At 37.0% G+C, this 144,179-nt stretch overlaps 2 protein-coding genes, 1 non-coding gene and 1 pseudogene across 3 annotated transcripts; 3 read left to right on the plus strand and 1 right to left on the minus strand.

Moving 5' to 3' along the window:
• Positions 1-28,597: 28,597 nt before the first annotated feature.
• SPINK14 (serine peptidase inhibitor Kazal type 14 (putative)) lies at positions 28,598-33,726 on the plus strand. The gene is made up of 4 exons (XM_071207279.1): positions 28,598-28,718; positions 29,591-29,628; positions 32,608-32,744; positions 33,681-33,726. The coding sequence occupies exons 1-4, from the start codon at positions 28,649-28,651 to the stop codon at positions 33,724-33,726; spliced, it is 291 nt and encodes a 96-aa protein (XP_071063380.1). The 5' UTR covers positions 28,598-28,648.
• A 2,690-nt stretch (positions 33,727-36,416) lies between these two features.
• LOC101429075 (FMR1-interacting protein NUFIP2 pseudogene) lies at positions 36,417-37,963 on the minus strand (annotated as a pseudogene).
• Positions 37,964-39,021: 1,058 nt separating this feature from the next.
• LOC101425686 (serine peptidase inhibitor Kazal type 6) lies at positions 39,022-111,192 on the plus strand. The gene is made up of 6 exons (XM_071218660.1): positions 39,022-39,163; positions 41,392-41,496; positions 101,490-101,512; positions 107,040-107,114; positions 109,334-109,449; positions 110,958-111,192. The coding sequence occupies exons 1-6, from the start codon at positions 39,022-39,024 to the stop codon at positions 111,001-111,003; spliced, it is 507 nt and encodes a 168-aa protein (XP_071074761.1). The 3' UTR covers positions 111,004-111,192.
• On the plus strand, positions 101,164-101,326 carry LOC111762982 (U1 spliceosomal RNA). Its single transcript, XR_002795965.1, has one exon. It is a non-coding gene; the product is annotated as a U1 spliceosomal RNA (small nuclear RNA).
• Positions 111,193-144,179: the final 32,987 nt, after the last annotated feature.

Consider the following 144,179-nt stretch of genomic DNA (forward strand, 5'->3'; position numbering starts at 1 on the left):
AAGTATGAATAATCATACATTTCAAGAACTATTAGAATAGGGTCTGGGTTGATATTTATGCACAGAGATTCAAGTCATCATCATGTTTCTCATTTTATACTGATGATTAGGGTGACATGGTTTCCATGTGGAAGTCCAGCTCACAATATGTTGACTAGGTCTGTAGATCCACTTGATGGCCATGATCTTTATCCCTGAATGAATAATTAGAATAGATATATTTGGTAGTTTTAACAATATCTACTTTGGGATATTGATCTTTGTGATATCATACTGTGTACAAACTGTGGAAGCTTATAAAATTACACCATTCCCCCACACTGGCAAAAGTACAAGATTAACTTCTCGGGGTAAAAGCTGAAAATAGTACCATCCTTATAGACCTAATGCTTACAGGGACAGTGATCATATTTTTATTTATTTTATCAGCCTGGCTTATGCATGTAAACATATGTACACCCACAAAACAGTTGATTTTGGAGGATAACAGTGGACAACTTTAAACTCACTCAATTACAGTTGGTTTGCGAGATGAGGTATCCTTCTTAGGGCATATTAATATAGCCTCAGATACCTAGTAACTTACCTTGGGTATGGAAAAAGCATTCTTTCCCATTCTTTTCAGGAGATAGGACCAGAAAGTTTGCATTCATTTAGTATGGACAAGAGTGTACAATTCAAATTTTGTCCCAGTACCATGTTAATTTTTCCAACTTCAGCCGTGATAGAGTCTGAAAAGATCTGGACTGTTTGGACATCCTGTAAAACATTACATTGGTCCACTGTATTGATGACACCATGCAGTAAGAATGATGGACAAGAAGTAGTTAGCAGGCTGAAAGTATTAATAAGACACATGGTCTCCAAAGGGCAGGGCATAGACCTTATGAAAAATCAGGGATGCCGTATCAATAAAATGTTTAGAGTCCAATGATCTAGTGGCAAATTATGACATGTCTTCCAAGTTAAAGGTAAAATTATTGCGTCTTGAATTTCTTATCATTAGGTAGGAAGGACAATACTTTGTAAGTACCACTGGCAGCATATTTAACATTCAAGACTATTCCAACACATACAACAGGTAGAATGAGAGACATCCAGCTTTGAATGGGTCCCACAGCAAGTCTAGATTATGGTGCAGAAGGTCCTGTACTTTGGACCAGATGACCTGGCAGATCTTGTGCCATTAGAGATATCAAATGGTGGAAAAATATTCCATGTATAGAAGAACCACAATGTAGACCCCTATGTTTCTGGAACAAGGCCATGCCATCTTCAGTCAAAAATATATACTGCAGTTCAAACCCTGGGCCTCTTCGGCCTGTGTGGAGTTGGCCCATAAGCAGTGCTGATGCGCACAAGGAGTGCCCTGACACGCAGGGGTGTCCCCCGCATAGGGGAGCCCCACGCGCGAGAAGTGCACCCCGTAAGGAGAGCCGCCCAGTGCGAAAGAAAGTGCAGCCTGCCCAGGAATGGTGCCGCACACACGAAGAGTGACCCAGCAAGATGACGCAACAACAACAACAAAAAAACACAGATTCCCGTGCTTCTAACAACAACAGAAGTGGACATAAAGAAGAACACGCAGCAAATGGACACAGAGAACAGACAAATGAGGCGGGGGAGGGGGGAAGAGGAGAGAAATAAATAAAATAAACCTTTGGTAGACCAGAAGTGGTGTTGTGGTAGGTTGTTTGGATGAGCTGAAGCCCCACTCTGCTAGTGACAAGTCAAGAGAATGCATTCCAAGAAAGTTCCATATAAAAAAATCACCTCCAACTGATAGTTGATCTAAATATGGAAAACTTCATTGGATCCTCACTAGATGAGACCATAGTAAGTACTCTTAAAAACTCTTCCCATCAAAAAGTATCAGGAATGAAAATCCAAGAAATATACATACTACTTCAAGAGAGTTCCTGCACCAGCTGACAGTCTAGCACATCAACAAATTTCTTTGATTATCAAACAGACATACTCAAGCTACCAACAAAGCAGAGGGCACAAAATATCTCTGTATCTGTTTTGCACACTACATGTGTGACCCATCTGTGGGTCAAGAAATCCATTCTGTGAGTCACTACGTTTTTTGCTTTTTGTTTTAGGAGGTACCAGGAATTGAAACCCAGGACCTTGTATATGGGAAATAGGTGCTCAACCATGAGCTAACATGCACTCCCTGACTTTTTTAAAAAATGAAAATAAAATATAAAATATAAAAGTGCTTTGGATGGATCCTTTGCCAGAATTTTGCACATTGCAAGGAATACTGAGGTGAATTTCATGTGTGAGAAAAGTATTTGGTGGAGGGGCTATGATGAATATAACGCATATTGGCAAGAAAATGGTTTTCAACCATTTGCTCACTGGTGTCTTGTTTGGTTTTAATAGCAGCAAGGGCAATATTGTGCAGATTAGTCTTTTATATTACCATCACTGATAGCTAGATATGAAGTCCTACAAACTGTAAGTACATTTTTGGGGAAAAGGATATTATTTAGGCTATATCTTTTTTGAATTAGCAACAATTACAACATTTTAATCAAATGAATAAATTACTCTTAAAATGGATCATTTTTTATTAAAAGAAAAAGGCATTATGAAGTGAAATATACAGAAGCATGTTCAAGTTCAACTCTTGGATCTCAAAGTGTGAATAGTAATAATATTGATAAAAATATTGATTTTAATCGGGAAGCTTCATTTGAGCAACATTTCAGAAAAAACGTAGTTGCAAAACATTATAATGAGGATTATTTAAAATGTTTTTTATCATATGTGAAAAATCCTTTGAACATGACAGATGTCAGTGTGTTGTTTGTAGTAATATTCTTGCAAATGAAAGCTTAAAATCTTCAAAATAAAAGACTTAGAAACCCAGCAAGCTTAACTAACAATAAGTCTCTTGAATATGTTCAAAGAAAGAGAAAAGATGTGAAGTTATTAACACAATTTGTTAGTTGTTCTACCACTGTTAGTGAAAAAACCTTATCATCATATGTAGTTGCATATCTTGCAGCAAAAGATAAAATGGCTCATATAGCTGCTGAAAAAATTATTCTTCCAGTATGTTTGTATATGGTGCATATAATTTTTGATGATAAATCAGTGGTAAATTAAAAGAAAAAAACTATACCTAGTGATAACACAATATCTCTTCGAATTTGTGTTATTGCAGAACCTCTGGAAACAATGCTTATTACTCTGGTACAGTCTAATATAGATTTTGCAATTCAACCTGATAAAAGTACTGATATTGGAAGCTGCAGAACGCTTTTAGTTTATGTCAGATATGCATGGCAAGATGATTTAAGGGAGGACTTTTTATGTTGTTTAAGTTTCCTTCAAACCTAAATGGATTAGATATTTTTAAAGAATTAGAAAAGCGCAGTGTTTACCAATATAAATTAAACTGGAAAAACTGTCAAGGGATTACAAATGATGAACTGCAAACATAGCTGGAAAACATAGCAGAGCAATTAAAAATTGCCAGAAGTTTATAATACTGGTCCTGTGTGGAATCATTCTTTTATATGTCATGAAGTTTTAACATCCAGAGAAATTTCACAGAATCTCATGGAAGTATTGAAATATGCAGTGAAAGTTGTTAATTTTATGAAAGGAAACTCACTGAAAAACCAACTTCTTGTAACATTTTGCTCTGATTGGAGCTTATCATACTTAACTGTATCATATCAAAGTTTGTTGGTTATCTCAGAAGAAAATATTAAGCTAATGAACTCAGGAATGAGATTCACATTTTTCTTGTGGAAAAAAATCTCATTATGCAAATATTTTCAAAGATGGCATTTGGATAACAAAATTGGTAATGAATAAGTTTAAAACTACAGGGGAGAAATGGTGATATATTTCAATATGTTGACTATATCCAAGGATTCAAAAAGACATTATTGTTATGGCAAGCATGACTTAAAAGCAATCATCCCAACTACTACATGTTTCCAAAATTTTTGCATCATATTGAAGAAAATACAATTAATGAAAACAATTTGAAAGAATTAAAATTAGAGTTGTATCTCACTTCTTTATTGCAAACTTTTAACCATTTCTTTCCAGAAGAGAAATTCAAAACATCAAGGGAAAATGGTTAGGTAAAAGCTCCATTTGCTTTTCAAAACCCTGAATTAGTAAATTGAGTTAAACTTGGTGCCTGGAGAAGAGAATGAATTATTTCAGCTTAGGTCTTCATATACACTGAAGAATGATTATGAGACATTGAATTTATCAGCATTTTGGATTAAGGTAAAAAAAGACTACCATCACATTGAAGAAAATCTTACCTAGTTTTTGTTTTTGTATTTCCTACTTTATGATACTTTTCTATGTATTTAAATGTTTGTATAAAATTGTATGTGATAACTTTGTTTTTATAACCAAGTTTTTTGTTATATTTACATATTAAAAAAGTCATAACAGGATTAAAAAAAGTATACGCCCTTTGAAAAACTCTTGATTTGCTGCTAGGCCCTGGTAGTGCAAAGCACCTGTCCATTGGGCCTGAACTGACCACCTATTCTGGTCTGCCCAGCAGGAGCAGTTCTATTAAATCCACAAAACCTAATGTTAGACAAATCCATTACAGGCTGGGTGTGATGTATTCAGGACCAAGAAACAGCAGGACTGGATGACGTAAGTAAGCAGCATGAACAGGTGGGTCAGACCTGTTCTGATGCACTCATGCCTCTTTCCATCTCCGTTGACCAACTTTGTGTGGAGAAAAAGCTCAATACTGGTTCATGAATGGGTTGGCTTGTGAGAGTAAAAGTCAAAAAGGTATGACTCACACTACAGCCTCAATCAGAAAGGGGTGAGAGAAAAATCTTCCCAATAGGCAGAATTTTGGGTGGTGCATTTGGGCATTTGAGTGGAAATAAAAGTGCTCTGAGGTGAGAATATATATAAGATTCATGGGCAATAATGAATAACCTGCCCAGGGGCTTAGTAGAGAATGACAAGAGCCTAGATGTGAATGATTAGAAGATCAAAACCAAGAAAGTGTGAAGTAAAGGTACTTAGAGAGACATATGGGAGTAGTTACAAAGTAAAAATGTTTTCAAATTGCATAATAATGCTAACTGGACAGCATTCACCTTGGAAGAGATGCTACAAACTAGTTAGACAAAATAAGTCAGCTACTTAATACTAGCCTGTCTATGCCATCACCTGTGATGGTAGGTAATGGATTCCTCATGCCATACCAAGAGACCAGCAGGCAAGAGAAAGAGCACTATCTGGTAGGACTAACAGACCTTGTTTATTAGGGCTGATATTACAAATAGTGGCTGGAGGAAGAAAATTGGCATGCAGGTAACCAAATCCAGTGCCTTTTGTTAGTCATTTATCTAATTTTGACAGTAAATTGACAAGTGATCCATCTCTGACTTGAGAAGGGCTTGGTGACGAGGGTTTCAGATTTCTCAGGTTTGGGGGGATCTATGTAACTTATATGTAGTGATGGCTTAGGGTAAAAGGGATCTAGAATGTATAATAGAGCAGGGGAATGATGAGAATCAGTTATGGTCCTGGGAATAGATGGAGTGCTGGGGCATGGAAAGAAGAATCTTGGAGAATCAGGAAGAAAAAGAACAATGAAAAGAGCAGAAATATAGGTACACATAAAAGATAATTCTTCTCCTCATTAGTTTTATAAATCATATTTGATGATTGAAACAAAAATTATAATGTCATATGATAATTAGCACTTCCAAAGTACGAAAACACAGGAAAAAAGTAGGAATACTTGTTAATGTCTGGGAAATGCTGAAGTGCAGAATCAGTCAAAAGATTGATTTCTTCAGTTGCTCTTCTAGTTTATCTGCCTCCTTCTCTGCTCCATTCAAAATTTCTAAAAAGTTAGAAATAACTGAGAGTAGGCACTAAAACTTTCTGTGGCACACCACAAAAAGATGTTTAAGAAAGGTTTATTTTAGCTATAGGGAAAGATAAGAGAAGTCAAGACAAGGGATTTGAATCATGGGAGGCAAACAGTTGATTGGTATAATCTGAGAAATTCAAGAAGCAGGTGCTTCTTCACAAGCAGGACTAGCTGGATATATGTGAGCAATTTAAGAACTTTTATCATGGATGTGGAGGTAGTGGTCACTGGAGGTTCTGAGGGGAGGGAGAGGGAAAAAATAGGTGTAATTTGGGGAGTTTAGGGGACTTAGGAATTATCCTGAATGACATTTCAGTGATAGATACAGGCCACTGAATACCATGTAATATTGCAAAAATGTGCAAGAGGGAGTGTAAACTACAATGTAAACTATAATCATCACTTAGTGGCAATGCTCCAAGATGTGTTCATCAATTGTGACAAATGTACCACACTAATGAAGGATGTTGCTGATGTGGGAAAATGTGGGAGGATTAGGGTAGGGCACAGGCCATATGGGAATTCCCTATATTTTTGTGTAAATTTAAGTAATCTAAATTTCTTTTAAAAAATAAAAAAGTAAATTGAAAAAAAATAAAAAGAGCAAATGGAAAAAAAAAATAAGGAGATGTACAGGTTCTATGAATCAAGAGCAGCTAAAAAGTGAGGAGTAGCTAACAAGAGCTAAACCACCAAAGCCAGAAGAGCCACAGTTTTGAACTAAAGATTTTTCAAGACTTTTTGTAATATTATGGGTCAACAATTCATTGATATCATTTAATAAAACCAGGTGTTTATTATTTTTTAATGCAGAAATCAGTTGGATGTGTTTGTGAAAGTTTAAAGAACGGAAATTCCAAATGGGATTTCAAAATATTATTACTGGTGGAAAGACAGAATTGGATTACACAGGCAGGGCTCAACTCTCCATAAGAACAAGGGACAAAGAGCCAAAGCTGTCTAAGGGAACTGTTGGGGGTCTGCAGACCAATACAGTGCTTTATAACTCCCAGGAGGGTGAGGAACAGAGTGATGAAAAACCTAAAACAATAAATGTGAGTTACCAAACCCAGGCAGTGGCTGGGAAAGGCTCTTCCCTCCACCCCCAAGTTATTAAGCTGCAGTAAAACTCCTGGATCACTGAAAGTGATTGTGAGGGGAATAGACATTTTCCTCCCTGTCAGCTGTTTTAAGGGAAAAGGGAGAGGGAGTCAGGGGTTTCTCTTAAGGGATTTGGGCCACCAGAGCCTGTTTTGAATCTTGGCCTTGGCCAGACCAAAACACAGGAAAATGGAGAGTGAAACAGCTCTGTGGAAAGGTGCTGCAACAAGATCCACCTGCAGGTTGGTCTGGGAGAAAATCTGTGTGCCATTAATGGATCCTTGGACTGATTTGATAACATAAGCAGGGCAATTTTAAAGACTTAGAATAAGTTGAATGAAATATAAAAGAACTGTGGGAAAAAAAAACAATAGACAAGAGAGAGAAACTGGCCATCAGATTTAAATAATCAACATATTCAGATGTGTAGACATCAGCAAAAAATTCAAACCATAATAGGAAACAGGAAGAGATGGCCCAGTGAAGGCAACTAATCAAACTTCCTGAAGATATAGATGATTTAAGACAATTAAACAAAGATAAGCACACACCTCTCCTAAATCAATCCAAAGAATTGAAAGAAAATATGACTAAAGTGGTGATGGATATTAAGAAGGCATTGGGTGAGCATAAAGAACAATTTGAAAGACTGCAAAGAAAAATAAGAGTTTATGTGAATGAAAGACACAATGGATGAGATTTGAAATGCATTAGATATACACAGCTCTTTGCTGGCTTCATCATAGCTGCACAGCAATATATATGCTTGGGGCACATGTTTATATATATATGTATGTATGTATGTATATGCACACAAAACTGCATATGCTTGTAACATCTGCAAAGAGGCATATATGTCTTTATGAAATGTTTGAAAATAGATAAGCTGACTGTTTGATAATCATTCTCAGGTGTAAAACTCCAAGTGTAAATAAAAGAGTCATTTAACCAATCTTTCCAAAATAAAGTATGGCTGACTGTATATACCAAGAACTAAGCTAAAGAAACAGTTGAGAGCTGCTGATTCACACAAGGGTGAGATAATGTCAAAGTTCTACTTTGGACTTCATCCTACTTTTGTGTAAGGAAGAGGAATGATGGGGAATCACAGAGTTAAGTTGTATTTAAACATAAAAATGAACTTGGTAACTCTTATGGACTTAGTAGAGCCTCAGTGTTGATTTAATTTAGTTTACGCTTTTTATTTTTAAAAAAGCAGCAATAGATGGTTTTAAAGAAATATTGTGAATGTGTAAAATCTACTAATATAACTGTAATAGCTCAGTGGTAGCTGTGGCACAGTTCATCTGGGCAAAGGAGTGGTTATGGACTCACTACAATCATATTTACTTGAGGGAAGAGAATGAGGCTCAAGCAGTTGAGTGTCTGCCTACCAATGGGAGGTCCCAGGTTCAGTTTTTGGTGCCTCGCAAAGAAAATGAGCAAAACAGCAAACTGATGTGATGGGTCAGCATGGTGAGCTGATACAACAAGGTGATGCAACAAAGAAACACAACAGGGAAAATACAATGAGAGACACAACAAGCAGGGAGAAGATGTGGCTCAAATGATTGGGTGCCTCCCTCCCATATGGGAGGTCCCAGGTTCAGTTCCCAGTGCCTCCTATAAAGAGGATGAGCAGACACAGAGAGCAGACAATGAGGGGGGAGAAATAAATAAATAAATAAACCTTAAAAAAAAATCATATTTACTTGACTAGTCCACTGACCAAAACTCTTTATAGACTATTCTATTGTGTAAATGTGTAATTACAGACTGTTAAACATTACCTGGACTCCAGTATGGTCCTGGAGACTGCTGGGACCTCTCCTATCATGATGAACTTGGATTTTTTTCATTCTAGTTTTAAAAGACCTGAAATTATAGAATCCATATGATTTGTTGGAGTCATTCTTATCTACCATCATTTAGGTCTGCATTTAATACCATTTGGATTTGAAGAAGGGGTGATTACATTATAGCTACATAATAAAATTTTTATTAAAACTGCATCACACTTTTCCACTACCTTCCCACATGCAGTTGTTGAAACCTTCATTCTAAAATGCCAAAGCACAGATAAGGGAGAAAAACCAGCCAAAGAAAACCAAAAGTTAACTTATCATCTGAGTAGCCTACTTGGTGACTGGGATCAAGATTGAGAACTTGTCTCCAGGCTCTGCTGATGCAGGACCTCTGAACCAAGATCTCAACCAGGCATTAAGACATTGGCTTTGTCCCACCAGCTGTATTTCTTGGCTGAGTACAGTATTTCTTGTGCTGGGAATTGCTGCAGCAGCTCCCCGAAACTTTCTCCCCACCATGAGGTTTCAACATTGCAGGGTGTGTCACCTAAGGTCATTTTATACATTGTTCAGTTCCTTCCAAGAAGTGAAAAGGCCAAGTCCATATGCCTAGCCCATGGTGTATAGGTCTGTTTGTTTGTCTGCTTCTGACAGGTGCAGGGTAAGTCTGCTGTCTATAATAGCCATTCAAAAAGAAGGCTTTTGTTTTTTCTTTTCTGTGAAGTCCTGACTTGTCACTCAAACTGTACAGATATTTCTGTACAAACTTTATGTCCTGCTTTAAAAAAATGCATTAGAGGCAGATAAGAGTAGATATGAATTGCTCAAAGACAGAATGATTTCGAAGACAGAACATCTGAACTGGAAAAGACAGGGGAACAGAAAGGGAAATGAATGGAAAAAAATGAACAGGGTATCAGGGAATTGAATGGCAATGCAAAATTCACAGGCATAACACATTATCAGTGTCCAAGAAGAAAAGAATAGAAAAAGGGCAGAAAGAATATTTGAAGAAATAATGACTGAAAACTTCCAAATCCTTATGAAAGATATAAATATCAATATACAAAAAGGAAAACCCTCCCCAAAAAGATTAAATCCAAATAGACCTACCCTGAGACACCTACTATTCAGAATCACAAATATCAAAGATAAAAAGAGGATTCTGAAAGCAGCAAGAGAAAAGCAAAGCATCACATACAAGGGAAACTCTGGTAAGATTAAGTATCCACCTCTCATCAGAAATCTTGGAGGAGGGAAGAAAGTGGTAGGATAATGGGGGAGAGTATGGGCCATGATGTGGACCATTGACCATGAGGTGCAGAGGTGCCCAGGGATGTGCTTACCAGTGCAATGGATGTGTCATGATGATGGGAATGAGTGTTGCTGGCGGGGGAGAGGTGGGGTGGGGGTGGTGGGGTTGAATGGGACCTCATATATATATATATTTTTAATGTAATATTATTACAAAGTCAATAAAAAAAAAAGAAGTAATCAGATGAATCTAAAAAAAAAAAAGATTAAGTGCGGACCTCTCATCAGAAATCATGGAGGAGAGAAGAAAGTGATATGATGTATTTAGGGTACTGAAAGAGGAAAGCTGCCAGCCAAGAATTCTGTATTCAGCAAAGCTGTCCTTCAAAAATGAAGCTGAGTTCAAAGTCTTCACAGACAAACAAAAACTGATAGAACATGTTACATAAAGACCACAGTTAGAAGAGATACTATAGGGAGTATTTCAGCCTGAAAGGAAAAAACAAGGGTGAGAGACATGGAGAAGAATGTAGAAATGAAGATTTATTAGGAAGGGTAATTAAAGGGTAAAACAACAGACAATAGGATGATATGAAAACAGAAAGCCAAAGGACAAAATGGATGAAGTAAGTAATGCCTTTACTGCATTAACAATGAATATTAATGGATTGAACTCCCCAATCAAAAAAACATAAACTTATAGAATGGATAAAATAAATGAACCATCTATATGTTGTCTACAGGAGACTTTCCCCAGATTAAAAGTTAAAGGTTGGAAAAAGATATTCCACACAAATAGTAACCAAAAAAGAGCTGGAGTAGTGATACTAGTATAGGACAAAACAGATTTTAAATACAAAACTGTTCTAAGGAATGAAGAAGGTCATTATAAATTAACAAAAGGGGCAATTCACCAATAAGAAATAACTATACTAAATATGCACTTAACTTGAGTACCTAATTTGAGTGTGTAAACATGAGGCACACACTAGAAAAATGGAAGGGAGAAATAGATGTCTCTACAATAATAGTTGGAAACTTCAACACACCACTCTTATCATTTGATAGATAATCTCAGCAGAGGATCAGTAAAGAAACAGAGGGCTTGAATAATATCGTAAATGAACTAGACCCAAAAGGTATCTAAAGAAACTTGCACCCCAAAACAGCAGTATATATATATTTTTTCCAGTGCTCATGGATCCTTCTCCAAGATAGACTATACATTGGGTTACAATCATGTCTCAATAAATTTTAAAAGATTGAAATGATTCCAAACACTACCTTGTCATAACAGAGTGAAGTTGGATATAAATAATGGACAGAAAAAGGGAAAATTCATAAATATATGGAGATTAAACAACTTTTAAATAATCAGTAGGTCAAAGAAAAAATTGCAAGAAAATTCAGCAAATATCTTGAATTGAATGAAAATGATAACACAACATATTGAAACCTATGGAACACTGAAGAGGCAGTGCTGAGAGGGATATGTATAGGCCACAATGCTTACATTAAAAAAGAAGAGCTAAAATTGAAGATCTAACTGCCCATCTGGAGGAACAAGAAAAAGAATAGCAACCAAACCCAAACCAAGCCAAATGAAAGAAATAGTAAAGATCAGAGCAGAAATAGATGAAATCAAGAACAAAAATAACAATAGGGAGAATCAACACCATCAAAATTTGGTTCTTTGAGAAGATCAACAAAATCGACAAACCCTCAGCTACACTGACAAAGAAAAGAGAGAGAAGACACAAATAAATAAACTCAGAAATGAGAGGGGGAACATTACCACTCACCCATAGAAATATGACAGATCATAAAAGGATACTATGAGTAACTGTATGCCAGAAAACTAGAAATTGAGGATGACATGGACAAATTCCCAGAAACACATGAACCACCTACACTGACTTTGGAGGAAATGGAAGACCTCAATAAACCAATTACAAGTGAAGAGACTGAAACAGTCATCAAAAACCTCCCAAAGAAAGAATGGCCACTTCGACAAATGGTACTTGGAGAACTGGATATCCATATGCAAAAGAATGAACGAGGATTATCATTTCACACTTTATACAAAAATCAACTCAAGATGGATCAAAGACCTAAATTAAGAGCCAAGACCATAAAGACCTTGGAAAACAATATAGGGAAGCATTTACAGGACCTTGTAATAGGAAATGGCTTCATGAGCTGCACACCCAAAGCACGAGCAGCAAAAGAAAAAAATAGATAAATGGGACCTCCTCAGAATTAAAGCCTTTTGCATCTAAAAAGAGTTTATCAAGAAAGTGAAAAGACAGCTTACCCAATGGGAGGAAATATTTGGTAATCATGTCTCTGATAGGAGCCTAATATCCAGCATATATAAAGAAATCATATATTTTGAAAATAAGAAGACAACAGCCCATTTTAAAAATGGGCAAGAGATTTGAATAGATGCTTCTCCATTAGATTGGTGGCTACTAAAAAACAGAAGACTACAAGTGTTGGAGAGGATGTGGAGGAATGGGAACACTCATCCACTGCTGGTGGGAACACAGAAGGATCCAGCCATTCTGGAGGACAGTTTGGCAGTTCCTCAAAAAACTAGCTATAGATTTGCCATATAACCCAGCAATTTCACTGCTGGGTATATACCCAGAAGAACTGAAAACAAGGACATAAAGAGATATATGCACATCAGTGTTCATAGCGGCATTATTTACTTTTGCCAAAAGTTGGAATCAACCCAAAAGTCCATCAACAGATGAATGGATAAATAAAATGTGGTATATATATACATCCAATGGAATACAGTACTAACACATGGGATAACATGGATAAATCTTGAAGACATTATGTATGTAGACTGAAGCAAGACAGGCATTGAAGGACAAAAACTACATGACCTCTTTGATATGAATTAAGCAAATCAAACTGTCTCAGAGAGCTAGAGACTGGATAATAGGCTTACAGGAAATTGGGGCGGGGTGGGGAGAAAGGTTGTGATCTGGCACCTACATGGGCAAAATCTATGATAAATTGTAGGTAAGTAATTGTGCAGGAAAGGGATAAGAAGGGGACAAAGGGATACTGTTGGATGGGGTTTTGCAGGCTTGAGGAGGGTTTGGGTCAGGTGAACATGGAAGATTGTCAGGTACATGGTTGAAACTGTAATGTTGAGAAAACTCTTTAGAAAATATAATCAGGAAAGGTTACTTGTTTAAAGTGTTTGATGGGGGGCATTTGGCACAGGGTGCACCTGGGGCAGGCTTCTAGGGAGTGTATGAGTGCTTATCTAGTCATAGGGTGTCATACCATTTGGTGGGGACCTATACGATGAGCAAGAAAGTGTTGTACCCCCATCCTGGGGAGGCCTGATGTTCTCAAACAGAGGGAAGGGTGTCTCTCTAAAGCATTGGTGGCTCCCAGTCAGGGAGGACAGTCTCGTGCGTCAAGCCCTCAGCATTGTTGCAAATATCTATGAATCTGGCCCTTCAAGCAGTGAAGCTTGGTTGTCACTGTGGGCCCTGAGGGAGGGGCAAGAGAGGAATAGAACAGATGGAAGAGGAGGTAACTAGGGGGCAATGGAAGTGTTCCACAATATTGTGCAATGATGGATATAGACCATGTTAAATTTCACTAAAAATTTATAAAAGTGTATAGTCTAAAATGTAAACCATAATGTAAACCATAATATAACTAAAGTTTTAGAAAATTGTACAGTTTAAAATATAAACCTAAATGTAAACCAAAATGGAACCATGCTTAGTAGGTATGTTTCAGTATCTGTACATCAGTTGTAGCAAATATAACATCCACATGTAAAAAGATGATTGCTGGGGAAGGGAGAAAGGGTTTGATGGTGGGTATATGGGAGTCCCCTAAATTGTATATGTGACTTTACTGTGACTGAAAACTTTTTTGAAGGCAAAATTAAAAATTAAAAAAAAAGGATGTAGACACTGAGGAAGGAATGGAAGAGATTGCCTTGCCACAGTACATACAGGGCAACACCTACTACAGTGATGAAAGGCAAAACGTCCTTGCCACAGTACATACAGGGCAACACCTATTATAGTGATAAAAGGCAAAATGTCAAAAGCAAAGTTTTATGGTATTTTTCATTTTTTAATACCCCAATTTATTCTTTATTTTAGTTTTTCTAAATTAGTATGCATTCTATTTCTAACCTTTACACCTATCATTACTATTTCATTTTCCTGCTAATTGAATTTCACAATATATTAGGCTTCATTTTTTAAGAAGTTTTGGATGACAGAGGGGCTAAACTATGGCAGGGGAGGAGCCCTGGTGTAGGGTGTCATTATTGGGTACACATGGTTGGGAGGGAGTTCTCCAGGGCATATATATAAGGTATATAAAAATGTTTGGATATTTGTTGGGTATTGTCATAGTAGGTAGAGTTACACATGACAACTGAGTTCCTAATTGGGGGAGCTCTGTCACATTCCTCAGTGGAACAGCAACAGTCCCCCAAGTGCAAGGGCAAAGACCAGTGAAGAAGGATGGTCTTGGTAATGGTCCTTCATGGCTCCTTGATACTGATGACTATGCTTATGAGCCTGATTGCCTGAACTTCCAACTAGGCCTAGAGCTTCAGGGTGCCTAAGAGTTACCTCCTGAGAGCCTCCATGTTGCTCAAATATGGCCACTCTGTAAGCCAAACTCAGCATGTAAATGCATTACTTTTCCCCCAGTGTGGGGCATGACTCCCGGAATGAGCTTCCCTGGCACCGAGGGATTACTACCGATCACTAGTTGGTTGATGCAACTAGAAAAAGACCTTGAATAAAAGGGGGAAATGGTAAAGACAAATGAGTTTATATGGCAAAGAAACTTCAAAGTGAGTTGAGAGGTCATCATGGGGATCGTGGTTACTCGTTTCTCAGCAGGATTCCAGAGACAGCCAAAGTACATACAACCCCAGGTACTTTCAGTGCTCCTGAGAGCTATGGAGACACACAGGTTCTATGGTCATGGCAGATGGCTCTGGAGTTCAGTGCCTTGCCAGTGGTCCCTACTTTGGAATTTGTGTTCCTGAGTGTGATGGAGTTGGATTCAGATGTTACCTTTCTACACATGCCTGTCTTGTCACTTTTACTGAATCTGTGGTTGGCACTGGATTTGGTGTATAGTCAGGTGACTTGAATCTCTGGACTGGCCATGTGCCAACTGAACCTTAAGCCTCAGCAGAGTTGCAACACATATTCTCCAGTTCATTGGAGTTACCAAGGTCAGCTAACAGGGAGGTGAAGATGGTCATCCACCACAACAGAGAACCAAGAGTGTCTACAACTGCAAGCAGGAGAGTCACATATAACAGCCAAGTGAGATCAAACCCTTTCTCGATTTAGAGGCGGAGTGGGCATCACCATCCTAGGGTCCACAAAATGGAGGAATAAAACATGGATTAGAGTGGACATACTGGTATTCTACTAAAGAACTATTATGACTCTAGCAGTGGAAGAAACTGTATCATTGATGTGGAGAGAGTGGCCACAGGAGTTGCTGAGGGTAGGGAGAGGGAAGAAGAGGTGTGGTATGGGGGCATTTTTGGGACTTGGAGTTGTCCTGAATGATATTGCAGAGACAGATGCAAGACATTATATATCCTGCCATAACCCACTGAATAGACTGGGGGAGAGAGTAAACTACAATGTAAACTATAATCCATGTGGTGTAGCAGTTCTCCAAAATGTATTCACCAAATGCAATGAATGTCCCACAATGATGAAAGGTTGTTGATGTGGGAGGAGTGGGATGGGGTGGGGTGTGAGGTATATGGGAACCTCTTATATTTTTTACTGTAACATTTTTTGTGATCTATGTCTCTTAAAAAAAAGACAAAAGTTTTTAAAAAATAAAAAAAAACAAGAACAAAAAAAAGAAATAAAGATTTTCTGTGAGGGTAATGACATGGGTAAATATAAATGACATTACTATTATATTTTTATAATTTACTGGAAGTACAAAAGCATCTATATAATGGTTTAGTAGTTAAAATTATTTGTGAATTCTTAACCCTTGGTTACTCTAATGCATAATGGGTGTAGGGTTTCTGTTTAAGGAGATGGGAAAGTTTTAGTAATGGAAGGTGGTGAGGGTACTGTAATATTTGTGAATATGATTTATCCCATTGAATGGTATGTTTGGGAGTGGTTGACATGGGAAATTTTATGTTTTATATATATATATTTCCACAATTAAAAGAAAAAGCAACCAAAGGGACAATGACAATTAAATGTAATACATGATCCTGCATGGGATATAAAAAGGGAGAAGAAAAGTCTCAAAGGGACATTATTGGATCATATGAAAAAAACTGGAATTTAGATTCTAAATTTTATATCAGTGTTAAATTGCTTGAACTTGATAACTGCACTTCAGGTGATTGCATAATTAATATCTTTGTCTTTGGTAAGGTACATGGCAGTATTAAGTGTCCAAGAAGCATGATGTATACAATCTACACTATGTTCAGAAAATTGATTGGTAAATAGATAGGCAGACAGATGAATAGATAGAATGATAAGGAAAATGTGGCAAAATATTAAAATTTGTGAATATGTGTATCAGTGGGTAGGGGTATGTCGGAGTTTTCTGTACAGGGTTTGTATTATTTTTGTAACTGTATTCTAAGTTTGAAAGTATTTCAAAATAAAAAATTTAAAAATAGATCATAGAAGATTTTTAATGGAGAAATATTTGTAAAACAGTGAGAAGTAAAACAAACAAAACAAGACCCAAGCCAGTATGCACATTTGGAGCCTATGATTTATTAAAATTATATCTATCCATGCAAAATCAAAAAACAAAACAAAACAAAAACCTCCCAAAGATGAAAAACTCCGGACCAGCTGGCTTCACAAGTGAATTCTACCAATTATTCAAAAATGATCTAATACTGATCTTGCTCAAATGCTTCCAAAAATTCAACAGGAAAGAACACTATCAAACTCATTCTAGTAAGTCAACATAACCCTAATACCAAAACCAAATAAAGACACTATGAAAAAGAAAATTATAGACCAATATCTCTAATGAATATAGATACAAAAATCTTCAACAAAATACTTGCAAACCGAATCTAAAAACATTTTAAAAGAATTATAAACCATGATCAAGGGGGTTTTATCCCAAGTATGCAAGGGTGTTTCAACAAAAGTAAATCAATTAGTATAAAAAAACATATTTGATAAATTGAAGAAGAAAAAATACTTGATCCTCTCGATAGACACAGAAAAGGCATTTGACAAAATGCAACACCCCTCTAAAATATAAAAAGCTCTCTCAATATAGAAAGTGCATGTATGAAAAACCTACAGCTAGCATAGTAGTCAATGGTGAAACTGAAAGCTTTCCTGCTGAGATCAGGAGCAAGACAAGGGTGTTCACTGTAACCGCTGTTATTCAATATTGTGCTAGAAGTTCTAGCTAGAGCAATTAGGCTAGATTATGAAATAAAAGATACCCAGCTAGGAAAGGAAGAAGAAAATCTCTCACTATTTGCTTATAATGTGATCCAATAGTTAGAAAATTCTTAAAAATCCACAAAAATTAAAGAGCATTTCTATATACTACTGAAGTGCAATCTGAGGAGGAAATCAGAAAAAAAATCCATTTATAATAGCAATCAAAACAATCAAATACTTAGGTATAAATTTAACCAACTACATAAAGGGCCTGTATTCAGAAAACTACAAAACATTGCTAAAAGGAACTGAAGAAGACTTCAATAAATGGAAAGTCATTCTGTATTCATGGATTGGAAGATTAAATACCGTTAAAATGTCAGTTTTAAAGAAGGTGATTTACAGAATTAATACAAGACCAATAAAAATTCTAACAGCCATTTTTTGCAGTGAAAAAAGCATATATCAAATTATTTGGAAGGGTAAAGGGCCCTGAATAGCCAAAAATATCTTTTAAAAGAAGAACTTGGTTGGAGGAATCTTTCTTCCTGACTTTAAAGCATATTCCCTAGCTATAGTTGCAAAAACAGCATGGTACTGGCATACAGCCACATCGACCAATGGAACTGAATCAAGAACTCAGAACTAGACCTTCATATTCACAGTCTGGAGGTGATTTTTGACAATGCAATCATGCCTTCCCAGCTGGGCCAGACCTGTCTGTTCAACAAATGGATTTGGGAGAATTGGACAGCCATATCCAAAAGAAAGAAAAAGTATCCCTTATCTCACACCTTATACAAAAATTAACTCAAAATGGATCAAGAATCTAAATATAAAAGTAACACCCATAAAACTCCTAGAAAGAAAATGTAAGAAAACATCTTCAAGATCTTGTGAGAAAGGATAGATTCTTAAACATTACACCTTTCAAAGCAAAAGAAACAAAAGAAACAATCGATAAATGGGACCTCCCCAAAATTAAACAGTTTTGCACATCAAAGGACTTTGCTAAAAGGGTGAAAAGGGCAGAAAATATTTGGCAATCATATATCTGATAAGGGTTTAATATCTATGAAACATAAATAGATCATACAACTCAACAATAAAAAGACAAACTATCTAATTAAAAATGGGCAAAAGACAATTACTCAAAGAAGAAATACAAATGGCAAGGAAGCAAATGTTAATATCAGCAGCAATTAGGGAAATGCAAATCAAAACTACAATGAGATATCATTTCACACCTATTAGACTGGTTACTATTAAAAAGTCAGAAAACCGTAAATTTGGAGAGTGTGTGGAAAGATAGGAACTCTTATTTACTGTTGGGAATGTACAATGGTACAGCCACTGTGGAGGGCTGTTTGGAAGTACCTAAGGAAGTTGAATATATAATTGCCATGTGACCTGACAATACCATTGCAGGTTTATATGGAGAAGAACTGAGAGCACAAATAGACATCTGCATACTGATGATCAAATAGGTGTTATAGCCAAAAGTTGGAAACAACTCAGGTGTCCATCAACTGATGAATGGATAAACAATTTGTGTTGTATACACACAATGGAATATTATGCAGTGGTAAGAAGAAATGTAGTCTTGAAGCATATGACAACATGGAAGAACCTGGAGGACATTATGTTGAGTGAAACAAGCCAGACACAAAAGGACAAATATGACATGATTGCACTATGATGAACTAAATATATTATGTAAACTTATGGAATTAATAATTAGAATATGAGTTACCAAAATAGAATAAAGATAGAGTGCATCTATTGAACAGTTGTTTTTAAATCTTTGGTAGTGAATGGAAATGATGAGAGCACATCATGGTGTTTGTGTACCTATTATATGGATACAATAGTGGTTAAAGGGAAAGCCTAAGGACATTTATATCAGCAGAAAGAAATCTAAAAAATGTAACTTGGGCCTGTATAATATAGTGAAACCTCATGTAAAATATGAATATGGGCAATATTGCATATATAAGGCTCTTTTTACAAAATATAAATACAAATAAACAAGAGAGAAGGAAACCAAATAGCAGCTGTTTATGGCAGGGGAAGTATAGAGAGATTGAGAGGTGATGAGTTTTGTTTGGCTTTTTTTTAGAGTATTATTATGGCTGTTATTACTGAAATAATGAAAATGCTCTAAAAATGATTGAAGTGATGAATGTACAACTATGTGATAATACCAAACACCATTGATTGTATACCTTGGATGGGTTTATGCTTTATTAATATGTATCAATAAAACTATTTGTTAAAAAAATTATTACATAAAAATGCTTAACTATACATGGTTCTACCAGATCACATCTTAGTGATAATTTTTTTAAGCTAAATGAGCTCAAGAAGAACAAAATATTACCTTCTTTAGATATAGTGCTATCAATAAAATTTAATCTTAAAAATTAAATTCAAAATGCAAGGGGCATTAATTTGACTTCTTTGATTCTTTGAATGCATACTTACTAGTGATAACTAAAGCATCTCTTTTGAACAAAATATTTCAAATCTTTTAAGTTACCAGATGTATTTGAAAAGTGGTATTTTTCCCAAATCATGAGGATATAAAGTTGTTAAGAATGTATTTACTTTCTCCAAATTCATATTTTACCAGTTAATGAAAGTGTTTACCAGTCATAGTGATTTAATTTTCCGAAATATTTTATCATGAAATATTACTTAACACAGAAAATTTGAAATAATTTTACATTAAAACCCATATACTTACCTCCTAGATCCTGCCATTTCTATTTTATTCTACTTGTTTTATCACATAAGTTATTTAATTATGGAATTTAAAAAACTCTATTCCTCTGTGGAACTTATGGATCACTTTAATTGAAAGATATCTGAGGAGAGCAAACAGAACTATTAAAAACACATTCAGGGGAGGAATGTGGCTCAAGCAGTTGAGCATCTGCCTCCCACATGGGCAGTCCCAGATTTGGAAGACAAACAATGAGCAGACAGTGAGCAGACAATGAGCAGACATCAAGCAAAAACAATGCCCAGACAACAAGAAAAAAATGATCAGACAATAGCAAAACAAAAAAAGGCAGGGAGCAGATGTGGCTCAAGCAGTTGAGTGCTTGCTTCCCACATGGGAAGTCCTGGGTCCAGTTCCCAGTGCCTCCTAAAAAAATCCAAACAGACAATGAGCAAAAAAAGAAAAAAAAAAAAAAAAAGAAAAAGAGCAGACAACAAGGAAATACAATGAGCAGACAATGAGCAAAAACAACAAGAAAAAACCAATGAGCAAACAGATAAGGGAGCCATCTTGTGGTGGGGGAAACCAATTCAACTATTTATCTGTGTGTGCAAATTGAGATTTTCTTGATTATGCAACGAAAACAAAATTGAGAAGTAAGTTGAAACCTGAAGCTGAATTTTACTACAAATATTCATCATAGATTGTAATTACAATTTTCTATTTAATCAAATGAGTCATAGTATTAAGGTTGTTTGATTTCATAGGAAGCATATAGTATAAATTCATAATTATACACACAACCCTCCCTTTCAGGATTTTTAAGAAAGGCAAACACATTGAATATAGATGTCTTAAGGTTAATATCTATTAAATACTTTTAAAGTAAAAAATAGTAAGCAAATTAAAGTTGGCAATTATATGTTGATAAAAATGATAATGACATGGTGTCATTAAATGAATAGAAATGTTGAACAGTTTTAGGAAAAATATTTTTAAAATTTATTTAGTCAGAAAGTTTATAGAGCTGATAAAAGTAAATTCACTTATTCAATTTATAGAAAAACAAATTATATAAATTTACTTAGTTATATATATAATAAAAACACAAATTATATAAACTCTAAAATTTACAGATAAAAATAAATTATATTTTAATTATACATCCTGAGCATATTCCATTATAGAAACACATTATTTAAAGTTTTCATGGAACAATTACAAAAAATCATTATCTGAGAAGAAAATCTCCAGAGAATGAAAAGCAAAATTTTCTAGGCCACATTAGTTAAATCTAAATCCAAACAAATATTGATTAGTAATGAAAGCATAAATACAAAATTAGACTATTAACATACTCAATAATTCTCTCTTCCAAACTTTTGAGCCTAAAGTTTGGGTTTTTACTTTTAAAAAATATCTATGTATTAAAATTATATTTTTCTAGCATGCACCCAAATATCTTCCTGCAAATATGTTTTTAAAATTTTATTTATAAAGAAGCTTTAGATTACAGTTTCAGATTACATAAATTATATTTTTCTAACATACTCAAATATCTTCCTCCAAATACGTTCTTTTTATTTTTTTAATTTATTTTTTAAGTTTTATTTTTAATTTATTTCTCTCCACCCCCGCCCCCGAGGTATCTGCTCTCTGTGTCCATTCGCTGTGTGTTCTTCTGTGACTGTTTCTACCCATATCAGCAGCACCAGGAATCTGTGTTTCTTTTGTTGTGTCAGTTCTCTGTGTGTGTGGCACCATTCCTGGGCAGGCTGCACTTTCTTTTGCGCTGGGCAACTCTCCTTACAGGGCTCACTCCTTGCACCTGGGGCTCCCCTACGCGGGGGACACCCCAGAATGGCACGGCACTCCTTGCGTGCATCAGCACTGCGCATGGGCCAGCTCCACATGGGTCAAGGAGGCCCCGGGTTTGAACCGTAGACCTCTTATGTGGTAGGCGGACGCCCTATTCATTGGGCCAAGCTGGCTTCCCCAAATAAGTTCTTTTTAAAATTTCTTGAATAGACACTCTAGAATAAATTTTTGACTCTATAATCAAGTTACAAAGCCTTTGTATATTTACTAAAAATTTCTCACTGATCAAATTGTATTAGCTTCATTTTACTTATATGACCACTGATATTCTGGTTAAGGACTGTTCTGAGCAGAGAAGGCACCAAAATTTTTTGACTGTACACATTTATTACAAAACCAAAACCAATTTTGAGTATACATCTCCAATATATGTTCCTATAAAAAAACCCCGAAAACATCAGAAGCCTTCTGCTGGGACAACTCAGGCTTTTCCTTCAAAACTGAGCAGGAGAACTGCACCAAATTGGAGTCGTGCCAGCAGGGACTGCCATGGCTGATCACACACTGAGGACATGCCTCCCACTGTGGTTGGGAGGCAGCCAAGGCGACCGGAGTGCTTACAGCTGAGTTAAGGCCACCCTGCCGAGTCCCAACCAGCTACAAGTTACCTGTGTCCTACCCCTACCTCATCACTGGGGTGCCCCACCACGACCATTCGAGAGTTTACAACATCCGTATTTGAAATGTCAGCCTGTTCCTAGCCAATTCCATGCCCCTCCTTGAAAGTTACCCAGTCTACAGAGTTAGGGTTTTAGAAGGCTTCTTCACCCACCTGGGCCTCTCTTTGCCAATCATTTGGGCTCCTTTGATATTCTATCCTCTGGAAATGAAGATACTCCATTTGTGGAGCAACTTTTACTTTGTAAAGTTAGACGGGATAGATCTTGTATGTGAGAGCCATGGTTTCATGGACAAAGAGGTCACAGAATATGAAATGCAGTGGTGCCATTTCTAAGATCAATGACAACTCAAAACACTCTTATGTTTCACAGGCTTCAATTTTTGGTAGGTGAGAAATGTCTTCACAAATGAGATTCATACCATTGTTTACCTAGTTCTTCACACTGTCACTTATATACATTAGAAAGGACTTTATTATGGAAAATGTCAAACATATACAAAAGCAGAGAAAGTAGAAAAATAAACCCTCATATACCCTTACCCAATATCCAACAATTAAGAACTCATGGCCCAAGATCTTTGAAGTAAAAGAAATACATGTCATCAGGGTAAAACTTATCCTTTAGGACAGGGGTCCTTACCTTTTTTTTAGTTTCAAGGACCCCTTTTGCAGTCAGGTGAAAACCATGAACCGCATCTCAGAATGGAGTGGCAGATAGTTTTAGGACACTCAACCTTGGAAGTCAGAGGAAATAAAGATAATAAGTTGACTTTTTTCAATTCAAGCTCATGGACCCCTTGAAATCTTTCCACAGACCGGTGGAAGAACCCTTGCTTTTGGGGCACTAGGCACTGATGTAATAACGGCATGTGATCTACTGCAATAGGGAGAAAGCCCTGAAAATAAGATGAGCAAGTGTCTCAAGGTGTTGGCAAAAAATACTTTTATAGAGAACAACAAACAAGCCTAGAAAGAACCGGGTGTAGGGTAGTGGGGTGAAAGCAGTATGATCAGATAATAGATAAGAGAATGTTTTACTCTGAAGCCAGCTATACTCCCAGAGAGGTGCTTAAGGAGGAACTGTGTGCTGCTTCAAGCTGAGGGTCTGGAGGAGGGGGAGAAGCTAAACCTAGATTTGATTAACAAGCATTTTGTTCTTATTGATCAGTGGGAACAAACAGTTCAGCTAAACATTCATGAAACCAAGTGTAGAAATTTGTACAGTCTCAGTCTGCTCTTGTCATAGGTAAGTAAGAGGACATCCATGAATCTTGTCAAATTGATACCACGCAAAAGTGGGTTCTTTTCTCCTAATGTGTCTTTAAATACCAAGACCCTAGACACTGGAATTTCAAAGAGAGAAAAGTTCATTTGGTTGTACAAGCAAAGGAGGTCCAACACCTTAGATGGCCCAAAATCTGTCTTCCTGATTTGCAGAAATTCTAATATTTTGTAACATCAAGGTACTAATGAATAATTGTTGTAGAGCTGGACACAGGTTCCTACATTAATAAACATTAAGGTTTGAACAAGCTGGGGGTGGATCACAAACCAGGGGGAATTACAAAGTTACTAACATTTTCAGAGATCAAGTTTCTGAGATAGGAAAGCACAGAGTAGAGGTCAGTGGCAAGTTTTTCCATATGGATGTTAAACAGAGGAGGGTGGAGGGTTTAACATCCCAATAGTAACCATACACAAGAGTGACCTAAATCTAGAATTACCATTGCAATACAGAAGGGTGAGGTTAAATCTAGAGTGAGCTAGTTAGACAGAGGGGTGGGACCATTCTAGGCTGCTTCAGTAATTTCAGGTATTAATCTTAGCTATTTTATAATATAAAGGCATCTATATAATGATTTAGCAATCATAATTATTAATTCCTAACCCTTGGTTACAAAAGTCATATGAGGAAGGGTGGTTCTTTTCAGTAAGCCATTTTCCTGAACACAAAGGATAGAAGGATTTCTTAACAATTGTTTCCCAGCATCACAGGGCTCAGATAAAGTTCAACATTGTCAGAAGTAAACATGTAATTCCTCTTACCTTAGGATATTTGCATCACTCTTATCTAAATAATATGTTGGATTTGTGAAATTTTGTGTTTGATATTTTTCCCAATGCTCACATGAATGAGAAACACGGAGGCCATGGTAACACTCGGGTGTCATAAAACTCAGAACATTCAAATATTTGAAGTCACTTACTAAAATAGGCCTTCCGTGAGTAGGCATTGGTTCAATTTCCCAGTACCATGGTGTAAGCTCTGAAGGGTATGGAAGATGTTAATCTTTCACTGCTGTATTTCCAGTACCTTATATAGTTCCTGATAGCTCAGAATCCCAGACTGTAAAAGCCCTGTGGGAACTCACCTAATGGGTGGTGCTATACTTTTAACAAAATCTGCAACAAAAGCAAAGTTGAAAAGAATGTAAATTATTCTTTCTCGGATGGGAAGCAATTTTATATTCATTATTATCTTTGTATATTCATGCAAAGAAATGACATCTTGGCTCTGAGCCTACATGGCCCATGTGATGGTTAGGTTCATATGTCAAGTTGATCAGGTTATGGTGCCCAGTTGTTAAGCAAGCACTGGATTGATTGTTACTGTGAGGACATTTCACGGACTGAAATCACCATCAAGTTGATTGCGTCTATGACTGATTATGTCTACAATCAACTGGGGAGACTGCCTTCAACAATGAGAGATGTCTCATTCAATCAGTTGAAGGCTTTAAATGAAGAAATGATGATTTCAGCATCAGAAAAGAGAATTTCCATCTCTACTTCAGCCAGCTAGCTTATCCTGCAGAAATCATCAAAAACAAAAACCGTCATCAGAGTCCCCATCTTGCAGCCTGCCCTATGGAATTTGGACTTGTGCATCCCACAGTTATGTGAGACAATTTTTACAAAATCTCATAACATTTACAGATATCTCCTGTCAGTTCTCTTTCCCTAGCGGGACCTGACTAATACAGCCTATATCAGTAGCACTGGCTAAGAAACGTCCACAATAAAATATGATTTATTGGTGATTAAACTAGGTCAGGCAGTTTTCCAAGCTCTTGAAATGTTAACTCAATTAAAATCTTCTCAAAACTCCTTAATGAAAGTATGTTTTCTCCATAGTGTAAACGGTAAAATTTGATCCAAAGAGAAGAAATTAATTTCTAAGTTGACGATATCTTCTCTTTCTGTGTCCAAAATCCTTCCTAAACCCTTGTGTGTCTTTACCTCTTTGCATTAGGGGACACATGATTTGGGAAGGTGATAGGCCATTTTCAAATTGCTGCATTTTAGAACACAAGTACAGTGCCCACAGAATGGATGAAAATCACCTCTTATGTTCCAGGTGACTGAGATCCTTTCTGGAAGTTTCTGGAAAATCAAAAGCATTTCATGCAGAAGTAGCAAAATTACATCCTTAATAAATATGAAAACATGGAGTTGAAACATCTTTGAGTTTGGTCCTAAGTGGAGAAGTAGACATTTTATTATTTCAAACTGTCTTGAGATAATACACTAGGGGAAAACATAAATATATAGCCTTTATTGAAGTATTCATTTTCGTTAATGTCAAATATAAGGTCAAGCTCCAAATGGAAAAAAAAAATAGAAATTGAAGACTCACTTCCAAAAGGTGACCCCTATATCTGAAAAGAGCACCTCCATCCTCAAATTTCCTCCTCTATTCTCTCTTCACACACCACCAAGAAGGCATTTATCCCTGAGCAGCTTACATGGAATAGGTAATTCAGATCCTAAGGGTTATCTGAAAAGCAGGATTTCTCTGATAATTTCATTTTTATAAATGCCTATAAATAATCAAATTATCACTACTATATCTCATAATATTGCTACTGGGATAAGGCTGAATCCACTGCAAAAGGCATCTAAGGGCCTCCTCTGTCACTGCAACCTCCTATTCCAACCTTCACTTCCTCCACTTTCCCACACATTCTATCCTTGGCTAAAGATACAAATTACTGTTGTGGAACATACTGTAATCTTTCTGCTGTTGCTATTCCTACTCTGCTATGTTTCCTCATGCCATTGATTGTCTTTGGATTGCCTGCCAAGTGCTGCCCTGTCCAAAGATCCAACCCCATCCTTCAAGTCTTCTAGGCAGTTCTGTGCAGTCTTCCTCAACACCCCCTGCTAAGGTTTAACCTGGACTCAACCTGAATCATGGGCCTCCCAGGGCCTGCTCTGTCCAGGACACAATGCTTCAGTGCCTTCCCTCTCCTGTGCAACCACTCTATCTGGTCCAAAGGCCCTAACACACATTCCTCAAAGGAGAGGCAACAGCCGCAAAAGATTACAGCATATTTCTCTTCTCTTCTATTTCTCTTCATATGAGATGGGTCAACTGGAGTAAGTAGGAGGGAGAGTGGGTATAAAACATTGTTCTTGAGACCTCCAGCTGCAGAAGACTCATCCACTCTTATTGTTCCTTTGCTAGAAGAATCTAAGGAAGATAGCAGGATGAGGTGGAGTTTAGGCTAGCAGAAACCTGGTGTTCCAGAATGTCTCTGGAATAGGTAGAGAAGGCAGCTCTAAAGATTGTCCTAAGAATCTCTAGCCCTCAGGAGTGGTGGACACTGGAGACTTTTCAATGTTTCAGATAACAAGCCACACCATAGAATATAAGAAAAGAGTTTATATATTACCTATTAACATATATGATAAGGTGGGGATAAAGACCTGGAGGGCATAGGGAGGTTCAGTTCACTTTTTTAGGATTAAGAAGGCAGGAAGTGGGAAGTGGACTTGGCCCAATGGATAGGGCATCCACCTACCACATGGGAGGTCCACAGTTCAAACCCTGGGCCTCCTTGACCCATGTGGAACTGGCCCATGCGCAATGCTGATGCGTGCAAGAAGTGCCCTGCCACGCAGGGGTGTCCCCACATAGGGGAGCCCCACACTCAAGGAGTGTGCCCTGTAAGGAGAGCCGCCCAGAGTGAAAGAAAGTGCAGCCCGCCCAAGAATGGCGCCACACACACGGAGAGCTGACACAAGATGATGCAACGAAAAGAAACGCAGATTCCCAGTGCCGCTGATAAGGATAGAAGCGGTCACAGAAGAACACACAGCGAATGGATACAGAGAGCAGACAACCAGGGGCCAGGGGAGGAAGGGAGAGAAATTAAGAAAAAAAAAAGGTGGGAAGTGTCAAATGTGGTCCTTGGTCAGACCCTGAAACCTGCAGGTACAGTTTGGACTCTGAAATGTTGCAACAAGGGAATGTAATCCAGAAAGATTTTCTCACTGGTTTCTCCCTTTCTGTGTCTGAGTTAAAGTAGCTTTGTAACTCCCATTAGATGATACAGAATTTTTTTTCAGTATGCACTGTCTCAGAATGTCCTAAGAGACTCTAGCATTCAAAGTCAAAAGATTCTCTTTACAGCTGAGACTGCTTGAAATATTAGAGAAAGTTTTCCTCATCTCAAGAGGTAGTTATCTACTTATCAGTCAATAAAGACTTGCTTCTTCTACTAAAATCCTCTTGTTGTCTGTAGCCGCATATTTTCTTTGTATGCTCTCAAATTAATTGGGGTAAACATTTAGGTAAGGAGTGACCTTTTCAAGACATCTAAAATAACTTTACAGTAAAATAGTAACATTACGCCCAACAGAGTAATCTCTGATATACTTAAGTCTTCTTATTTGTAAGAGAGACCTGTCACCTAGCTCTATACTTTTATTTGTGACTTACCAAGTTTTGACTTTTCTTAAATTTTTTTTTTGATGGAAAGGGTAGACTAGGTCTTCCAAGTACAGCATGCAGAGGATGCAATGGGTAGACTGGGTTGGGTATTAATTTCAGAAGTAGTCTTAGTATCCTGATTTTCTCTGCTTCAATTGATTGTTTTTGAGGGCAACACCCTGAGAGAATACCTCAGAGCATCATTCTAAGGACACACCAGGTGGAAAATGGCCAGCTTCTTCCCAGTGCTCTGCTCTCTTTTGTTCTTCGTCCTGATACATTCTGTGTTACCTTCTGGTAAGTAATTTAGCTGATCCTAGCTGGCATGCAATGTTGGTTCATAGACTCTGACATTGTAATCTGAAAGGTAATGTTTGGAAGTTCTTTTTTCATTTCTTTGAGTGGATCATTTTGCCATATCTCTGTATTCATATCTATATGTGGATAGAGATACAGTAGGGTGTGATCCAAAAAGCCCTGGAGTAGTGGGAAGGGGCCTTAATCTCCCCTATTATATGCAGATTATGAGACCTAACTCATGGTAGCAGGGTAAGGATATCTGGTAATTCATTGAGATAATAGAGGAAAGTGACTGGTGATATACCTATACCAAAACTGAACTTGATAATGCAGAACTTCTGAAAATGCTTTGCATATGTTTGAGAGGATCATTATCCTTTTAGTCCTCTTTTTAAAAAGTCATGTGTGGAGTTATAAAAAGACCTAGTCTCAAGAACTGGAAATGGTTTTTCACATGAATTCTTGGATATTATATAACAAGTACCTTTTCCCTAGCTATAAAACACAGGGACTGGACTGAAAGATCACTTCAAAGTTCTCACATTTCCTGATTTCTTTCATACAGTGGCTACCAGCTCTGAATCCTCGAAAGCCCAGGCTAATCAGTGTTACTCAACTGTTTGAAATTATTTGTTAGACTGGACTGGCAACATTTATGATACATCCAGATAGTCCTTCGCTGTGTCTATCAGGAGTAGCAGAGTTGTTCCACCTTTCTGAAAAAAATGAATAAATGCACATATAACTGAAATACTGTTTTCAACTGTTGCAAACTTTCTTGGCAATAAATTCTGTTTTACTAATAGATTAAACTATAGCTCTGGAGGGATTAGATATTGTAACTATTTTCATTCATGCTCTCATTTCAGAACCTCGACATTGGTGGCCACCACATGGAACTATTAAGGTAATCTCCAACCAGATTTCCTTGGAACAAATTTCCAATCTGATTTCTTTGGTGTTGCTATTTGTAGAACCTCAGTGCAAGAGGGTCACCTGTGGCATTCTTAAGGGCCCACTGACATGAGTGTGGCTGGCAAATTTCAGTTACAAATGCCCAGAGGAGAGTGATCCAAACTGGGAACTAAGTTGAGATCTAGTCATATTTATACCTGAACGTCTTCCTCAGTGCTTGATTCATGTTTATGAGGTCTTAAGAGCCCACACACACTTGAATATCACATGGTTGCTGCTGCCAAAGACCTCACAGGGACTGGCTGGAGGGAGTGTCCCTAAATCCCTTGATATCTGCAAAGAATGCCTATGCAAGCTGTGAATAAGAAAAGCAACCTCTGGTGTATGGATTGAGGAAAATGTGCAAGAATAGGAAATCTCTGAAAGGGGTTTAGAATTATGTTTACAACTTGTATAAGGGAAAAATAAATGAACACTTTGTTTCATTTTTGCCTTCCTCTCTAGACATTGACAATATTGTGAGGTCAATAAATCCTTGACAAATGAGGAAACAGATGAATGAGAGACTATTATTTTTTTATTCTGATGTAGTTTTTCATCACTGTTTTATTTCACTTTAGGAGAATTTGCACTTTAAACTTATGATTCATTAGTAAATTAGGGTTTAATTTTTCTTGAAAGAAAGCTAATCAGAAGTTGAATGGTGAAGAAAATATTTTGATGGTGGATGTACCACCTGTGAACTCATGGATCAGAATATAGACTCACCTGGAGTAAAAGAATCTGCAAAATTTGCCTGGGATTTATTTTCCAGTCTCATAGAGTGTTGTCCTATAATCTTCTTTTCACCAGCAGATTGCCTGTGGGAGGAGTACTGCCCTAGCCCACCAAATCCATAAACCCTTCACCATTCTTACTTAATTTAAGAAATTGCTATTAATTGCTGTTTAAGTGTGCTAAAAGCTTTTAGGAGCAATATACCAAAAAAAATGGGCTGGCTTCCACAATGGGGATTTATTAGGTTAAAAGCTTACAATTCTGAGGCTGTGAAAATGTCCAAATCAAGGCATCACCAGAGATGCTGTCTCACTGAAGGATGGTAGCTGGTGAGCCTGGAATCCTGCCATATGGCAATGCACAATGGTGGCTCTGCCTGTCTTCTCCTCCAGCTCACTTTCTCTCTGAGCTTAGCTCTGTGTGATCAGGCACATGACAGGTCCACTTGTCTCTCCTTTCTTCTCCAGGCCTCATTGCTTTAGCTTCTTTTGGGCTGCTCTGGTTGTGCCTTCTCTCTCAAGTTCCTCTCTGAGCACCTGGGTTCTTTCTCTCCATCTCTGCATCTTTTTCTCTGTGTCCATGGCATTTAGTCCTCTGTTTATAAAGGACTCCAGTAAGAGGACTAAGATCCATCCTGGGACATACCCTACTGAAGTGTTCTATCAAAAGGGCCCTTAACCAAATCTAGTCTAAGGTCCATCTACAATGGGTTTATAGGCACAGGAATGGATTAGCCACAAAGACATGATCTTTTGGGATCCATTCAGCTTTAAAGTTTCTCAATTGCCTGTTCTATGCCCTGGATAGACAATATAAGGAACACTGATACATTTCCTTCTCTTATAAAGCTTACAAATGGCCAGAAAAAAAAGTAAGGAAACTACTGTGATGTGTGGTAAATTCTATGAGTAAAAGAAAGAGGATGCTAAAACAGAGAATGTCTATTGAGGGAAGAATATTAGTCTAAACAATGTGATAGGCGTCGAAGCTGAAAATTGAAGGGTTAAGAGGAACCACCCGGTGGAGAGGACTTCACCTAGTTAAGTCACGGACTGAAGACTTGTATAACTAGAGCACAGAGAGGAAGCAGAAATGGCAGGTGCTATACCTATAGTACTAGGTAGTCTCTGCCCCCCACACATATATATACACATATACACATATATACACATACATATATACATATACTATACATATGTGTATATGTATAGTATAAAGAGATTTACTTAAAGGGATTGTCTCGTGTAATTATGGGGACCGACAGGTCGAAATTCCATAGGACAGGCTAGAAACTGGAAATTCCAATAAATCTTAAATCTGAATTTTTTAGTGGAAGTCAAGAGGTTGGAAATTCCGGTAAGAGTTGAAGTTGAAATCTTGAGTTCAAAATCCATATGGGAGGCCAGAAGCCTGGAAATTCAGCAAGAGGTTGAAGGTGTAGCTTAGAAACAGAATTTCTTCTTTTCTCTGGAACCTTCAGTCTTTGCTTTCAGACTTCCAACTGATTGGAAGAGGTCCACCCATATTATAATGTATTTATTATCTTCTTAAATTAAAGTCAACTGATTGTAGTTGCTAATCCCATATATAAAATACCTCCACAGCAACACCTAGGCCAATGCTTGACCAAACACTAGATATCATAACCTAGTCAAGGTGATATCACACCTATTAAATGAAGGAGTTTCGTTCTAAATGATCTCACATTTTACAACCTCAAGATTGGAAATGGCTTGGGGATTTTGAGAGTGGATAATATGTGAAAAATATTTTAAAACAAGGTTTATGGGTTTCAGTAAAGTATATTGTCCATGTATTGGACTTCAGTGTCCTTAGCAGAGTTGGCAAAAATCTCTCTAAGAATTTTCCCAGGTATAAAAATCTGGGAATAAAGGAAGAGAGGGAAGCTAAATTTGTCAGATAAATTATCTATTTTTCCACTGTTCCTTTCCTCACTTATAAGAGAGCAGGCCTCTTTTCTCTGATACAGAGGAAATCCTGACAAGGTCATCATATTGTTATCAGATGGGTACACATACATTCTGGTCCCAGTGCTATGTGGAGGCAGGAGCTGTGAGAGCTTTCATGAGACAAAGACATGGACCATGTTTAGATTTTCCTAGTAAAGTGCAAAGGTGACCTATCTGACTGTGAGGCTGATTCTAATTGTATCAATCCTTCAACTCAATTTCAGGTGAAATGTCCATATAAGAAAGTAGACTTGAGTTGGTATAGTGGAACAGTGAATCCCTGTCCAGGTTTAATTCAGCCCATCTGTGGAACCAATTCTCTGACCTATGAAAACCCCTGCATCTTGTGTATTGAAAGCTTGTAAGTACTACTTGGGAAAAAGAAGAGAACTATGGACATCCTTGGTCCACAGCAATTGCTATCTACTCCTCCCCACTAATATCAGCCCTGAAGCACAGAATTTGCTCAAGTTTACCTAGAAAATAATCAGTGTCCTCAGAAGAGCATGTGGTTAATAGAAAACTCACTGCAGTAGAAAACAGACTCATGGTACTGAGTGGTATTCATTAAACCCTTTCTTCTTTTTAAGCCTTCAGCATTCCCATATGCTAATAGATTGGTTTCTACTTGAAGTCCTTACATAAACCTTTGAGTCCTGAAATTCTTTGATTTTTATGCACATTGTGGAATTTCATTTTCTCAGATATCTTCAACCCCTCATGAATCTGAAATTCTGAGCTAGGATAAGATGATTGTAATGTTCGTGCCCTTCAGCTAAGAGCTAGTGTTTAGAATTTTGGATTTAAAAGAGAGACCTCAGTGATTAGACAATGAGATCTCACAAAACCATAACTTCATGTCTGATCTCTGTATGAGTCAGTGCAGTTTACGGGGAAAAAATACTCCCCATGGTTTCAGACTGGAGACTTCAGGCAAGCAAACATTGTGATTTTGCTCAAGTCACAACGATAGGAAATGTGTAAATCCCAGGTCATCCCCAATAATGAGTACATTAGCCAAAATATTGCAGTATGGACAGGATAAAATGATCATCAATATGCTTTGCCACATATTTCACAAACTCAGGTCTGATTCAATAGCTCATTATCAATGTGATTGTAGCATATATCATGATGTCTTCATTGGCAGCTTAGAAACATGGAAAGAAAATATATACTCTGATTTTTAGCTTCCTCAAATATAAAATAAGGCCATTAGAAGAGATTCTTTTTAAGCATCTTTGTAGCTCTAATACTCTACTATTTAATGACAAATTTATTCTGACTCTTCCCTTAGGAAATCTCAGGGAAGAATTAGGTTTCAACATGATGGAATATGCTAGCTGAGTGAAATTGGATGCAGAAGAAGGATACCTTTCTTTTCTCCATCACCACAATCCTCCTTTTGTACCTTATCTTTCCTTCATTCCTCTGTGTGATTTTGGTGAGAGAGAACAACACCTGCTGAGCTGGTAGCAGTGGATAGCTGAAGAAAAACACTTACTTCTTCAGATACCTTCCCTCACTGAATCACTGCCTTCCAAAGTCTCCCTAATAAATAAACCTTTCTGAGAGTCTGTTTTGACTTGGGTCTCAGATCAGTATCTCATGTCTCAGATACAGAAAAATTGAACATTTTCTCCTATGGTAAAAGATAAACACTGTGATTAATCAGTTCTCTAACAATGTGAACAATGGAGTATGGAATAAGGGCAATATGTTGTCATCCAAGGAACATGAAAAAAATTTCTTCCATAATCCTTTGCCATGTTTTAAACTATCTAATAAGGGACATGGAGCATTGTGCTGTGCCTGGTTGTTTTTTTCCTGCAAACTCCTCATTCAGCAACCTCACTTTTATACCCAGCCTTGAGGCAAAAGGCATTTACACATGTCTATTTTAGATCAACAGGGCTTAGCATCTCACTAGTGTCATTATTCTCTATAGAAAGAGGCCTCCTTGGATGGTATCCATGAATATCTCATTGGTCGGTTGTCTTTTTCTTAAATTCTTTTGACACATTTTAACTTCTGAAACATATGGGGTCATGTTTTTCTTTGGATTAGAGTTCCTCTGAGTTTTGTTTCTCATCCCTGAGAAGAGACTAGTATACTCTCTCCTGGTCAGGGAATGAGTGTCTCCTCAGACTTTCCATGCCATGTAAGGCTGTGGTCAGAGCATTTATATGTTCTGGTAGATCTTTGTTCTTAAACACCAGAGTCTTCGCTTAGGTGGTGAACACACGCTCCAAGAAAAGGAAACAATGACTTTTGTGTCTATCACCTTTAGGATGTGAAGAGAAATTGTTCTAGGATAAGGAAAAGACAATCATTATCTGTATTTATTTTTAAAAAATTTAATTTTTAAATTAAAATTTTTTTAAAATTTTAAATTAAATTGTCTTTTTTTAAGGTACAATGATCTAAAAAAATGCTACGTTAAAAATATAAAAGGTTTCCACATACCCCACATCCCAACCGCCCACTCCTCCCACATCAACCTCTCTCATCATTGTGGGACATTCATTGCATTTGGTGAATACATTTTGGAGCACTGCTGCACTGTGTGGATTATAGTTTACATTGTAGTTTACACTCCCTCCTAGTTCATTCAGTGAGTTAGGGTAGGATATATAATGTCCTGCATCTGTCCCTGCAATATGATTTAGGGCAACCCCAAGTCCCCAAAATGCCCCCACATCTCATCTCTTCTTCCCTCTTCTTGCCTTCAGCAACTACCATGGCCCCTTTCTCTAGATCAATGCTACAGTTTCTTCCATTACTAGTTATAATAGTTCTATAGTAGAATACTAGTAAGTTCACTCTAATCCATATTTTATTCCTCCAACCTGTGGACCCTGGCTTGGTGATGTCCACTCCAGCTCTTTATCGAGAGAGGGCTTGGATCCCACATGGTTGATGGATATGATTCTTCTGCTTGGACTTGTAGGCACTCTCGGTTCCCAAGTGTGGTGGTTGACCATCTTCCCCTCCCTGTTAGCCAACACAAACTAGAAAATGCAACATACCACATACTGCACTTCAGTTTGTTCAGTGCTTTAAAACTCAAGGATACCTCTGCTTTCAATTGTACATGGGCCTGAAGCATCCTAATTTTTGGCAGGCAGGCAGAAGATTGAACAAAAATCAAGATAGGAACAAGGCAGAATAAATGCAGGGCATATGTGTAATATGTTAAACATTTGAAAATTACAATAGCAGTAAAAGTAATACAGTTTACAGGTGAAATCAAACTATCTAGATGTTGCCTACCACAAGTTTCTGAACCCGAACTGATAAAATAAATTGCTATATATATTGTGTTATAAAAAGTTTTTATAACACATTGGCAATCCATGCTTATACTTTTAAAATCTAAGCAGGGCAGAAGAAATCCAGACTACAAAGATAATTTTATTTATAACCATGTTGAATCCAACAGCTTCATTCACGAACTACTAGTTAAAAGCCTCAACCCACAAAACAAGAAAACCCAACAAATGCTATGGTCTCTCAAAACTGAACACTTCTTAAGCAAGGGGGTGGACCAAAAGTAGTTAGTTTCTCACAGGGTTCAAAGTAAAACCAAAGGATCAAGGGAGGAGTGGGGAAAATACTGAATCATTCTGAGTTCTCCATGCTTAATTTATCACCATAGTCACAGAACAAGATACAGTGATTTTTAAGTGGATTTGTCTTTCTAATGGGTCATCTGTTGCCCAAATGGATGATAGCAGGCACTTGTAAGAACCACAGTTGTTAAGTCTGTATTCACTAATAACTTGCATTCACTCCTAAAACAAAAACTAACAAAAGGGGAAAGAACCACAAACTATTCAGTACCAGAGATTAAATAACCTTGTATAGTCTCTTGAAATAAATTTTGATTCCTTAAGAAGTTAATTAATTTCAGTTGCCATTTATATTATTATATGATTCTACTTATGGTTCCTCTGCAACATTGCAGATTTAGGAGTATAAAAACCTTGTGTCCCCCATGAATGGTGGCTCTATTGCTGCAGAAAGTTACAAATCAGCAGGCTGATCCTACAACTTCATTGATATTTGGATTCTGATTCTGGAAGATATCCCCCAAGTTTTGTTGATCTGTTTGAGGGGGCAGATCCACCCATGGTGCATTCAACAGCACAGTTTGCATATTTGAAGGGTAGATAAAAAGGCTAGAATTAATCTATTCAGCAGCTCCTGAAGTTAAACTCATGTCATGGAGAACTGAGTCAGTCCCAGAAGAGATGGATGTTAGAATATTAGCAGTGGCTCACCCCCTGGAAGAATACCCACTTTCATCAGTCTCCATTAAAACAGATCCATTAGAAGAATTGGCAGAAGTAACAGATTTCAGTGCAGACATAGGGATCTGAAATAACCAACTTGAAGACTGGGTCTGAGTTTCCCTGGTAGATGACTAAGAGGATGAAGATGAAGATAGAGACAGCAAAGAATTCTGTACAGTTTTCTTGAGGTTTTCCTTAACTTTGCTTTGCTTGCATAACTTATTTTAGGAACTATTTGAGCACTGTTATTGTCCACTGGAAAAACTGGGGGTGGTTTAAGTGGGTCCGTGAGTCCTCTTTGGAGGCAACAGCTGCAGCATGCTTTCCTTTGGGCAGATCATCAGACATTTTGCTGCTCTTTAATATCGGAGCTCTTCTGATATTAAATTGGTTTTATATCGGAGCTCTTCTGCAGCACATCACCTACAGTGGATTTTCCTTGACTTGTTCTTCAAAGCCCAGTTTCATATTTCCAAGTGGGCTTAGAACCATTCGTTCAAATTCCCTTTTGTTCACTATAGCTAAGTTTGAAAGTTTCAAGTCCGTTTTAAGGTTGGGACACTGGTCTCTTGTTGCATTTTTTTGTCCTGCACTAAATTAAGGTTTTCACAACCCTTGGCACTATTGCGCCTGTCCGTTTTTTTAGGAGTGGTATATCTGCACTCAGATCCATTACCATCATTTTCCGCCCCTTTGCCCATATAACCATTAGTAATATAGCCAGAATTATCTGTCACAACACCATTTGGAGTTGCTACATCCGTCTTGCCTACAGATTCGTTCTCTCCATGTTCATTTTTATAAGACTTCCCATTCATTTTGTCTATACGGTTTTTCTGAATGAAATTCTTGGTTTTCATCCCTGCTCTCCCAAAGTTGCTGGCACTCACAGTCAGCTTCAGCTTAGTGTCTCCAATTTGCTGATTGCCATTGAGGACCCTGGAAATAGGGTACTAGCTTTATCAGAACCCAGGCTCTTTAAAGATATTTCTCTTTCTCCAGCTTTACCATTTAGTTCATCATAGCCTGTTTTCTTGTTTGGCATTTCCTTGTGCCACTGGAGGGTGTGTTTCTACTCATGTTTCAGTGGCATTGGCTGGGCATTGGGGCTGTGCTCGGCTCCATGCTGCAGGTGCTGGTGAGGCTGCTGGTGACGATGGTGGTGGTGGAGGTTGTTGAAATAATAATGATGTTGATGGTGTGGCTCCTGCAGCTGCTGCTGCTATGACTGATGCTGCAGATGGTGGCGGTGGTGATGGTGTTGAGGCTGTGGTTTGCCGGGCATTGCCTCTGATGAAAGCAGCTGGTTCTTCCTGGCTGAGATTGCAGGCTGCTGCACTGTCAGGACCTGAGACAGCTTCTTGAGGCTAACTCAGTGTCTCTCTCAGATATTTTAATTTTCATCTCTACAAGTTTGTTTTGGGTCTTTCTTATGTTTTCCCTGTCTAACTGAACATCTGGAATACAGTTATAATAACTGGCTTAATTTATTTGTTTGCTAATTCTAACAGCTCTGTCAGAGCTTAGTTAATCTGTGTTTTAGTCAGGAAAATTATGCCAAAGGAGTATATTGGAAATAAATACGCTTTTACATGGGGATTTATTAGGTCAAAAACTTACAATTCCAAGACTGTGAAAGTGGCCAAGTCTATGTATCATCCGAGATGCTTTCTCACTGAACTGCAGCTGTGAGTGTTGAGACACAATGGCAGGGCACAATGGCAGTGTGTCCTCCAGGCTACAGATGTGGGCAATCAGGCACATGGCAGCATCCACTCGTCTCCCCTCTCTTGCAGGCCTTGTTACTAGTTCTGTTTTGGGCTGCTCTGTCTGTAGCTTATCTCTCTCCCAGGTTCATTGGTTTCAACCTTCGGAGGCTTCTCTCTGTCTCTGTCACTTTTTTCCCTGTGTCTATGATTTTTTTGTTCCTCCATTTACAAAGGATGACAGTAAGAGGATTAAGACCCACCCTGAGTCATGACCAACTGAAGTGATCTAATCCAAAGGTCTCTTACTGAATCTAATCAAAAGCTCCCCTCTACAATAGGTTTATACACACAGGAATGGATTAACTTTAAGAACAGGATTTTCTGGGGTCCACCCAGCTTCAAACTGTCACAGTTTGGATTGGTTTGTTTTTCTCATCTTTATGAATTGTATATTCAGATGTCAAATATTATGAAATTTATCTTGTTGGGAAGTGTGAAGGTTAGGCTAATGTGACCCACCAAATCATAAAGTTGGGTGTGCACAGCAGCACTCCATAATAAAGTGGGAGTAGTATATATGAGACAGGGCTTAAATGGGTCCTGAAGGCCCAGGTTACATGTGGAAGTAGCCCAGATGCCCATGGTCACCACTCCAGTCATGAAAACTTCTCTTTCTCAACCCACAGCTTTGATCTCCTGGGGAGTACCCTGCAATCAGTTGACTGAGGAAGAGAAAACTCAGTCCTGGCTTACAGATGGTTCTGCACAATATGCAGGTACCACCTGAAAGTGGACAGCTGTAACACTACAGCCCTTTTCTGGGACATCCCTGAAAGTCAGTGGTGAGAGCAAATCCTCCCAGTGGGCAGACGTTCAAGCAGTGTACATGGTTATTCATTTTGCTTGGAAGAAGAAATGGCCACAGGTGCATTTATACACTGATTTATGGTCTATTGCCAATGGTTTGGCTGGATGGTCAGGGACTTGGAAGGAACATGATAGGAAAATTGGTGACTAAGAGGTCTGGGGAAGAGGTATGTGGATAGACATTTCTGAGTGGAAAAAAAACATGAAAATATTTGTGTCCCATGAGAGAGCTCACCAGAGGGTGACTTCAGCAGAGGAAGATTTTAACAATCAAGTAGATAAGATGATCCGCTTTTTGGCTAATGCTCAGTCTCTTTCCCCAGCCACTCCTGTCATTGCCCAATGGGCTCATGAACAAAGTGGCCATGCAGGTAGACATGAAGATTATGCATGAGTTCAGCAACATAGACTTCCCCTCACCAAGGCTGATTTGGCTATAGCCACTGCTGAGTGCCAAATCTGCTAGCAGCAGTGACTCACACTCAGCCCCTTGATATGGCACTTTCCCCAAGGTGATCAACCTGTTATCTGGTGGCAGGTTGATTACACTGGACCACTTCTACCATGGAAGAGGCAGCAATTTGTTTTAACTGGAATAGACATATACTCCATATATGGGTTTGCATTTCCTGCACACAATACTTCCCCCAAAACTACCATCTGTGGACTTACTGAATGTCTTATCTACCACCATTCCACACAACATTGCTGCTGATAAAGGAACCCATTTCACAGCAAATGTTGCATGAGAATGGGCACATTCCCATGGAATTCACTGGTCTTACCATATTCCTCATCATCCTGAAGTAGCTGGATTGATGGAATGGTGGAATGGCCTTTTGAAGGCTGTGGTAATGTTCTCCAGGAGAACTGTATATGCTCTAAATCAGTGTCCACTCTATAGTGCTCTTTCTCCCATAGCCAGGATTCATGGGTCTAGAAATCAAGGGGTGGAAATGGGAGTGCCACCACTCACTATTACCTCTAGTGACACACAAGGAAAAATTTTGCGTCTTGTCACTACAACCTTAAGTTGTGCTGGTCTACAGGTCTTAGTTCCAAACAGAGGAATGCTGGCACCAGGAAACACAACAATGATTCCACTGAATTGGAAGTTAAGATTGCCACCTGGCCAGTTTGAGCCCCTCTTACCTCTGAATCAATAAGCAAAGAAAGGAATTACTGTATTGGATGGGGCAACTGTTGCTGACTATCAAGGCAGAAATAGGACTGTATCCACATAATAAGGATAAAGAAGAGTTTGAAATACAGGAGATCCTCTAGGGCATCTCCTAGTACTGCCATGCTCTGTGATCAAAGTCAATGGAAAATTGCAACAACCCAATCCGAGCAGGACTAACAATGGTCCAGAATCTTCAGGAATGAAAGTTTGGGCCACCCCACCAGGCAAAGAATGATGGCCAGCTGAAGTGCTGGCTGAGGCTAATGGAAACATGGAATGGGTAATGGAAGAAGGTAGTGATAAGTAGTGATAAATATGAACTTCAACCACATGAGCAATTACACAAATGAGGACTATAATAGTCATGAATTTTTCTTCCTTGTTTTATTATGAATATGATTGTACATGTACACAAAACGAATTTGTTTGCCTCCCCAACATTTCCCTTATCATATGACAAGTAGTATTAATTTCATGTCATAATATTTCAAGACGTCAAATTTAAAAGTGAATGTTACCCAAGGACTTGCACCCTATTCTGTAGGGAATTAATGCATTTCCCTTTTTATGTAGGATAGTCAAACATTGTTAGATGGAATTATTTATATGCATGTCTGTTATTGTCTTTACTTAGAGAGTAAGGGAGGTTTAAGGTAATGTGTATGGTTTTCAAGTTGACAAGAGGTGGACTGTATGGTTAGACTAATGTGTCAACTCAGCCAGATAATTGTGCCCAGTTGCTTGGTCAAGCAAGCACTGCGCTAATTGTAATACAAGGACATTTACGGGCTTTAGTCATTAGTGAGTTTACTGCATAGATGGCTGATTACACTTACAATCAACCAGGGAGATTGCCGTCAGCAATGAGTGACGTTTTATCCAATCAGTTAAATGCTTTAAAAGGGGAAGTGATTTCAGCATTCAGAGAGAATTTCCCAGCTCATCTTTGGACAGCCAACATCTCCCGGAAACTTATCAAGGACCTTCATTGGATTTTCATCAGAGCCCCTAGTTTGCAGTCTGCCTGCAGAAACTGGACCTATGCATCCCCACAGTCACGTGAGAGACTCTCATAAAATCTCATACTATTTACAGATATCTCATGCTGATTCTGTTTCCCTAGAGAACCCTGACTAATACAGACAGTATAGTTTTGTATTGTTTAGAAACATTCTTTAGCTTTTTTTCTGGAACATGATTAAATTGCTTGGAACTAGTGCAAACTTTTTGAATACTGTTAAGATTTGTTAGATGGGACAAGAGTAGAATTAACTAAATGGGATCATTGTTCCCCATTACTGAGGCAAGCCCCTTTCCATCCAATGCCTCATGAGTTATGTGATTTTCTGGTCTGCCTGAGAGGAACTGGCACTATTACCAGGACTATATGAGGTAAGTTAAAAGATGTCATCCCTAATCCTCCCTGTGGTTCTTTCCTGACTTTGGATAGTTTCCTCATATGTACAATCAGTACTCCGCTGGTGATCTTTCTGTGTGCAGCTCTCTGGCAGTCTCTCCTGCAAACTCTAGCCACTTTGATCTCCCATTTTCAGTTCTTTCTCCTTGAGAACTCAGTCCACTGATCTCCACAGGGTTCCCTTTGTTATTGCTAAAGTCTCTTACAATGTAGAAATGAAGGTAACCATAGGCTCACCTCATTTATTTCCCATCTCTCAGGGACTATGGTCCATTGCCTGATGTCTAGTTTCATTGTTTCATATATTTTGTTTGACATTTTGTTGTTTTTCTTTCAGTCAGGAAGGTATGTCTGCTTTCTCTTACTCCATATCATCTGAAACTAGACATCTGCTTTAAGTTTACTGTGCTATTGTACTTATTTTTTCCCTCTGATACTTTCTAAAGTCTAGAACAGAGTACAATGTCATTATTATAATTTTTCTAAGGAGAACTGTGCTCAATTATAATCCAGATATTTTCAGTGGATAATAAAGCACTTACTTAAATTTGCTATATATAACAGTAAAAGAAGACTTTGATGAGAATATTTTTTCTGTCATCTGATATTAGACATTTCCTAAGAAGGAAAGGAGGTCAGCATATATCTAAATACAAGACTGACCTCCTTTCAGTATAACAATAAAAGCCGATCATTTCCACTTATCTACCACTGCCAGCATAAAAGGAGCTTTTCACTTAACTGTCCTAGCTCTGACAGCTTCTGTCTGTGCACTCAGGCTCTTCTTTCCCTCTCTTCCTCTCTCTTTCTCATACGCACTGTGTAGGAATTTGTGATGCTTAGGCTAATGTGTCAATTGGCCAGGTAAAGGTGCCCAGTTGTTTGGTAAAGCAAGCATTTGGGTATTGTAATACAAAGGCATTTCATTGACTTTAATCATCAGTGAGTTGATTGCATGGATGGCTGGTTACATTACAATCAACCTAGGAGACTGCCATCAGCAGTGAGTGATGTCTCATCCAATCAACTGAAGGCTTTAAAAGGAGAAGTGATTTCATATTCAGAGAGAATTCCCCTCTCTCCTTCAGACAGGGAGCGTCTCCTGGGGAACTCAACCATGACCTTCAATGGAGTTCCTGGCTTTTAGCCTGTCTTAACAAAAGTTGGTCTTGTGAATCCCCACAGTTGCATGACACAATTTTATAAAATCTCATACTATTTACAGATATCTACTGTTGGTTCTGTTTCTCTAGAGAACCATGACTAATACGGTGGTGATTTAGATCCCACTGTACAATTCCCCTTATTTTTTATCCCCTAATTTTTTATCATTCGTAGGCTTTTGCCATTGTCCATCTTCTCTTTCCTATACTTTATGCTTGTATATATAATTACTCTATCACCTATATACTTAGAACTCACATATCTATACCATAATCGTTTTAGCATGAGATACTATACATTTATATTTCTTTGCCTCAGAATATTTCAAATTAATCTACCCAATAAAGAACCTATTTTCCCTTTGTAAATGTACTTCTCCATGTTTTTCTCAAACTAAATTTTAATATATAATTTCTACATTTTCCTAATTTCAAGTATTAATTAAATCTCTAAACATTAATTTAATCCAAGTCTCCATTATGTTGTAATGGATTATTCTGATGTTCATTTTAACAGATACATCAGCCTCCATTCTACACTGCAAAGCATAATCCTCATTTCTAGTCTATAATCATTTGAATATGACCCCATTAAAATCCATATAAATTAGTTATCCTTGGTGAGTTATAATGAAAAAGGAAAACATTGCATGATTTATTAGAAGAGAAGACTCTCTTTAAAGCCCAATTTTAGCCATAATGAATTCTTGTAGGATTCATTATAAACGCTATTTGTCCACAAGGTGGCAGTAAAGCATCTCCCTTTAGACTAAAAACTGTGACTAAATAAAATTTGGGCCAAACACATCTCCTGTCACACGCTAATGGTGTGATTTGGGGCATGTTCTAAAGCCCTATGAGATTTCTCATTACTTAAAATGTTGACGATAAAAATTTGGAGAAGCGCAGGTCCAGAAAAGTTTAAGTAGGGATCTGAAGTAAGTCAACAAAAGGGACAAAATCTCAGGTTAAGAAGCAAGAAAGCTCTCCCTCCAGTGCCCAGTTTATGACCTTACTACCTAAAGGGGGAGGCTTGAGGTGACAGTAATTTCCAGTGTCACTGGCCTATTTTCCTTCTTGTCAGGAATGTGAAATCTCCTAACATGCTCCATACTAATAAGCTCTTTATCCAGGTTCTTATGTTAGGTGGGGAACTTGGGAAATATTTCTTCTTGGACTAAACAGTATTCTTCTAATTCCATGAAGTTTATTCTTTCTCATTAGGTCCCTTTTACCCCAAGAAAGTCAATCAATTCAAAGAAACTAACTTGAGTAAAATATTTTCCAAACAAAATTAGTGATGATGTTGAGTATAGTTCTGCCTTGAAGCATGAGCAACCAAAAAGATTTACTGTTGCTTGAAATAATATGCAAATAAGACAACATACCCAAAAGTTTACTTTTCTTTAATTCAAATTTTAAATTTTATTTGAATTTAATATTATGTTGTTTGGAAATAGTAACATATATTCTTTAAAATAATCCAAGAAATATGAAAAGCAAAGTTTAATTTATAAAATACATAAAATTAAGCAAAACTTTACCACTAGCATGTACTGTTAGTAATTTTAGATAAAAATATTTCCTGAACTCCTCTTCCTACTCTCTATCCTTCTGAATAGCTGAGCATATAGATTAAGACAGTGACAGAAATGCTATAAAAGAAACAGGATCATACTATAATTTTGACAGAAGATTTTGCCGAATACAAGGTAAATATGCAAACATGTACATGATATTCTCAATGTGTGTAACAAATAAATAGAAAATAAAACATTTTTAAAAGATAATATTTCCTCAAACATCAAAAAATAGTACATGCTTAAGCAAAACAAACAACAAACTAACAAAAAGCATCTGACTTCTACCTGGAATATTCTAAAACTTTAAAGATTTTAAAGAAGCCTTAAATAAATGGAGGTATGTAATTGCTTATAAATTGGAAAATAATATTGAAAAGATATATATTCTCTCTTACTTGTTCTATAGATTTAATATAATCCTAATCAAATTGGTAGTCGTTTTTTTTAAAGAGAAAGACAATTTGATTTTCAAATTTTATGAAAATGTCATAGGAATACCAAATAGACAAGGAAGTCTTAAAGCAGAACAAAGGTGAAGGACTTGTACTACCAGATATCAAGACTTATTATGAAGCAATAATAATAAAAAAAAGTTTTATTGGTACTTAGATAGGCAACAAATAAACCAGTAATAAAAATATAGAATCCAGACACAGACGCATAGAATTATGATAAATAGATACCTTAGTAAAATGGCACTACAGAATGAACTAAAGGGTATTATTGTTGTTAAATGATGCTGGGCCAATTAGATAGGCATGTGGAAAATGAATCTTGATTCAACTTCAATTTGAATAGTTATACAAAAAGTGAATTAAATAAAGTTTTTGGAGGAAAACATCCTTATGAACTTAGGGCATGCAAATATTGCTTAAACTGGACAAACAAGCATAAAGAAAAAACACAATAAATTGTGAAATATTAAAATTAAGAACTTCAGTTCACCAAAACTCACCATTTATAGGGTTAAAGATAAATCACCAAATGTGAGAAGATATTTTCAACATATATTTTCAACAAATGGTTCAGTTCAGAAATATATGAAGAGCTCCTATAGATCAATAAAGAAAATACAAACAATTCAGTAGAAAAATACACAAACTATAGAAGGAATACATCAACGTGGTTGATTCTTATTTGTGGAGGGGCTTAAAATCATTAGTTACTGGAGAAATTAAAAATGGAATCTACAGTATCATATCTACCAGAATGGCTGCAATGAAGTGTCATATAGAATGTGTACACTGTAACTCTCACACATTGCACTCATAATATTATTTTCCATCTTTTGGAAATGTCTATTAAAACTGACCATATGCACACTCTATACCCAGCAGTTCTGATCCTAGATAAATAGGTAAATAGGTAAAAGAACTGGTTCATGCAGGTGTTAAAGTTATTGGCATCCTGCATTTGATTCTTGAAAGTCAACCTATTAATAGCTCAATCAAAGAGTTAGGTGGAAATTTCCATGAGTGGTAATGTTCATTCTGGTAGCAAAAATGTTAAGGATGTATAATGGTTTTTAATTTTTAACTCGTCTTTTACATGAAATATTAAGAGATGCATGCTCTTTGTGTTTTAATACTTCAAACTCGGTATTTGTCAGTGATCTGGTTTTTAGAAAGTGAAGGTTTATAAAATTTACATTCTCTTCTGTTACCATAATAGCAATAGTTTCTACATTTTCTCTTCCTGAGTTCTTTATTTTGAGTCATTTATTATTTTTTAGGATTTCATCATGAAGTAATTTTTGTTTTAGTTTCGTGTTTTTAAGGTTGTCACTCCCCCCCTCCTTTTTTCTTCCTCTCTTCCCTCCTTCCTTTCTCTTATCCTTTTTTCTTAAAAAAAAAATACTCCAATATAAGGCATTCTGAGTTTTTGCTATTGTTGTTGTTGCTATTGTTCTTGAAAATGCCTATACCATTAATGTGAATAAATGATTAATTAGGGGGTAAAATTATAATCATTATATCCTTTCTTGGGAATTTCTACACTTTCTGGCATTGATACCCCTTTGCTAAAAAAGTTCCTTTTAGAATGACTTTTCAATCTGTCTCTTATTGGTTATGTCCTCTTCCTCAGTAGCATTTAAGATTTCATATATTTCTGTTTGCTTGGAAGTTTTTGTGAAGACAAATTGGTAAGTAAAATTTTGAGTCACATTTTAAACAACTCTGGATGTGAGTACAGTCATGGAGATTTTGGTTACCATTGTAGATGATGCTTTTTCTGGATGCAAAAAGAATTATTTTTTAAAAATGTTAATGATCAATAAGAATCATTTCATATTTACTTGTCAGTTCTTGTATATTATTTTTTCCTAGGACATGATCTGCAGCAAATATTGTTATTATGTCTAGAATAATCTTGTTATTTCATTTGTTGTGTTTTTCTTTATAATAACATTACATTTGGCTATCCTCCTTATTTATAATAATTTCCTTAATTGCTCCAGTCTCTGTCTTTCCATCCTGATTAATAATAGGTGAAGTTTTTCTTCATAGCAGCAATTTTAAATTTGTTTTTATATTATTTATGAGTTCTCTTATGATAGTTTTATTAATTTATATTTGCCTTCAATCAGTTTATTTATCTCCACATTTTTCCTTTACATCTCAGTTAAAAAAAAATCTGCCTTTTGATTTTATGTTCTAGTAAATCTTGTTCTTAAAGAGTAAAACACTAAAAAGTATATTACTTTGTTTTTTAAATTATATTTACTTTCAGACCAGGTTCTTTATATTTCTTTTGTAGGGCATGTTGATTTCTTTAATTTTTGCTATATTATACTTATCGAGTTGCTTACTTTTCAGTTTTCCCAGTTTAAATCCGTGTTTAAAATGTGCAGTTCTGTCCATAACTTCAATTTGATCTTATTTAAAATGAATTAATTTTCTTCAATTTTCTGCACACTATCATAGAGAACTTATTATATTCCCATTTGAATTATGAGATAAGGGCTTATTATGCTTTCCTATCCACTTTTCTGCGGTATGAAGTTATTCTGTTTGAAACAGGCATTTAGCTAGAGAGAATACAGCCTTTGTTGCAAGCGTTTGGTTCTGTTCATTCTACCCTTATTAAAATCTACATGGGTGGCAATATATCTTATGCACATGGAAAGAATAACATGATTTTTTCAGAACATCTCTCATACATTTTTGTGGGGAATTTTGGAGTCTATATTTCCATCAGAGACTACTAAACCTAATTTTTCACTTTGCCTATTTCAATCTTTTCTCAACAGCATCTATTCATTCTTGTCTTCATCCACCCAACTTATAGAATAGGAAAACAATAATGCCCTCTTTCTAGTCTTCAAATAAAGATAGTCTGATCAGTAAAAATATATATATATACAATTTTTCAACCTCACCATTTCTTCTCCTGATGATATCTGTCAGGTTAAGAGCTAAGTCTTAATAGATCTAACTGTTCATTTTCTTTCCTTGTTTTCCTATTCTGAAATTTCTTTCAAAAACTGTACTCCATAACTTTTCTTGATACTGATAGGAAATTACTATTAATTTTTGTTGTCATTTGCCTAGATTTAGTTGAAGACAACTCTCTGATCTGACTCCACTGTGCTAACCTGCCTTGGTATTCTATTGCTAAATAACAAATCACCCTCTGCTCTTGCCTTCTCATGAATGCTGCTTCAACAATTGTCCTGCATTGTCAAATTTACTCTTTCTCCTGGATCTTTCTTTAAAATTTATATACTTGCTTTGATTTCTTGACCAAAAAAATTTAAAAAGGAAGAAAAGAAATATTTCCTTGATTCTACTTCTTCCTTGAGTTCTCTTCACGAACTACTTTCCTTTTAGATAAAATCTTTTCTAAAGCACAGTCTTTGCACATTGACTCCTCTTCATTTCCTCCTGCTTTCTCTGAAATCAACTCTGATCAGGTTTCCATCCATGACTACATCAAAACTGTTATTATCAAGATCAGAGCTCCCTCCATGTTGCTAAAGCCAATCGTCAATTCTTAATTCTCACTTTAAATTATATATGAACAAATTTTAATACATTTAATCAATCCTTCTCCCTAAAAATGTGTTCTTTCACTTGGCTTCCAAGACAACTTCCCCTCTAGACATTCCATTTCAGTCTCTTTACAAGTTATTTTTCATCATCATGATCTTTAAAAATTGGAAAGCCCCAGTGTCCAGTCTTTGGTCATGTTCTTTGAGACCTCACCCTCTATCTTCATTTTCATCTTCATTCTGAAATCTAGATTCTCATATCCAACATCCTACTCAACATTTTAATTGAATATATAATGAAAATCTCTAACTTACTCTGTCCCAAACTGATCTCTTGTCATTCCTTCCCCCCAAAAATATTTCTCTCTCATTGCTTCCTAACTCCTATTTTTCTAGTACCTAAGCCTGAAACCTTTTAATAATCTTGACTCTTTCTCTCACATCCTTCAGTAAATTCTTTTGACTCTATCTTTAAAATATATCCCTGATTTAATCACTTTTCACCAACTCCACTATTACTTCTTGATGCAAGTCATTGTCTTATTTAGCTGAATTATAATAGTCTGCTATCAACCATCCTTGCTTTTACCCTTTTAATATACATTCAACATAATAACAAGAATAATCTTGTTGAAATATAATTTTGACCATTTCACTCCCTTGACCATAAATCTTCAGTAACTTCACTCTTCACTCAAAGCAAAAGTTGAGTTTTTTTTGATGGTCTTCTGAACTCTACAGCTTTCTTTCTTTGACAGTTCCAATGCTGGGCATAACTGGAACTGTCAAGAGGAGCAACTACACAGGATTGTTTGATGTGGTTTGGGTTTCTCTTAGTATAGCATTTGGGTTCTCAGAGGGTGCATCAAAAGGCATAATATATTAAGAACAAGCATTCTAAGGGAGTAAGAGTATGCCATGAGCAAGCATTCTAAGAGAACCAAATGAAGATGTATGGCATTTTATGACTTCACTTCATAAGTTATCTAGCACCACTTTTGCTGTACTACCCTGGCCAAAGCAATCATAAGGACAACCATAGTCAGTGGGAGGTGACATAAGTTTCATCTCTCAATGAGAAGAGGGTCAAAGAATTTTGAGCTATGTTATAATATCCCATAACTCTTCCTCTGGCCATAAATTGTTTAAATGAATGTATTCACTTCCACATACAAAATATGGAATTTTTTTCATACTGATCCCCTTATGAGACCCCATTAAAGTCTCATACCATTACAAAGAACATCAGGTTCAGCTTCAAGGTTCAGGCTTTTGCCATCTTAATCATTTTCAAGTATGGCTGCAACTCTTTAGATTTTATTTTTGAATAATATTTCTCTTGATATGAAGGCCTATGAACTAAAGAGACAAGGTATTTTCATTCCAAACAACCAAATAGAATACTTGTATAAAAATAAAATAACCACAGTAGATCCTCTTGTTCCAAAAGGTATAGGAAAATGGGAGGCATATAGTAGTCTCTGGTCCACTGTAATTTTGAAAGTCAGTCAGGCCCAAGTTGCTAGTTTCTTGGATTAAGGCCTGGTATGGCTCGGTGAAATGATTCTTACTATTTTATTTCTGCTTTCTGCAGAAAACAGAAATAAAATAGCTAGAATCTTCTCTCCCTCACCCCCATAAAACAATGGCTTGTTTTACAACAAGTAATTTACAGCTGAGTAATTTTTTTAGCCTGTTTCCTGCCAATAGACATTCAGGAGTGCAGTGGCCTCTTTCTTTTGTCCTGTGTGTCCCTTTCAGCCTAGCCTTGTTTAATCCCTTCAAAAATGTTTTGGGTTACTTCTATATCATTTTGTATTACACATCATTGGACAAAAACTACACCTCAAATCTCTTCAAGATAGATTTTTCTCAGTCTTTGGCCCCTATATGGTTGCTTTCAGATAATGCCATTTAGATTAGTACTGACTCTGTTGTTTCAAAGAGAGAATCTTAAAATCCTTAGAAGGTCTTTCATGTAGTACACATGGCCTGTGAAAGACCATCTTATACTATTTGGGATTTAGAAGGGCTTGAGAATTACATACTTGAACTTATCTTTACCTTGTAATCTTGTTTATTGGCTGCACCAGGATTTTGTTTTTATACCGAGTTTCCTTGTTGGTAGGGACTACAGACAAAAAAGTTATATATATATAATAATATATATATTATTGTTACTTTTAGGAGGTACTGGGGTTTGAACCCAGGTCCTCATACATGGGAAGCAGGTGCTCATCCACTGAGCTACATCTGCTCCCTAATGAGAGTTGGGTTTTTTATGTTTGTTTGCTTTGTTTGTTTTTCAGGAGGTACAGGTGATCAAACCTGGGACCTGGTACATGGGAAGCAGGTGTGTTCAACCTCTTGAGCTACATATGCTCCCCAGAAAGGTGTATTGTTAAACCCAGAAAGTCCTAGATCATTTATATTCCCTTTAGTTCCTGTTTGAAAATTGAACAATTCCTTCTTTAGCTCATCTCTTTTTATCTCTACCATGAAATCATTTGATACTTTCAACATTTAACCTATGAATAACTTTAACAAATTTTATTTGTTTATTAGGTATAATTCTTATTTTCCTTATTATTTCAGGCCTGTTTTTCTAAAATTTTCATTACCGAATAAAACGTCCCCTTTCTTCTAGCTTCCAATAACATTTTACTCATTTTAATTTTTGTTCTCACCAATAGCCTTCTCTCAGATTTCTAATTGTTTCCTCAAAGCCCTTCTAATTTCTGCCTTCCACTAGTCCCAAAGTCAATTCATGTGTGTTAGGTTCCTGTTATTGAAGAACACAACTGCCAAATATCAATTCAGTTCTACTTCTTAATGCTGCCTAACAAGCCAATCCTAAATTAATGGCTTAAAACCACAATAATTTCATTGTAACTGTAGATTCCATGGTAACAGTTTAAGAAATAAGCCTTAAAAAAAGCTTTCAGCAACAAAAGTCACATGCATTTTCTCAGTTAAAAAAAGTGACTCAGGTTTTTGCCAGGATCATGCTTAATTGTCACCTTTCTACCTAAACTTGTTTCATATGGTCACAAGCTATCCAACATTAATTTTAAAGATATTGTGAGAGGATCAAATGAGAAAAAAATAAGGCAGGCTGCAGAATTGTGATTACGAAAGGACTCTGAGTGGTGTTTCTGATAGATGTAAATGATTGAAAGAAAATAATTCAGGAACCTTGAGAGGTTTAAAACCAGTGCTATGTGTCTGTGACTTCCATGTGCTTCTCATTATTTCATTTTCTAGATGGAAGCATGAATTGTGGTTATGCTGGTCATGCTCTTCCATTATATATAGAGTGAGAAGAAGTAAGTAGGGGGTTATGAAGTGTTGTATAATGTATAGGTCTCTACAAAGAATTGCTTTCAGAAATCCTGAACTTTTTGCTTATTGCAGTGACTGGATAAAATTTTAGACCATCTCCTTTGAGAAGTGTGGTATGTCTTAACCATGGGCAAAAAGGGTGTGCATGGTGGACACAGGACCCTAAATAGTTACAAAATTCATATTCCTCTTATAGAATATAGAATTATTGCTGGAAAGTGGAAGCCCAACAGGGGATTCATTTCTCTGCTTCCGTTGTGTATAAATGTGACTCTAAGACTAGTTCATAGAGATGATGAGACGTGTGGTGTTCCATTTTTAAGCCAAGTGGGTAAAGAGCCGGTTGTTCACTATTCAAAATAGTTTATCTTCCCACCACATTACTGCAAATAAGTATGGTGATTATGAGTCATATGTTAAAGATAGCAGAACCAGAAATGAAAGGAGACTGGGTCCCTATAGCACTACTTGGTGGAAGCTGCCTGTGAATCAAGAACAATCATCTGAACTTTATGCAATTGAGAAATGGACTTCTGTCCTGTAGAATTTATTATATATAATGGTTATTCATTATATTTGCTCAGATTATCCTATATAAAATAATTGATAATAAAGGCATAATGCAAAATTTACTTAGATTAAGGAATTAGAAATAAGGGAGTTCCTGGGTTTTGCTATCTGATAAAGGATTCAATTTCTCATATACTCAGGCAACAAGCCCAAGCCATATGAATTGTCCCCTATATGCAACACAGCTAAATAAAATGAAACGAGTGTTTGGAAATTGAATCCTATAAGCATTAATCCTTCTATCTTACATGATTGTTTAGCATCTACTTTGCAATGGCCTTATTGCTATCATCCTCAGTCTAGTGACTATAAAGAATATGGATATATGTCAAATAAATCTTTACCCTCAAAGACTACATAGTATTTTAAGTAATACAAAACTTATATGAGTATGAACATACATATTCGTAATATACAACATGACGTTTGTCGTAAAAGAGAAAATGTTAGGTATCACTGTAAGTTAAGAGATTGATTGATTCCATCTTGGGTAACTGTGAAAAACATTTCAGAACAGGCTTTATTTTAAATTGTCCAGGAAAGGTGATTCAAATTCTAATTAGAAGAGATGGTGACAATGTAGGTTTTTTCCACTTTGGCCTGATTTTTATTGTTGTTGTTGCTTTTAATTCAAGAAGTCTGAGTTTACAAAACAATCATGCATAACATACCAAATTCCTATACACCACCCCACCAGCAACACCTTTCATTGGCACAGAACAGAACATTTGTTACAATTGATGAAAGAACATCACATTATTATTGCTAATATAGTCTACAGCTTATCTTTGGGGCATTTTTCTCCCATAAACCACCTATTATTAATACCATGTAATAGAATCATACATTTGTTATAGTTCATGAAAGAGTGTTCTCATATTTGTACCGTTAACCACAGTCCATCATCCACCACAAAGTTCACGGTGTTATACAGTCCCATGCTTTGTACAATCCATCCAAAGTGTACACTAACTAGCTCAGTATAATTGAAAAGTTGTGTTGTCATCACCACCGTCAATTTTAGAATGCATCATTACTCCAAAAAGAAAAATCCCACACCCCTTCATAACCCCCTGTAGCAGTTTGATATGGTTATGAATTCCAAAAATAGATATTGGATTATGTTTGTAATCTAATCTGTATCTGGGCATGATTAAGCTATGATTAGAGCTCTGATTGGGCCACATCATTAGGACATTGAGTCCCTGCCCCTTAGTTGGTGGGGACTCACAGATAAAAGGCATGGCAAAGGACAGAGTGGAGGGTATTTGATGTTGAAGTTTTGATGCTGGAGTTTGAGGCTGAAGCCTTAAGCTGGAGACCCGGAAAGTAATCTCACAGAGGAAAGAGAAGCCAGCTCCAGGAAGAGAGGACAACTGAACCCAGGAAGAAACAAGCCATGGGAAGAAAGGAACCTTGAACCCAGAGAGAAGCAAGACCCTGGAAGGGAGGAACTCAGGAAGCTTGAACCCTCGCAGACATTGGCAACCATCTTGCTCCAACTGTGAAAATAGACTTTGGTGAGGGAAGTAACTTATGCTTTATGGCCTGGTATCTGTAAGCTCCTACCCCAAATAAATAACCTTTATAAAAACCAACCAATTTCTGGTACTTCGCATCCACACCCCTCTGGCTGACTAATATACCCCCTATTACTAACCCTTAGCATTGATATTATGCATTTGTATTGCAAATATTGTAATATATATTGCAATATTATTGTTAAATATAGTCCACAAGTTACATTAGTTGTATTTTCCCATGTATCACTATATTCTTAGCAGCTTGCAATAGAAGAGCATTCTAATTGTATTTGTAAATTAACCAAAATCTTAACCTACCGCTGAGTTTGCTATTTATATCGTCCAAAATTTATGCTCTAGCTTTTTTTCTATTGATGTTTATGACTCTAGACAACCCCTTACTGTAACAATCACACTTATAAATCATTGGGGCTTTAGTTATATTCAGTATAATGTGGTAAAATCGTCTCTATCCATTTTCAAACATTTACAATCAACCTATGAAAATTCTACAGGCATTAAGCATCAGCTCTGCCTTCTCAAACCTCATCCTACCTCCTAGTAATTTATGCTCTAGATTTTAACTCCATGATTTACTTATTTCATTTAGTTCATATTAGAAGACTATATATTATTGCTTTTTGTTTCTGGTTTTTTCACTAAACATAATGTCCTTAAGTTTCATCCATGTTGCTATATGTATCCCGACTTAAATTCTTACAGTTGAATAATATTCCACTGTGTGTGTATATATACACACTGATGTTTAGTGGTGTTAGTTATTCACAATTGCCAAAAGATGGAAACAACTCCAGTGTCTTTCAACCCATGAATGGATAAACAAAATATGGTGTGTGTGTGTGTATATATAACTAACACCACTAAACATCAGTGTGCAAATCTCAATTTGTGTCCATGCTTTCAGTTCTTCTGACTATATTCCTAGTAGTGGGATTAACAGACCATATAATAGTTCTATATTTAGCTTCCTAAGGAATGGCCAAACACGTGTTGTGACACATTTGTAACAAATGATGAAAGAAAATTGTCATGATATTACTGTTATCTATAGCCCATAGCTTTTATTTGGTTTATTTTTTCTCCCTTAAACCACCCTATTATTAACACCATGTAATAGTATTGTACATTTCTTATCGTTGATGAGAGAACATTTGCATATTGGTACTGTTAATCACAGTCCATTACTCACCAGGGGGTTCAGTGTGTTATACCATCCCCTGCTTTGTACAATCCACCCAAACTGTATGCTTGTGGCTCTCAGTTTCATCACAGAGCTGTACTGTCATCAGTTCAGTCTTTTTTGTAACATTTTCAATTATCCAAAAGGAAAAATCCCATACCACTTATACCCCACCATTATTAAACCTTAGCATTGATTTAGTACCTTCTTTGCCATTGCTCTAAAATATTACAAGTTGTGGGTCTTTCATATATACCCTTCATCTATGTTGAGAAAGTCTCCCTCGGTCCCTATCTTTCAGAGTAATTTTTAAAAATATATTTTTTATTTATTTTAAAAAGATATATAGATCACACAAAATGTTACATTAAAAAAACGTAGGGAATTCCCATATGCCCCACTCCCCACACACCCCCTTTTCCCACATCAACAACTTCTTTCATTAGTGTGGTACATTCATTGCATTTGATGAACACATTTTGGAGCACTGCTACGCAATATGGATTATAGTTCACATTGTAGTTTATACTCTCTCCCACTCCATTTCATAGATTATGGCAGGATAGTTTTATTGATACATAATTTTTATTGATACAAAAAACAAACAAACCAAACTCATCACCTCTCAATCTTTCTATTCTTTCCCTTCCGTACATAGCTGCTATTCTGTTTCCTTCTCTCTAGTATACTTTTATTTACACTTTGTAAAAGAGTCTTATATACGCAATATCACCCATATTTGTATTTTACGTGAGGCTTCACTAGATTGTACAGTCCCACATTATATTTTTAGCTTTCTTTCTAGTAATATACATGTCCTTAGACTTCCTTATGACCACTGTCATACCAATATAATATTGTTATGTTTGTCACAAGCACCATGATGTGCTCTCACCATTTCCACTCATTTCCAAAGATTTACAAAAAACATTTAACTTCTGCACAGATTAACCCTCAGTCTTCCATTCTTTACCCTCATTCTATTTTCTGATGACCTATATTTTAATTATTAAGCTTATGAGTTTGCATAATATATTTATATAATAGTGCAATCAAAAAGTATTTGTCCTTTTGAGTCTGGCTACCTGCACTCAACATAATGTACTCCAGATTTATCCATGTCATCATATGCTTCATGGCTTCACTTTTTCTTGCTACTGCATAATATTTCATTGTGCATATACACCACAATTTGTTTATCCATTCATCAGTTGATGGACCCCTGGGTTGTTTCCAACTTTTGGCAATCATGAATAATGCCACTATGAACATAGGTGTGCAGATGTCTGTTCATGTCACAGCTTTCAGTTCTTCTGGGTATATACTTAGTAGCAGTATTGCTGGGTCACATGGCAAGTCTATGTTCAACGTCTTTAGGAACTGCCAAACAATTCTCCAAAGTGACTGTAACATTTTAAATTCCCACCAACAGTGAATGAGCATTCCTATCTTTCCACATCCTCTCCAGCATTTACAGTTTCTGACTTTTTAAAAGTTGCCAGTCAAGAAGGTGTGAAATGATATCTCACTGTAGTTTTGACTTGCATTTCCCTAATAGTTAATGAGGTTGAACATTTTTAAATGTGTTTCTTTGCCATTTGTATTTGTTCTTTGGATAATTGTCTTTTCAAGTTTTTTGCCCCCTTTTTAATTGGGTTGTTTGTCTTTTTATTTTTGATTTGTACTATCTTTTTATATATCATGGACACTAAACCCTTAAGGATATGTGACTGCCGAATATTTTCTCCCATTGAGTCAGTTGCCTTTTAATCTTTTAGAAAAAGTCCGTTGAGGTGCAAAAGTGTTGAATTTTGAGGAGGTCCCATTTATCTAATTTTTCTTTTGTTTTTTGTACTTTGGGTATAAGGTTTAGGAAACTACTGCCTACCACAAAATTTGATGATGTTTTTCTACATTTTCTTCTATGAATTTTATGGTTGTTGCTTTTATATTTATGTCCTTGATTCATTTTTTTTTTCTTTATTTTTATTTTTTTTATTTTTAAAGAAGCTTTCAATTACATAAATGTTATATTAAAAATATAAGGGATTCCCATATGCCCCACTCCATCCCCCTCCCTTAATTTCCCACATCAACAATATCCCTCATTAGTGTGGTATATTTGTTACAACTGGTGAACACATATTGAAGCATTGCTACTAACCATATATTGCAGTTTACATTGTAGTTTACACTCTGTCCCACACAATTTTGTAGGTTATGACAAAATATACAATGGTTTGTGTCCTTCACTTCAATATCACACAGGACAACGCCAGTGTCCTGAAAATGTCCCCATATTGCTACTATTCTTCCCTCTCCCATCCCTCAGAACCTCTGGTGGCCACTGCCTTTATATAAATGAAAACAGTTCTTCTATTGCTAGAATAATAAGTCTATAGTAGAATAATAATGTCTACTTTAGTCCATTGTTTATTCCCCAATCTTAAGGATTTTGGAATGGTGATGCCCACTTTGCTTCTATTTATTTATTTTTTACTTTTTTTGTCTTTATTTATTTTTTAATGTTACATTAAAATATATGAGGTCCCCATATACCTCCCACCTTCCTCACCCCACTCCTCCCATAACAACCTCCTCTGTCATCATGGGACATTCATTGCACTTGGTGAATATGTCTCTGAGCACTGCTGCACCACAGGGTCAATGGTACACATTATAGTTTACACTCTCCCCCAGTCCAACCAGTGGGCCATGGGAGGACATACAATGTCCGGTAACTGTCCATGCAGTACCACCCAGGACAACTCCAAGTCCTGAAAATGCCCCCATATCACATCTCTTCTTCCCACTCCCTACCCTCAGCAGCTACCGTGGCCACTTTCTCCACATCAATGCTACATTTTCTTTGATTACTAATCACAATAGTTCATGAATAGAATATCAGTAAGTCCACTCTAATCCATACTCTATCCCTTCATCTTGTGGACCCTGGAATGCTTGTGTCCACTCTACAACTTTATCAAGAGGGGGCTTAGATTCCACATGGATGATGGATGCAATTCTCCTGCTTTCTGTTGTAGGCACTCTTGGCTCCCTGGTGTGGTGGTTGACCTTCTTCACCTCCATGTTAGCTGGCTGGAGTAAGTCCAATAGACCGGAGGGTAGGAGTTGCAAGTCTGTTGAGGCTCAGGGCCTGGCTATCACATGGACAGTCCAGAGGTTCAGGTCCCCTGGGTACACACTAAACCCCAGCACCAACCACAGGCCTGGTAAAAGTAACAGGAGAAGCTTGTGAACAAAGATCACATCTGAGTTCAGCTCCATCACACAGAAACACAAACTCCAAAGAAGGGCCAACTGACATGGCACTGAAGTCCATTTCCCATGACCATAGAACCTGTGAGTCTCTGCAGAAGAACCAGTACCTGGGGTTGTATCTACTTTAGCTATCTCTGGGACTCTGCTGAGGTGTGCATAAGGGGGACCCCTCTGATAACCTCCCAGCTCTTTTTTGGACACTCATAGCCATTTAAATCATTTGTCCTTTCTATTTCCCCCTTTTATTCAAGGTCAAAAAGCATTTTTAACTCCTGATATTATATGTAGGCTGAGATATTCTGCTGGTCTGAGTTGACCCTTTTATTCAAAGTCATTTTCTAGTTACATCATCAGCTGGTACTTGGTAGTAATCCCTCAGTGCCAGGGAGGCTCATCCCCAGGAGTCATGTCCCATACTGGGAGGAAGGCAATGCATTTACATGCTGAGTTTGGCTTCGAGACTGTCTACATTTGAGCAACATGGAGGCTCTCAGGAGGTAACTCTTAGGCACCATGTAGCTCTAGGCCTTGTTCTTATTTCAGGTGCACAGGCTCACAAGCATAGTCATTAGTATCAAGGGCTCATTGTTGGACCATCCTTCTTTTTTGGTCTTTGCCATTGCACTTGGGGGATTGTTGCTGCTCCATTAGGGAATGTCATAGAGCTCCCCAGGCTAGGAACTCAGCACTATCTCAGTTGTCATTTTTAACTGTAACCACTATGAAGATATCCAAACATTTTTATGTACTCTGGATATATGCTCTGGAGAACTCCCTGCCTACTATGTGACCCCTGTCAATAACATCCCATGCCAGTATTCCTGCCCTGCCATTGTTGAAACTCTCTGTGATCCAAAACTTCTTCGAAAATGAAGCTCAATATATTGCCAGGTTCCATTAATAGTAAAATGAAATATAGTGATGAGTTTAAAGGTTAGATATAGAATACATATTAATTTAGAAAAAATAAGGTAAAATTAAATTGGGATATCAAAAAATTAAAAAATGCAAAAGCTTTGTTTTTGATGTTTTGCCTCCCATCACTGCAATAAGTGTTGCCCTGTATGCAAATTGGCAAGGCAACTTCTTCCATCTTTTCCTAGGTGTCTACATCCTTTCTTTTTCTTTTTTCCTCTAATTATTAAGCTTGTCTTCACAAAAGTTTTAGATCACAGTAATTCATATATACAATATACAGTACTCCCACATATCGAACATAAAACCCTTTTCTCTTCCACAGCAATAATCTTTTTACATGTTCATACTATATTTACTGAAACTGATGTACAGATATTGAGACAATAGCTTTCAAACAAGGTAACACTTGGGTTTACATTGTAGTTTATATTTTAGAGTATACAATTTTCCAAATTTTTAATTTTATCTTATGTTTTATATTATAATTTACATTTTAGCCTATAGGTCTCTATACATTTTTTATGTAATTTAACATGTCCTATATACATCCATGCATAATCTTGTGGAACACTTCCATTGCCCCACGGTTACATTGATTCCATCTATTCAGTACGTCTTTCCTCCTCCCCTCAGGGCCCACAGTGACAATCAATCTTCATTGCTTGAAGGGCCATGTTCAGAGATACTTGCAACAATGTTGAGGGCTTGACATGCTCAACTGCCCTAATACATTGGAAACCATGATTTACCTCGAGAGACACAATTCCCTCTATTTGAGAACATCAGTTCTCCCCAGGATGTGGGTATACCTTCACTCCATTATATGGGTCTCTATCCAATGATATAACCCACTACAACAAAATGAGCACTCACACACTCCCTAGAAGCCTGTTCTGCATCAGATTCTCCCCTTTAAGCAGCTTAAACAGGTAACCTTCCTTATTATATATTTGAAAAAGTTTTCTCAACATTATATTCTCAACCAAATACCTGACAATCTCCTATGTTCATATGTTCCTCCACCTTCCCCCCCAATTTCTCGGGCAATATTACCCATCTTCCCATCCCTAGCCCCCCTTAAGCCCACAAAGCCCCACCCAAAGGTATCCCTATGCCCCCATTTTATCCCTTCCTTGTACAAATACTTACCTCCAGCTTATCATAGATTTCACCTGTGTAGGTGTCAACTTGCATTCTTCCTCTACCCCCCAAATTTCTTTAAGCCTATCATCCGGTCTCTAGATCTCTGAGGCAGCTTGGTTTACTTATTTCATATCATTGAGGTCATGTAGTATTTGTCCTTCAACAACTGGATTGCTTCACTCAACATAAGGTTCTCATGATTCATCCATGTTATCACATGTGTTTGTAGTGTATTTATTCTTAAAGCTGTGTAGTATTCCATTGTATGTATATACCACATTTTATTTATCCATTCATCTGTTGATGGGCATTTGGGTTGATTCCAACTTTTGGCAATAGTGAACAATGCTGCTATCAACATTGGTGTGCATATATTGGTTTGTGTCCTTGTTTTCAGTTCTATTGAGTATATACCCAGCAGTGGAATTGCTGGGTCATATGGCAAATCTATAGCTAGTTTTTTGAGAAACTGCCAAATTGTCCTCCAGAATGGATGGATCCTTCTGCATTCCCACCAGCAGTGGATGAGCATTCCCATTTCTCCATATTCTCTCCAGCATTTGTAGTGTTCTGTTTTTTTCATAGCTGTAAAACTTATGGGAGTAAGATGGTATCTCATTTTAGTTTTGATTTGCATTTTCCTAATAGCTAGAGATTTGGAGCATTTTTTCATGTGCTTTTTAGCCATTTGTATTTCTTCTTTGGAGAAGTGTCTGTTTAAATCTTTTCCCCATTTTTAAAATGGGTTGTTTGTCTTTTTATTTTCAAGATATAGGAGTTCTTTATATATGCAGAATATAAGTCTCCTATCAGATATATGGTTACCAATTATTTTCTCCCATTGTGTAGGTTCTCTTTTCACTTTCTTGACAAACTCCTTTGAGGTGCAGATGGCTTTAATTTTGAGGAAGTTGCATTTATCTATTTGTTCTTTGTTGTTCATGCTTTTGGTGTGAAGTTCATGAAGCCATTTCCTATAACAAGTTCCTGTAGATGCTTCCCTACACTGCTTTCCAAAGTCTTTATGGTTTTGGCTCTTATATTTAGGTCTTTGATCCATCTTGAGTTGATTTTTTATAAGGTGTGAGTTGGTAATCCTCTTTCATTCTTTTACATATGGATATCCAGTTCTTCAGGCACCATTTGTTGAAGAGGCCATTCTCTCCCAGTTGAGAGGGTTTGGTGGCTTTATTGAATATTATATGACTGTTTATATCAGGATCTATATCAGAACTCTCAATTCAGTTCCATTGGTCTGTGTATCTCCTTGTGCCAATACCATGGTGTTTTCACTACAGTAGCTTTTTAGTATGTTTTGAAGTCAGGTAGTGTGATTCCTCCAATTTCATTTTTGTTTTTCATTATGCCTTTGGCTGTTCGGGGCCTCTTTCCTTTCCAAACAAATTTCATACCTAGCTTTTCTAGTTCATTAAAGAATGCTGTGTCGATTTTTATTGGGATTGCATTGACCGTGTAGATCAGTTTTGATAGGATAGACATCTTAATAATATTTAGTCTTCCTATCCATGAATAGGGAATATTCTTCCATTTATTTAGGTCTTCTTTGATTTCATTGAACAGTGTTGTTTAGTTCTCTTTGCTTAAGTTTTTCCATCTTCAGTTAAATTTATTCCTAGGTATTTGATTTTTTTATTTACTATTGTAAATGGCACTTGTTTCTTGATGTCCTCCTGATCTTGCTCATTATTTGTGTACAGAAATGTTACTGATTTTTTTGCATTGATCTTATAACCTGCAACTTTACTAAACTCATTTATGAGTTCTAGAAGCTTTGTTATAGACTTCTCAGGGTTTTCTATGTATAGGATCATGTCATCTGCAAATAATGAAATTTTGACTTCTTCCTTTCCAATTTGAAGCCTTTTATATCTGGTTCTTGCCTCAGTGCTCAAGCAAGTACTTCTAAGACAATGTTAAATAGAAGAGGTGATAGTGGGCATCCTTGTCTTGTTCCTAATCTTGGAAAGATTTTAGGATTTCACCATTGTAAGTGATGTTGGCTGTGGATTTTTCATATATACTCTTTATCATGTTCAGAAAATATCCTTGTATTCCAATCTTTTGCAGTGTTTTTATCAAGAAAGTGTGCTGTATTTTGTCAAATGCATTTCTGCATCTATAGATATAATCATGTGATTTTTTTCCTTCAATCTGTTTATATGATGCATTACATTGATTGATTTTCTTACGTTGAACCATCCTTGCATACCCAGAATGAATCCCACTTGGTCATGGTGTATAATTTGTTTAATGTGTTGTTGAATACAGTTAGCAAGCATTTTGTTTTTTGTTGAGATTTTTGCATCTAGGTTCATTAGAGGAATTGGTCTGTAATTTTCCTTCCTTGTCGTGTCTTTGTTTGGCTTTGGTACTAGGGTAATGTTGGCATCATAGAATGAGTTAGGCAATGTTCCTTCTGTTTTGATTTTTTGGAAGAGTTTCAGCAAGATTGGCATTATTTCTTTCTGGAATGTTTTGTAGAATTCGCCTGTGAAGCCCTCTGGCCCAGGGTTCTTCTTAGTTGGGAAGTTTTTAATGACTGAATCTATCTCTTAATTGTGATTGGTTTGTTGAATCGTCAATTTCTTCTTTCATCAATCTAGGCTCCTTACGTGTTTCTAGGAGTTTTTCCATTTCCTCTGAATTGTCATTTTTCTTGGAATATAGTTTTTCAAAGTATCCTCTTACAATAGATTTTATTTCTGTGGGGCCAGTGGTGATATCTCCTTTCTCATTTCTTATTCTGTGTATTTGCATCTTCTCTCATTTTTCTTTGTTAGTCTAGCTAAGGGTTTGTCAATTTTATTGATCTTCTCAAAGAACCAGCTCTTGGTTTTGTTTATCTTTTCAAGTGCTTTCTTATTTTCTATTTCATTTAGTTCTGCTCTTATCTTTGTTCTTTCTTTCTTTCTTCTCCTTGTGGGGTTACTTTGTTGTTGTTTTTTTTACTAATTCCTCCAAATGTGCAGTTAGTTCTTCAATTTTTGCTCTTTCTTCTTTTTAGATATATGAATTTATGGCTAGAAATTTCTCTCTCAGTACTGCTTTTGCTGTGTTCCATAAGTTTTTGTATGTTGTGTTATCATTTTCATTAGTTTCAAGGTAGTTATTAATTTCTTTTGAGATTTCCTTCTTGACCCACTGTTTTTCTAAGAATGTGCTGTTTAATTTCCATATCATGGTGTGAAGTCTGGACCTCTGGCCCTTGCAGATTTCCAGCTTCACTCCACTGTGGTCAGAGAAATGATTTTGTATGATTTTGATCTTTCTGAATTCATTGAGCCTTTCTTTGTGGCCTACCATATAGTCTATCTTGGATAATGATCCATGTGCACTTGAGAAAAATGTATATCCTGCTGTATTTGGGTGTAATGATCCGTATATGTCTATTAGGTCCAGCTCCTCTAATATACTGTTCAATGTTTTTGTTTCTTCATTGATTCTCTTTTGAGATGTTCTGTCCAAAGTTGATAGTGGTGCATTAAAGTCCCCCACTATAATTGTAGAGGCATTTATTCTTTCACTTAGTTTTTCCGGTGTTTGCCTCACATATTTGGAGGCGCCCTTGTTAGGAGCATAAATATTTATGATTGTTCTTCTTGAAAGATTATCCCTTTCATTAATATGTAGTATCCATCTTTGTCTCTCACAATTGTTTTGCATTTAAAGTCTATTTTGTCTGATATTAATATAGCTACTCCTGCCTCTTTTTGGTTATTGTTTGCTTGTAAGATTGTTTTCCAGCCTATCACTTTCAATCTCCTTGAATCCCTGGGTCTAAGATGTGTTTCTTGTAGACAGCATATAGATGGGTCATATTTCCTTATCCAATCTTCCAGTCTGAATCTTTTGACAGGTGAGTTTAATCCATTGACATTCAGTGTTATTACTTTCAAGGAATTATTTATGTTAGCCATATTTTCTTTGGACTTGTGTTTGTCGTATTTTGTTCATTTTTTTCTTCTCTTTTTGTCTTTTTTGTTGCTCTTACACTCTCCTCCAACTCTGCTTCTCTGTTTTTTTCTTTCTTCCTGCAGAACTCCCTTTAGTATTTCTTGAAGGGTAAGGTTCTTGTTGGCGTACTCTTTTACTCTTTTAGTTTCTGTTTATCTGTGAATATTTTGAACTCTCCATCATTTTTGAATGCTTAGCTGGATAGAGTATTCTTGGTTGGAAATTTTTTTCCTTTAGTATCTTTACTATAACATACCATTCCTTCTTGGCTCAGATGAGAAATCAGCACTTAATCTTATGGAGCTTCCTTTGTATGTGATGGTTCTCTTTTCTCTTGCTGCTTTTAGAATTTTCTCTTTGTCTTGAGCATTGGATAATTTGACAAGTATATGCCTTGGTGTAGGCCTGTTGGGATTTATGTTGTTTGAGGTGTGTTGTGCTTCCTGGACATGTACATCCATCTCCCTCAGTAGATTTGGGAAGTTTTTAGCCATTATTTCCTCTAACACCCTTTCTGTCTCCTTTCCCTTCTCTTCTCCTTCTGGGATGCCTATAATGCATACGTTTGTGCATTTTGCATGGTCATTCAGGTCCCTAAATCCCAGCTGGATTTTTCTTATTTTATCATTCAGTTCTACTATCTGTTTGATTTCAGATGTACTGTATTCCACATCACTAATTCTCTCCTCTGCCTCTTCTAATCTGCTGTTATTTCCTGAGGGTGTGTTTTTGATTTCTTGAATTGTTGTGTTCATCACCATCATATCCATTATCTTTTTATTCATGACTGCAATTTCTTCTGTATTCTCTCCGAGTGTTTTCTTCATATTGTTAATCTCTTCCTTTACTTCATTAAATTGGTCATTAATATATGTTTTGAGAGCTTTAATTACTTGCCTGATGTTCTGTTCCTCTTCCTGGTTTTTAGTTTGTTCATTGGATTTGGCCACGTTTTCCTGATTTTTGGTTTGGTTTGTAGTTTTTTGTTTCTGTCTGGTCATCATTTTATGTTGATGGGTTTAATCAGTTCCTTAGCTTCTTTGTCTAGTCTTTGGGTTTAATTCCTTGTTGTTTGTGCATAAGTATTATGTCTTCTCTTTGTCACTTTGTTCTTCTTATTCTGTTTTCTTGTTGCTGGCTAAGTTCACTTTGACGGAAAATACTAGGGCCATGGATAGCAAAATGAGTAAGAAAAGAAAATGTATAAAGTAATATTGATAATAAATGTTAACAGAGCAACAATGTGAGATCTAGAAGAATGGATATTAGACCCATGTAAGTTGTGTAGAGTTATAGCAGTAAGTAGAGTATCTATAGTGAAACAGTCAACTGAATATGGGGAGGAATATAGTATGAATTAAAAGGCCAGTGTTTTCATGAGAGAGGGAAAGAAAAAAGAAAGATGATAATACAAAGAGTGAATAAAAGACAGAAAACAGAACAAAGGTATTAGAAATAAAATGTCAGACAATTTGGGGGCCAAACAAAGGGAGGTGGATGTAAGAGAAACAGTAGATGATGGAGAATAGAAAGATGTAGAGGAAAGGGGTTAGTGTAGGTGGCCAAAATCAATACACACAGAAAAGAGGAAATGGAGGATGAGGAAACACAGCAAATGTGAAGTGCTCCCTGCAGCACCTATTATATAAAGAAAAGAAAAGAAAAAGAAGAAAAAGAAAAAAAGAAGAAAGAGAATAAAGGGGAGGACAAAATAAGGGGGAAGCAAGCAAAAAAGAGAAAAAGGGCCTTGGGGGATAAAATGGGAGAAAAAAACAGGAGACAATGCAACAGTAGTGACCATGACCAAAAAAAAGAACCAAAGTTTCAAGCTAGGAATAGCCTTTAGCCTTTGCAGTTAAATAAAATGCTTAGGGATCTGACATTCCCCTTTTCTCCCTTCCTCACTTCTCTCTCTCCCAGGGCAGCAGGAAAGCTGCATGAGGGGTCCAGTAGGAGATTCAACTGGGTCCTTGTTGAACCACCTCAACACAGAAGACAATGATTCTTTATTTCCAGCATGAGAGCACCTACACCTCACCAGAAACCCCAAACATGCTATTGGAAGCTTGGACAGCACGTCCTACAGTCCCTCCCCCTTAGGTGTGCTAGGGGAGGTCTAATTGATTTTCTGACTCCACCTTCTCCCAGGCCAAGTTTCCAATCCCAGGATGTTTAGGTAAATTGGGCTTTCTCAGCAGATTCAGCTCTCCTTTCTTCCCAGACTCTCCCCAAGTCAGCTGGTATGCTCCTCCAAACTCAAAGGAAAAACTAAAACAAAAACATGGAGGTTTAGGGTAATCACGGACCTCAGACAGACCTCAGGGCACACTGAATTCAGGAATGGGAAGTCTGTGATATTGCAGACTGAAGGTATGTGAGTCTTTGGAGCACTGGCTACCAAAGTTTAGGGGATACGGACCTGGGAACCACGCATCCGGTAAACATGGGGTTTGGGAACACCGCAACACAACGAAGTTTTAAGGGATCACTGCAGTCAGGCTGCCAGCCCTAGGGGGAAAGTTCCTGCCCACAACTTCTGACCTCCATGTTAGAAACCCAAAATACTACCTCTTGCAAGAATCTCTTCTGTCACTGTCTCACCAAATCAACATCCAGACACCTCTTGCCCTGCAAGCCCCCGAAACAGCCCACTCAGGGTTTGGGAACACTGCAGCACAACAAAGTTTTCAGGGATCATTTCAGTCAGGCTGCCAGCCCTAGGGGGAAGGGTCCCACCCACAACTTCTGACCTCTGTGTCAGAAACCCAAAATTCTACCTCTTGCAAGAACCTCTCCTGTCACTGTCTCACCAAATCAATGTCCAGACACCTCCTGCCCTGCAAGCCCCTGAAACAGCCCCCTCTAGCAGGACTCCGACCCTACTCAGCCACTTCTTTGCAGGAGAGATTATGCAGTGCACTCACTCAGATGCCATCTTACCCTGCCTCCCTCTCCTTGATTCATTTTGAGTTAATTTTTGTACAAGATGTGAGATAGGGACCCTCTTTCTTTCTTCTGGATATGGCTATACAGTTCTCCTAACACCATTTGTTGAATAGACGTTCTGTCCTGGCAGGCAGCTCTTGGCTGCCTTGTCAAAATCACTTGACCATCCCCCTGGTTCCATGGATATTGGAATTGTCCTGAATGACGTTGCAATCATGGATACAGATCACTAACTATTTTGTCATACCTTACAATATTGTGTGGAACAGAGTATAAACTATAATGTAAACTATAATCCATTCTATTAGCAATGCTCCAATATGTGTTTATCAGTTGTAACAAATATACCACATTAATGAAGGATGTTGTTAATATGGGAAAGTATGGGAGGAATAGGGAGTGGATCATATGGGAATTCCCAACATTTTTTATGTGACACTTATGTAATCTAAACTATTAAAAAAATTAAAAAGTAAAAATTCACTTGACTCTAAATGTGAGGGTCTATTTCTGAGTTCTCATTTAGGTTCCATTGGCAATCTGTCTTTTCAGAGTATTTTAACCAAGAAAGTATGCTTCATTTTGTCAAATGCAAACTAAAACAATGTCATTCAAAGGAGTTGGAAAACTGTTGACCATTATTACTTCAGATATTCTTTCTGTCCCTTTTCCTTTTTCAGGGGCACCCATGACATGTATATTTGTGGGACTTACTCTATGATCAGTTCCCTGAATCCCTGCTTATATTTTAAAAATCAATTTCTTTTATTTATGAAGTTGTGAGTTAACACAACAATCATGCATACCATACAAGATTCCCAGACATTGCCCCACCATCACACCTTACATTGTTGTGACATACTTGTTACAAATGATGAAAGAACATCATCATAATATTACTGCTACCTATAGTTGTGACAGTTTGAAATTATTACATATATACATTTTTTAGGCAAGGGAGTAAAGAGCTTATTAAGAAACAAGAAAAGAGATAAGTACACAATCCAACAATCCAAGACATGATTGTGGACATGAGCCATGCCAAAATAAATTGTTCTTTAAAAAGTAAATATACTTCATAATGCTTAAAATAGTAATAAATATTTAAAATCATAAGTATAATTACATTGTAGTCATACTCTGGGTTAAACCCTAATCAAATATTGCATCATTTCTATGGGAAACTGAATGCGAAATTCCAAACAGGGAACTTACAAATATGAGAATAAATTCCTTTTATAAGATTGAAGATTTCCCGTGTGGACAACTATAATATCTTAGCTTCTAGTATAGGTAAGCTAGAACCTGAAATTTTCTTTTCAAGCTCTTTTCCTGAAGAGAGCTTATATATTCTTACCCCTAAGCATCTTTTCAAATGACTTTCAACATAATTTCTTTTTTATGTGTGCATTAGCAATCCATACGTATTCTCTTTTTTATAGTTTTCTTTTTTCTTTTTCTTTTTTTATTAAATTGTCTTTTTTAAAAGATACATAGATCACAAAAAATGTTATACTAAAAAATATAAGAGGTTCCCACATACCCACACTACCCCCCTCCCCCCACTCCTCCCATATCAACAGCATTTTTCATCATTGTGGCAAATTCATTGTATTTGGTGAATACATTTTGGAGCACTGCTGAATCGCATGGATTATGGTTTACATTGTAGTTTACACTCTCCCCCAGTACATTCAGTGGGTTATGGCAGGACATAGTGTCCCTCATCTGTCCCTGCAATATCATTTAGGACAACTCCAAGTCCCAAAAATGTCCCCATACCTAATCTATTCCTGTTGATGTGGTACCCTTTGCTTGCATTAGATTCACTTTAGAGCATTTAATTAGATTGCTGTGATTGGTCTAGGTCAGTGAGTCATGACTCAGGTTAAATCTCTGCCCTCTTGTTGGGTGACAAAAATGGAGACATTGAAAAACAAACACAGGCAATGGGAGCTCCACCATTTTTGATACTGCCATGGGAGATAGGAATCAAGGATCACTAAGTGTGAAGCCCTCAAAAGGCTGGACCCATGCAGCTGCTGAAGTTTGGGGACATGCTTGATAGCCATGTGGCAGGACACCAAGATTATCATTAGCTGACTTTAGTGAGAAATCATCTGTAATGGTGCCTTGATGGTGCCATTATAAAAGCCAACCCATTTCTGATACTGTGCATCGCCAACCTTTGGCATACTAAGATAATACTCCACAATTTATATTTGGTGTATTTTTCCCACAAACCATCTTATTATTAACATGTATTATTGTATAAGTGTTTTTAGTTGGGTTGCTTGTCTTTTTATTGTTGTGTTGTAGGATCTCTTTTTATAACATAGAGATCAAACCCTTATCTTATATGTGGTTTACAAATTTTTCTTCTGTTGAGTAGGCTGACTTTTCACCTTCTTGACAAAGTCTTTTGGAGAACAAACATGTTTAATTTGAGGAGGTCCCATTTATCTATTTTTTTTCTTTTGTTGCTCATGCTTTGGGTGTACAGTTTAAGAAACCACTACCTACCAGAAGATCTTGGAGATATTTTCCTACATTATCTTCTAAGAATTTTATGGCACTTGTGTTTACATTTATGTCCTCAGTCCATTTTGAGTTAATGTTTGTATAAGGTGTGAGATAGGGGTCTTCTTTCTTTCTTTTAGCTGTAGATATCCAGTTCTTCCAACACTATTTGTTGAAGACACCATTCTTCCCCAGCTGGGTAGGTTTAACAGCCTTGCCGAAAATCACTTGACCTTAGATGTGAGAGTCTATCTTCACTTTCTATTTGATTTCACTGGTCAATATGTCTATCTTTATGCATGTACTTTGCTATTTTTACTACTGTAGCTAAGTAATATGCTTTAAAGTAAGGAAGTGAGAGTCCTCCAAATTCATTGTTCTTTTTAAAGACAGTTTTGGGTATTTGGGGTCCCTTATCATTCCAAATAAATTTGGTAATTGTTTTTTCCATTTTTGCAAAGTTCGCTTTTGGAATTTTTTTGGAATTCCATTGAATCTTTTTTTTTTTCATTTCTTTTTAGGAAGTACCTGTGGTTGAACCCAGAACCTAGTACTTGAGAAACAGGCACTCAACCACTGATCTACATCTGCACTGTACATTGAATCTTTAAATCAGTTTGGGTAGAATTGACATCTTAATGATATTTCATCTTTCAATATATCTTCTTTGATTTCTTTTAGTAATGTTTTGTTGTTTTCTGAACACAGGTCTTTTATGTACTTGGTTAAATTTATTCCCAAGTGTTTGATTCTTTTAGTCCATATTATAACTAGATTTTTTTCTGACTTCTATCTCAGGTTGCTTTTTTAGTAGTGTTTAGGAACACTACTACATTACTATAAATACAGATTTTTTAATATTAATTTTGTATCCTGCCACTTTGCTGAACTTGCCTAGTACTAGCAGCTTTGTGGTGGATTTTTAAAAAAAATTTTCTAATTATAGGACCATGTTGTCAAAAAATACCAAAAGTTTTACTTCTTTCTTTCCTATTTGGTGTCTTTTATTTCTTTATCTTCTCAAATTGCTCCAGATAGAACTTCTAGCATATTGAAAACAGTAGTGACAGTGAGCATCACTGTCTTGTTCCCAATCTTTCAGTCTTTCACTATTGAATACAAAGTTAGTCAGGAAAACTTTCAGTCTTTCACCTTTGAATACAATGTTAGCTGTGGGTTTTTCATATGTACACTTTACCAAGTTGTGAAAATTTTCTTCAATTCCTATCTTTTAGAGTGTTTTTTGTTTGTTTGTTTCCTTTTGTTTTTTTTATTTTTTTATTATTGATTCTATAAAAATATTACATTAAAAAAAATATATGAGGACCCATTCAACCCCACCACCCCCACCCCACCATTCCCCCCCCAGCAACACTCATTCCCATCATCATGACACATCCATTGCATTTGGTAAGTACATCTCTGGGCACCTCTGCACCTCATGGTCAATGGTCCACATCATGGCCCATACTTTTAGAGTGTTTTTATCAAGAAAGGCTATTGTATTTTGTCAATGCTATTTCTACATTAGTCATGATGATCATGAATTTTTTCTTCTTCAATCTATTAGTGTGGTGTATTACATTAATTAATTTCCTTGTGTTGAACCACTCTTGCATATCTGGGATTAAAGCCCACTTGATTGTGTTGTATAATTTTTTCAATATGCTTTTGGATTTGGTGTGAAAGAGTGATTTTGGCTTTATAGAAAGACTTTGATAGTATTTCCTCTAGTTCAATTTTTTAGAATTCACCTGTGAGTTTATCTGCTCCTGGACCTTCCAACTTGGGAAGTTTTGGATAAATGACTGTTTCAATCTTTTTTCATTTGAATGGTTTTTTTTTGAGGTGTTCTATTTCTTCTAGGGTCAGTGAAGGTTGTTTTTGTGTTGATTCTCTCCATTATTTCTTTGTTATCAATTCCATTTATTTCTGGCTGATCTTTCTTTTTAAAGATAAATTTTAAAAAATTAAAGATTCATAGATCATACAAAATATTACATTAAAAAATATAAAAGAATGCCATATTCCCCAACTCCCCAACCCCCCATTTCTCCCACATCATGAAATTCTTTTATCAGAGTGGCACATTCATTGCATTTGAAGGATATATTTTGGAGCACTGCTACACTGCATGGATTATAATTTAGATTGTAGTTTATACTTTCTCCCAGTCCATTCAGTGGGCTATGGCAGGATATATGATATCCAGCATCTGTTCCTGCAATATCATTCAGGACAACTACAAGTCCCCAAATGCCCTAATATCATACCTCTTCTTTCCTCTCCCTACCCTCATCAACTACCTGGCCACTGTCACATCAATGATATAATTTCTTCCATTGCTAAAGTCACAATAATTCAATAGTAGAATACCAGTAAGTTCACTCTAATCCATATTTTATTCCTCCATCCTGAGGACCCTGGAATGATGATGCCTGCTCTATCTCTAACTCAAGAGGGGGCTTAGATCCCATTGGCTGAAATATGGAATTCTCCTGCTTGCAGTTGTAGACTCTCTCAGTTCCCTGGTTTGATGGTTGACCATTCCCACCTCTCTATTAGCCAACATGGGCAAGTTCAATGAACCAGAGAATAGGTGCTGCAACTTTGCAGAGGTTTGGGGCCCAGCTGGCAAACAGTCAGCCCAGAGATTCAAGTCTCCTGAGCATAAACCAACCCCAACACTAACTACAGGTTCAATAAAAGTGACAGAAGAAACATGTGTAGAGAGGTCACATCCGAGTCCAACTCCATCACACTCAGGAGCACAAATTTCAAAGTAGGCCCACTGGCAAGGCACTGAACTCCAGAGCCATTTGTCATGACCATAGAATCTGGGTGTCTCCGTAGCCCTTAGGAGCACCAGTACCTGGGGTTGCATCTACTTTGGCTGTCTCTGGTATCCTGCTGAGACGTGCATAAGTGTGACCCCTCTGATGACCTCCTGACTCTTTTGAAGACTCTTAGCCATATAAACTCATTTGCCTTTACCATTTCCCCCTTTTATTCAAGGTATTTTTCTGGTTGTATCACTAGCTGGTGATTGGTAGTAATCTCTCAGTGCTAGGTAGGCTCATCCCCAGAAGTCATATCCCATGCTGGGGGAAGGTAATGCATTTACATTCTGAGTTTGACTTAGAGAGTGGCCACATTAGAACAACATGGAGGTTCTCAGGAGGTAACTCTTAAGCACCATGCAGCTCTAGGCCTAGTTGAAATTTCCAGCACACAGATTCCTAAGCATAGTCTTCAGAATCCAGGGCCCATTATTGGACCATCCTTCTTCATGGTCTTTGCCCTTGCACTTGGGGGATTGTCACTGCTCCTTTGGGAGTGTGACAGAGTTCCCTGGAATGGGAACTGAGCACTCCCTCAGTTGTCATGTGAAACTCTACCCACTATGTCAATACCCCATGAACATCCAAACATATCTATATACCCTATATGCATGCCCTGAAGAACTCCCTCCCACCCATGCATCCCCCATCAATGACACCCCACATCAGTGCTCCTCCCCTGCCATAGTTGAACCCCTCTGTGATCCAAAACTTCTTCAAAAATGAAGTCTAATATATTTCTGGCTGATCTTTATTTCTTTCATTCTACTTGCTTTGGAGTAAACTTGCAGTTTTTATTTTCTAATTATTCCAGGCTTGCCCTTAGGTCTTCAACTTTAACTCTTTTTTTCCCTCTCTGTTCTGCCTTTACTGAATCTTGTAGGTTCTGTTACGTTGTGCTATTCTTTTCACTCATCTCAAGACATTTATTGATTTCTCTCACAATTTCTTCTTTGACCCACTGAATATTTAAGAGTGTGCTGTGTAATCTCCATATATTTGTGAATTTTTCCTTTTCCCATCCATTATTGATTTCCAGCTTCATTCCATTATGATTAGAGAAGCGATTTGCATGATTACAATCCTTTTAAATTTATTGAGACCTGTCTAGTTACCGAACATATGGTCTATCCTGGAACAGGACCCATCAGCTCTTGAGAAGAATATATATCCTGCTGTTTTGGGATGTTAGGCTCTAAACATGACTGTTAGGTCTAGTTCATTTATCATATTATTCAAGCTCTTTCTGTCCTTATTTATGCTCTGACCAGATGTTCTATTCAATGCTGAGAGTGGTGTATTGAAGTCTCCAACTATTATTATGGAGACATCTATCTCTCCCTTTAGTTTTGCCACTGTGTGCCTTGTGGTTTTGGGACACCCTGGTCAGTTGCATAAATATTTCATTTTGTTATTTCTTTTTAGTGATTTTCCCCTTTTAGTAATATATAAAGACCTTTAGCTCTTATAAAAGTTATGCATTTAAATCTATTATTTTCCATATTAGTATCACTATCCCTTTTTTGGTTACTGTGTGTATGGAATGTCTTTCTACATATTTTCAGCTTGACTGTGTCCTTGCATCTAAGGTGAGTCTCTTTTAGACTGAATATAGGTCACTGATATCTTTTATCCATTCTGTCAGTCTACCTCTTTTGTACAATAATAACATTCAATGTTGTTATTGTAAAGGGATTACTTACTTTGTCCATATTCTTTTTTTAAAATTAATTAATTAATTAATTTCTCTCCCCTCCCCTCCCACCCCAGTTGTCTATTCTCTGTGTCTATTTGCTGCATGTTCTTCTTTGTCCACTTCTGTTGTTGTCAGTGGCACAGGAATCTGTGTTTCTTTTTGTTGCATCATCTTGTTGTGTCAGCTCTCTGTGTGTGTGGTGCAATTCCGGGGCAGTCTGAACTTTCTTTTGCACTGGGTGGCTCTCCTTATGGGGTGCACTCCTTGAGCTTGGGGCTCCCCTATGCGGGGGACACCCCAGTGTGGCACGGCACTCTTTGCGTGCATCAGCACTGCACATGGGCCAGCTCCACATGGGTCAAGGAGGCCTGGGGTTTGAACCATGGACCTCCCATGTGGGAGATGGATGCCCTAACCATTGGGCCAAGTCCGCTTCCCCATATTCTTTTTTGGTTTTCCCTTGTCATATCTTAATACTGTCTTTTTACTCTTTAAGTTACCCTTACTAATAATCTTCATTTCCTTGTCTCCCACCCTTGTCTTTCCCTTTCAGGCTGCAGCACTCCTTATAGTATCTCCTATAAATCCAACATTTTGGTAACAGTCTCTCTCAATTTTTGTTTGTCTGTGAAGGCTTTAAACTCATCCTCATTTTTAAGGACAGTTTTGCCAAGTAAAGAAGTATATCATACCCCTGCCTTCTTGCCTCCATGCTTTCTAATGAAAGATCAGCCCTTACTCTTATTGAGCTCTTGTATGTCATGCATTGCTTTTCTCTTGCTGCTTTTAGAATCCTCTCTTTATCTCTGGCATTTGACATTCTGAATAGCACATATCTTGGAGTAGGTCTATTTGGATTTACTTGTTTGGGGTGCATTGTCCTTCTTGGTTATTGATATTTATGTCTTTCATAAGGTTGGGAAATCATTGGTCATTATTTCCTCAAATATACTTTCTGTCCCTGTTCTATTCTTTTCTCCTGTGCAACACTCTCCTGTTCTGCAGATCCTCAAAGCAGCTCTCTCAGTGTTTTGCCCTTCCTCCATTGTTTCTGTAAAAGAGTTGAGCCCTGCCAACCTTCTAATGCCATCTTCCCAGAAGTCCCCCTAATTATTTTTTTCCATTCTTTCCTCTATTCATTCTTGTCTGTTCAATTTTGAAAGCCCTGTGTTCTAGCTCACTGACCTTTTTTTCTGCCTCTTCAAATCTGCTGTTGTATGCCTCCTGTGTCTTTTAAATTTCATTTCTCCTTCCATTCATTCACATAATATCCATTATTTTCTTTGCATGCTTTCCAATTCTTTGTGCTCACCCAGTGCACAATCTCTTTAGTCATCTTATTGAATTTATTAAGGAGATTTATTTGAACATCTGCAATTAGTTATCTGAAATCATGTATCACATCTGCAGATTTAGTTTGTTTTACCTGGGCCATATCTTCCTGTTTCTTAGTATGGCTTGTAATTTTTTTTTTCTTGGTGAGTTTATTCTGGGCTTGTTTTTTCTCTTTAGCCTAAGACTTTCTTTATAATTGGCTTCATGCTAAAGGTCTTCTTTAATTCTTGATTCAACTCACTTTACGTCTTTATTATAGCCCATGATTAACTAATCAGATTTTTTCAGCTCTTGTTCATCTGATTCTTGCCTAGAAAATATGGTACAATTTTTGATATTGTACTATGTGTGCACTTATTTCATCCCCAGGACAAAGCTTCCCTTCCCTTGTTCTTCCTCTGGGAATGTTAATTTGTTCTACTTGTTTTTTACTTGCCTGTCTATATTTTTAACAATCCTTTCATTACTTGAAGGGTTAATTTTGGTAGTAGGGTCCCTCTGGTGACAGCCTTCCCAGATCAGTTTTCCCCATCATAACAGGTCCAGGGTTTTACAAAGGGTTTGTAAATCATTTTCAGTGTGCCTTGGGGAGGAGACCCACAGGGTTGCCAAATTTCTGTTTGATGTTTCCTTGAATTTGTACCCTCCTGATGTACCCAGCAGCTGGCACTCTTCAGCCAGGTTTCCCCCACATCCATAAGGTGGTGCTGTGCCTTTAATTCTCAGTTGCTTTATCCCTTTTTAGGGGCATGGTTGAGACTCATGCTGCTAGCCATGCAAGATGAAACAGTTGCAGAGTCCCAGCCTCTGTTATCTGAGTTCTGTAACAGACTGCCTTAACCTGCACTAGGCCTTTCCCATTCCTCTTCTTGGGGAAGAGCCACTCTTTAACAAGTTGTTCCCCACAGTATCAAAAAGGTGCTGTGTCTCTAAATCAAGTCCAGGTCCTCTCCTGCTAAAAGTGTGTTTGAAACAGAGGCTGCCAATTGTTTTCTGAGCAAAGCAGATTTAAACTGTCTTCATTGCCCCAAGGAACTGCTCAAACTTCAGCCCACTCCCTCCCTTGTTGGGATCAGAGTTGAAGCAGAGGCTGCAGTGGTTTTCTGAGCTATATAGGTGGAAACATCATGTTGCCCTGTGAAACTGATCAAACTCTTTCCACTGTATTTTTCTGCTAGGAATGGAGTCCGAGCATGGCTGCAATTGGCTTTCTTAGCTGGGCCGATTTAAACTGTCCATGTTTCCCAAAAAACTGTTCAGACTTCAGCCACTCCCTCCCTTGCTGGGTGCAGAGTTGCAGCATAGGCTGCTGGTGTTTTCTGGGCTGGGTGGATTGAAATTGATCACATGCCCCAAGAAACTGATCAAAGTTTAGCAGTCTTCCTCCCCTTCCATGGGTGGGGTTGGAGCAGAAGTCATTATATTTTTCAGAGGACTCCACATCCACTCAGTCTGGGAGCATAATTAAAACAAAGGCTTATTTCTGACTTGGTTGGGTTTAAAGTTTAGCTAAGTTCAGAATTGAAATCTAGCTAGCCAAATTTGCTAATCAGTAGCCAGTCAGTACCCAGCTGTGTCCCACTCTCCTGCTTTTGGGAGATAGAGCTTCCAATTCTAGCCAGGAAGTGGCTCCTGAGGGAGCCTACCATGCCATTTGGGGATGGGCACCAGTCTTCACAGCATGGAAGGATTTACTCAGAAATCTTCACCTCAGATTGTCTGTCTTGTCCTTCTGCTCCTCCCTGGATGGTGTTTATTGGTCTCTAGAGCTCTCCAAACAGATGAGTTAGACAGATCCTACTGCTTACTAGCTGCCCTGGAGGACAAGCTGAATCTTAGAGCTCCCTACTAAGCTGCCATCTTGAACACACCTTCCGCTGACAATGTATTTTTGGCAGAGAATATATAATAGGAAAAAATGCAAAAAAAGAATCCTGATTGCTCAGGATTCCAGTGGTTTGAGCCTCTGATGTTTGTAATGGGAAATAGGAGAAGAAATTGGGACAGAAGACGTGCCAAACAATAGAACCTTTAATCCCAAACTAAAGCTCTTTAACTTTATTGGTTAAGCTTTGTTAAGCAGTGGGGAGCCACTCCCAGTTATTTTCCCCTGGGGTAGCTTGGCTGAACCAGAGATGACAGGCTTGGGTGAGAATTCACATAGCAGAAATAATGGGATTGTTGAATTTAAAAATAAAAATTCTTGCACAGGCTTTTTCCCAGAGTGTGAAGCAAACTTAATAATTACTTGTTTGGATTAAATCACCTGACATAGGCAGTATTGCTTCTTGGAATTTTAATAGACTTTGGCAAAATTTCCCCTCATCTTGAAGTGTCTTTGCAAACATTTAAGAGGCTTCCTCTGATGGTTATAATTAAGCTTCAAAGGGCATAAGCAAAGCCAGCCATTTAATTGGGATGAAACCATATCCCTTTTTTTTCATTGCTACTTATGTGAATTTCACCCTAGCTTGTTTTACATCACATTTTCCAGAGGGTGAATAAATGATTTAATTTAGGATGGTAGGGAAAGTCAGTATTCTGGCAAGAATTTTTACTGGTCTCTGATTAAAAGCCAGCTCTTATTTTACCTTGGGAAAGTACATGTTGAAAATATTAGCATGGAACAGATTTTTTTTTTCTTTCAAACCAGTCTATATTCTGTCTCCTTTTCAACCAACCATGTCAAGTATCCTATTTTCCAGTCAACACTTTACTGTTTAATATTCATATAGTCAGTAGTCTTCACATATTCTTCTCTAGACTCATGAATTTTAGCTTGGTTTTATTTATGTCTATGAGCCCTCCTCTTCTTCAGCAGACTCTTTTACCACCCTACTTCAAAACAGTCTCATTTTGCCACAACAATGCTATCTATCCTTCAGGACTCCCACTTGTTCCACTATACTATCTGTTTATGAAGACTTTTCTAATGACACTGTCTTAAATTTATTTGGGTCTTCATTTATGCCTTCAGAGCACTTTGAAAAACTGTTTTCTAGAATGTTATTACATGATATTTTAATTATATTTTCTTTTTTCTGAGTTGTTAAACCACAAGCTCTTTGATCACAAGAACAGCACACCATCATAGGGACTATATTCAAGGTATGTGCAAGTTGCTATAAGAACATGAAGAAGGCAAAACAAAACCAATCCATATAAACCACTGAAAACCTCAACATTGATTGAGCAATATAGAACATTATCTTTGTAGAAAATAATAAAAATATTAATAAATAAAAGGTATAAAGAAATGTAAAAACAATTTGTATTTTTCATTAAAAAATATTTTATTGACCATGAGCTTGGCACAGGGAAATTAGCAGAGGAATTTAAAAGAAAAATAATATATACCTTTTCTTGTCTCCAAGATGTTTATAATCTCACTTGGCAGACAAGACTATCACAAATTAATTGATTAATAAATAATATAATACAGCAATTCAGTACAAAACTCTATGAACAAATTTATAAATGTTCTGAGAAGAGGGTGGTAAGTGATCACAGGAACAGATTTCAATCCTATTCTCTTGAATACTTTTATTGATAATTTGATGCAATTATTGAAAGGGGCTCTAGGTCAGTTGTCAAAAAGATCTTTGCATGTTTTTAGTGATTACTGGCTAAATTGGACAAAATGAAACCTGATGCAAGGCTCTTTAAGTAAGATAAGAAAATGAACCATAAATTATAGGACTGACTGGAAGAGAATTCCATTCCTCCTGGTTCATTCATTAGTAACTTTATGTTCAGTTGTTCAATCAGTTATAGTATTTGACCCATATATCTTCATCTATCCACAATTATAACATGAGACTTTATCTAATGCCTTGCTGATGTCCAAATCCATTATGTCTACTGAATACTCCAGATCTGCAAGTCTACTTCCCTTGTCAAAGTAGAAAAATAAGTTATTCTGACCTAAATTTTCTCTTTTTCTCTTTTTAAAAAACATTTTTATTGAATAATGTAGATACAATTCAAAATTTCCTAGTTTAACCACTTTCAGGTGTACAGTTCATTGATATTAATTACAGAAAGAATAGATGAGGTAGTAATGGTCAAAAATTTCCCAACTCTTTTGAAAGACATTGTTTTAGTTTGCTAAATGCTGCCAAAGCAATATACCAGAAATGAGTTGGCTTTTACAATGAGTATTTATTAACTTACAGAGCTTATAGTTCTGAGACCATGAAAGTATCCAAATCAAGGCATCAAAATTGTGTTTTCTCCAAACTGCAGCTGTGTGCAATCAGGCAAATGATTTAATCACTCAAAGATGTAAATCTGCATCTATTAAGCAATAATTTCCCCTTCCCTTAACCCACCTATCCGTTGGAAACCTGTAATCTGCTATCTGCTTCTACGAAATTTGTCCATTCTAGATATTTAATATAAAGGAGATCATACAATATTTTTTTGTGTCTGAATTATTTCACTCAACATGATGTCTTCAAGACTTATCATGTTGTAGCATGTATCAGAACATCATTCTTTTTTACAACCAAGTAATATTTTTTTTTAAATTTTTTTATTTTTTATTGACTTTGTAATAATATTACATTAAAAATATATATGTGAGGTCCCATTCAACCCCATCCCCCCACCCCCTCTCTCCCCCCCCCAACAACACTCGTTCCCATCATCATGACACATCCATTGGATTTTGTAAGTACATCTTTGGGCACCTCTGCACCTCATATACATTGGTTCACATCATAGCCCATACTCTCCTCCATTCCATCCAGTGGGCCCTGTGAGGATTTACAATGTCCGGTGATTGCCTCTGAAGTACCATCCAGGGCAGCTCCATGTCCCAAAGATGCCTCCACCTCTCATCTCTTCCTGCCTTTCCCCATACCCTTCGTCCACTATGTCCACTTTTCCCATTCCAATGCCACCTCTTCTATGTGGACATTGGATTGACAACCAAGTAATATTAATTACATCATGTATATATACCCCATTTTGTTTATCCATTTATCTGTTGATGGACACTTACATTTCCTCCACATTTTACCTATTGTGAATTATGCTGTTATAAATAATGATGTAAAAATATCTGATTGAATCCTTGCTTTCAATTCTTTGGGGTATGTACAAAGAAGTGGTATTTCTGGGTCACATGGTAATTGGACGTTCAACTTCCAAAGACCTGGAAACTGATTTACACATGACTGCACCATTTTACAATGCTACCAACATTTTATGAGGGTTCCAAACTCTCCACATTCTCACAACCACTTGCTATTTTGCATGTGTAAGTGCTGTAACATGGTGATTTTGATTTGCATTTCCCTGATTAAGAATGATATTGAACATCTTTTCATATGCTTCTTGACCATGTGTATGTCTTCTTCAGAGAAATGTTTATATATAAAAAAAAAAAATGAGGCCAAGGCATTTTAGGCATATTGGAAACAATGTTTCATTATAGCAATAAATTATGACCTTAGTTACCTCAAAAAAAAAAAAACCCTTTGCCTATTTTTAATTGCGTTATTTATTGTACAGTTGTAGCAGGTTTCTTTTTTTAATGTTTGGGATATTAAACCTTTTATCAGATATATGATTAGCAAATATTTTCTCCTTTTCTGTAGATTGTCCTTTCATATTCTTGATAGTGTTTTTGATGAATAAAAGCTTTTAATTTTGATGAAGTCCATTTTATCTATGATTTCTTTCATTGCTCCTGTTTGGTGTCATATTAAGAAATCACTACTGAATCCAAAGTTACGAAGGTGTCCCCCAATGTTTTCTTCTAGGAGTTTTATTGGCTTAGTGCTTTTATTTAGGTTCTTGATCCAAGTAGAGTAAATTTTTGGATATGGTATGAAGTAGTGTTATGGCATCAGTTTTTGTAAGTGAATATCCAGTTTTACCAGCACCATTTGTTGAATGGACTGCCAATTTTTCTTTCAGTACATTAAATATGTCATCCCACTGCTTTCTTACATCCATGGCTTCTAATAAGAAGTCAACACTTAATCTTATTGTCAATCCCTTGTACATGATGAATTGCTTCTTTCTTTGTTTTCTATTTATATTTGGCATTTAACATTTTGATTATGAGCTGTCTCACAGGAACTCTACTTGGATTTATCCTGTTTGGAATTTGTTGGGTTTCTTGGATGCATATATGCATTTCTTTTATCACTTTTGAATAGTTTTCTGCCATTATTTCTGCAAATATTCTTTCTGCAACTTTCTCTTTCTTTCCTCCTTCTGGGATTCCCATAATGGGTGTGTTGGTGTGCTGCATGTTTTTTTCCACAGGCTTCTTTGACTCTGCTTATTTTTTTTCATTCTTTTTGCTTTCTGCTTTTCAGATTGAATGATTCCACTTATTCTGTCTTCTATTCCACTGATTCTTCTGTCTGTTGAAATCTGCAGTTGAACTTCTCTAGTGTATTTTTTATCTCTTTTATTGTTTTTAAGTCCCCCAAATTATGTTTGGTTCCTTTAGAATTTTCTTCATTCCTCCTTTGCTTTACACTTCATCTTCTTGATTTCCTTTCGTTCATATCCATGTTTTCCTTTAGCTCATTGAACTTATTTAAGAGAGTTGATTGAAATCTTTGATTAGTTGTTCCAATGTCTGTACTACTTCTGTTGTTTTATTTTGTTCCTTTGAATTGATCATCTCTTCTTGTTTCTTTGAATTTTTTCCTTTGGTTGATGTCTGGACACTTGATTAGTTTGATGTGCTAACCCTGGAAATTATATCCTTCCTCTTACCTAAGGTTTTAATATTGAGTGACTCTGTGTTGAAGCTCTTTGTCACCATTTAGCTTGGTTTATATTGCTTCTGCTGGGCATTCATGCTCTTTTTTCAGGAAATCCCCATACTTTGTGACTGTTTCCTTTCCGAGAAAGGAGCTCCTCTCTCCAGAATCTCCTCCTGGTGCCCTGGGCTGTGCTTTTTGTTTCAAATTATAATCTTTCTTCCCCAGCAGATGCAGTCAGTTCAGCTCTAACCCCTCCATGTTTTGGTCTGCCTTTTTATTCCCAGCTTTAAATTCTGGGTTTGCTCTACAGCACCATGTCTTAGCTCTCCATTTCCATAGTGCTTTTCTGTCCCCAGTACCTTCTGGGTTAGATGACCCAGACCCATGTGCTGAGTCAAACTTCCATAGAGCTAGTTGGGGTTCCTAAAGACATACACAAATTTTTTTCAGTTATACCAATAATCAGGCCCCAGGTATTCACACTGGAATATGCATAGATGACCGACTGCTCCCACTGTTCAATCAGGTCCCAGGTACTTGCACTTAAAATGGACAGGCTTCAGTCCATAGCCATAGGTCACACACAAACTGCAGTATGAATCTGAGCATGGGGAGTGTCCTTGACTGGTGAATTTGTTCCATTGCTTTCACTTTAGATTTTTTCCAGTTCACGATTCATTTGATTGTTTTCCAGTCTTGATCATCTTTCAGAATTTTGAGAAAATGCATTCTCCACTTTTTTTTCCCTTTTCTAATCGGGGAACATTTACTAGCAGCACCTTATACTTTTATCTTGCTGATAGCACCCTGACCTAATTTTTGTCACCTAAGGATGATGGCTTCCTTTCATAATGTTCCTATGCTTACAGCATAATAATCTCTATTACTACAGTTAATACTTAACTATGATATAAAATTAAAAATAAAATATTTGAGAAACTTAATACAAAAGCATCTATACAAACTTCAATTTTAAAAAGCAAATTCAGGAAGATATACACAGAAACATAAAAAAAGGAAAACAAATTAGGAAGAGAGGTATCTTCAAATGAAATACACATTTTCTTAATACTATCTTAAGAGTAATAATATTAGTTAGTTTCCCAAAGTTTTATATATCAGAATATACTTGAAAACTTAGTTTGATTTCATTGCCATTAAAGAAGTATAAAAATGTAGATCTTGGTGAAATAGGACATAAAGAGGGTGTGGATGTTGGAACAGAGTAGAGGCTATGTGAATTGGCAGAGAGATAATTGATACTCCACAATATGCAAATTATAAGAAACTTTTCCAATTATACATTTGTTTGTCTATGTACTTCTTTTTAAACAAGACTCAGAGTACTAGGATATATTCCCATTGACTCATCACATTTTAAAAGATGGGGACTAATTAAAAATTTTAAAACCATTAAACAGGACAAATAAAATATATTAACAAGCTAGTGTTTATCTTCAAGCTACCAGTTTAGTATCTGCCTTAGAGGACTAAAATGTTCTGGTTCTTGTTGATAAAAATGGTGACATAAGGCACTAGGGTGCCACTTCCCTATAGAATCTTTGAACATCTAGCAAACATTGACAGAGATATATTCCTCAAAGCTCCAGGAAACAGTTAAAAAGTTGTAGTAACTGAGAAAGTGCCTAATCAAGAAAACACAGCTTTAAAAACTGAAGGAGAAGCTCATAGCACAATTGCTGATTCCTTTCCCCACATCCTCTCTGACGTGGTGTGGAGCCAACCTGTGCTTCCATTTTAAGTGTCTGGCCTTATTTCGGGGGACATAGAGAAATCACTATGCACATCTAACAGTGCTTGTATATTGGTGCCAGTGTACCAGGTGGCAGTGTGAAAGGCTGAACCAGGAAACTCTACTCAGACTCTACTACCCCGAACTTGTCCTGCAGGCAGAAACAGTTTCTGGACAATTAAAAGCAGTGTAAGAAGCATTAAAGTCAAACCCACCTGGGGCAGAGAATTACCTGTTTTAAGTAATACAATCAAGTACCTGGGAAGGGGAGAATGTCTGCTTCATAGGGAGTAGAGGGGGCATTCAGATTCCTAAAGATGGGGTATTCATAAGGTCATGAGCAAGCATAAGCCCAGGGAAAGATGCAGGCTCAGAAAAGATAGAAAGTATCCATTACTTCACTGTTACATATGGATAAACTACTTGATAAGAGAACTAAACCCTGAAGGAAAGCATCAGCCAACACAGAACCAATTTCAAACACTGTGGAAAGTGTTTTTTGCCCTGGTTTGTTTGTTTTGGTTAGCTATTGGCACTCAAGGAAATTGCTGTCAAATTGCTAGCTGGATACAAACTTAAAGAACAATCAATCCAGGTACTAAATCTCAGTGCTAACACTTTAAAATATTAAAATGTACTGTGTACAACAAAAGATTATGAAGCAAACAAAGAAATAGGAAATGGCAGAGCATTCACAAAACAAGATAAAAAATCCAGAAATCCAGGTTTTGAACATATAGGACAAAAACTTTAAAATAATGATACTTAATTGGCTCAAGGAGGTAAATTAGAACACAGAGAAAGAACTAACAAATATCAGAAAAACAATGACAGAACAATATGAGAATCTCAATAAAGTGATTGAAGTGTTAAAAAGGCACCAAATAGAAATACTGCAATCTAAGACAAAATAACTGAAATGAAAGTTCCTAGATCGTTTCAAAAGCAGATTGCAACTGGTAGAAGAAAGAAAAAGTGATCTTGAAAACAATATAATTAAAATGATTCAGGTTAAAGAGCAGAAAGAAAAAAGAATTTGGAAAAGTGAACAGAACTCAAGAAACCTATGTAACATCAAGTATACAAATATACTCATAATGGGAATCACAGAAAAAAAAAAGAGAGTAATAGCATAAATATGGAAAGAAATAATGGCAACAAACTTTCCCAATAAGATTCTCAACCTAACAGAAATACTTGAATTGAAGAATACAATAACTGAAATGAAAAATTCCCTAGAGGATTTCAGCAGTAGGTTGGAGCTGACAGAAGAAAGAAAAAGTTAACTCAAAGAAAAGACATTTGAGAAGATTCAGGATGAGGAGCAAAAAGAAAAAGAATGAAGAAAAGTGAACAGAGACTGAAGAAACAGGCGGCCACCATCAAACATACAATATCTGCAATATGGAAGTCCCAGGCGTCCCAGAAGAAAAAAAAAAAAGGAAGAGAATAAGAGGCAGAAGGAATATTCAAGGAAATAATGAATAATTTGAAAAAAGATATGAGTTTGCACATGTCCAAATAATTCTAAGCAAAGAGAGAGTTTAGTAAGCTGCAAGAAAAAAGCAACATATAATGTATGAGGGAGTCCAATAAGATAGTGTCAATTCTCATCTGAAACCAAGGAGACAAGAAGGCAGTGGGACAAAATATTTAAAGAGCTGAAAGAAAATTATTGCCAACCAAGATATTATATTCAGTGATATTGTCTTTCAAAATACAGGGGAGATTAATACATTCCCCAATAAGCAAAAAGCTGAAGAATTTAATCACCACTAGTTCTACCCTACCATTAGTGCTAAAGGGAGCTCTTAAGACTGAAAGGAAAGGACATTAGATAGTGGATTGAAGTGGCAAAGAGAAATAAAGACCTCTCATAAAGATAACCATATGGATAACTATAAATACCAGTACTATTGTGTTGCATTTTTGGTATGTAACTCTACTTTTAACTTATTACAGATGATAAAATAGAAATGTATAAAAAGCAATGATAAATCGATGGTTTTAGATATACAATGTACAAAGATATAATTTGTAACAAGTACAGAAATGTTGTGGGGCAGAGGGGTAAAGGAACAATTTATGTGTATGTTATTGAAGTTGTTGGTATCAAATGAAATATGATTATTATAGATTTAAGATATTAAGTTTTACTCCCATGGTAACCATAAAGATCATATATGAAACACATGTTCAGAAAGAAATGAGAAGGGACTCAAAATATTATAATTCAAAAAACAAATAAACATGAAACTAGACACTAACATAGATTCTAACATTTTTAAGACTTGGAGTTGTCCTGAATGATATTGCAAGGACAAATGCAGGACATTAAATATAACACACTGAATGGATTGGAAGAGAGTGTAAACTACAGTATAAACTATAATCCATGCTATGTAGCAATGCTCCCAAATGTGCTCATCAAATGCAATGAATGTACCACACTAATGAAAGAAGTGGTTGATGTGGGAGGAGTGGGGGTATGGGAAGTGGGGTATATGGGAACCTCTTATATTTTTTTTATAATATCTTTATTTATTTTTAGATTTTTAAAAAATTGTTTATTTCTCTCCCCTTCCCCTCACCCCCAGTTGTCTGTTCTCTGTGTCCATTTGCTGCATGTTCTTATTTGTCCACTTCTGTTGTTGTTGTCAGTGGCACGGGAATCTGTGTTTCTTTTTGTTGCATCATCTTGTTGTTGTGTCAGCTCTCTGTGTGTGCATCACCATTCCTTGGCAGGCTGAACTTTCTTTCATGCTGGGCAGCTCTCCTTAAGGGGCACACTCCTTGCTCATGGGGCTCCCCTATGTGGGGGACACCCCTGTGTGGCAGGGCACTCCTTGAGCACATCAGCACTGCACATGGGTCAGCTCACCACAGGTCAAGGAGGCCCGGGGTTTGAACCGCGGGCCTCCCATGTGGTAGATGGATATCCTAACCACTGGGCCAAGTCTGCTTCCCTCTTATATTTCTTAATGTAACATTCTGTGTGATCTATGTATCTTTAAGGAAAGATAATAATGAATAAAATTTTTTAAAAATCAGCAGAACCCCCCCAAAAAAAACAAATAAATATGAAAGTAGACACTAAGATAAGAATTGAGGATCAAGAAAGGTATATGACTCACAAAGACAAACTAGAAATGGCAGAAGAAAATCTTGCATTACCAGTAGTTATTTTAAATGTAACTGAATTAAACTCCATAGTCAAAAGACAGATCAGAAGAATGGATAAAAAAGAATTATTGAAGTATATGGCATCTACTGTAGGGTCACCTTAAATTGAAAGACAGAAGTAGGTTGAAAGTGAAAAGATAGAAATATATATATATTTACCATGCAAGTAGTAGCCAAAAGAGAACTAAGGTAGCTATGCTAATATCAGATAAAATAGACTTTAAATAAAAAACTATTATGAGGCACAAATAAAGTAATTATAAACTGATAAAGGGGTCAATTCAACAAGAAGATATAACAATTATACATGCACCTAACAGAAGAGCTGCAAAATATATGAAGCAAATATTTGCTGATTTGGAGGAAGAAATAGATGGTTCAACATTAATGGTAGGAGAATTAAATATACTAGTTTCAATAATGGATGGGAAATCTAGATAGAAGTCAATAAGGAAATAGAAGACTTGCATAATAGTATAAACCAAGTAGACCTAGTAGGCATATTTAGAACACATCACTCAACAGCATAAGAGTGTGCATTCTTCTCTAAAGCACCTAGATCATTCTCCAGGATAGACCATGTGTTAGGCCACAAAATAAATCCCAAATTCAAAACCATTGTATTTTCTGCGACCACAATGAAATGAAGCTAAAAATCAATAACAGAGGAAGAAACGGAAATTTTAGCTATATGACAGGACACAAATAACTAAATTCAGAAATGAAACAAGGTAATTACTACTGATCCCACAGAATTAAAATCAGTGTTTTCTTAGGATACTATGAACAACTATATGTCAACAAATTAGACAACCTAGATGAAATGGACAAATTTGTAAAAATACAACTTACCAAACTCTCTCAAGAAGAATTAGATCTCAGTAGACCAGTAACAACTAAAGAGATTAAATCAGTAATCAAAAACTTCTGAAAACCTATAACAATAACAAAAAACACAGGACTAGATGGCTTCACTTGTTAATTTTAGTAAGCTTTCCAAGAAGAGTTAATACCAATCCTGTTAATAGTCTTCCAAAAAATTGAATACTCTGTAACTCATTCTATGAGGCCAACAGGACCCAATACCAAAGTTAGATAAAGATATCAAAAGTAAAGAAAACTGCAGAGCAATATCTAACACATCATATTAATAGGACAAAGAAAAAAAATATGTGATCATCTCAATTGATACAGAAAAGGCATCTGACAGAATCCAGCATCACTTCTTCATGAAAACAACTAGGGAACTAGAAAAAGAAGGAAAATTTTGAATTATAATAAAAGTTGAATATGAAAAGCCCACAGCTAATATCATACTCAATGGTGAAAGACTGAAAACTGTCCCCCTATGATCAGGAACAAAACAAGAGTGCCCACTGCACCACTGTTATTCAACATTTTACTGGAATTTCTAGCCAGAGCAAATAAGCAAGAAAAAGTGATAAAAGGTATCCACCTTGGAAAGGAAGAATAAAACTTTCCCTATTTGCAGATGATATGTTCCTATATAGAGAAAATCCTGAATAATCCATATCAAAGCTGCTAGAGCTAATAAACAATTTCAGCAAAGAGGCAGGGTACAAGGAAAACATGCAAAAATCAATAGCATTTCTATACACTAGTTATGAATAATCTGAAGAGGAAAATCAAGAAAAAATTCCATTCACAATAGCAACTGAAAGAATCAAATATTTTGGAGTAAATTTACTCAAGAATGTAAAGGACTTATACACCTAAACTGCAAAACATTGCTTAAAGAAATCAGAGAAAACCTAAATAAATGGAAAGACATCCCATGTTCATGGATTGGAAGACTACATATTGTTAAGATGTAAAGTCAATTCAAGGTGATTTACATATTCAAAACAACCCTCATCAAAATTCCAACAGCCTTCTTTGCCAAAGCTGGGCCTTGAGCATCAGCAGAGTTGCAACACCTACTTTACTTTCCAATATGTTGGACTTACCCAGGTCAGCTAACAAGGAAGTGAGTATGGTCAATCTCCACACCAAGGAACTGAGAGAGTCTACAACTGCAAGCAGCAGAATCCCATCCATCAGCCACTGAGATCTAAGCCCACCCTCAATTTAGAGGTGAAGTGGGCATTGTCATCCCAGGGTCCTCAGGATGGAGGAATAAAATATGTAATAGAGTGGATTTACTGGTATTCTACTATAGAATTATTGTGACTCTAACAATGGAAGAAAGTGTATCATTGATGTGGAGACAGGGGCCATGGGAGTTGCTGAAGGCAGGGAGAGGTAAAAAGAGTTGTGATATGGGGGAATTTTCGGGACTTGGAGTTGTCCTCAATGATATTGCAGGGACTGATGCAGGACATTATACATCCTGCCATAAAACACTGAATGGACTGGGAGAGAGTGTAAACTACAACATAAACTATAATCCATGCTGTATATCAGTGCTCCAAAATGTATTCATCAAATGCAATGAGGGTACCATACTAATAAAAGAAGTAGTCGATGTGGGAGGAGTGGGGGGTATGGGGAGAGGGGTATATGGAAACCTTATATTTTTTAATGTAATATTTTGTGTGATTTAAGTGTCTTTTAAAAAAAGGATAATAATAATATAAACGTATAAAAAATAAAACAAAATAAAAAGGCCAATAGTCATATTTATATAGAAAGGTAAAACCATCAGGAAAAGAACAAATTTGGAGGATTCACACTTTCAGATTTTAAAACTTGTCACAAATCTGCATTAATTAAAAGATCATGGTATGGGCTCAAGTAGATACACATGACAATGGAATTGGATTGGGAATCCATAAATAAACTTCACTTTTATGGCCAATTGATTGTTTTTTTTTAAGGATTTATTTATTTACTTAAAAACATTTATTCCCCTCACCCCCTTACTTGTCTGTTTTGCTCACCTTCACCAGGAGAGGCTGGGAGCTGAACCCAGGACTTCCCACATGGGGGGGTGAGTGCCCAACAGCCTGAGACACATCCTCTCCCCACGGGCTGCAGCATCTGCTGGCTTATAGCATCTGCTCATTTAGGCATCTAGCTCCTTGTGGCAGTGTGGCATCTAGCTCATTGCAGTGGGTGTGCTGTCTGCTCATCTTCTTTAGAAGGCAACAGGACCTGAACCTGGGACCTCCCATGTGGTAGGTGAGCACCCAACATGTTGAGCCATATCCATTTCCTATCGAATGATTTTTGACAAGGGCACCAAGTCCACTCAGTAGGGAAAGAATAGTCTCTTCAAAAAATGGTGCTGGGTAAACTGAATATCCATTTGCAAAAGAATGAAGGTGGACTCTACTTCATACCATATACAAAAATTAACTCAAAATGCATTGAAGATCTAACTAAAAGAACCAACATTTTAAAGCTCCTAGAAGAAAATATATGAATATATCTTCAGGTGTTGCGCTAAGCAATTGTTTCTTAGACTACAACAAAAACACAAGGAACAAAAGAAAAAAAAATAGATAAATTGATTTCATCAAAATTAAAAACCTTTATTCATCAAAAGACTGTATCATAAAAGAAAAAAGACAACCCATTCAGTGAGAGAAATATTTGGAAACCACATATGTGATAAGCTGTTGCTATCTTAGAATCTACAGAGAAATCCTAAACTCAACAACCAAATGAAAAACAGCCTAGTTTAAAAGTTGACAAAATGACTTGAATAGGCATTTCTTCAAAGATATGCAAATGGCCTAAAAGCACATGATAAGCTACTCAACATTATTAACCATGAAGGAAATGTAAATCAAAACCACCATGAGATACTGCTTTATACCCATTAGAATTGCTACTATTAAAAAACAGAAAATAACAATTACTGGAGAGAATGAGTAGAAAAAGGAGCACTCTCTAATTGTTGGTGAGAATGTATAATGCTGCAGCCTCTGTGTAAAACAGTTTGGCACTTTCTCAGAAAGTTAAATATAAAATTATCATATGACACAGCAATCCCATTTCTAGTTATATACCTCAAAAATAGAAAGCAGGGACCTAAACAGATATTTTAAACCAATGTTCATAGAGGCATTATTCTCAATTTCTGAAAGATGGAAAAAAATCTAAATGTCCATCAACTGGTGAGTGGGTAAATAAAGTGTGATATATACATACAATTGAATATTATTCCACCATAAAAGGAAATGAAGTTCTCATACATGCAACAAAATGGATGAAGCTTGAAGACATCATGTTGAGCAAAATAAGCCAGGTGCAAAAGTACAAATATTGTATAATCTTACTGGTATGAAAGAATCAGAATAAATAAATTCATACAGAAACTGGAATACAGGTTACCAGGGGCTGTGATGGGTATAGTGAATTGGGAATTAATGCTTAATTGGTACAGAATTTCTATTTAGATGATGGGAAATTTTGGTAATGGATAGTGGTGACTGTAGTACAATATGGTGAATGTAATTAACACCACTGAATTATGTATTTGATTGTGGTCAAAGAGAAATTTTAGTTTCTGTGTATATTACTTGAATAAAAAATTTATAAAAACACCACAGGACTATACAACACAAACAGTGTAACACAATGTAACTATGGGCTTTTATAAATATAATTATAATAATATTCTTTCATTTATTGTAACAAAGATACTACAATAATGCAAAAAGTGTTATAAATAGGGAAAATTGTGTGTGAAGGTGGTTAGATGGGAACTTTGTATTATTATTTTCTATTTCATTTTTCCATAAACCTACAACTCCTCTAAAAATATGTATAATAAAAAAAATTTTCTGTAAAGAGTATTGTCTTTTTGACTTCTTGTATGAGGTGTAGGATGTACACATTAGAAATGAAGGAAAATAACATTTCAAAGTTAACACCATGAGCTAAGGTAGAAAAATAGGAAAATAAGAGGAATAGAGTAACCATGGAAATAAATTATTGAAACATTGTTGACCTTGCTTTGTTCAACAGTTTTTTAATGGTGATGACCAAGAAGAAAGGTTTACTAAATTTATACTTGTGACAGACTTGGGAGAATCACTAATATCATGGTAAATTTGAGACTAAGAATGATCTTGAGTGGCTGAATGCAAAGTTTGGCCAAAAAAACTAAGATACATGAAAACCTCTCAGACAGCCATCTTATGAAGAATAAAAGCCTTGGGGAGGTTAACATCCTTCAAATCATATGCTATGTGGCAGAAGTGGCATGCACATCCTGCATCTATCAGACTTCAAATTCTATGCTCTCTCTTACCCGACATAGAGCTTCTTTGTTTTTGTTTTTTAAATATACTTTTTCCCCCCAAAGATACTTAGATTACATAAATATTACATAAAAAATAAAGGGGATTCCCATAAGCCCCACTCCCTACCCTTCCCATGTTTTCCCACATCAACAACATCCTTCACTAGCATGATACATTTGTTATAATTGATGAACATATTTTGGAGCATTGCCACTAAGCATAGACCATAGTTTACACTGTAGTTTACACTCTCTCCCACACAAATTTGTAGTTATGACCAGATATAATGGCCTGTATCTGTCATTGCAATGTCATTCAGGACAATTTCCAAGTCCCAAGAATGTCCCCACCTGCTTTTCCCTCTCCCTCCCCTCAGAACCTCTGGTGACCAGTGACTGATATAAGTTCTTCCATTGCTAGAATCACAACAAGTCTATAGCAGAATACCAGTAAGTCTACTCTAGTCCATTGTTCATCCCCTATCCTGAGGATTCTGGGATGGTGATGTCCACTCCATCTCTAATTGAGAGGAGGCTTAGATCCCATGGGGCAGATGGACAAGACTCTCCTGCTTGCAGTTGTAGACTGTTCCTTGGGATGGTGGTTGTCCATCATCAACATCACAGAGCTTCTAAGTATATAAATAAATTGTCTTTTTCTTCAAGAACTTTAGATGATAATTTGTATTGAGTGGAAGATGGAGGTAATTACACTCTAAGTTCACAATCATTAAATTATTATTATTTTTTAGGTAAGACATTAATGAAGATTGACTCTAATATATGGTATATGGAGTAGAGTGGTATCAAACTAGGCTATGACTTATATAAGTATTAATACTGAAATGTTCTTATTTTAACTGTTCACATCTAGATTTCACAGTAATAGCAGAACATATTTCATCTTGTCAATTAAAGGTATTTCAATCTCAGTTATTAGCAAACATTCATTGAGCATCTATTAGTTGCTAAATGTTTGTGGTTCAATGTGGATAAACACTGAAAAAAAATAAACAAAATTTCTTCCCTTAATGATCTCACATTTTACAATTTAGCGTGTCTTCTTTTTGATTCTCTTATCTCACTGTTTCCTTCTTTTTCCTGAAGATGGAATCTGGACAAAGGAGGAAGTTTACGTAACTTCTTCACATTTGCAGAGCAGTGTCTCCTCTATATTGGCCCCTGGACTGGTGTTTCTTCCCACTGGTTCCTGGATAATGACTTCTATGTCTCCTGGAATTGCTGCAGTGTAACATGGCTCATCTGGTCACTGTGCTTCCTGCCTTTGTCTCCTGACTAGATATTATCTCTCTGATGTGCTAGCAGCTTCCACTGAATTATGATACCCCCAATCCCCAAGAAACTTTCCATTGTAATGTTTCTTAACTCTGTGCTTCCTTGTTCTGAAATCAAAACTCAGTCTCTCAGTCTATTTTGGGAGCTATGAATTTTGAATGCTTTTGCTAATCTTCATTGCAACGCAAGAGACACTGAGGTTCCTCTCAGGCTCAAATGTCCATGAACCTCCTTTGTTATTGCCATTCTATTGTACCTATGCCAGACTGAATGATGCATCCTTCATCCATCCCCACAAGGCAGGGATTTTGAACAAAACCAGAATACTGACATGTAAATTCTGGAACTCTTTTTTCCTACTCTTCCCAAACCTTTCCTCTCAGGCCTAGGAAAGGTTTCTCCTAATTCTTACGTAGTCTTATGGAAGTTCCAAGAAAAACAGTTTTCTCTCTGAACAAAGATTGGATGACTGCAAATATATAGATAGATATATATAGATATATATATGCTTAATTTTTATTATATTGTTAGTGATCTTTGAAAGGGTCCTTTCATAATTCAATGCTGAGCAATGACTTCTTCAATCTAAGCAGTGATTATACCTCCTTGAAAATATGTCTGTACTCTTGACCTATGCTAAAAGGTTGAAGAACTTGAAGGCTCAGGGAAATAGGGCACAACTGACTGAGAAGTGGTATTTCAAAATAGTACATTTTACCATATGTATCAACAATATTGAGGGAAGGAAATGTATACGAGCAATTAAAATGCTAAAACACACAAATGCAGGTATACGTATATTCCAGGAATTAGACCTAAGCACTCTAAAAACAGTGAAGTTGTACCGCAGCAGGTGAAGTGGAATTGTAGAATCCACAGCAAAAATTGTAGAATAAAAATGCCCTTAAAATCCCATAAGGTATTATTAAATAAAATACAGATGATTTTATGGTTACCATTCTGAATGGCAATAATTCGTGAGTAAATCTACAACATTTATGTAGATAAATTGTAAGTAGAAAATAACGGAGTGTTTTTGTCTTTAGTTACCAAAAAGAAAGCCAGCATAGCTAAATTTTGGAAGTCAACAGCATGTATGTTTGGACTGTATTATACCATGTCTGTAAGAGCCTGGACTTCTAGTGCCTTCTCCCACAACTTCCTGTCTTTTAGCTTTTTCCATTTCTTTATTTTTTTTTCTTTTGCATTGGCATTTATTTTTCTGTCAATTTTAAGACTCTTAACCTTTCCCTAATCGTATCTATTCAGACTGTGACAGAAAAATTTCAAACTGCTCTCTCATCTACTTATCCTATAGTGAAAAAACTAGAATTACACACAGCTCCTTTAGCATTTGTGAATCATTTCCTATAAATTCTTTATAATCTTCTCTTATCTCAACTTATTATTTAAGGAGATAATTAAGTGATTCTTTAGGAAATTATTCTTAACTCGCCCTAAAGCTATATAAAAAGACAAAAAATGTCTTTCACATGGCCTCAGAAACCTAAAAAAATATTATGCAAGGTATCAGATTTATGTTATGCATATATCATAATATCCTTGCTGCCAACTGTCCAGAACTAGTTCTTAATTTCTCTTTTCTTGCCCCCTAGTGTTGTTATGGTAATCAGGTAAAATTTGAAGATGGGTAACCAAACCTGTTCAGAAATCATTCTACCTATACACAAGAAAGGGCAAAAACCACCTGTTGAATAAAAGTTCTTGAAGTTTGAGGGAGTCTAGGAACTACAGAATGGAGAGTGAGGAGAGAATAACATTTAGGTGAACAGTAATTTTGAGTGGCAGAGAAAGACATGAGAAGCAATTCATCATTAGTGAAACTTTTGAGAAATTGGAAGAAGTTAAAACAAATCTTAGAAAGGCTGCCATATATTTTATGATGAAAGACCACTGACTACTGTTGTTAATTTTTTTTCATTATATGTTAATATTTTTGGACTTGAGATTTACTTAGATTCACCCTGTATATTCTCAAAGAAGAAGGAAAAGGAGATGCAAAAAGGAGGAGAAAGCAAAAGGGAGGAGGAAGCAATGGGAGTGGGGTGGAACTCCAAATCAAGTATTTATAACGTGTTTTAAAGTTTCAAAGCACTGCTCTTTACATATCTCATCTAACTAGGCAAAAACTCATAAAGACCATGGCAAGTAGGTAAAATTGTACTATTGTTATTTGAAAATTCCCTGGCTTTCCTTAAGCAATTTTTCCATCTATTTTGCTTTTCTAAATATCCAAATCCTTCTTCCCCTTTAGTATTCAAGAAAAATTTAAATATGGTATTTGGCATTGTTCATAAAGGTCTTTGAAACTGTTAGTATCTAACATCTTACTTTCAACTTCTGTAGAGGACTTTTAAGATTATGTATGTGTGACTGCGTGTGTTCAATTTTATATTACACCATCTTAGAATGAAACTATTTTAATATGTGCCAAACATATTCTTTTCCTCCCCTTTTATCAGTCTCTCTTCTTCCCTCTCCTTGCTACAATGTCCCTCTTTTCTCTATTCTTGAAGTTTAGGATTTTAAAAATTGTATAAAAAACAAATAAGCAACAATTCTTTATATTATAGAATATTTCATTTTTTATCAAAAACCATAATATACTGTTTGTTAAGTTAAATAACCTTTATTCACCATTTTCAAAGACAGAAATTTTGAGATAAATATTGAGATAAATCAAATTAAAATTTCTAAATATATGCAATTTCCAAAAAGAAGAGAAATATTCTGAGACAAAAGGAATAATATATGAATTATGCATATATTTTCTTGAAGTGCTACTTTAAATTAAGCCAATTATTTTGATGCATAATTTCTGACTTATTTAAGCAAATATTGCTTTAATCTCTTGTGTTTAATTTAGCCATATTTTACATAATCTTTTCATATTTTTAATTGTTATGTATTTCTTCATAATATTTTATATAACTGTTTAGGGATTAAGGGCAATTTTCTCATGAACACTATTGCCATTCTTTATTCTTTATTGTTCCCCCAAAGAAAGTTATGGCATCTTACTCTTTGATCTGTTTGGCAGTTAAGTTGGCCATGACAGTTAATAGCATTAATCTAACCTATATGAAAAGCATCTTTCCATAGAATTTAAATATAGAAAGTTTTACTCTTATTACTCTTTTTACTTTGCAGAAAAATGGAAATGTTAAGTAGTCATAATTTTTAAGTCTATTAATTTTTCAAAATTAATAACATATTTTTTTTACAAATTAAATTAAAACAATGCATTGACTTTTTTGGTCACTTTGACTCACTGGCATTTGACAACACTCATTTTCTAAAAATAAACAAACTAATTATGCCCCGAATATGGTTGTTCTGTTGCAGCTCCAGTGACAAAGTAGAATACATGTCTCCTTTAGGCATACCTTGGCTGATCTGGATTCTGACTATCCAAGTTACACCCAGGATTCCATTCTCCACCGGTTACTCATCTGGCCCACAGACATGTAGGGCTTGTTTGAAAGAGAAACAGGGATCACATGGAACTCCACCAGTGAATCATCCCTTTAATGTAGTGAAACCTTAGAGGGAAGAGCAGGGAGTTTGTATTGGTTGTTAGGAAAAAATGTATACTACCACTGGAAAATGACATCCTCTATTAATAAGATCTGAGGTGCGACTCATATAATTGTACTAATTTCTAAGATTGATGTGGAGCTCGAAGCATTTCTTTAAGTTGGTGACAGGTCCTAATAAATGCCTAAAGTGTATAGGACCATATAAGATTTTAGAATGTGATTTTATAAAGAAGGTGGAGATCCCAACTCCCTCTATCATGTCTATATATATGTGTGTGTGTTTGTGTATGTGTTTGTTTTAGTGCTTTCTGGGAAGTATCTTGACAGAGAACCTGAGCAGGACAAAGCAGTCTTGATCTGAGTAAGCTAACTGGCACCATGAAAATATCAGGTGTCTTTCTGCTCCTCTCTCTGGCTCTTTTCTGCTTCTTTTCAGGTGAGTTTTTCCTTTAAAATTAATACCCAATATTTATATTGAACTGGAAATGACAAGAATGCCCACCATATTTCAAAACCCTAAACAATTTTGATATAAAGACCAGTTCTGACAGATCATCATTATAATGTTGATAATGATTGTGAGAATGAAAATGATGATAATAATAAAATAACTGTCATTTATTGAGATATGTTATATTCTAGGCAATGTATTAAGGACTTGATGCATTATCTCCAATACAAGGTATTCATATCCCTATTTTAAATGTAAAAGAAAAAAGAAACAAAAAAAACTGTGGCACATATAGTTAAGAAAATTGCCAAAGACTTGCAACTAGTAAGTAGAAAATTTGGAATTTGATTCTAGGTCTTCCAGATGTCAAAGTTGATGCTCATTGTATGGAAGTAGACTGGAGGATAGATAATCACATTGAATATTAACTTGACCTTCCAAGACAAAGGGAAGTTTTCCTGTTCTTAGTTATTCTCATACCAGTTGACTCAAGTAATTGAAACTGAATCAAGGCAGAAAAAAGAAAACTCAATAGGGGAATCCCTCAGAAGGGGTTATTGAGCCACAACATGTAGAACCATAGATGCTGCTGGTGCACTAAAAAATTCATCAACTAGGGAAATTGTTTGGCTACCTTCATGAGCAATTATCACATATTCTATCAATTAAGATGTTTCAAAAGATAATCCTACTTAAATCTGATGATTTCATCATTTAGAATAAGACTGTCTGAATTAATAGGGTCCCTGTATCTCTCTCTCTTTCTCTCTCTTTTTCTCTCCCTCTTTCTCTCTCTCTCTCTCTCTTTCCCCTCTTTCTCCCTTTCTTTCTTTCTTTCTTTCTCATTCTCTCTCCAACCTATGGTGTTACAGTAGAAAACACACATTCTAGAATATCTAGACTCAAGATTTAGCCCTTTCTCTTCTATTAATGGTATGTGTGAACTTTTGGAAAAATATCTCAACTCTCTAAGTTATTCCTTCATTTATGAAATGTAGATTGAAACTAAGCCCTGTGAACTTCCATGTACAGTGTATCATTTTCTGTGACAATAGTGGGTGAATTTTGCTATTATCAGAGATTTTAAATGGCTGAACATGTAAGAAAAATTTTTCTGGTGCAATTGAGCAGATAGAGAGCCATTGCTATCTGGAACTGATCAACAAGTACATATACATTTAGAACTGTGAAAAAATTGTTTAAAGGTAGGGAGTAAGTTTGACTACTAAAGTCAAATAAATTGATGTTCAGTCAGTTTGACATTCAGTCATTGAGATAGGAGAAAAAAATAGAGCTGATGATATTAAAATTAAAAGTTGGTTGCAAAGACAGTCTCAGAAATTAATTACTATCATCTTAAAAACAAATTGATATTTTAATTGGATTTTTTTAGGAGGTGCCAGGGAGTGAATCCGGGACCCTATACATGGCAAGTAGTTTCTCAGTCACAGCCACTGAGCTACATGTTCTCCCCTTAATTAGATCTTTTTTGGAGGTGGGGGAGCTGGGGATTGAACCAAGGACCTCATACATGGGAAGCTAGTGCCAACCACTGAGCCACATGGGCTCCCCTGAGTTGTTTTTTACATTTGTCTGCTTGTTGTTTATTTTTTTGTTTTTAGGAGGCACTGGGAACCAAACCCAGGACCTTCCCATGCCATGTGGGAAGCAGGTGCTCAACCACTTGAGCCACATCTGCTTCCCTAATTGAATCTTGTTAAATACACTTAACTTACCAAAACATGGGGTCTTTCATATACGTGCAAGATAGTCATATTGCCTAAGAATCTTAATGTTGAGGTAGAGAGAAATGAATTTCTATCTTGATATTTCCATTGTACAGTAGTGTGATATTTCTGAGCCTCATCTTTCCCATCTGTAAAATGAGGATATAAAAGGACTACCCCCATATGGAGAATTAAATGATAAAATGCATGTATATTGCTTAATATAGTGGAGGGCCATAAGTGGTCAGGAAACGTTTATTAATATTCTCTTGCCATTGCTATGTTAAAGTTTAATAAAAAGAGTAATAATTGGACAGGAATTCTGGGTACTAATCCTGCTTCTGCCTTACCTTTTCCTACATATAAGGCATTGGACAAATCCCTTCTGATCACAGATTTGCACAATGGAGAATTTTCTGAAAGTTGTAATAATAAATTTTCCCTGATCATAAAAAAATTATTTGGAGTGGTTACAAATATGTAGGTCCTGGGAAATATCTAGTCTTACATGATGGAATTTTCTGGAACTTGTCCTAATGATCTGTGTTTTTAATAACCACCCACACTGCTAATTATGCCTCAATAAGGTTGGGAATCACTGCAGTAGATAATAAGTAACCCCCGTTCAAATTTTAAAGCTTCATTATTTTCTTATCCCCATTAACAGAAAATGTAATTTGCGGTATTTTCAGTTTTTCTCCCATGACAACAGGTCAGCATCAGAAAAGGACTGCATTAATCATACACCTTCGCTAACTGAGGGGATCTTGGTATTATGTGTGAGAGGTGTTGCAGGCATTAGGAGTGCCACAGATCAAAATTCAGCAGTCCACACACCAGGACTTTTATGATTTCACTCTTTTAAAAAACCATGGAGCTAATTCAGCCACAATCTTAAGTCACATACAAACATAAAGAGAGAGAAAAGTGACTTTTCTTTTTTCCCTTTCCAAAATTTAGTGTGATGCAGCAGGAGAAAGGAATTATAGAAAGGAGAATGAGTTGACCCAAACTAGTTTATCTTTGGGTCAAGTCTTTAAAACTGAATATAGAGGGCAGAACAATTTGGGACTCAAAGAATAGTAAAGTTAATCCTTTCTCCAATTGCCTGTAACAAAGGAAGGGGCTGAATGGCCTGGACTTTAGATCATTAGCACTAAAGGCAGCTTTCTCCAAAATCCGGCGAGAAGATAAGGTCATTCTCACAGTAAATTTAGCGTCAGGGTCAGGATGTAACCTGAATCTCCAAATCCATACACTGTTACCCCCAACCTACCCCAATTCCAACAAACATTGCCCTTTCATTGTCTATGTCCTTCCAAGCCTCACTACCCCCTAAGGAGTGAGTAGGTGTGAAAAATGAAACCACATCATATCTGGCAGGGGAGATACCATGATCACAAAGGTGGTTCACCCAGGGCAAGCCTTATCCATTGCACTCCAAATGTGCTGACCCTCTGATTTTCCCAAATGTGGGAAACTCAACTGCATAATTTGTAGTAGTGGGGGACTGTCTTCCCACTCTCCCCTGGAAAAAACAAAAAATAAAATAAAATCACCACACCATGACTTGCTGAGACGGCCAAGAACTAGGATGAGGTATCCCTCAAGGCTTGGGGATTTTTTAATTGTGCAAGTCCACTTTTTGCACACTCAGAAATTACAGTGTTTGGATTTTATGTTTTTTTTTCTAGGTGTCTTCAGTCAAGGAGGACAGGTCAGTACATACTTTTATCTATTCTTCAGACTTGGGTGTTTGGTTGGTGTTCCCTGGTTAAAGAAAAGTTTGTTTCTGAGTAAAAGAGCAAAAACAATGCACAGGCAAACCAAATGTAGAAATGAGCTGAAGTTAATTAGTTTTTTTTTAAAACTACAATTTCTCTATGAGTAGCCATTTCAGTTTAAAAAGAGACTAAACAGTCATTCTCACATTTTAGTAGAGTAGAATGAATAAAAATAGTATAGGGTGGATTTGTCATAAAATTCATACTCTATTACTGATTTTGGGCAATTTACTCAAATTCGCTGAATTGCAATTTCCACAACTAAAGAAAAGGAAAAATATTACTCACCTCATAAAATAGTGATGAGATCTATATTACATAAATTATGTGAAAGTATTTCATAACCTATAAATGGACATATATGGGTTAGTTATTGATTAATAATTAACAGCCTCTGAAGATGTTAGAATAGAGGTTATTATTTCTGTTTTAGACAGAAAGCTACTGCGAAGAGATAGAAAACTTGCTTACTCTTCCTTATTGAGGAAACATAGTCTTATTCACTCAAATTTAAATATCATTTGGGATTAAAAATTGGGATGGATGAAGATTACCTTCATTGTTTGCCTGACGTTTGTGCCAAATTAATCCAGCTACTTCTTTCCAGCTTTGGTTTTGTCAAAGGATGACACAATTAAATGGTATTTGCTCAGCCAACACTGCTCTTCTGTCCAAATGAAACATTTATAGTCATCTTGGTATGAATTTTTCTTTAGCCTTGGTGTGCCCAAGATCTGTTGGCACCAAAATTTTCTAGACACAACTGTCAATCGACTGAAGTTGGTAAAGGAGCTGAAAAATATTTTCCAACAATAACATACTTAATAAAGTGCATATTACAGGTATTTCTTTTCCATTTTAGCATCTCAGAAATTGGGCTGCACCTTATAATCTTTGAAGCCTTAAAGGGAACTCCGTCTGTGTGTGTGCGTCTGTACACATGCATGTCTGGTATCCGATTAGTATATAAAATCTTAAAATAAATTTCTTCTTATATTTAAATAAGTACAATAGCACCATCCATGTTAAACATAAAACAAATAAGGAAAGGACTTAAGAGCCAGCCAATGTATTTCATATCGCATTAGGTAGTAAAGTATAGAGTTAAAACCATTACAATATACTTAAAAGATATGGAATTTAATTGCATTTTCCTCATTGACACTTTTCACCTCTAAACCTTGATTTCCTGTATTTTTAATGCTGATTCTAAAGTTCATTTATGATCTGTTATTTGTTGATTTTATTCCTTTAGGTAGGCCTATGTCTTATATTCTCTAGCTTGCTTGCTTCAGGCTCACCTGGAATGCTTTCTAAAGATGCAGATGCCAGACTTATTAAATAATAATTACAGGTGTGGGGATTTTGAATCTGAATTCAATTATCCAGATGACCTGCATACATTTAAATATGAGCAACTTTTATCTAGGTAAGAGGAAGCAAACTGCCCATGGAAGCACTTGCTTTGAAGTCAGACAAAATACATGAGTCCTAATTCCAATATTGGCTATGTGATGGGAAATATCTCTTCCCCTTAATTGCTTTTGTTTGCCCATCTGTAAGATGTAGGTTTAGTTTCATGATCTTTAAGGCCCATTCCTGGTTGAGTGTTTGAATCATTATGAAACAAGCATGCACTGCCAAGGCTGCTCCCTCTTCTCTCATGTATTAAAGGCAGAGGTGCCACCCTCCTAGATGACATTAAGGCTACCATTTCTCTGCTTTATGGCTTGGAGGATTGGGTCAGTCCCAATGTCAGGCAAGACTGCCCCAGTTAAGACAAGAGGAAGAAAGATTTCCTCCAAGACTCAAGTTATTTTTCTCAAACCAAGAAGACTTTGCAGGATGAAACATCTTATGGGAGATTATATTGAGCAGTATAAATTCCAGATTTTTAAAAAGTACATTTTCTTTCAAAAAGATGTTTTCAAGCTAAACGAAGAAGCATATTTCCAAATTTCATGGTGCAGTAAAACTTTCCCTGTAAATGTGAATGACTAATATCCTTTGACTCTTTAATTTTCCAGGTAAAACATTGACATAATAATAATAACAACCATAACTATAGAAATAATAATAAAATAAAACTACTGTTTACCACCATTGACATTTTATTAAAGTAATTATATTATAACACCAAAAATGCTTAAAAGATATAATCTCAGAATAAGGAGTAGATTTTGAACTGAGTTCATTTTGTTTTTTTAAAATAACTCACTATATTATTTTTATTGATCTTATTTTGCCATCAGTTTCTATATTTGGGAATCATAACCTTAAACACCTAGTTAAATTAATAGTCTGTATTGTGATTAATATAACAAGTCTTTCAAAAATAATGATTGGCAACCATTTTGTGTTGCAATAATATTTTTGAGATAGCTGTTTGTTTTGTTTTATTTTAAAGGTAAAGATATGGTGAACTTAAGTATAGATATTAAAATAAGTCTCCAAGACTGGAATGAGTTTTGAACACTTCACTTTTCCTATTGTCTTGATTTCCCTTATAATTAACATACAGACAGAATATTTGAAGTGAGTTTGGAGAGGTTGTCTAACACAATCACCTGCAGCTAGGAAAACTGAAGCCACAGAAAGAAGACTTCATTGTCTCAAGGTTTCCATAGCAGTAAATCTGTAGAGTCAACATTTCTGGACTCTCTGCTCTATTGAATGCTCTTTCTGTGACTCCCCGCTAACTCTAATCTGCAATAGAAAGTCTATATGCAGTTCATGTGACAGTGCTTTGAGCAGTGTAATTTTCTAAACAAATATAAGATAGTGTTTACTTTTTTCAATTCTTAAGCCAAGAAGTGATTGTTGATAATAGTAGCTTTAAATAAGATTTCTTGTCTCCATATGTAGGATGGATTTGAAATGGAAGCAGAAAAAGAAGAACTTAATGCATTAGTTCAGGCAAGAGATGTTGAGGGCTTGGAATAGGTTTAAAAAATTGGAATTGGAGAAGTGGACCTGAGGTAAAGAAACATTCAATAACACTCGCAGAGAGAAAGGGTAGGTTGGTGAATTTGAAGAGTGATGTCATTATAAAAATTCCTAATTGAAACTCAAATTATTATATGAAAATCTAGTTAGGAGGGAAAAACAAAGAGTTATATTTCGGACATACATGAGTATGAAGTATGAATCAAATTCTTGACTAAAGGTTTCCTAATCTGACAATTAAGAATTAGAATTCGAGATAATGATGAAAGTACAAGGGCAAAAAGAAATGTCTGGAGGTCATCAGCATCATCTGGAAAAATATGTGTTCTTAGAGAGAGAAAATCAAGTATATTAAACCATATTGGAAAATGACCACAATCAACACTGAGGAGGAAAATAGAAAAGGCAACAAAAATTATAAAGCGGAAATAGTTGTAGAAACAGCATATTGAAATATTACAGAAGTAAGGAAAGAATTTTTACAAGGTGGGAATGATCAAGAGTGACACATATGATGAAATTGTGAAAGTTTTATAAATAGCCAATGGTGTAGCCTGAAAGAGGTCGTTTTTGATAGCGGTTTCAGTACAGTGAAAGGGACATGAAAGCAGGGGAAGTGGAAGCCATGCCAGGGAGGAGTTCGGAAAACCAGCATGTTAAAGAATGGATTTGCTTTAAGCGCATAGGTGGTATGTGTCAGCAAACGGAAGAAGAGATGTAGTCCTATACCGAAATCAGTGTGTGCTGCTGTGTGCGCGATTTTCATTGACTTTATTTTTAGACGTAAAGTGCTGGACTGAAGTATCAATGATCTTGAGCCTTTTCTTTGGCTTAATGATCATACAAGCTCAGTTTTCCAGCCGAGTTAAACAATTTTGTAGCCATCATTAGCCAAGATGAATAATCTGGATACTGACGTGGACTCCATCCCAGAATGTTTTAGAAAGTACAGTTCTTTAAAGAACCACAAGAGGACAGGCTAATACTGAACATCGCCTCCCTTGTGCCTAGAATTAGTCTCTAGATGCTGATCTAAGGAGATAAATAGGTCTTGTTAATTACAAAATACCAGTCTAAATGGCAGCATTAAGGAAAAAAAATCACTAAAGTAGATTAAGAATAATGGGCTCCAAAAATTCTAAAATGTGGTATAATTTACATTGCTAGTGTTTATAATAGCAATCTTGCATAGAGTATTTGATAATTCAAATAATTAATTATTACAACTGTGGAAGATAGACATTTCTAACCTCCTGTTAAGGATGAATAAAGTAAAACTCAGAGTAGTGAAGTATCTGCACAAAGCCATGCAGCTAATAAGTGGGAGAGGCAAAATTCAAGGCCAGGTCATTGTAATTCTACCTACAGAAAAACCTCCCAACATTGCAGCTGTCATGAGGCACGTGAAATAGATTTGAAGAGAAAACAGCTTTTCTGGGCCTTTTAAGTGGCTCATGGAAGGAACTTTAAAGGAGAAAATATATTCCCACTAATTCTCCCAGTCTAGTCCTGCTTAGACTGAAACTAAGAAGTCAATTTTTGGTTTCTATCTAAAAGAGTTCAAAATAAAAATATAAAAGAAGAGAAGAAATTCAGGTAGAGGAAAGGCATGTCATTCAGAAAACTTAGCCTACTTCTTTTCCAGTTGTGGGGGCTGTGGTCTCCTTCTAGTCACAGCCCTCTTCTTCCCCTGCCTCTCTTTCCCTCACAGAAGGTATTTATGGCTGGCTCTGCAGAGGCATTCTTTTTCTTCCCTAACTTCTGGGGCCCACAGAGAATGGATATCTTATGTACCCACCACTATGAATTTTTCACAGAAAGAAATGTAACATCTAGATGCAACAAGAGGGAGCGTTCGAGAAAGATTTGCTCTTTCTCTTACTCAACTGAAGAATTAAAAGTTTAGAGCTTTATTTAAGCAACTTCATGGAAAGAAGTCACTGCTGAATCCCAGACCATCAAAGTTGGACTGGTCCTGAGACATCTAGTCTATAAAGCACTTAACCATTTGCAGAGAGCATGGTTAGGGCAGGAAACTATTTTGTGAACTCTTATCTTAGTCCAGGGCTAAATTCTTAGTCTGGGGCTATTTCAAATAATCCACACTGACTTTCTTACATGACCATATTTGATCTTTATAAGCCCCCTGGGAACAGGTCAGGAAGCTGTTTTTTTTATTTTTATTTAAGAAATCAAGGCTCAGATTTTGAGTGCTTTGTCAAAGATAACACAGAAAATCAATGGCAGAACAAGTTCTATAGCATGATTCTTCAGTTTACTTCAGGAGTCATCCAGGGTCACCACAATTTAAAAGTATGAAATGATTCTATGTTCTCAGTCGTTTGTTCATATATCATTTGATTGATTGGTTTTAATTAAATCCTTTGCTCTTCCTAGACTGCTTTCCAGGGAACAGTGGATGGGGATAAGTGGATTTGGGGAGGTAGGTGGGACATAGAAACTCTTGGCGTGAATGCCCTCGCCAAGTGCCACTCCCGTATCTGCTTTCTAAAGGACAAAAGAGGCTGGATTGCAAGATCAGAGGGCCGATTGCCAGGGAAAGGTGTCTTAAGGATGCGTCTCTTTCAAGTAAGAGACTTTCTTTCCTCTATTCCTTACTATCCTGACTGTAAAGCGTATGTCTCTGATTGAGATGCCTTTTCCTCAGCTTCCACATTGCCTGTACTTATGCTGCTGTGGTATTTATCACACTTTCCACTCTAATTATCAATGTTTTCCTCTGCTTCCTTAATAGAGATGAAATGGTGAGCTTATTGAGATAGTGTTTATTACTGATACTTATTTATATCACCAGCACAAATGAGCAATATGTCTTTTAGAAATTAGTTACCCATTGGATGTTTGTGGGGTGCATTAGAGAAGCAGTGATCATCTGGCACTTTACAGTCCTTTCTACACTCAAGCATGCTATTGTGCATTAATGACTTAACTACAAAATATATTAATTTTTGAGAAAAAGTATCTATGGCTTATAGTACCCTATGGCTTATAGTTTTTCCAGCCTCTTTTCCAGGTTGGAGGCCTAAAGGAAAAATACTGTCCTGGAAGTGGCAGGAGAGGATGGAGTCATCTCTTAGGGCAGTGGGGACAGGGTGATATCTGTAGGGCCTGTAGGAAGCCTAGGTATCATCTATCCAACCAAGTCCTAAGAAAGTCTCTGGTAAGCACCATACTACTCAACTTCAGTAGTACAAGATGCCAAATTTTGACAAAAATATCTATTTAATAGTCTTGAATGACATAAACCTGGAATGTATAGTAATGTTTTTAACCTAATTGTCTGATCCTTATTTCTGAAAATTTTCCCATTCAAACTTCAGAGAGTTTTATAAGTATATGATATCTTAAATAAGCCATCTTAACTACCAGCACTCATACATTTTTCTAATAAGCTATTTTAGTACCTTTCTGGAATATGTGTGGACAAGGGTACATAGTAACAACTGGTCTTAAATTCATAGTAGATTGTAGTAGATAGTTGGAAATTTTTGATTAGCCATCACAAAGAATATATACTGGTCTCAATGCTTCCAGTTTATGTGGCATTTAGTAAGACACAATGTTTTTCTATGTTTTGAGGATGGATATTCTCATTTTTTAAACCAGTTAATTTGACATTGCTCAATATAGCTCCCAGGACTATTGCATGGTTCAATTGAGCAATCCTTTTGAAAGTAGTTTGGATGTTTGGAAGCAGTTGGTAAATATAGGCAATATTATTCTAATGGAACCAGGATTGGGGTAAAATCAGATCCATCTATTCATGTTTCAATGTCATTTCATTCTGAACAGTTGACATATGCAGAACTTTAGTTCTGCCTATTGCATATTGCCTGTACCCTGGAAAAAAAATGGCTCAGTGCCATTTGCACACTTAATATTGACTCAATGTTGAGTTGAAAAGAATCTTAAAACTCTGAACTACTTCTGAGATACCACTATAATGAGAGGAAATATTAATGGCATAGGTGTTACCATTCCTTCTATGAAGATCATAATGATAAATATTTATTTATTTACATTAGAGAAGTTGTAGGTTTACAGAAAAATCATGCACTAAATGTAGAGTTTCCATCTACACCCTATTAACACCATGTGTTAAGGTAGTTCATTTGTTATAAATCATTGAAGAGTATTTTTATAATTGTATGATTAATTATAGTCTACCATTTACACAATGAACCCTATATTGTGTGTATAGTCCTATGTTGTTGTTTTTAAAATTTTTATTCTAGTAACATATATAATTATAATAATGTCCTTTCATGACTTATAACAAATATTCATATTATAAAAACAACCTAAGAGACAGGCTAAGTTAATAAAAGGTATTAGGATTTTGTTTTAAAAGGATATTAAATGGTTGTGACAAACACAAGGGAAGCTAGCAAGCCCTTAAGGATCCCTGCAAGGATCATTATGTCTTTATAGCAATGCAGAAAATATGCCATTAAAATTGCATTAATAAACCAAAAAATACAAATGCCATTTAAAAACCAAAAGCCACTCTCAATTGGAGCAATTTAGTGTCAGAGCAAAAAGTCCTTCCTATGGCATTTGAAAACATCATTAATTTATTCCTCAATACAATAACTGCAGTAATGAATTTTCTGTTGTCGAAGTAGTCTCATTATGTTTATCATATTCTAGTTAAGCAGATAAGGAGGGCTTTTTTTTTTAATATCAGAAAGCTTTATATCACAAACATATACATTTTAAAAGTTCGCTTCTATCAGGGACAGTCCTTAGAATGCCCTGTTATCATTGTGCTATGCTTACTTTGGTAGGTCGACTGTAGTGAGTTCCGGGACCCCAAAGTCTACTGCACTCGGGAATCTAACCCCCACTGTGGCTCGGATGGCCAGACATATGGCAATCAGTGTGCCTTCTGCAAGGCAGTGGCGTAAGTATCATACTCACCAAAACTGCCCCTTGTAAACAGAAATGCCAAGAATAAGACTAGGAGGATTTTCTTGAAGTGTTTGTTACTCATGTCTACCCAGAGGCTGAAGAATTAGCTTCAGGCAAATGGGTTGAAAACGAAGGAGTCAAAAATTAAGTAAATAATAAAAATACAAATTTAATAAATTATTTGAAAATATAATTTTAGTCACTTTACTTTTTAATGTTACTTTTTATTCATTTTTAGAAAGTTAAAAATTATACATCTATGAGTATTTTTGTAATTTTCTTATTTTTATTTTTAAATGAAAATTACAATCTATTTTTATCCAATTATATTTGTTTTTGTCATAAATTGGGGGAAGTAAAAGAGAAATCCTTGGAGATGCAGTGAAGTGTGAAAAATCCATCAAAATTAAAAATACGTGAAAAACTAATGAGAAAATTTGCAGCAATTTATCTCACTAAAATATTTGTTCAATTTATTTTCAGGCATTTTATTTTTCACCAAATTCTGTATTGCTAAAGCACCAAATTCTCATGTAATCTTTTTTACCTGACAAAGGACCTATCAACAAAATCTAGAGGGGAGGTTTGCTCTTTATTATCCAGACTATGCAAACTTTACAGATAGTGTACTAGGAAGATTCTGTCAAAGACTGATATTTATTAAATTCTCTTGTTTGTCAGGTATAAAAAAGGCACTGCATATTTTAGTTAATAGACTGTGAGCTGCTTGATAGTACATAGTTCATAATCAATAGCAAAATATTCAATCAATCATTCTTTCAATCAGATTTTTCTAAAACCAGGACAATAATAACCTTTTAACTCAGTTAAAAGTTACCATACTTCCATACTACTGCCATATTTTCATATTTTTATGGTAGTAGACTTTCTTCTATGAATGCCTTCATTTCTCTGTACAATTTTTAAGAAGAGGTTTAAATACCCTCTAGCAACAATTAGAGGGCCCAGCACATAGAATAAAAGTTATAAATCTTGAATCAATACAAAATGTATGTTTCCCTATGTTTATATAGAATGAATAATTTTCTTTTCTTACATAAAAGCAGTGGGGCAAGATGAAATGTGAATTAATGGACATATATTACTGAGAAGGACTGAATATGCTGCTTGCTATTGTATGACAAATGCCTGAATATTTGGTTCAATTTCCTGCATTTTCTGTCAGGAAAGAACTCTGACACTATAGTCTTTTTGCCATTATTTTGTATGTTTGTATATATATATGTAGATAGATAGATAGATTCTTGAAAAATAAGAAATGAGTAATAAAAATTCTAAGGCTTATCAAAACTCTGAGATTTATTTGCTCAATACCCATGCCTTTGGTAATCCATCCAGAGCCAACTCTGAGTGCTTTTAATTAACTTCTGCCAAAATATGCATATCTGTAGAATCAAATGATTAAAGGACCATGCCATACTTAAACCTCTGTGAATGCTTATATTTTACTGAGCATATTTTTGTCTTTCTCTTTTACAGGAAAAGTGGCGGGAAGATTAACCTAAAGCATCATGGAAAATGCTGAATTTTCCGTGTTTTGTGCTGGTGTACGAGCTCTTCCATATATATATTTTTTCTCACTGCTGCTTTTACTTTTCTCTAGCGAGTCCTTTCAATTTACAAAGACACAACTTCCACTCTGCCTGGGTCCTGGGGAGTTCAATATATGTCGATTTCCCTTGATTCGCTTGTCAATAAAGTTTCTGCAGAAGTATTGATTGTGTTTTACTTTTGAACAAGAAATCATATAGATACAACATGGGATAATTTACCTGGCCTGGGATGAGACATCTCCTTTCCTGATCTAACCCAGTCATCTACACACTAAAGATTCTTGGGAAAACTCCATCCCTTCTCTTTATTTTGAAATCTCCAACTGGATAATGAAGGATTTTGACAGAATGGTAATACATGATGCTTACAATTATTTTTAAATATCTAGTATTAAGGTCTTAGCTTGTGTCACATCAGTTCTTCACAATTTCATTTATTTTATATAAAAACAAAATATTAATCTTCACTGAAACATAGTCTTCTCATCTCTATGGCATAGAGGATTTTGAGAACATAATATCTAATGACATGCATTATTTGATTCCTAAGCAACATTATAGGTTGCTAATTCATAGTTCATAGATGTCAGATCTCTGAAAATATATAATGTAGTCATTTTTAGCTTAATCATGAAATGGATGAAATCTGAGGATTCTTAAGGCCCAGAGAAAGTTGAATCAATTACTTGCCAAAGAAAACAACTCCAGTTACAGGAGAGAAAGATTAAAGCATATCTCTCTTGACAAGCAGTTCATTCCCTATGTAGCTGGCTCAATCTTACAATGAAGCACAATTGACTACATAAAATCTCAAATATGAGCAATTCATATGAAGGTCTTGGGAACTTTCTCTTTGAGTACTGTCACAAAGCAGAGCATGTTTTCATAAATAACACCCTCCTGAGAAAAATAACACAGACAATATTTCTAGATTCATTCTCTAGGCAATAACCATCATTCTGTCAACAAACATGTAGTGGGTACCTACACTATGGCAGGATACATTCTAGATGCTTGGGATACAGCTATGGGTTAATGGAGTGAGAAAGTTCAAATACTGACTTTACTGGACTTTACATTTCAGTAGGGAGAAATAGACAAAAACAAGAAATATAATAAACAAGTAAATGACATAGTAAGGTGATAAAGTAAAAAAGAAGAGAAAGTAGAAAATTTTAAGGCAGATTAGAAATGCTTAGGGAAAAGTAGGTGGCCAATGGGAGTATTAAATCCAGGTGGTTAGAGTAGATATTGGGAATATTTGGAGATGAGGAAGTTGACCAAGCAAATATCTTGGGGAACAACATTTCAAGCAAGAGCAGAAGTTACAAAACAGTCCTTAAGGTTAGAACATCCCCAATACTTTCAAGGTTTATAAAGGATGCGATAGTGACTGAAGAGAAAAGACTAAGTGATCCAATAATAGGTGAGGAGGTGAGAGAGGAATGAGGAGGAAGTTCATGAAAGGCTTTGTAAGCATTGTCAACGTTTTGACTTTTACTCTGATAAATTGTGTTGCTAACTATACATATTAAGTTAATATTACCGATTTTAAAATTTCAGAGTATTTTATGCACAAAGATGTTACATTTTATATGTTCTATTGAAGAGATCTAGCAAAACTGGGGGATGTTTTCAATATCTGGATTAAAAAAACAAGGAATGAATTAGATTATGTGAGGGAAAATATATAACATCTACACTTTCAACTGAGGGATTTGGTGATCTTCAATGCTTAAACATAATTCCCCTTGCTGGAGAAAAGTAACCACAAAATCTATTGTAGGGTGAATCTTTGAGTCACAAAAAGAATTTGAGTCATGGTTCTGACATGAGCTATGTGACTTTGGACAAGTCATTTGACTTCTTTATGTCTTGATTGGTCATCTAAAAAATGGGGATAACATTTTATTGTGAAGGTTTAATAAAATGATGCATATAAAACATTTAAACAGTGTCTGACACAAACAAGAGCTTAAATCAGTAGCTTTAATTATTATGCTATGTTGTCAGTTTCAACCCAACACCTTCTTCATGGATCAGGATATTTTTGGTTATTTTTCTCAGTATTCACGTGGTTTTGACAAAGTCTACCCTCTTTTTGTTTAGCATTTTTGTAAATCCACATCTCAACTGCCCACCTACCGTTTTTTATCTGTAAGCTAAATTCGTTGCTCATTAGCATGATTAAACCCTCTATTACTCTCTTTAGTTTCTACCCCTTGGAATGAAACAGTTTAGCTATTTGTAATTTAAACATAGAGTTTTATGTGCAGTTTCCTAACAAGGTCCATCCCATCTCCTGCCCTCTGTTGAATCTTTTGCAGTTAGACAGGTTCCTGTCTGAAGTCCTCCACACAAAAGGGGCATTTCCACTACTCCACCCTATCCTGCCTGAAATACCTCTTGTGCAAACCTCTGTAACCCTGCCTTTCCCCTCTTTCTCCTTATCTTGTCTGTACATTTTAATGCTTCCATTTCTTCCAAGGACTATTTCAGATACCTTATCTCAGTAAATTATCAGAATACTTTTCCTGTCTAGTTCTGAGCTTTTCTTTGGGGATGAAAGAAAACCACATAAAAAAATAAACTACAGAGTCTGCCAAGAGGAGTAGGTATTCAGAATTGTGTTTTTGTCCTTCATTATTCTTACATCCAGGACAGAGCACACTGTTTCAAGTATGATTTGTAATCTCTGCTTCAAAGCATAAAAAGATACTTTGGCCTGAACACCTGTATCTATCATTATACCTTCACATGAAAGTGGGCACCTTGCCACAACTGACTCCTGCCAAAATCATAATCAGGACTTTCTATCCATGCCAAATACTGCCAAGTCACATCTTTTTCAGCTGCTCTCCTTTAACTGTTGTTGTTGTTGTTGTTGTTGTTATTTTTAAGTTTTATTTTGGCAGCATATCCACAATGCAAAAATTCCCATTTTAACCACTTTTGGTGTGTACAGTGTAGTGGTATTAATTATATTATAGTATTGTGCTACCAATGCCATCATCCATTATAAAAATGTATCTTCCTTTCCAATTTGGATGCCTTTTATTTTAACTTTTTCTTGCCTGATTGTTCAGGCTATAGCAGTGGTAAAAGTGGCCCCCTTTTGTGTTGAGAAAGTCCCCTTCAATTTCTAATTTTCAGAGTTTTTTTGTCAAAAAATGGTGCTGGTTTTTGTCAAATGCCTTTTCTGCATCAATTGAGATGATCATGTAGTCTTTTTCCTTCATTCTATTAATATCATGGATGACTGATTGATTTTCTTATGTTGAATGTCCCTTGCATTGCTGGAATAAATTCCACTTGGTTTGATGATACAAGTTCTTTTAATGTGCTGTTGGATTTGGTTTGGTAGTATTTGGTGAGGATTTTTTGCAACTATATTCATAAGGGATATTGGTCTGTTCTTTCCTTTTTCTAATGATGTCTTTTTTGGGGGTGGGTGGGAAAGTGTTCCTTCCACTTCAGTTAATTGGAAGAGTTTGAGCAGAATCAGTGTTAATTCTTTTTTAATGTTTAGTGAAGCCAACTGGTCCTGGGCTTTTCTTTGTTGGGAGGGTTTTTATTACTGATTAATTATTTTTATGTGTTAGTCTGTTGATATCATCTATTTCTTCTTGAGTAAGTTTAGCTAATTTTTGTGTTTCCAGGAATTTTTCCTTTCATCTAAGTTATCTAATTTGTTGGTATACAATTGTACATTGTATGTTCTTAATATTACTTTTATTTCTGTAAATGTTCCCATTTTATCTTCTGATTTAGTGATTTGCAATCTTTTCCTTTTTTTTCCCTCAGTCTAACTAAAAATTTTTAGATTTTATTGTTCTTTTCAAAAAACCAAAATAATTGTTTGTTTTTTTTAATTCTCTATTTCATTTATCCCCTATCTATTTTTTGTTATTTCTTCCCTTAGGCTCATTTTAGATTTAATTTCTCTTTTTCTACTTCCTTCAGGTGTGAGATTTGAGATCTTTTTATTATAAGCCTTTAAAACTATGCATTTCCCTCTGAACACTGCATTTACCGCATTCAATAAGCTTTGGTATGATGTGCTTTCATTTTGATTCATCTCAATTTATTTTCCATTTTCCCTTGTGATTTCTTCTTTAATCCTTTGGTTGTTTAAAAGTAAATTTTTAATTCCCACCTATTTGTGTGTTTTTTTCAGTTTTCCTTCTGTTATTAATTTTGAGCATATTCCAGTGTTATTGGAGAATGTTCTTTGTATGATTTAAATGTTTTGAATTTATTGCAACCTGTCTCATATGGCCTAACAGATGGTCTATCCTGGAGAATGATCTGTGGGCACTTTAGAAGAATATGTATTCTGTTGTTGACTGAAAAGTCCTATATAGGTCTTTTGAGTCTGGTTGGTTTACAGTATTCTTCAAATCCACTATTCATTAATATATTATGCAGAGATGTACCATTTATTATTTTTAAATAAAATTTTATTGAGGTATTTCATTTATACATGAGCATACATAAACAATTATTGTAAGTAAAAATTATGAACTTGCAAAACAAACATGCATATTGTCAAATCAGGCTGATTGTCAAATCAGGCTCCCATACATCACCCCACCACCAACATCTTGCAGTGTTATGAAACTTCTGTTACAACTTTTGTTATGAAATAGCATCTTCAAAATATTACTACTAACTACAATCCATTTCTTATATTTGGTGTATTTCTCCCTCAACTCGTCTGATTATTAACACCTAGTATCAGTATTTATTATGCTTTTGTTATAGTACATGAAAGAATGTTCTCATATTAGTTCTGTTAACCACAGTTCATATTTCACCACTGGGTTGCTGGTGGTGTTATACAGCCCCATGTTCTGCACAATCCATTCAAAGTATACACTCAATGGCTCTCATTTTTATTGCAGAGTTGTGCTGTCATCATTTCAGACAATTTTAGAATGTTTTTCTACTCCAAAAGGAAAAATCCATACCCTCTTATGTCCCCCTAGAATTGTTTCTTAGAATTGATATATCTTCCTTGCCATTACTGCAAAAATATTGCAACATTACTGTTAACTATCATCCATAGGTTACATTAGTTGTAATTTTCCCATGTATCAACATACGCTTGATTCTTTGTGAAAGAAGAACATTCTTATGTCAATACTAATAACCACAATTGTCATCCAGCAGAGAAATCTTGTTATATATACCTTAGATTATTCTCTTGTTTCCTTTCAACTGACATTTCCACACTTTTGCAATAACCATTATTAAAGATTCAACAGACATTGAGCATCAGCTCGCATTCTCAACCCTCATTCTATTTCCTAGTAACATATACTCTAGACTTTACCTCTATGAGTTTACTCATCGTATTTAGCTCATATTGGTGAGACCATAAAATATGTGCCCTTTTGTGTATGGCTTATTCCACTCAACAAAATATCCTCAAAGTTCATCCAAGTTGTCATATGCATCTGATTTTATTTCTTCTTATACCAGAATACTATTCCATTGCATGTATATACCACATTTTGTTTGGGTATTCATCAGTTGATGATCACTTGGTCTGTTTCCATATTTAGCAATTGTGAATAGTACTACTATGAGCATCTGTGTGTAAATGTCAGTTCATATCCTTGTTTTCAGTTCTTTCGAATATATTCCTAGCAAAAGGAATTGCTGGATGATATGGCAGTTCTGTTTTTTAGCTTCCCAAGGAATCACCAAACTGTCTTCCACACAAGCTGTACCATTTTACAATACCATCAACACTATTCTTGTAGGAAGGAGTGTCCCTATTTCTCCACATCTTCATCAGCACTTATTGTTTTCTGTTTCTTTTTTTTAAATAATGGTCATTCAATGCAGTGTGAGATGATACCTCATTGTTATTTTGATTTGCCTTCCTTAAAAGCTAGTGATACTGAACATCTATTCAAGTTATTTTTGGCCATTTGTATTTCATCTTTGAAGAAATGTTTATTGAAGTTTTTTACCCATTTTAAAATTGGAATGCTTGCTCTTTTATTGTTGAGTTCTATGATCTCTTTATATAGAAAGGAAATAAAACTCTTATTGGATATGTGGTTTCCAAATATTTTCTCCCAATGAGTGAGCTACCTTTTCACCTACTTAATGAAGTCCTTTGCTTTTAGTGTAAGGTTTAAAAATACACCAGGTTCTTGAAGATGCTTCCCTACATTTTCTTCTAATAGTTTTATGGTCTTTATTTTATATTTAGGTCTTCGATTCATTTTGAGTTAATTTTTGGATGAGATGTGAGATAGAGGTCCTCTTTTCTTCTTTTGGTTATGGATATTCAGTTCTCTAACCTCATTTGTTGAAAGGACTATTCTGTCCAAGCTGGTTGGGTTTGACAATAATCACTTGACTGGGAGCATATGTGGCTCAAGTGGTTGAGCACCTGCTTCCTACATGGGAGGTCCTGGGTTCAGTCCCCAGTGCCTCCCAAAAAACAAAAAACAAAAAACAAAAAACAAAAACCAACAAGCAAACAAATGAAAACAATCAACTCAACAGAGTCTATGTGGCTCAGTTGTTGAGTAGCAGCTTCGTACTTACAAGGCCCATGTAGTTCAATCCCTAGCCCCAGTATCTCAAAAATAAAAATAAAAACCACTTGACGATACACGTGAGGGTCTGTTTCTGAACTATCAATTTGATTCCATTGGACTATGTGTCTGTCTTTATGCCAGTACCATGCTGTTTTTACCACTGTACTTAGGTAATATGATTTAAAGTCTGGCAATGAGAGTCCTCCAACTTCATTTTTCCTTTTTAAGAATTTTCTGGCTATTCAGGACACCTTACCCTTCCAAATAAATTTGATAATCATGTTTTCCATTTATTTAAAAAATGCTGGTGGAATTTTTGGGGGGGATTGCACTGAATCTGTATATCAATTTGGGTAGAATTGACATCTTAATGATATTTAGGCTTCTGATCTATAAGTATGGAATGTTCTTTCAATAATTTAGGTCTTTTTAAAACTTCTTTTAGGAAAGCATTGCAATTTCTTGAATACAAGTGCTTTACATCCTTGGTTAAGTTTTTTCTTAAATATAAATTCCCCTAGCCGCTATTGTAAATGTAATTTTCCCCCCTGATTTCCTCCTCAGATTGCACCTTACTAGTGTATAGAAACACCACTGATTTTTGCATATTGATCTTGTATTCTGACACTCTACTAAAATTGTTTATTAGCTGTAGCTATTATATTGTAGATTTTGTTGGATTTTCTAGGTGTTGAATCATATCATCTGATAATAGTGAAAGTTTTACTTCTTCCTTTATGATTTGGATGCCTTTTATTTCTTATTCTTACCTGATTGCTCTAGCTAGAACCTCCAGCACTATACTGAACAACAGTGGTGACAATGGGCATCCTTGTCTTGTTCCTGATCTCAAGTAAGATGTTAGCTGTGGGTTTTTCACATTAAGTAAGATGTTAGCTGTGGGTTTTTCACATTAAGTAAGATGTTAGCTGTGGGTTTTTCATATATGGCCTTTTCATGTTGAGAATTTTTCCTTCAATTCTTATCTTTTGTAATATATTTATCAAGGAAGGAGGCTGTATTTTGTGAAATGCCATTTCTGCATCAATAAATAGGATCATGTGATTTTTTAAACTTTTATTTATCAATGTTGTGTATTATGCTGATTGATTTTCTTGGGTTGAAGCCCCCTTGCAACCTGGTATAAAACTCACTTGGACATGATGATTAATTCTTTTATTGTGTAGTTGGATTCAGTTACCAAGTATTTTGTTGAGGACTTTTGCATCTGTATTCACTAGGGAAATAGGTTTGTAATTTTTTTGTCATATCTTTTCCTGACTTTGGTATCAATTGGCTTCATAGTATGAGCTTGGTAGCATTCCTTCCTGTTCAATTTTTTGGAAGTGCTTGAGTCAGACTGGCATTAAATCTTTGAATGCTTCATAGAACTCACTTGTGAAAATCATCTAGTCATGGCTTTTCATTTTGGGGAGTTGTCTTTCAATATATTTGCTTGTGATTGGTCTTCTGTTTCTTCTAGGGCCAATGCAGATTGTTCATATGTTCCTAGGAATTTTTCTACTTCGTCTATGTTGTCTAGTTTCTTGGCTTACAGCTTTTTCTAGTATCCTCTTAATGATCTCTTTTATTTCTGTGGGGTCAGTAGTGATGTCATCATTTTCATTTTTTATTTCATTTATGTCCATCTTCTCTCTTTTTTTCTTTATCAGTCTAGCTAAGGATTTGTCAATTTTGTTCATCTTCTCAAAGAATCAACTTTTGGTTTTATTAATTCTATTGTGTGTTTTTTTTTTTCCTCAATTTCCCGCATTTCCACTCTGATTTTTTTATTTCATTCCTAATATTTGCTTTAGGGATTAGTTTGCTCTTCTTTTTCTAGTTCCTCCGACTGTGTAGATAGGTCCTTGATTTTAGCTGTTTCTTCTTTTTTCTGCAAGCTTTGAGGTCTATAAATTTCACTCTCAGCAGTGCCTTTGCTGCATCCCATGGATTCTGATATGTTGTGATCTTGTTTTCATGTGTCTTGAGATAATAAGTGATCTCTCACATTTTATTCTTTGACCCATGTATTATTTAAGAGTGTGCTGTTTAAGCTCCATCTGTTTGTGAATTTTCTCTTTTTCCATGTCTTGTTGATTTCCAACTTTATTCCATTATGATCAAAGAAAATGTTTTGTGTAATTTCAATCTTGTGAATTTATTGACATCTGCTTTGTGGCCCAAAGTATGGTCTATCCTAGAGAAAGATACATGAGCCCTTGAGAAAAATGTATATCCTACTGTTTTGGAATCCAATATTCTGCATATATCTATTAGGTTTAGTCCATTTATCTTATTATTCAAGTTCCCTGTTTCTTTATTGATCTTCTTCCCAGATGTTCCAGCTAATGTTAAGAACAATGTATTGAAGTCTCCAACTATTATTGTAGAGATGTTTATTTCTCCCTTCAGTTTTGCGAGCATTTGCCTCATGTCTTTTGGGGTATCTTGGTTAGTGCATGTACATGTCTGATTGTTATTTCTTCCTGGTGAATTGTCCCATTTATTATAATACAATGTTCTTTCTTGTCTGTAATAACAGTTTTATTTTTAAAATATATTTTATCTGATATAAGTAGAGCTACTCCAACTTTTACTTGGTTACTTCATGTGTGGAATAATTTTTCCAGCCTTTCACTATCAATATATTGGAATCCTTGGGTCTAAGGTGGGTCTCTTGTAGAAAACATATATATGGCTCATATTTTTCTTATCCATTCTGCCAGTCTGTATCTTTTGATTGGGGGTTTAATCCATTAACGCTCAATATTATTATTGTAAAGGTAATTCTTTCACCCATTTTGATCTTTGGGTTTAATCTGTCATATTTTATTTTCACCACTCTTTTGACACTTTTAGTTACTTTTACTGATAAAATCTTCATTTCTAGACTGTCTTCCACATTTTTCTCTCCTGTATTTTCTTTTTAGGCTGTGACACTCTCTTTAGTATTTTCTGCAAAGCCAGTCTCTTGGTTACAAACTCTGTTTCTGTTTATCTGTGAATATGCCCTCATTTTTCTTTCCTGTATTTTTTTTCAGGATATGACACTCCCTTTAGTACTTCCTGCAAAGCCAGTCTGTTGGTTATAAATTCTCTGTTTCTGTTTATCTGTGAATGTGCCCTCATTTTTCAAAGACAATCTTGCTGGATATAAGTTCCCTGTCTGGCAGTCTTTCTCTTGCAATATCTTAAATATATATTACCACTGCCTTTTTGCCTCCATGGTTTCTGATGAGAAATTGGCACTTAATTTTATTGGGTATCCCTTGTATGTAATGCATCACTTTTCACTTGCTGACCTCAGAATTTTCTCTTTGTCTTTGACATTTAATATTCTGCTTAGTATGTGTCTTGAAGTTGGTCTATTTATATTCAGATGGGAGTATGTTGTGCTTCTTAAATATGGATATCTGTATCCTTCAATAAGGTTGGGAAATTTTCTACCATTATTTCTTCAAATATTCCTTTTTCCCCTTTCCCTTCTCTTTTCTTTCTGGGGACAACATGCCACATATGTTTGCTCATCTCTTGCCATATTTAGTTCCCTGAGACCCTGTTCAATTTTTTCCATTCTTTTTTATCTTTTTTATTTTTTGTATGTCTCCTTTCAGAGGCCATGTCTTCAAGCTTACTCATCCTTTATTCTGCCTTCTCAAATATGCTGGTATATGTCTCCATGGTATTTTTAAATTTCATTTATTGTGCCTTTCATTCTCATAAGATCTTCTATTTTTCTATGAATGCTTTCAAATTCTTTGTGCTCACCCAATGTCTTCTTAATATCCTTAATCTCTTTAGTCATCTCATTGAATTTATTATAGAGATTTCTTTGAACATGTATGATTAGTTTTCTCCACTCTTTTATGTCATCTGGAGGCTTTTCTTGTTCCTTTGACTGGGTCATATCTTCCTTTTCTTTGGTATGAATTGTCATTTTTTGTTGGTGTTTTGGCATCAGGCTTACTAAATGTATTTCTCTCTTTGGTTTAGGGCTTTCTTGCTCCTTCTCCCTTGTTATTTGGGTAGTAGGAGTCAATGATGTATTTGTTAATGATGAAAGCTGTTGGGGGGGGATAGGTGAGAGTGGTGAGGTGTGTGGGAGTCCCCTGCTGTAGGGTGGCACCGTGTGGGAGCGTGGCGACAGAAAGGGTCAGCTCGTCTCCAGGCGCCGGTGCGAGTCGGACCCAGGTGGCGGGAATGGGCGTTAAGGCCCTCCGCTTGGGGTTCGGGCGTACTGCCCACCCCTCTGCCCAGCTGCACCTGCTTCCCCCTTGGTGGCCTAACCCCACCTCTCCCCCGAGGGCCACGGCCGCGCCATGACAGCCCTGCCTCGCTGCCGCCGAGAACCCTGGCTACCCCGTCTTCTGCCCGCAACCAGTGATGCACCCCTGCATGAACCTATCAGTCGTCTGCCGCCCCCCGGCCACGCCCCCACCCCTCCCCCATCTTCGCCCTATATTAACCGCTGTACTTCCTGAATAAATCAGACTTGCTCACAGATCCTGGTCTCCTCGGTAGTCTTCTTCCTACCGCGCGTCCTCCGCACCTTGCCAGCCCCAGAGTGCCTTCTCAGAAGGCCCCTCCGTGTGTTGCAGCCCTCCGCCCGAGCCCACACTGCCCCTGCAGTGGCCCTCCGGGCGAGCCGACACTGAGACATTTGGCGCCCAACGTGGGGCAACAACTTCCCGGCCGGACCCCCACCCGCCTCGCCTGCAAGGTAAGGACCCCCGTCTTCGCTAGGCCCCGCCGTCGGCACCATGGGCGGCCGTCTTTCCTCCCGCCAGGCGCCTCTGGTCAGGGCCCTTGCTGGCCTTTTACACACCAATCATATGAATGTCTCAGTAAAGCAGCTCCAAACGTACTGGGACCTTTTGCTGCCTTTCAACCCCTGGCTCACCACTTGCCAGCTGTGGGACCCGGACACGTACACTAACCTCATTGACCGCGTCACGGTGGCTATGGAGTATGAGAACAAGCGTTTTCCCCCCAGCCTTCTCCCCACGCTCATCACCATTCGCTCGTGCCTCCAAGGCACCCCCGTCAATCGGGACGCTTTCCACTGCACCTGTGGTAAGAGCAAGGGAGAGGGGTCTCAGTCAGACAGTGATTCCGACACCGAGTCCTTGTCCAACTGCCTCAACAATGCCCTGGACTCTTGCCCGCCCAAACCGGATGCGCCTACCTCGCCCCAAGATGGTGAACTTCCGCCTTCTTCTAGGGAGGATAAAGGGAAGTCCCTCCCCCTATACCCGCCCCCTCCGGCCACGGCGCCATCTTGGCCCCCACCGGAAGAGGAGCGGCCACCATCCTACAAGCCACCTACCCCCTGGGGCAGTCCGCCATCTTGTGAGGCGCCGCCATCTTGGGATGAGCCACGTTCTCGCCCCACCCCCTGGGCACCCCCCTGCTGCGGATCCCTCATCCGCCAGAGGGCCCATGGGTACTTGGCCCCCACGGGCAGAGGCCCCCGCGCATCAGACGCTGCTCTTATACCCGCTGAATGCTGCCCCCTCGCAGCACCGTCCGCAGGATTGGTACCCCTTTACAGCCGACGAAATAAAAAACCTCTGCAAGGCTGTTAAAGAGGACGGCCTTGGTAGCCCGTACACCCAACATTTGCTTGAGGAGCTTAGCACTCAGCTCGCAGTTCCGTATGACTGGGTTTCCCTCGCTCGGGTCATTCTAACCCCCGGCCAATTCATCGACTGGCATGCTCACTTTACATCAGAGGCAGAAAAGCAAGTGGCACACAACGCCGCGTCGGGGCTTGCCATCCCCTGGACGCTTACACAGGCACGGGCCAATTCGCCAATCTGGCCCAATATCACAACGCCCCCCCCCCCCCCGAGTTCTGGCTCCAACTTCGCGAGCTGGCTTTCCGCGCTTTCCGCAGCTGCTCCGCCACCAGACCTGAGCCACTTGCCAAGCTAGTCCAACGAAAAGACGAAGACTTTGCCGACTTCATATCCCGGGTTCAGGAGGCCTGCAAGCGCAAGGTCCCTGGCAAGCGTGCGCAACAAGCCCTTGCCCGGGAACTCATTCTGGAAGGGGCCACCAATGCCTGCTGACAAGACATCCTACCAATGAAGGAAAGGGGAGTACACGACTGGATCCTGGCCTGCTCCCACATAGACCCGCAGGCCACCGCGCTGGCTCAGGCCATAGCCACAGCCATGTCCCTCTCCTCCGACTGCTTCAAATGCGGAGAAACTGGACATTTTGCCCGCAAATGCCCTCATGCCGCCCGACCACGACCATCCACGAACACGCCTCGAGACACCGGAGGAGCCAGACCACGTGCGCCTCCCACCCCATGTCCCCGCTGCGGCAAAGGATACCATTGGGCCCGTGACTGCCGCACCGCCAACAGCCAACGGCAGCCTTTAAATGCAAGAGGAGACAGGCCTCAGCCCCGCCAGCAAGAGGCCACTCATCCATGCCACCACCCCCTGCCGTAATGTGGACCGTTCCACTGGGACCCAAGAAACCAATAATGGAGTTAGAGGTTGAAGGCCAATGGTTTGAGGGAATCCTTGACACCGGGGCAGAAATATCCTGCTTCCCAGAAACAGCCGCACACAACTGGGGTGTGCTCCCCGGCCCCCGCGTCATTGGAGCCACCGGAACAGCTCCCTCATTCCAAACCAGCCGAGATCTTATTTGGAAAGACAAGGAAGGCCGCCAAGGCACCTTCCGCCCCCTTGTCCTGCCTGGCATCGACAATATCCTCTGGGGCCGGGATGTCCTCTCGAACTGCGGAGCCATTCTATCCATGGCTCCCCCCCAATGATATACGCCACTGCTCGCATTACACCTCCAGCACCCACTCCTCTTGAATGGGATAACGAGGAGCCCATTTGGGTGGAGCAGTGGCCCATCTCATCCCAGAAACTGTTAGTTCTCCAAGCTCTTGTCTATGACCAGCTCGACGCAGGACACATTGAGCCATCCACCAGTCCATACAACTCACCCGTCTTCGTCATTCAGAAGAAGTCAGGCAAGTACCGGCTCCTCCACGACCTGCGTGAGATCAACAAGCACATCCGCCCAATGGGCTCCCCCCAAACGGGGTACCCCCACCCCACGGCTATACCTAGACACTGGTGCGCCGCCACCATCGACATCAAGGACCGTTTCTTCTCCATTCCACTGCACCCAAAAGACCGTCCAAAATTCGCCTTCACGCTCCCGTGCACCAATCACCAAGAAGTAGCTGAGCATTACCAATGGTGAGTCCTCCCACAAGGAATGCGAAACAGCCTGGCCATCTGCCAGCTTTATGTCAATAAGACAATTCAGCCATTAAAAAACTTTGCATACATTGTTCATTACATGGATGACCTTCTCTTGGAGCATGAAACCCCCGGAGGCCTCCAAGCCATCGTCACGGCATTACTGTGCCATCTCAACGACCTTGGCCTACAAGTCCAACAAGATAAGGTACGCATGGAGCTCCCCTTCACCTTTCTAGGCTTCAACATCCACAACACCATCACGCCTGCGGCCCCCCAACTGGCCATTCCGCAGAAGCTATCTCTGACAGAGCTACAGCAAATCTGTGGGCACATCAATTGGCTCCGTTCAGCTCTCCCAATCACCACCGCTCAACTACTACCCCTCTTCGCCCTCCTGCAAACCGACCAAGACCCTCCGCAGGCCGTAACAAAGAAAATCGCTATTACCTCGGCTGCACAGGAGGCCATCTGAGCTGTCAATGATGCCCTGCGAGAATGCCAACTGCAGCGTCACGACCCCAACCGAGCCATCTTGGCGCTGATCCTGCCTACCACGGGTATGCCCACCGGGCTCCTCTGGCAGAAGGGGCCCCTTCTCTGGCTCCATACCGCCAAAAGCAAGCTCAGAAAAATTGGCCCGCAAGTCACCCTCTGGATCTCCTTGGCCATTGACCTCGTCCGGCAATGCACCCACACATATGGTACTCCCCCTGACACCATTGTGTGGCCACTTGATACCAAGAAAACCACCACGCTGCTTCTGTCCAGTCCAGACATGCAAGTCCTTGCGGAACTCTTCCATGGCGAATTTGACAACCACTACCCCAGCCATCGGCTGCTTCAGGGCATCTCCCAGTTATCCTTCATCCCTCCGCCGCACCACCCCTTCCTGTCTCGCCGCCCCTACCCACATGCCACCACCGCCTTCACTGACGCCTCCAAGCACAAGTTCGCAGCTGTCATCTACTCGCCTGGTATGTCAGAGCCTCAAATACTCATCCACATCAACGTGAACTCTGTCCAGGTAGGAGAGCTCCAAGCCGTCGTCCTAGCTCTCCACGCCTGTCCCGACAGACCCCTCAACATCTTCACCGACAGCCTGTACACCTTGCAAGTCTGCCAAGTCTTGGCTTTCACCACGTTTTTTCCTGCCAAAAGGCCTATCGACCAAGCACTCCTAACTCTCCAGAGTCTCTTGGAAAATCACACGGCGCCCTGGTACATCACCCATGTGAGGAGCCATTCTGGCCTTCCTGGACCTATCGCCGCCGGCAATAACCTCGCCGATCAAGCCGTCCAAGCCCTCCCAGCCTCAGTAGAGCACTCAGGAGGCCGACCGTCCACCCCTCCACCTGGCGATCTCCTCAACCAAGCCAAGCTACTCCACTCTCGATTTCACTTCTCTGCCAGGAGCCTTCACAAGTTGTTCCCGGAACTTTCCATCCAGGCCTGCAAGCAAATGGTCAGATGCTGCCAAACCTGTGCACCCCTTCTGCCCCTTGGGCCGCTACAGCTGCAAGGAGTTAATCCGCGTGGGCTACGCCCCAATGCCCGATGGCAAATGGACGCCACCCACGTGCCCCAGTTCGGCAGGCTCAAGTATCTCCATGTGGCCATCGACACCTTCACCCACCTGTGCTATGCCATTCCCCTCCCAGGAGAAACAGCCAAGCACTGCATTCAGGCCCTCAGACAAGCCATCCTCTTCATGGGAGTCCCATGGGACCTGAAAACCGACAATGGACCAGCATATTGCAGCGCTTCCTTCGCTGCGTTCCTGAGGCTATACAACATCACTCATCACTTTGGAATTCCGTTCAACCCCCAAGGTCAAGGCATGGTTGAACACACTCATCTCTTCCTCAAGCATCTTATTCAAAAGGAAAGGAGCAACCATCCCCGCCACACACCTGGAGAAATTGTCACCTCTGCCTTAATCCACCACAATCTCCTCTGCTTTGATGAGGATGGCCTTTCCCCAGTACATGCTCATTGGGGCCCATCCTACCGCCCCACACAGGCCCCCCTTGTTCAGTGGAAAGATCCCAAGACTAACATCTGGTCAGGGCCTGCCCCCCTCCTTGCCCAGGGAAGGGGTTTTGCTCGTGTCTTTCCAGATGACGCCGCCCAGCCCATCTGGATCCCAGGACGCCTTATCCGGCCCGCCACCGCCGAACCGCCTGACCCGGAGAGAGAAACGTCGCCAGCGACACCTCGCCCCTCGGATGGCCATGATGACCCTGAATGCCGAGCCCGACCCTCTTCGCCAACAAGTTCTGCAGCTACTCCACCTAGCCCAAGCTGAAAGGGCCCAGTGGCTGCCGCCACCCACCTTCAACCCCCCCAAGACAGGCTTCTCGAACGCGCTGCCTGGCGAGGCCCCCCCCAACAAAATGAGCGCTGGCCCTTCCTCTTCCACCTTCTTCGGTGCTTAATAAAAGAAAAGGGGGAGATGTAGGGTGACACCGTGTGGGAGCGCGGCGGCAGCAAGGGTCGGCTCGTCTCCAGGCGCCGGTGCGAGTCAGACCCGGGTGGCGGGAACGGGCGTTAAGGCCCTCCGCTTGGGGTTCGGGCGTACTGCCCGCCCCTCTGCCCAGCTGCACCCGCTTCCCCCTCGGTGACCTAACCCCGCCTCTCCCCCGAGGGCCACCGCCGCGCCATGACAGCCCCGCCTCGCTGCCGCCGAGAACCCTGGCTACCCCGTCTTCTGCCCGCAACCAGTGATGCACCCCTGCACGAACCTATCAGCCGTCTACCGCCCCCTGGCCACGCCCCCGCCCTCCCCCATCTTTGCCCTATATTAACCGCTGTATTTCCTGAATAAATCAGACTTGCGCACAGATCCTGGTCTCCTCGGTAGTCTTCTTCCTACCGCGCGTCCTCCGCACCTTGCCAGCCCCGGAGTGCCTTCTCGGAAGGCCCCTCCGTGTGTTGCAGCCCTCTGCCCGAGCCCACACTGCCCCTGCAGCGGCCCTCCGGGCGAGCCCACACTGCGACACCCTGCATTTTTGATGTAACATTTATATGATCTAAAGCTACTTTAAAAATTAAATAAATAAATAAATAAAACACTTGATAGCAGTGTAGAAGACTTTAATGTGCTTTGGGATACAGTTTGCACATATTTTTTTTTTTGAGGAGTTTTGCATCTACACTCATTAGAGAAATTGGTCTGTGATTTTCTTTCTTCATCGTATCTTTATCTGGGTCTGATATTAGAGTGGTGTTGGCTTCATAGAATAAGTTTGTTCAATTTTTTGGAAGAGCTTGAGCAAGATTGGTAGTTGACCATCTTTGAATGATTGGTAGAATTCACCTATGAAGTTATACGGTCCTGAACTTTTTATCTTTGTAATTTTTTTTTCCCCTTTGGGACATTTTTGATCACTGTTTCAATTTTCTTACTTGTGAATAATTTGTTGAGGTCTTCCATTTCTTCTAGGTTCAGTTTAGGTGGTTCTTTTGTTTTTAGGAATTTGCTCACTTCATCTATGTTGTCTAATTTTTATTGTACAGTTGCTCATAGTATCCTCTTATGATCTCTCTTATTTCTGTGGAGTCAGTGATAAAATGACCCCCCTCTCATTTATGATTTTATTTATCTGAATCTTCTCTCTTGTTTTCTTTGTCTAGTCAAGGGTTTGCCAATATTGTTGACCTTCTCGAGGAAACAATTTTTGATTTTGCTGATTCCCTTTATTGTGTTTTTCAGTTTTGTCCTCAACTCATTTGTTTTTCCTGCTCTGATTTCTGTTATTTCTTTCCTTCAGCTTGGTTTAGGATTAGTTTAGTATTCTTTTTCTAGTTCCTCCAAGTGTGCAGTTAGGTCTTTGATTTTAGTTCTTTCTTCTTTTTAATGTAAGAATTGAGGATTATAAATATCCCTCCCAGCACAGTCTTTGCTCTATCCTATAGGTTTTGATATGTTGTTTTGTCATTGTCATTCATCTCAAGATATTTACTGCTTCATCTTGCAATTTCTTCTTTGAACTACTAAGAGTGTGTTATTTAATCTCCATATATTTGTGAATTTTCCATTTTCCCATCCGTTGTTGATTTCCACCTTCACTCCATTTTGATCAGAAAAAGTGCTTTGTATAATTTCTATCTTCTTAAATTTAATGAGACCTGTCTTGTGACCCAACATATCATTTCTCCTGGAGAAGAATCCATGAGCACTTGAAAAGAATGTATATCCTGCTCTTTTGGGCCATAATGGTTTATAAATGTCTGTTAGGTCTAGTTCATATATTATATTATTCAATCTCTTTTTTTCTTTCCTTATTTTTACTCTGTTCAGATGTTCTATCCAATACCGAGTGTGGTCAAAGTCCCCAAATATTATTGTAGAAACATATGTTTCTCCCTTCAGTTTTACCAATGTGTGCCTCACATTTTCTTGGGGCACCCAGGTTTGGTGCATAAATATTTAATATAATTATTTCTTCTCAGTGTATTGCCCCTTTTATTAATATATAATGGTCTTCTTCATCTCTTATAACAGTAATGCATTTAATAGCTATTTTTTCCCATATTAGTTTCACTACTCAGATCTTTTTTGATAACAATTTGCATGGAATATCTTTTTCCAATCTTTCACTCTTAACCTGGTTGTGTCCTTACATATGAGGTGATTCTCTTGTAGGCAGCATATAGATGGCTCATATATTTTTTTATCCACTCTGTCAGTCTATGTCTTTTGATTGGGAATTCAATCCACTAACATTCATTGTAATTATTGGAAAGACATCATTTACTTCAGCCAAGTTATTCATGGGCTTTCTTATTCTTGTTTGTATTTTTACTCTTTGTGTTACCCAGTAACTTTCATTTCTACACTCTTCTCCAATTTCTTACCACTGTTTTTTTTTTTCTTTCAAGCAGTTGCACTATCTCTTGTCATCCAGTTTTCATAACATGCTCTCTCTTTTTTTGTTTGTCTATGAAAACTTTAAACTCATTCTCATTTTTGAAGGGTAGTTTACCAGATAAAGAATTATTGCCTTGCAGGTTTCTTCTTTCAGTACCTTAAATACATCATACCACTTTCTTCTCACCTCCACACTTTCTGATGAGAGAGCAGTACTTACTCTTATTGAGGTTCCCTTGTATGTAATGTTTTGATTTTCTCTTGCTGCTTTCAGAATCCTCTCTTTATATCTGGTATTTGTCATTCTGAATAGTGGGTTCTTGGAGTATAGGTCTCCAAGATTTATTCTGTTTAGGTGTGTTTGTCCTTTTTGGATATTGATATTTATGTCTTTCATAAGGGTTGGAGAGTTGTTGGTGAATATTTATTTAAATAGTCTTTTTACATTCTCTTTCTCATTTGAAACACCAATAATATGTATGTTTGTATGTTTTACATTGTCATTCAATTTCCTGAGACACTGTTCCATTTTTCACCCTTTTTTTACTTTCTTTTCAAGTTCAGATATTCTGCTTTGATTTCACTAATTCTGTCCTCCATCAATTCAAATCTACTGTGATATGCATAAAATGTATTTTTAATCACATTCATTGTGTCTTTCTTTCCCGCAAGCTCTGCTACTTTTCTTTGCAGGCTTTCAAATTGTTCTTTATGTTCACTCAGTGTCTTCTTACTGTCCTATATCTCATTAGTTATGTTTTCCTTCAACACTTTAAATTGATTTAGGAAATTTGTGTGATTATCATTGAATAGTTGTCTTAAATCCTGTGTCATCAGGATTTTGATTTGTCCCTTTGGTTGGGTTATACCTTCCTGTTTCTTAATATAGCTTGTTCTTTTTTTGACTGATATATAGGTATCAGAACATGTTGGTGAATTTACTCTGATGGTCAATTTCTCACTCTTGCCTAGTGGTTTTGTTTCACTGTTGTTCTTTGATTTTTGGTTCAACTTATTCTAAGTCTTTAAAATTGCCCAGAGTAATTTATCAAAATAAGGCCACTGACTCACTAATGAGGTCCTCTACAAAGGGACTGACTAGTAGGGACTCCTAAAAGCAGTTTTCTCCTTGCAGTTTTCAGGATGGCTAGTAGATGGTGCTCATGGTCAATTCTTTCCACAGAGGTATGTCTTTCAATCCCCACTTGGTAATGATTGTGGTCTGGCTAGAACTAAGGTTCAATGCAGGCTATGCTGGCCACGTTCTCTGAAGAGAAGCCACTCTCCACCCAGGAGAGGAAGACATCTGTTCCTCTCTCAGTTGGTTGCAGTGAATCATGGTTTTTACCCAGGTTGTTTGCCTTGACTTGGGGGGATGCCTGCCATTCCTGGTCATAGGGGTTAGTGACTCAATGATTTTCAGTTTGGCTTCTTCATCTGTCTGTTTGGGGGTGCACAGCACTCTCCTGGTACGCAGATCCCCAAAGCAGATCCCTCAGACAAGTTTTTGCCCTTCCTCTGCTGTTTTTGTGAGAGAATTGAACCTGCCTACCTTTCCAGTGTCTTCTTCCTGGAAGTCTCTCTTTTTTCATTACTGAAAGGTGCGTATTGAAGTATCCTACTATTAATGAAGTGCCATCTATTTCTCCCTTCAATTCTGAATGTTTGCATCATATAATTGGTGTCTCTCTTTTCAGGTGCATATATGTTTATAATTGTGATACCTTCTTGTTGAATTCACCCTTTTATCAATATATAGTGTCCTCTTTTTCCTTGTAACAGTTTTTTATTTAAACTCTATTCTCTCTGTTATTACTATGGCTACCTCTGCTGTTTCGGTTACCTTTTGAACGGAATATTTTCTCTGTCCTTTCAGTTTCAACCTATTTGTATCTTTAGAATTAAGATGAAAGTCTTGTAAGCACCATATGGATATGTAATGCTTTTGTATCTATTCTGCCAATCTATGCCTTTTGATTGAAGAGTGAAATTAACTTACGTTTACAGTAACTACTGATAATGTAGCACTTATTTCTACCATTCTGTTGTTTTTGTAAGTCTTAAATATTTTTAGTCCTTCATTTCTTTCAACACTGCCCAATTTTGTGTTTTCTTTATCTCTTCCTCATTTTTATTGACAGTTTTACAGGATATAGAATACTTGGTTGGCATTTTTTTCTTTCAGCACTCAAATATGTCATCCTACTATCTTCTCACCTCCATGATCTCTGATGAGAAGTTGCCACTTAATCTAATTGAGGCTCCTTGTATAAAACATGCTGTTTCTTTCTTGCTGCTTTCAGGATTCTCTGTTTTCTTTGGCATTTGATAGTTTGATTATATGTCTCTGTGGGGATCTTTTTTAGTTCATCCTTTATTGAGTTCTTTGAGCTTCTGCGAGGTTTGTATTCATGTGTTTCATTTAACATGGGAATTTTCCAGCCACAATTTCTTCAAATATTTTTATGCCTCTTTCTTCTTCTGTGGTTCCTGTCATTTTTATATTGGCCCACTTGAGGGTGTCTCATAGGTCTCTTATGGTCTGTTCACTTTTCTACATTCTTTTTTCCTGTTCCTTTGTCTGGATAATTTCAATGTATTATATCCAAATTCATTGATTCATCTGCTTGCTACAATCTGTTCCTGAGCCCCTCTATGGAATTTTTTATTCCAATTATTTTATGTTTCACCCAATATTTCTGTGTGGTTTCTTTTCATAATTTCTACTTATTTAATAAAATTTTCATTCATTTATATATTATTTTCCTGGTTTTCTTTAATTATTTGTGTTTTTCTTTATCTCTTTAAGCATATCTAAGACAGTATTAAAAAATATTTGGGGAGCAGATGTGGCTTAAGCAGTTGGGTGTCAACTTCCCACATGGGAGGTCCCATATTCAGTTCCTTGGGTCTCCTAAAGAAGACAAACAAACAACAAGCAGACCATGAGCAGATAACAAGTAAAAACAACAAATAAAAATAATAAACACATAGAAGAGGGTGCCATATTGAAGGAGGGGGGAGTAAAACAATTAAAAAAAAAAGATAAAAAAATATTTCAGTTTGTCCAATGTTTGGTTTTCCTCACTGGTGGTTTCTGTTGCTCTATTTTGTTTCTTTGAATGGGCAATTTTTCCCTGATTCTTTGAATATTTTTGAATTTTTGTTGAAATCTGGACATCTGAATATTTTTATATGTTTACTCTGATAAACAGATTCTTCTACTTCCTCAGGATTTGCTGAGATTCTTTTCTCTCTCATTGTTGATGAATATAGTAGTCTATTAGTTTATCGATTTTTCCAAATAATTTTTGCACGGACTATACCCTTTAAGTATGTAGTTACTGAAGTCTCTGTTCCTTGAGCTGTATTCAGCTAATGTTATGATATAGGTCACTTTGAATGCCAGGATCTAACTGTACTGGTTAGGTTTCTTCAGAAAAACAGACCAACTGTGTGTGTGTGTGTGTGCATTTAATGCTCTATGGAACTCACTTTCTCTTTCTGTAGTCACATACATGAGCATTCTGGATATTCCTGGCAGAGTAGGGCAAAGTGATAGAAATGCCCTTTTGTGTAGAGGAGGTCTAGCAGGAAAGGAGAATTCTAATAGAAGAATGGAGAAGGGGTATACTATGTCCAGAGGCAAAACCTTCAAAAACACTGGACTATTTTATCTATTGTTCTTTCCAGATCTTACAGCCTATAAATTAATGTATTTATCTAAATTAGGATTCCTCAACCTTGGCACTATTGACATTTTGGGGTGAATAATTCTTTTTTGTGTGTCTGTGTGGGAGACTGCATTGTGCATTGTAGGATGTTTAGCAGCCTCCCTGATGTCTACCCACTAGTTACCAGTACAACCCCTTTGCAGACATTACTAAATGTGCCCTGAGTGTTGCAAAATCCCCCTGGATGAGAACAACTCATCTATATAACAATAAATGTAGGCACCAGAATAAGCAAAACAGAGACTTATAATAATACACTGCAGACAAATTTTCAGAACAGTTTACACACAGTCAATTCCCTACTCTCTTAGAGAAGAGTTATTTTCTTTAATTCACCAGGTCACGTTTAGTTCATGTCTCAGTATTATATCAATAAGATATTTTGGAGAATCTGGCAGATGTTCAACTGCCATCAAGATGACTATGTATCTCAAATCCTGTATCCCCTGGCACTCAGAAGACTACTAACCAGTCCCTTGGTGATTAATAAATGGAGACTTTAAAACTATTATATAAGCTCTGTGACATCATGGGTATTAAGTGCTCCACTCTCCTGACACCCCAACCCATCCCTGAAACTCACAATACAATTTTTTTTTTAAATTGTGGCAAAATATATATAATATAAAATTTGCTATTTTGATCATCTTTAAGTATAAAATTCAGTGACATTAATTACTTTCACAATGTTGTACAGTTACCATTATCTACTTTCAAAATGTTCTCATCCCAAATAGAAACTCTGTACCCATTTATTAATAACTCCTCATTTTCTCCTCACCTCCTCTATGATAACTTGCAATCTACTTTCTATTTCTATAAACTTGCCTATTGTGGAATCATAAAATGTATGTCCTTTTGTGTCTGTCTTACTTCACTTAGCATAATATGTCTGAGTTCACCTCTTTTGTAGCATGTATCAGAACTTCATTCTTTGTTGTGACTGAATAACATTCCATTGTATGTTGCAGTGTTTTGAAGCTGTATATACCCCCAGAAAAATGTACTCATAAATCCAATCCATTACTGTGGGTATAAATCCACTGAGAGTAGGATCTTTTTATGGGACTACTTTAGCTAAGGTCTGACCTACCTTATTCAGGATGGGACCTAATCCTATTACTGGAGTCCTTTATAAATGGAATAAATACAGAGAGAGAAGCAAGAAGCTGACATCAACAAATTCTGAAAGAAACAGGAGAGACCAGCTGACACTGACATGTACCTTGCCATATGACAAAGAAGTCCAGCATCTCTGGCTGCCAGTCTTGGGAAAAAAGCATGGCCTTGATGATGGACTTTGATTTGTATATTTTCTCAGCCTCAAAACTGTAAGCTAGTAAAATTCCCATTGTTAAAACCAGCCCAATACATGGTATGTACTTTCAGTAGCCTAGGAATCTAAAACATACGTAAACACCACATTTTGATGATCCATTCATCTGTTGACAGACACTTGGATTATTTCCACCTTTTAGCTATTGTGAAAAATATTGCTATGAACATTGCATACCCTTCTTTGTTTCAGTCTTTTCAATTATTTTGTGTATTCAACTAGCAAATGGAATTGCCAGGCCATATGATAATTTTACGTTTAACTTTTGAAAAACAGTCAAACCATTTTTCATAGCAACTGCACTATTTTGCATTCCCACCAGCAATGTATGAGGTTTTCAATTTCTCTACATCCTTGTCAACACTTGTTATTTTCCTTTTGGTAAAATTATATCAATATTAGGTAAAACTTATTTTACCACTTAGCAATCTTGGTAAAATAAGTTAAATGTTATCTTATTGTGGTTTTCTATTTTAATTTCCTTAACAGCTAATGATGTTGAGCTTTTTTTTTTTTAATGTGCTTATTGGCTATTTGTATATTTTCTGTGGAGAAATATCTATTCAAACACTTTGCTCATTTTTAGTAGAGTTGCTTGTCTTTTTTTTGTTGAACTATAGTTCATATATCCTGGATATTAACCCTAATAAGATATATGATTTGCAAATATGCTCCCTTATTTCATGGGCTATTTTCATTCTCATGATAATGTTCTTTGATGCATGAAAGTTTTTAATTTTGAAGAAGCCCAAATTATCTATGTTTTCTTTTGTTCTGTGCTTTTGGTGTCATGTTTAAGAAACCATTGCCAAATCCAAGATCACAAAAAACTACTCGTATATTTTTTTCTATGAATTTTATAGTTTTAACCCTTAAATTAATATCTTTGATCCATTTTGAGTTAATATTTATGTTGTATAAGATAAGGGTCTACCTTAATTCTTTGCATGTGGATATACACTTTTCTGTCCACCATTTTGTTAAAGAGACTATTCTTTCCATGATGATTGAAAGGACTTTAGCATCCTTGTCAAAAATCAGTTGTCATAAAGTGAGCATTTATATATTGATTTCCACTGACCTATAAGTCTACCTTATGCCAGTGCCACACCATTTTGATTACTGTAGCTTTTAAGTAAGTTTTAAAATAGGGAAGTGTTAGAACTTTGGCTTTGTTGTTCTTTTTCAAGATTGCTTTGGCTAACCCAAGGTTACTTGCAATTCCACATGCATTTTAGGATGGATTTTTAAATTTATGCCAAAAATGTCTCTTGGAATTTTGATAGGTATTACACTGAATCTATATATATCACTTTGGGTAGTATTGTCATCTTAACAATACTAAATCTTCAAATCCAAAAACACAGATATCTTTCCATTTATTTAGCTTTCCTTTAATTTCTTGCAGCAATATTTTGTAAAATTCAGAACAAAAATCTTGCATCTTCTTGATTAAATTTATTTTTAAATATTTTATTCATTTTGAAGCTATTTAATGAAATAGTTTTCTTAATTTCCTTTTCAGATTTGTCATTGCTAGTTTTTGTACTCTGACATTTTGCTAAAGTTATCTCCCATTGACATTTTATTGTGTCAATTTTGATGGATAAATGGTTACTAATAACAATTTTAAAGATAATATTTTTATTTTTGCTGTGGCACTAATATTTTATACCTTTTCTGGCTTTATTTCTTTTGGGTAGAGTTACCATGAGAGTAGGAGCCTTATAAGACTCTTTGTTCACTGCTATATCCACAATGTATAAGGTAATACCTGGCACATTTGATGCTAAATAATGCATATAGAATGAATAAGTCAACTGTGATTTATAATTAAATTTACCTCAGGACTTGTTGGGAACTTGATACATATTTTGCAATGTATAGTGGAGTTTGAAAAAAATCACATGTTTACAGAGTCCAGATTGGTGTCAAAGAACTGGTTTTAAGAAATTAGAAATGATGAGACCTGGGTGATGTGCTAACTGGATACCCTGTTAAAACTAAAGTCTATGATAGCACATAAGAGAACAGAATATCTGTGGACTGAATCCAGTTCCCAGATCTCCAGCTTGTAACCTGCTTTAGAAAGTCAGCCTTCACCGTTAGGGTAAAGCCTGTTGTAATATAAGGAATGATTGTTTGAATACATTTTAGAAAGTACTGAAGATATATGGTAGAACTCCATCTATCCTTTTATTTAAAACAATTTGGGGAACATTATTTTCCAACTAAATTATCAAAAATAAAACAATATGACTAAAGTGCAATTTTCATTGATATCTAAAAAGATTAGATGAAAATAAGAAATAGATGAAAATCAGGGATGAGTTGAGGTTCAGGAATGGAATGAGGATACAAGAGTGGATGCGCAAAAACAGCAGTGAAAAGTAGAGAATATTAATCTTCAAATTTGTCTCTGAAAGTAATGTAAGATCATTTTCTGAGAAAAGAAGGCAATAGTAGAAGAAGGCACCACACAATTCTCAGGTCAGAGCAACAATGGCTGTGACATGTATTGTTTTATTTTTCATATGAATAACTTGACTTTATAAATACAGTCTCAAGTTCTCATTACACAGAAAACTGTTTGCTCACCCCATAAAATCTAGGTCATTTTGTGATAATAACCTTCTTGAATGTGCAAAGCTTTAAAAACAGTTTTATAGACTTAAACAGGCATTATTAAACACTGTTACTGAGTATTTAGGGAGGCATTGAGTCCCTCCACAAGAGTCATAATTAATTATAGGTTAATATCTCAGACTTACTGAAAACCTTCACACTCTTTTATATAACTGAAACCAGCAGAATCTCATTTTTTCCCCCATTTATTTCTACTCCTCCAAGGTCACTAAGATTTTTGTTCCTAAAGTCCTGGTATCTGGGCAGATACTTGCTTCTACTTTCTAGTATGCTCTTTACATACCTGATTTAAAGGAGGGGAAAGGGAAATAGCATTCTTGTTCATGGATTTCCTTTCCTTCTCTAGCTCAAATGTCATGTCGTCAATGAGGCCTTGGAAGCCTTTTTCCTCACCATCAGCCCAATCTGTATTAGGAGTCACTCTGTCTCTATCACCAACCATCTGTCAGTCTATTTCCCCCAGGGATCCTTAGTCCTTGGAAAGAACTAGGTTTGGAGTTAGACCGATGCCTTTGGTTTGAATCCTACTAAGGATTGTCAGTTAAATCATAACTTGCTAAGCTTCAATTGCATCACATGGACACTATTGATAAAACTTCATGGACTTAATTTAGGAAAAATAAATACATATAATGTGTATTAAAGCTCTGTAAACTACTATAAGCATGCTATAAACTACTGTGTCATGTACCTATAAGAAAATATGCTTCTAATGATAACAGTCATTAAGGACTTATCTTTCAGTTCTGTGGAAACAACTCTGAAACACACTCAATCTTATTGACAATGAGAACTAAAACCTCCTACCATTTTTTTTTTTCAGGTATGGGGGGCCAGAGATTAAACCTGGGACCTCATGTGTGGAAAGCAGTTACTCAATCACTGAGCCAAGTTGGTGTCTTTGAGGTTTTTTTTTTTTTTAATTTGTTTTGCTTGTTGTTTGTTTTTGTTTATTCAGGAGGCACCAGAAACCAAACCTGGGACTGCCCATGTGGGAGGCGGTTGCTTAACTGCTTGAGCCACATTTGCTCCTTCCTACCACTTTTAACTTTCATGTTTCCTTTAGAATTTTTAATGATTTATTTATTTAAAAACATAGTATGAAGATTTTGAAAAATTAACTTCTGGTAAACAAGAATGGTAAGCACCTGAGTGTCTATTATTTTCTGTATTTTACTATGTATTTGAAACATTTCAGTATTAAAATTTTTATAACAAATATATTACCAAGATATAAATTATACTTATTATTCTTTCAGAAAATACAAATTTATTTAACAGCTGATTTTCTCTTTTGCCTAGGCTTCCAGAAATTTCTGCCCCAAACTTAATGTCTAAGCATGTTAAGCCTTAGTCCTTGTATTAAGTTTAGAGGTGAACATAAAAATGATTATATGGATTTGATTTTCAAAACTGCCTAGAATTCACATAGCTTCCAGCATGAAAAGCCAGGTTTACTGATGCCTTAAACTCCATTCTTCCTCAGATTCAAAGGCAGATTTAATTCCATCTTAATCCAGTCAATTATCCACTTGCCTTCATCCCAGAAAACAAACGAATTTATATCCCTATTCAATTGTAAGGTTATGAGAGCCACCTTGAACAGACCAAACCTTTAAATATTTGAAGAATTGCCTTAGGTAAAGGACAAACCATTTTTGCTGAGGCAGCATCATAGGTGAAAAAAAAAAGATTGGACTAAATAATGGGTGATATTGCCACAAGCTGCCATAATTTAGAAACCATGAGTTTATGTGTTTGAATATGTAATGTTTTAGTTGAGGGCACAAAATCTCACTTATTATTGCATACTTAGCAATCCCTAAATGGACTTTAGGGCCTCACATCCCTTACTGCCTTCAATCTACTTTCCACAGAGTAGAAACAATGATCTTCTTAAGTATTTTTAATAGTGTTATTCCTTTATATAAAATCTCATCACCTTTAGAGTAAGAATTTGATAAGGCAAAATCTATAGCACAGGCTTCTTGCTTTTGTTCGAGTTGAAGATACAGGAACCAGATTTACCCTCTGATCTGAAACAACTAATAAACAAAATATATGAAACAATGGTTTGCAGCCATTGGGCATCAGTCACAGGACACTGGTTGTCAAAAGCTGAGCTAAACTGAGAAAGCAGAGTGCCAGGTATTTTAGTAAACTGTTAATACAACAAGCCAAAATGAAAGTGACAGTCAAGGCTTTAACCACTCACTGCAATAGTATAAATAAGAGGTTAGCCTGGAGAAAGTGCAGGTTCCCCCACTATTACATTTTTCCCCATGGAACAGCTCTTAACAAAGGTCAGGTAGATCACCTTTCAACAGGATCAATGTGGGAAACCATCTCTCTGCCAAGGGAGCCCTGCACAAATGGCTCCTGACATTTTGTGGACCTGGGGTTTGGAAGGAGGAAACGATGGAAGGGCTAGGAGTGTATAAATACTGAGTATTGAGTCAGAGTAGAGAAAACTGTCTTCAAGTTTCCCCATGCTTCCTGCTATAGCAAGATCTAAAAGAAACAGGGAAAGTTTTAACCTCAGACCCCCAACAGGAAGACTTCCAAATAGAACTTGGGCTAGGGATACAGATATGTGTATGGCCATCATTGGAATGGGGGCCTCAGTCCTTGACTGAAACTCCCTTCAGAAACTTCAGTGTACTAGATATTTGCAGTGTACTACTATTTGCTATGGGGAGTACAGCTTTCCCCTGTGAGACCTGCCAGGTAAAGCCTTGTAATTGTCTATGATAGGAATTGAAAGAAGACATGCAGATTTTTGGTCAGACATTTTATCAATCCCTGAGAGAAGAAAGAAATGAGATGAATCCTGAGTTGACACCAGTTTACTTCCTGGAGAGTTTCCAGGCCACAACACAAGAAAGGGAAAACCAAGCAGAGCAAGGCAGTTTCTATGAGTTGAGGAGATGGGGGATATCAAAGCAACTAGAGTTCACAGGGAAGAGTAAGAGAGCTCCAGATATCACTCTGCAGGGCCTCTTTTCTGTCTTTGACTGAGTAGCAATTTGTGTGTGAGGAAACTACATGAGTCCAAGAAAAAAAATCCTCTTAAATGGGGCAGATAGAGAACAATCACAGGAGCTCACAGAAGGCTGCAAATGTCTTATGGTCCCACCAGTAAGAGTGGAAAATTTCATAATTTTGGGGCATCTGATAGAGTGTTCTGAAAGGTATTACACTATTGTGGGGCAAAATTAGCCCTAGGTTAAAGGCTACTCTGACTCCATCTAACCAAACTTCAATGCAAGTTTCAAGCATTATGAAATTGTTTCCAAGTAATTTAACTGCATCCAAGAATGCAGGTCAAGGATATTTATAGATATTAAAAAAAAAATCCAGTATCCAAAAATGAAAAATTCACAGTGCCTAGGATCAGACATGCAAAGAAGCAGGAAAATATCTCATATAATCAGGAAATTTATCAATCATATATACACATATACTACAAATTGTAAATAAGGATCTTAAATAAGTTATTCCATTTGTTCAAAAGGGTAGAGGACAGATTGAGCATGTTCAGTATATACAAGAAAAATATAAAAAAGAATCAAATTATATTTCCAGGGGTAAAAAGATGTTATTTTTGAGATGGAAAATGCAATTTATGGAATTAACATGACTTAAATAGTACAGAAGAAAAGATTAGTGAATTTTAAGACATGTCATTAGAAACTGACCAAAATAAAGCAAAGAGAAAACAAAACTGAAAAGAAATCCGTAAGCTGTAGAACAACTTCAAGAAGCTTTGAAGTAGGGTGGAGAAGGGCAGCAAAAATGTTTGCAAAAATAGTGGTTGGATGGAACTGATGTGGCTCAAGAGGTTGAGCACCTGCCTCCCACATGGAAGGTCCTTGATTCAGTTCCCAGTGCCTCTTAAAAACTAAACAAAGCCAAATAAACAACAAACAACAAGCAAAAAAAAAAGAAAAAATCAACTCAGCGGAGTTGATCTGGCTCAGTGGTTAAGTGCTAGTTTCTCACATATGAGGTCCTGGGTTCAATCCCCAGCCCCCCCCCCCCACACACACACACAAAAGTGGTTTGAAATATTCCAAATTTAATGAAAACTACAAACCCACAAATTTAAGATTCCTAATAAACCCGAAATGCAAGAAACATGAAAATCCTTAGCATAGCATATAAAGCCCTTTACCGAAAGGCTCATCTCTGAATTTGAGTCTAATTATTACTCTCATTTCCATCAGTAGATCTTTGTTTTTATTAGTTTTCTTTTTTTTTTCATATTATTTCTTATTCTTAGAATACTGGAACACATTTTCTACCTGAGGAACTTCTAATAACTATGAGGTCCATGTACTAAGTGAAACCCAGCCATGACCATCACCTCCCCACCATACCTCAACCTAACCAAGGGAATGCATTTTTTTTCAGTGTTCCCATATTTATGTATAGCTCTAATCAAATTGTTTTCTTCTTTTATCTCTGAGCTTCGCTTACCCATCTTGAAATTTCCAGAGTCTAATAAAATTCTTGGCATCAGTGGGTTCCACTCAACATTTGTTTGAGAAAGAATGAAGAATGTAAATGCTATGAATCTCTTTGTTGTCACTATATTTTAGGTATTTAGCAAGACCCAAAATAGCTGGTGTTCAATTATTATTTTTGAAAGACAGGAGAAATTTTTATTGTCTAACATTTGTTGAATTGGAATGGTGGATTCATAGGTGTTTATGGGCCTCTATGTATAAGTCATTTTTCTGTGCATAGAAATACTGAAGTAAAAAAGACCCATTAGCTAATATCCTAAAGTGAATGTGCATGCATTGTGTGTATGTTTTTTGTTTTTGGGGGGGAGGTTTGGTGGTGGGAACAAATATACAAATAAACAATTAAATTAGAAAGACAATTTCAGTTATCAAAAAGCGTTATGAAAGTAATTAGACACATTTACTTGATTTAGGTTGGGTGTTTCTTGAATGGTCAGGGAAATCTTCACTGATTCCCAAATATCACTGAGCAGGTGATTTTTGGGCTGATATTTCTAGCAAGAATGAACCAGTCATTCATGTTTCAAGCAAGAAGTTGTGCAGGCAGAGGAATCAGTAAGAACAAAAGCTCAAAGGAAAGAGTGCATGATATAGTTGAGAAAGTGAAGGAAGGCAAATGTGACTGCATGACTAAAAGTTTGCCTGTGAAATACCTGTTAAAACTAAGATGTTAAATAGCATCCATCATACTTATGTTGTCTAAAATCGAGATTAAAAGAAACAGTCCCTTAATTAACATTCAGCTTAAATAACTAAGATTCTTAATTTAATGACCATCTTGAGTATGCTCATACTCTGCCTAATAAATTCCTCTACCTGAAAATCCCTCACATCAGTATTTTTATTTTCCTGGTAGTTGTGACATAAATGTTACTAATATCATGCACAGCTTGTGCAGACTGTCATACAGGTTATTGCAAGATGGAAGCTTTCTGGCCCCAAGGTTCAGCTTGGGGCAGGTCCAAAATATGCAAATTGTAAGAAAATGACTTGATTGCAATTATCACAGTGTGCTGAACAAGGAAAATTCTGGGTGTGTTACATATAACGCATTTAATTCTGCCTAAACATCATTTTTGAACGTTGTTTGTGACCGTTGAAAAAGGTCTGAAACAATCTTCTTTGGTTTTGGGTGTCTTTAAGAACTGGGGAAATAGATTTTATAATTAGGGTGGAGAATCTGGCTGACTGCTACTTCTACAGGTATTTGAATGCATGTATACAGAGGCACTTCACTTATAAATACAGCCTGTAGAACCTCCACGATGTTCTTCTATTAACATATCTCCTACAGACTTCACCAACCTCATGACCATGAAGCCATCAGCCACCCTTTTGCTTTTGGTCAGTGTAACGTATTTGTTCTTCTTTGCAGGTGAGTCTGTCTCTGTTCTCTCTCTCTCTCCCTCTCTCTAAATATATATATATATATGTAATTATGGGTCAGACTGGTGTTATTGCTAATGATGATGAATGAGGAGGAGGAGGAAGAGGAGGAGGATAAGGTTGGTCAATGATTATAGTAGTCCATCACACTTTTAATCTAGAAGGAACTTTTATTTACAAATAAGGTTCTTTAAATTTCACTATAATACTATAAGAGATACTCCATCCAACTGCGAAGACAATGGATAATGTTGCAACTTATAACATGAGATGGTCTACTTTGGGTCATAAGGATCCCAAGTCCAGGAATTCCAGACCAATTGTTTTCCCCTCAACAGTCCACAATTAACATCATAGGGATACAGATAAGCATTCTTCAAGGAAGCAATTTATATTGGAATTAGAAATTTTCATCTAATGTCCCCTGCAAGAAATTCTTTTCTAAAGAGCCTCAAAAGCCAGAATTTTCTGAGATGCTCCCATTTTCCTGAAAGCAGAGTCATTCTTACCCTCTGGGTAAGCAAATTAAAGAGATTAGATAGGTGGACAGTTAGGTGATAGAGAGTTAGACAGACAGATAAAGAGGAGAACCCAGATATCCTTGGGGAAAAGATGTAGGATACATTGAAGATGAGGTACTGTAGCGGAATGGGCTAAGGACTAGTATTTTAAGTTTTGGCTTCCAATCCTCATTCTGCTACTATTCCTTTTTTAACATCGGACAAGTCACTCTGTTTCTTTGGCTTCTGTTTCACTATATGAAAATGGAGAGTGTGAACTTTATATGCTCTGTTTTGCTTAAATCCAATGACCTTGGAGTCAAAGAATTCAGGGTTTGATTCTCAG

Source organism: Dasypus novemcinctus, chromosome 2, assembly GCF_030445035.2.
Source record: "Dasypus novemcinctus isolate mDasNov1 chromosome 2, mDasNov1.1.hap2, whole genome shotgun sequence".
Classification (NCBI taxonomy): Eukaryota; Metazoa; Chordata; class Mammalia; order Cingulata; family Dasypodidae; genus Dasypus; species Dasypus novemcinctus.

Coding starts and splice junctions, on each gene's coding strand:
- LOC101425686 (XM_071218660.1), top strand. CDS start 39,022: ATGCCCATGGTCACCACTCCAGTCATGAAAACTTCTCTTTCTCAACCC. Junction 39,164..41,391: donor TGGTTCTGCACAATATGCAG/GTACCACCTGAA, acceptor ATCTTTGGACAG/CCAACATCTCCCGGAAACTT. Junction 107,115..109,333: donor TAAGGATGCGTCTCTTTCAA/GTAAGAGACTTT, acceptor TTACTTTGGTAG/GTCGACTGTAGTGAGTTCCG.
- SPINK14 (XM_071207279.1), top strand. CDS start 28,649: ATGGCCAGCTTCTTCCCAGTGCTCTGCTCTCTTTTGTTCTTCGTCCTG. Junction 28,719..29,590: donor ACATTCTGTGTTACCTTCTG/GTAAGTAATTTA, acceptor CTCTCATTTCAG/AACCTCGACATTGGTGGCCA. Junction 29,629..32,607: donor CACCACATGGAACTATTAAG/GTAATCTCCAAC, acceptor ACTCAATTTCAG/GTGAAATGTCCATATAAGAA.